Source organism: Bufo bufo, chromosome 5 (assembly GCF_905171765.1).
Source record: "Bufo bufo chromosome 5, aBufBuf1.1, whole genome shotgun sequence".
NCBI classification, from domain to species: Eukaryota; Metazoa; Chordata; class Amphibia; order Anura; family Bufonidae; genus Bufo; species Bufo bufo.
The window spans coordinates 52,924-171,624 of record NC_053393.1 but is presented as its reverse complement, the minus strand read 5'-3'; the positions used below and the strand labels follow the sequence as shown (position 1 = coordinate 171,624).

The window sequence follows — 118,701 nt, the reverse complement described above, 5'->3', positions numbered from 1 at the left end:
GCGGCGATGTCGGAACGTAGGGAAGGCCACCAGAACAGACGTGAAACAGCCCAGGACAGCTGATTCTTTCCAGGATGCCCCGCGGTCTTGGAGTTATGGTAGGTTCGCAACAACCGAGTGCGCAACTCCTCAGGCACAAAACATCTGCCGTTGGGTCTCCCAGAGGGAGCACCAGATTGAGCCGCCAAAATCTGCTCACCCAGGGGAGAGGTCAGGCTGGTGCGAATGGCGGCCAGGATCTGATTCGGAGGTATGACCGAAGTCGGAATCGACTCCTCCCTGGACAGCTCGGAGTACTGCCGTGATAAGGCATCCGCCCTGATGTTCTTGGAACCGGGTAGGTAGGAGACCACGTAATTAAAACGTGACAAGAACAGAGCCCATCTGGCCTGACGTGGTGTCAATCTCTTGGCCTCAGAAAGGTAGGTCAGATTCTTGTGGTCCGTCAGGATGAGAACCGGAACCACCGAACCCTCGAGCAAGTGCCTCCATTCTTTAAGGGCCTGCACGATGGCCAATAACTCCCTGTCACCAATCTGATAGTTGCACTCCGCGGAAGACAGTTTCCGGGAGTAAAACCCACAAGGAAGCAGAGGACCCTCTGGTGTTCTACGCTGAGACAGAAGGGCGCCTACTCCCGTCTCAGACGCGTCCACCTCGAGGACAAAGGGCAACCCAGGGTTGGGATGCGACAGAATCGGAGCCGACACAAAGGCGGACTTTAGGGCCTCAAAAGCTCGGATGGCCTCGAGCGGCCAGACCTGGGAATTACTGCCCTTCCTGGTCAGATCCGTGAGAGGCTTGGCCAGCATGGAAAAGTCCCTGATGAACTTCCGATAATAATTGGCGAAGCCCAAAAAGCGCTGCAGGGAACGAAGACCACTGGGCTGGGGCCACTGTAAGACAGCCGAAACCTTCTCAGGATCCATGGAGAACCCCTCAGCGGAAATGATGTAACCTAAGAAGGTTACCTGGGATCGGTGAAATTCGCATTTCTCAAGCTTACCGAACAGCTTGTTCTCTCGTAACCGTTGCAACACTCGTCTGACATCCAGAATGTGGGCCTCCATGGATTCAGAATATACCAAGATGTCATCCAAATAGACTACCACACACTGCTGCAACAGGTCACGGAAAACATCGTTGATGAATTCCTGAAAGACTGCGGGCGCATTGCACAACCCAAAGGGCATAACCAAGGATTCGTAATGACCGGTCCTGGTGTTAAACGCGGTCTTCCACTCATCGCCCGCCTTGATCCTTACCAGGTTATATGCCGCCCTCAGGTCGAGTTTGGTAAAGACCGTGGCCCCTTTAAGGCGATTGAACAGCTCGGAAATCAAGGGTATTGGGTAAGCGTTCTTGATCGTGATGCGATTGAGACCCCTGTAATCGATGCAAGGCCTCAACTCACCGCCCTTCTTTTTCACAAAGAAAAATCCAGCCCCTGCCGGGGACGAAGACTTGCGAATGTGTCCGCGTGAAAGCGCCTCCCTCACGTACTCCTCCATGGCCTCATTCTCCGCTACCGACAGTGGATAGACTTTGCCACGAGGAGGAACGGCACCAGATTGTAACTCTATGGCACAATCGTATGGGCGGTGCGGAGGTAGGGCAACCGCGCGCACCTTATCGAATACATCCCGGTACTCCTCGTATTCAGGAGGCAACAGAGAGTCCGAGGAAGTACACAGCAACTTGACAGACCCATGGATGCAACTAGCCCCACACTGCGGTGACCATGAGAGGATCTCGACCGATCTCCAATCGAAAGTCGGATTATGCTTCTGGAGCCAGGGGTACCCCAAGACCACCGAGTAGTGTGGAGACGAAATAACCTGGAGGCAGACCGACTCTCTGTGAACGGCACCAATGGCTATCCCCACTGGAAGGGTCTCATGAGTCACGTGTGGCGGCAGAAGGGGTCTGCCGTCTATCGCCTCAAGAGCCAGTGGGGAACCTCGAGCCTGCAGAGGAATGGAATTGGCGGCAGCGAACACACTATCAATGAACAAACCACCAGCACCAGAGTCCACCAACGCCTGGGTCGTCACCGAGCCCCCGACCCAGGAGAGGACAACAGTGATCAGTGGTTTGTCAACACGGGAAACCGGGGACGAGGAGACTCCACCCAAGATCTGCCCCCGACAGGATCTCAGGGTACGAGCGTTCCCCGGACGGTTCGGACATGCCAACCGAAAATGCCCACCGAGACCACAGTACATGCATCGGCCCTCGCGTCTCCGGAGTGCCCTCTCCCCCTCGGACAGGTGAGCAAACCCCAGCTGCATGGGTTCACCCCCAGACAAGTCATCCCCAGGAGGCGTGGGAGGAGAGGGAGGCACGGGTGGGACAGCAAACGTAGGCACCAATCTGTTAGAAGACCTCCGCAGGTTCTCCTTAAAGGAAGGTCTCTCCCTGAGTCTGGTGTCAAACAAAATCAGGAAAGAAATAAGAGACTCGAGCTCAACTGGTAGGTCCTTAGCTGCAACCTCATCCTTCAAGGCATCCGAGAGACCATGAGAGAAAGCAGCGACCAGAGCCTCATTATTCCAGCCCATCTCTGCTGCCAGGGTACGAAACTCAATGGCGTATTCAGCTACGGATCGTGAACCCTGTCTGATGGACATAAGGAGCTTCGCAGCAGAGGCAGCACGAGCCGGCACATCGAATACCTTCCGAAGAGAAGCAACAAAACCGGAAAACTCGGCAACCACCGGATTGTTGTTCTCCCATAAAGGGCTGGCCCAGGCCAAGGCCTTGTCCGAGAGCAGCGAGATCAAGAAGCCCACCTTTGATCTCTCAGTAGGAAAGGCATGTGGCAGCAACTCAAAATAAATGCCCACCTGGTTAAGGAAACCTCAGCACTGAGTTGGCTCTCCCCCAAAGCGCTGTGGAAGAGGGGCAGAACCGGTCATACCCCGAAACACCGCAGGCGCAACAACAGGTGTCGGGGTAGACTCTGGCGCAACAACCGGAGCGGCAGTAGGAGCGAGCCCAGGAGCGACAACCGACCCATCGGCAACGGGAGCGAAATGAGCCGTGCGTTCAAGCAGGGTTTGCAACGCCACAGCGAACCGACCCAACAGGTGATCCTGCTGATCAAGTCTGGCAACCAGCGTGGGTAGCGAGGATGGCCCTGTACCGTCAGAATTCATGGCTTGGTCCTAATGTCACGGAACCATGAACCAGACGTACAACAAGAGATAAGTGAAAATAAGAAGGCTTTATTGAAAATAAAGCTGTAAAGCAAAAGTCCAAACGGATGGTGAAACCGAGCAGAGTCTTTGCGAAGCCAGAGGTCAGGAACCAGAAGGGTAGTCAGACGAAGCCAGGATCAGGAACCAGCAGGGTAGTCAGACGAAGCCAGGATCAGGAACCAGCAGGGTAGTCAGACGAAGCCAGGATCAGGAACCAGCAGGGTAGTCAGACGAAGCCAGGATCAGGAACCAGAAGCAGCAGCAGTCTAGAAGCATGTGAACACAGGAGGACCAAGCAAGGAACTGAAGCCACAGACCTCCTATATATATGAGCTAGGCATCCAGCTCCTCCCAGGGGAAGGAGGAGCCGCAGGGTGGAAGGCTACAAGAAACCCAGAACCCAAGATGGCCGCCAGCACATGTCAAACGAAGGAGAGCAGCAAGCAGGTAAGACCATGACAGTGGTGCTGTCATTTGACAAACCCCGTGGCTACGGGTTTATTCAGGACTATCTGACTGGCAGAGACCTCTATGTTAACCGAAGGTCTGTCAAAAGAGACTACCTCCCTTCGTACCAGCACAGCCTCCGCGAGGGAGAGGAAGTGGAGTACACCCCTGCCGAGAGCCTACGAGGCCCTTATGCAACTGCCGTGACCCGTCCCAAGCGAGCTCCTGAGGACTGGGAGGCAGAAGAAGGAGAAGACTACTCTGGCTGCGAGCGGGAACCTGAACGCTCTCCAGAGCCGGCCCATCACGCCTTCCAGGAGCGGAGCTCCTTCATTGGGCCTAACGTCTTCTGGCAGCCAACCGTGTTGGAGAAATGGGTGAGTCCCTATCCTTCCCCCGAGCTGCCTCGTCGGGAGAAGACAATATCGGAGCTGGAGCAGTTAAAAGGACTTAGTGCTACCTTTAAGAACATCCGGATGGGTCGGAGACCAGACGCATCGCCTGAACCTGCAGAGGCCGAGTCCGCGTCATCGGTGACTGTACCTGCGCCGGCGGCTCCAGCAGAGGACCGCGACTCCGACACAGAGAGCATCGGTGAGCAGATCGTCCGGCTGGAGGAGAAGATGCGGGAGTTGCGCAAGACATACACCGCCAGGATCCAGACACCGCCGAGGAAGGATGAGGTAAGGGTGCCTGTCACCACCCGTAGACCACCTTCTGTTGCCACCGCTCCGTCAGTGCCCCAGACCGGACCCGCGATTGCCGTAAACTGCTGCACCCAGAGCACCGGACCGCTTGCTGCGGCGGTGCCAAGCACGTTACACCCTGCAGTGATCATGCCAGGACCGGCAAGGTCCACTAGAGGGTGCACCCCTAGGCCTATGGGGCCAATACCTATTAGGGGCCCCTTTACTCTACAGCTGCCCCCTGACACTGTTATGTGGGCCCATCCTCCTGTAGAGGACTACTACAGACGATACTTGCCAGCGGAGCCGGGTGGTTATGAGATGCCACTGTAATCAGCCTGCTAGGCCTTTGATTTATTTCACTGCAGAAGTTTGATGTTAACCCTTCCAGGACAGGAGTCCTACGTTTCTGGTCCTTTGTTGCGGCTGCCAGTTTGTCCACGGCTCAGTGGTAGGTGTTGACCACTGAAATCACAAAGTCAACAAGGCCACGTTTGTTTCCAGGATCTCCTGCCTGCTTTTGCTACCCACACCAAGTTGTGCCTGTTCCTTTAGTTGCACCTTTTACCCTTCACCCCCTTTTCAGGTTGATCAGGGGTATTACAGCACTTGTCTTTGCTGTCCTTTTATTGTGCAACTTCATACTAAGGAACCGTGCCCGGAGACAGACTCAAAAGTACCTGAGCCTCTGAGATTCTTATTCTTTTAAAAGTATTGTGCCCAGAGATGGACTCCACTGCATGAGAGCCTCTGTGATTTATAGGAAAATAACCTGGGTACGGACTCATGTTTGTTCTTTGAGCCTCCAAGAACTTTTATACTGTTTTATCCATTTTGCTGTTATATTATGGACTTATTCATTGTCATGGACTATCCTGGTTATAATGTTACGCTGTGCCAGGTCAGCGCCCCCGTTCCATTCATTATCCTGAGAGAAGAGAACGACGCCCCTTGTCACTACCCTTCACCTTTGCCAATTGGACCTGATGTAAATATAAATGCAGATGGATTACATGTATGTATGCCTGCATGTCTCTATTTTCTATTTCAGGTAGAGATTCCAGTTGGGCGACCCCTGATGGAGTACGAGGTCGTACTCAGCTTAAAGCAGTGGGGTATGTAGTGTACGGAGACTGTAATGCCCGTCACTACAGAAGGGTTACTTGGTGTGCTGTCGTCCCTCCTAATTATGGGGAAGTTGTTATATGTCAGTTTTATAAAATGTCATGTAATGTATGTATTTTTCTGTTACTGAAACTTGCATGTACAGGCCTGCTAGGGGTGTCATTCCAGCTTCTAGTCAATAGAGGGAGCTAGGGAGCCCTAGTTTATATAAGGCCCAGTCAGGGAAGTGCAGAGGAGACGGAGTCTAGTGTCTGTAATCTACAGTTGGAGATTAGACAATGTCTGAGACAAGTCCAGGCCTGAAGCCTGCTGTCCAGGAGAAGATTCCCTCCTGAATTCCCATATGCAGAAACAGGAATATGTTATCTCAAGAGCCTGAGGAAGTTTCCAGAAGCTGAGAGAGACCGAGGCAAAGATCAGGAAAGCCAGAGGTACTCAGAAAGACAGAGGAGGTACTTATAAAAGCCATAGCCAAGGATATAAAGCCAGAATTAGGTTAATGGGCCTTGGTGAAGAATTGCTGTATTCCAGGATGAGACAGAATTAGAGTGCAAGCTCCTGTGCTGCAAGTCTTGTGTTCAACACTCTGTAATTACCCTGCTATAACTGAATTGCCTGCATCGACCGAATTGCAAAATCGACTGTATGCTAAGGAACTGCATTTCCTATATTGTCTCTGCTTGAAAAATTACTAAAGTTGGAGTTCTGTTTTAAGACCACGTTTCCTCGATTTATTCCTGTATCCGCAAACGGCGTGCCACCGTTTACTTGGCACTGGCGTCACGAACTATCTTTACCTATACCTGCCCTTACAGAGAGTCAGCTGTACCAGGTTAGTGTCTATTGCACTACATCACTCAGAAACACCTACTACACACAACTTGAGTACGCTGCATGAGGAAGCAACAGGAGGCAAACTGAAGCGCCCTGCAATCCTCGGTGGTGGAAGGACATGCGCCAAACTGCTATCCGCCTCAGGCCCAGCCGCCACTGCATTTACCCAGTGTGCTGTTATGGAGATATAGCGGCCCTGACCGTGCTTACTGGTCCACGTATCCGTAGTCAGGTGCACCTTGCCACAGATGGCGTTGCGCAGTGCACACCTGATTTTGTCCCCCACTTGGTTGTGCAGGGAAGGGATGGCTCGTCTGGAAAAGTAGTGGCGGCTGGGCACGACGTACTGTGGGACAGCCACCGCCATAAGGCCTTTAAAACTATCCGTCTCCACCAGACGGAATGACAGCATTTCAAAGGCCAGTAATTTAGAAATGCTGGCATTCAGGGCCAGGGATGGCGGGTGGGTAGGGGGTACTTCCTCTTCCTCTCCAGCGTTTGGGATATGGAGAGCTGAACGCTTCCGTGGGACATTGTGGAGATGCTTGGTGACTCAGGTGGTGGTGGCAGATCCTCTGCGGGGTGGCAGGTGGCACTGTCACTCCAGAGGTGGATGAAGAGGCCACGACTGCAGCAGAAGAGGAAGCAGGAGGAGTCAGAGACCTTTCTTGGTTTTTGAGGTGTCTTCTCCACTGCAGCTCGTGCTTTGCACTTAGATGTCTGGTCATGCAGGTTGTGCTCAGGTTGAGAACGTTTCTGCCTCGCTTCAGGCTCTGATTGCACAGCGTGCAAACCACTCGTGTCTTCTCGTCAGCACATTGTCTGAAGAACTGCCACGTCAGGGAACTCCTTGGAGCTGGCTTTGGTGTGCTCGGTCCCTTGCTGCGGTGGGCAGTAGCAGGCGTACTGTCTAGAGGACGGCCGCTCCGCTTTTGCACCCTGCTCCCTCTTCTGCTGTGCTGGTGGCTCTGTGCGACCACCGCCTCTTCCTCCGAACTACACAGGTCACTCGCATGACCTTGATTCCATGTGGGGTCGAGGACCTCATCGTCCTCCACATCATCTTCCACCCAGTCTTCACTCCTGCCTTCCTTGTCGGTCTGCACACTTTCGAAAGCCCCAGCAGTTGGCACCTGTGTTTAGTCATCATCCGAGACGTGCTGCGATGGTCCTCCCATGTACTCATCTTGAAAGATAAGTGGTTGGCCATCGGTGCACTCAATCTCTTCCACTTCTGGGGCAGGGCTAGGTGGATGGCCCTGGGAAACCCTGCTAACAGAGTCATCAAAAAGCAGAAGAGACTGCTGCATGACTTGGGGCTCAGACTGCTTGGTTGATGTGCAAGGGGGTGAGGTGACAGACTGATGGACATCGGCTGCAGGTGCCAACTGTGGTCTTTCAGCAGGAGACTGGGTGGGAGACAATGTGAAGGAACTGGATCCACTGTCAGCCACCCAATCTACTATTTCCTGTACTTGTTCAGGCCTCACCATTCGTAGAGCAGCATTAGGCCCGACCAAATACCGCTGCAGGTTCTGTCACCTACTCGCACCTGAGGAAGGGGTTTTACTTGTGCGTGTAGCTGGTACAGATCGACCACGTCCTCTCCCTGCAACAGGAGCTCCACCAGCAGCACCACGACCGGGGCCACGTCCCTTATTTGACGCTCTCCTCATATTTTTCGAATTTAGGATCTTTCCCTAAATGGGTGTTTAATTAATAGTAGAATAAAACGACAGTATGTACAGGGTGTATCTCACACGGCCTGAACCAGACTAGGCCTCAATTAAAGATTTGTGCACAAAATGGCTGTATTTCAAGTAACTGAATATAACCCAAATATAGAAAGGGTGTATCTCACAATGACATCTGCAGCAAAGGCTGCCAAATGAACTTTTTTTGCCAAAACGGGTGTTTTTTTAATAACTGAATATGACAGCAGTATATAACCCTGGAATTTCAAACGTCTTGATGCTGCAAGGGCGGAAATATTGTGTATTTTGCCCAAAAAAGGGTGTAGCGGAGAGCTGATATTCCACAGCGAATCTCCACGTAAGATCCCAGTGAGGCTCAGGAACAAGTCTTATAAATCCATAGAGTAGTAATTCCAGCAGGTAAAGTAATCCAATAATATCCCACAGCAATCCCAATGACTGGACGACACACAGCATCAGGAGCAGAACTGACTTTATGTAGACACAGCACCTACTGTAAACCCCCCAACAGCCTCATTTACATACAATAGGGCACCTAGAGGATTATGGTACAAGGAACGGTAGGGCCAAACAATAGCAAGGGCTGATGGGAGATGGAGGAGGGACAGAAAAGCAATGCATTTAACATGGTAAACATTGCAGTTTACAATACATAGCAATACAATTAACCGAATGCCGTTTTACATTAAACAGGCCAGGCTAAATACAATCCGCGACACTGCTCCCCCTTGCCCACAAGCCGGCATACACAGTCTGATCCAGCACGGATCGGCTTGGGGATGTCCGGGGTGCTCACGGATCATTTCTCCAAATCAGTTTGTCTCGACAACCCGTCAGCGTTTCCTTTTTGTTTGCCCGGGCGGTACTGAATATTAAAGTCAAAAGGCTGCAGCGCCAAACTCCAGCGCAGCAGCCTGGCATTGTCCCCAGCCACCCGTTTCAGCCATACTAACGGAAAAAGCCTGTCCATATAAATATGGCTGTAACTTCTTTAGGGCCCACACCACAGCCAGGCATTCCTTCTCGATGGCGGCGTAGCTTACTTCTCTGGGTAATAGTTTGCGACTGATGTAAGCCACGGGATGTTCTCCGCCATCGGCCCCAACTTGGCTCAGCACTGCCCCCAATCCAAACATAGAAGCGTCTGTGTGAACAAGAGAACGTTTAGATGGATCGGGAGCTGCCAAGATTGGGAGCTGGGGCGTTAATAAGTGCATTTGTCAGATGTTGGAAGGCCTGCTCACACTCCGGGGTCCAGGTTACTTGGCGGGGAAGGTTCTTACGGGTCAGGTCAGTAAGGGGTTTGGCCAGGGCGCTATAATTGGGGACAAACTTTCTGTAATATCCTGCTGTCCCTAGAAATGCCAACACCTGAGTCTTAGTCCTAGGGGTAGGCCATTGGGCTACAGCCTCTACTTTGGCTGGTTCTGGCTTCTGTTTCCCACAACCCACTCGATGGCCCAGGTACTGTACCTCGGCCATTCCTATACTGCATTTGGCCGGTTTCAACGTCAAACCGGCCTCCCTAATCCTGTCTAGAACCCCTCCTATATGGGTCAAGTGCTCCTGCCAGGTATTGCTAAAAATTGCAATATCGTCGAGGTAGGCACAGGTGTAGTCCTGGAACCCATCTAGAAGTCGGTCCACCATCCGCTGGAACGTAGCCGGAGCGTTTTTCATCCCAAATGGCATAACCTTAAAGTGGTATAGGCCGAATGGGGTGACAAAGGCTGACTTAGGGATGGCGTCCGGAGCCAGGGGTATCTGCCAGTACCCCTTACACAGATCAATAGTAGTGAGGTATTGGCCTCTGGCCATCTGGTCTAGCAGTTCATCTATCCTGGGCATCGGATAAGCGTCTGATACAGTCTTTTCATTCTACCTCCGGTAGTCTACGCAGAAGCGGGTCGTACCGTCCCGCTTCAGTACGAGGACTACCGGAGATGCCCAGGGGCTGTCTGAGGGCTCAATCACCCCCAGCTGGAGCATCTCGTCGATCTCCTTACGCATGTTCTCTCGCACCGCTTCAGGGATGCGGTACGGGGTCTGGCGCATGGGTAGTTGCCCTGGGGTTTCTACTCTGTGAGTGGCCAGAGGAGTGTACCCAGGCACATTGGAGAAGGTCTCCTGCTTCTCTCTTAGCAGCTGTTGTACCTCGGTACGTTTCTGTGGGCTCAGCCGGTCCCCCAGTACAACTTCTCCTAAATCCCCAGACAGCTGAGCGTCCCCCAGTAGATCCGGCAGGGGAAGACTGTCAAACTCTTCAGAGCTGGGTGCACAAATAGCAGTCACCTCCTCTGAGCGTTCCTGGTAGGGCTTCATCATGTTCACATGGAGCATGCGTCGCCCTCCGGTCCCTGCGCAGGGGCCAATTATATAAATCAACAAAGAGAATCGGTACACATATTTACCTAATAAAGTTACATTTTATTATGACATAAAATAACATACAAACATAAATGTAGAGACCATACAGCGTGCTTCAAGAGACAGTCCACAGTACATCCACTGCTGGCAGATTACATGGTTTTAAATACTTCAATCACTTTCAGGGTGCTTTATATCTGGAATCTAGATCAGCGTGTATTATTTAAAGCTGTATCTAGCCATGATAATACAATAACTTCTGGTGTGAAGCAGATTAAACATGGGTATATAGCGAGCAAAAAATGACATTCATGTGTTAAATTGTATCTTATCCGAACAGATGAAGTTATTAAAACATATTAAAGGTATATGTATCGGATCGATCTAAGTTGCGCACCTACCCAATGTCCAGTGGTCTGCGCGTGGGCTCTCTGTCAAGCGTACTCCTCGACGTACGTTTCGCTAATGCTTCTTCAGGAGGATTCCTTTCTAATGGCTAGGGAGGTCTTTTTAAATGCCCAGTGGCCAATGGCGATTGACTCCCGCGTCATGTGATTGTATTACTGATGATTCCTATAGCGGCGCATCCCGTAATCGCCGGACATGGGTGTACGTGGGACTTCCGCCCTTCCATCAGCGCGACCGAAGTGAGGGCAGACGACGTCTGACGTCGTCCCGATCGCGCCAGTCGGAACGGCCGAAGTCCTCCCACTCCCGATCCGCGATGCGCACAGGAATCATCAGGCTAGGTTCTCTGGGGGGTATCTACATGCCTATTTCTGATGTTAGTTTTCCTTTTCCTCCTATATATCAATTTACATCTTCTCCAGCTATCCACCCGTCATATCACTGGACATGGTAGTATCACAACTCAGATCGCATCCCATTCAGTTCTTCCTCAATTTGCATATTTATCAAAGATTACATATGGAAATGAGTAATGATAATGCCAGTATATATAAAACAATTGGACATGGAGTAGAGGCATCAGTATATATCTTATTATGATAGCAGTTGTCATGACGTCTCCTATTGGAGTGGATATTTGCACAACACACGCATATAGACTGGCATCGGAGATGTTAAAATTGTCCCCCATTATATGCAGAGCATATATAAATGTGAGCATATATCCTGCAGACGCATGCCCTCCATGCGCAACCACATGTACATGTCCACATATAGTGCATACCCGCTCATACATATCAATATGGTATATCTATATTCCTCATTGGATTCATCCAATATCACTCTACATGCGTGCGTTGGCATGTTTATATATATCATAGTCATCACAATTATCCATGGGTGTGCGAGATACCCACCATAGATTCGATCAGTACCTTTATCCCACACACTCATGGGTATCACATCCATATACCAAAGTGCCGTGTGCATCAAGTGCATTTTATCTATCATTCATATACCTATACATAGATATAAAATTCATGTAGAATCATAAGTGATTTCATAACATACATATCTAAAGTGCCGTGCAGAAATTATGTTGCAATATCTAGTGTGAATATTATAACTTATATTCTATCATTTCTCTACCAGTCCTATATTAAAACTCATTCCCACTGAGGGGGGTAAATAAATGTGTCTTCCTTCAATGTAATATAGTGCCCATATCTAAAGGAATAGATTAGTAGATATCCATTGTTATCTATTAGACTGCACACCCATATGTGTGATATCTTTCCTCTCCAAACATTCGTACTATTCCTCTAATTCATACATGTGTCGGTGCATAGTTGGTAAAACTAACCTTAATCCCTCCATATCTCCCCCCATATCCAGCTTACTTCATTTAATACTGATTCCATATATTGGGTTCAGATCTTTTTTTACTGATGGGTGCGACCATAGACATTTATTGCTTTTTTTTCTCCTTTCTGTTTTTCTCCTAATAGGTTTTCCTCCTCCGGTCCCAATGAACCATCCCAGATGCAGGAATCCAGCCATCGATCACTCGACATTCTCACGTAAGTTTCTACAATGGTCAGACAAAACATCAATAAAATATTATATATCTATTTATTACATTCTAAAATTCTATCTAAAACCTCCTACAGTTTACAGGAAGGAACTAAAACCCATAGTTTCATTCAATCCTTTCAGTCTAAAAATCCATTTACTCTCAACTTGGGCTAGTCTTTTACGGAGGTCTCCCCCCCGTATCCCCATGTGGATCTGATCTATTCCCGTCCATTTCAGCAGTTTTTCATTACTTTGGTGAAATAATTTAAAATGCCTCAGTATAGTCTTGAGATTGTCTAAGTTTTCTTCCTCTTTACTTTTCTCAATATCTCGTATATGTTCCCTGATACCTGCCCTTAAGTCTCTGGTTGTTAGGCCTATGTAAATTTTATCACAAGGGCATCTGGCGTGATATATAACGCCCTTTGAGGAACAAGAGATGTATTCCTTGATTTTGTACCTTTTATCATGGTTTAGACCCACAAATTCTGTAGTTTTTATTACATTTTGCATGTCCCACAGGGGAAAGACCCTTTTCATTTCTCATTTCCAGTATTGGCTGGTCTGCTTCTGAAATGACTATGAACTAATGCATCTCTGACATTTTTTGCCCTTTTTGCTGTTATAAGGGGCTTATTTGGAATGCATTTATTTAAGATCACATCTGTTTGCAGTACGTTCCAGTGTCTATCCAAGATTTCCTTTATCTGCCACCATTGACTATTGTATTCTGTTAAGAATCTGATGTTGTGTACTGAATCTTCCATTTTGATCTTATTAGGACATAGCAGTTGTTCACGTTTCTTTCTCTTTATTTTCCCAGCTCCTCTTTTAATCTGTCTATTGCTGTATCTCCTGATTTTATATCTTTCTGTCATTTCTTTACTTCGCTCCTTGTACTTACTCTCATTGGAGCAGATCCTCTTTATCCGTGCGAATTGCCCAATTGGTATACCATCTATGGTGGATTTTAGATGGAGGATTCAGCATGCGGTAGTGCATTGACCGCAGTTTCTTTCCTATGGACATCAGTTTCTAATGTTCCATTTTCTTTTATTTGTATCTTTAGGTCCAAAAATGTGACTTCTTTCCCCATCTGAAAGGTAAGAAAAATGTTCTGATCATTGTTATTTAAAATATTGATGAATTTTTTGAGATCATCTTCCGAGCCTTCCCATAGGAAAAAGATGTCATCAATAAATCGCATCCAGTTATGCACTTTATTGATGTATGGTGTCATCTCATTCATGAATATTTCTCTTTCCCATGCTCCAAGAAACAAGTTTGCATAGGATGGGGCGCATGTAGCCCCCATCGCCACACCTTCTGTCTGTAGAAAAAAATCATCATTGAAAAGAAAAAAATTGTGCTCCAATATGAAATTTAGTAGGGTCAGGATTAATTCATTAAATCCCCCTTCCATATTGTTACCTTTCAGGTATTCAGCCATTGCTCTTAGCTAGGGATGAGCGAACCCGAACTGTATAGTTCGGGTTCGTACCGAATTTTGGGGTGTCCGTGACACAAACCCGAACATTTTCATAAAAGTCCGTGTTCGGGTTCGGTGTTCGGCGCTTTCTTGGCGCTTTTTGAAAGGCTGCAAAGCAGCCAATCAACAAGCGTCATACTACTTGCCCAAGAGGCCATTACAGCCTTGCCTACTATTGGCATGGCTGTGATTGGCCAGTGCAGCATGTGACCCAGCCTCTATATAAGCTTGGGTCACGTAGCGCCGCACGTCACTCTGCTGATTCAAGCATAGGGAGAGGTTGCAGCTGCGACGTTAGGGTGAGATTAGGCAGATTAACTCCTCCAAAAGACTTCATTCTGTGATCGATCTGCAGCTGTGGATCATTGAACTGCTGATATTGAATTGCTCACTTTTTTGAGGCTGCCCAGAGCGTTTTTAGATCACTTTTTTTCTGGGGTGATCGGCGGCCATTTTGTGACTTGTGGTGCGCCAGCACGAGCTATCACCAAGTGTATTTAACCATCGATAGTGTGGTTATTTTGTGCTATATCCTACATCAGCTGCAGGCTGAGCCTGTGTCACCGAAGTGCATTTAACCATAAACAGTCTGGTTATTTTTTGGCCATATCCTACATCAGCTGCAGGCTGAGCCTGTGTCACCCAAGTGCATTTAACCATCAACAGTCTGGTTATTTTTTGGCCATATATTACATCAGGTGCAAGTTGAGCCTGTCACCCAGCGCCTAAAAAATAGACCTGACATTTCTATTCAACCAAATCTGCACAGTTTTAGCTGGTCAAGTTATTTGTAGTGACCGTAAAAGCACACTTTTTTTTCTGGGTTGAAAAAGCATTCCCAAATTTGCCATTCTCAAAATACCTAGTTTGTGGTATTTGAGGCCTACTTGAAATCTATCCCAAAAAGAAAATCTTACATTGAAGGTATTGATAGTGTCATTCAGAAAAACCTAACACACACGCTAGCGTGCTGATAGAAGTGTCATTCTGTGATTAAACCTATACCTGTCACACAGCGCAAAAAAAAACAGGTCTCACATCTCTATTCAACCAAATCTGTACTGTTTTAGCTGGTCAAGTTATTTGTAGTGACCGTCAAAGCAGACTTTTTGTTCTGGGTTGAAAAACTATTCCCAAATTTGCCATTCTCAAAATTGTGGTGAACGGGAACAATGAGGAAAACATCTAGTAAGGGACGCGGACGTGGACATGGTCGTGGTGGTGTTAGTGGACCCTCTGGTGCTGGGAGAGGACGTGGCCGTTCTGCCACAGCCACACGTCCTAGTGAACCAACTACCTCAGGTCCCAGTAGCCGCCAGAATTTACAGCGATATTTGGTGGGGCCCAATGCCGTTCTAAGGATGGTAAGGCCTGAGCAGGTACAGGCATTAGTCAATTGGGTGGCCGACAGTGGATCCAGCACGTTCACATTATCTCCCACCCAGTCTTCTGCAGAAAGCGCACAGATGGCGCATGAAAACCAAGCCCATCAGTCTGTCACATCACCCCCATGCATATCAGGGAAACTGTCTGAGCCTCAAGTCATGCAGCAGTCTCTTATGCTGTTTGAAGACTCTGCTGGCAGGGTTTCCCAAGGGCATCCACCTAGCCCTTCCCCAGGGGTGGAAGAGATAGAATGCACTAACGCACAACCACTTATGTTTCCTGATGATGAGGACATGGGAATACCACCTCAGCACGTCTCTGATGATGACGAAACACAGGTGCCAACTGCTGCGTCTTTCTGCAGTGTGCAGACTGAACAGGAGGTCAGGGATCAAGACTGGGTGGAAGACGATGCAGGGGACGAGGAGGTCCTAGACCCCACATGGAATGAAGGTCGTGCCACTGACTTTCACAGTTCGGAGGAAGAGGCAGTGGTGAGACCGAGCCAACAGCGTAGCAAAAGAGGGAGCAGTGGGCAAAAGCAGAACACCTGCCGCCAAGAGACTCCGCCTGCTACTGACCGCCGCCATCTGGGACCGAGCACCCCAAAGGCAGCTTCAAGGAGTTCCCTGGCATGGCACTTCTTCAAACAATGTGCTGACGACAAGACCCGAGTGGTTTGCACGCTGTGCCATCAGAGCCTGAAGCGAGGCATTAACGTTCTGAACCTTAGCACAACCTGCATGACCAGGCACCTGCATGCAAAGCATGAACTGCAGTGGAGTAAACACCTTAAAAACAAGGAAGTCACTCAGGCTCCCCCTGCTACCTCTTCTGCTGCCGCCGCCTCGGCCTCTTCTGCTGCTGCCGCCTCGGCCTCTTCCTCCGCCTCTGGAGGAACGTTGGCACCTGCCGCCCAGCAAACATGGGATGTACCACCAACACCACCACCTGCGTCACCAAGCATCTCAACCATGTCACACGGCAGCGTTCAGCTCTCCATCTCACAAACATTTGAGAGAAAGCGTAAATTCCCACCTAGCCACCATCGATCCCTGGCCCTGAATGGCAGCATTTCTAAACTACTGGCCTATGAAATGCTGTCATTTAGGCTGGTGGACACAGACAGCTTCAAACAGCTCATGTCACTATATGATGCTGGTGATGCTTCTATCCCCCCCCCCATCCCCCACACACACAACAGCCCCCCCAGTAAGACCTTAATGAGGACCGCCTGGTAATATGGAGGCTGTACTATAGTGTGAAGGCTGAAATCTGTAGGCTGTAATATAATGTGGAGGCTGTAATATCATGTGGAGACTGGTAATATGGAGGCTGTAATATAATATGGAGGCTATAATGTAATGTGAAGGCTATAATATAATATGGAGGCTGTAATATAATGTGGAGGCTGTAATATAATATGGAGGCTGTAATATCATGTGGAGACTGGTAATATGGAGGCTGTAATTTAATGTGGAGGCTGTAATATGGAGGCTGTAATATAATGTGGAGCCTGGTAATATGAAGGCTGTGATATAATGTGAAGCCTAGTAATATGGAGGCTGTAATATAATGTGGAAGCTGTAATATAATGTGGAGCCTGGTAGTATGGAGGCTGTAATAAAATGTGGAGCCTGTTAATATGGAGGCTGTAATATAATGTGGAAGCTGTAATATAATATGGAGGCTATAATGTAAAGTGGAGGCTGTAATATAATGTGGAGGCTATAAAATATTATGAAGGCTATAATGTAATGTGGAGGCTGTAATATAATATGGAGGCTATAATGTAATGTGGAGACTGTAATATAATGTGGAGCCTGGTAATAAGGAGGCTGTAATATAATGTGGAGCCTGGTAATATGGAGGCTGTAATATAATGTGGAAGCTGTAATATAATATGGAGGCTATAATGTAAAGTGGAGGCTGAAATATAATGTGGAGGCTATAAAATAATATGAAGGCTATAATGTAATATGGAGGCTGTAATATAATATGGAGGCTATAATGTAATGTGGAGGCTGTAATATAATATGGAGGCTATAATGTAATGTGGAGGCTTTAATATAATATGGAGGCTGTAATGTAATGTGGAGGCTGTAATATAATGTGGAGCCTGGTAATATGGAGGCTGTAATATAATGTGGAAGCTGTAATATAATATGGAGGCCGTAATGTAATGTGGAGGCTGTAATATAACGTGTAGGCTGTAATATAATATGGAGGCTATAATGTAATGTGGAGGCTGTAATGTAATTTGGAGGCTGTAATATAACATGTAGGCTGTAATATAATATGGAGGCTATAATGTAATGTGGAGGCTGTAATGTAATGTGAAGGCTGTAATATAATATGGAGGCTATAATGTAATGTGGAGCCTGGTAATAGGGAGGCTGTAATATCTTTTGAAGCCTGGTAATATGGAGGCTGTAATATCATGTGGAGCCTGATAATATGGAGGCTGTAATATGTTGTGGAGGCTGTAATAATGTGGAGGCTGGTATTGTGGAGGCTTTAATATATTGTGGGGCCTGGTAATATGGAGTCTGTAATATTATGTGGAGGCTGTAATATAATATAGAGGCTGTAATGTAATATGAAGGCTGTAATATAATATTGAGGCTGTAATTATAATGTGGAGGCTGTAATGTAATGTGAAGGCTGTTATATAATGTGGACGCTTGTAATATAATGTGGAGGCCGGTAATATGGAGGCTGTTATATAATGTGGAGTGGAGTCTGTAAGATGAATGCTGTCATATCATGTGGAGGCTGGTAATATGGACGCTGTAATATTATGTGGAGGCTGTAAGATGAATGCTGTAATATTATGTGGAGGCTGTAATATAGTAGGAAGTCTGTAATATCATGTGGAGGCTATAATGTAATGTGGAGGCTGTAATATAATGTTGAGGTTAATAATATAATATAGAGGCGTTAATATAATGCAGAGGATATAATGTAATTTACAGGTTTGGTAATATGGAGGTTGTCAATTAATGTGGAGGCTGTGATGTAATGTGGAGGCTGAAAATATGGAGGCTGTAACATAATGTTTAAGCTGTGATGTGATGTAGATGTGATGTAGAGGCCGGTAATACAGAGGCTGTAATATAATGTGGAGGCCAGTAATGTAATATAATATGGAGACTGTAATGTAGAGGCCGGTAATATGGAAGCTGTAATATAATGTGTAGGCCAGTAATGAAATATAGAGGCTGTAATGTAATGTGGAAGCTGGTAGTATGGAGGCTGTAATGTACTGTAGAGGCTAGTTATATGGAGGCTGTGATATAATCTGGAGGCTGAATATATGGAGGCTGTAACATAATGTTTAGTCTGTGATGTAATGTAGAGGACGGTTATATGGAGTCTGCAATATAATGTGGAGGCTGTAATGTAATGTGGAGGCTGTAATGTAATGCAGAGGCTGGTAATATTAAGGCTGTGATGTAATGTGGAGGCTGGTAGTATGGAGGCTGTAATATAATGTAATGTGGAGGCTGGTAGTATGGAGGCTGTCATATAATGTGGAGGCTGTGATGTAATGTTTAGGCCGTGATGTAATGTAGAGGCCGGTAATATGGAGTCTGTTATATAATGTGGAGGCCGGTAATTTTACATGGAGACTGGTAATATTTAGGCTGTAAAATAATGTGGAGGCTGTAATATGTTGTTGAGGTTGATAATATAATATGGAGGCTGTAATATAATTTGAGGGCTGTAATGTAATGCAGAGGCTGGTAATATGAAGGCTGTAATATAATGTAGAGGCTGTGATGTAATGTGGAGGCTGTTAGTATGGAGGCTGTAATGTAATGTTTAGGATGTGATGTAATGTAGAGGACGGTAATATGGAGTCTGTAATATAATGTGGAGGCTGGTAATGTAACATGGAGACTGTAATGTAGAGGATGGTGATACGGAGGCTGTAATATAATGTGGAGGCTGGTAATGTAACATGGAGGCTGTAATGTAATGTAGAGGCTGGTAATTTTTAGGCTGTAATATAATGTGGAGGCTATAATGTAATGTAGAGGCTGTAATATGTTGTTGAGGTTGATAATATAATATGGAGGCTGTGATGTAATGTGGAGGCGATTAATATGGAGGCTGTAATATAATGTTGAGGATGATAATATAGAGGCTGTGATGTAATGTGGAGACTATAATGTAATGTGGAGGCTTTAAATATGGAGGCTGTAATATAATGTTGAGGTTGATAATATAATATTGAGGCTGTAATATATTGTGGAAGCTGTAATATAATATGTAGGCTGTAATGTAATGTGGAGGCTGTGATATTATGTGGAGCCTGGTAATGTAATGTGGAGGCTGTAATGTAATGTAGAGGCTGGTAGTATGGAGGCTGTAATGTAATGTAGAGGCTGGTAATATGGAGGCTGTAATATAATGTGGAGGAAGATAATGTAATATGGAGGCTGTAATAGAAACATAGATGTAATATGGAGGCTGTAATATAAGGTGGAGGTTGATAATATAATATAGAGACTTTATTTTAATGCGAAGGATATGATGTAATTTACAGGCTGGTAACATGGAGGCTGGAAAATGAAAACCACCAGCACTTCTGAGCTCAGCCAATCAGAGCTGGAGGGCGGGGCCTGGAGTTCAGGAACAGCCCCGCCCCCAGTTCTCTTTCAGGTCCGCCCATGCTCCATATAAAGGAGGGCTCTGGGCTGAGCAGTCACTGCTCTCTGCTCCTCACACCTAGAAGATGTCTGGTCGCGGTAAAGGAGGGAAAGGGCTCGGGAAAGGCGGCGCCAAGCGGCACAGGAAGGTGCTCCGTGATAACATCCAGGGCATCACCAAGCCTGCCATCCGCCGCCTAGCTCGCAGGGGAGGCGTCAAGCGCATCTCCGGCCTCATCTATGAGGAGACTCGCGGGGTGCTGAAGGTCTTCCTGGAGAACGTCATCCGGGACGCCGTCACCTACACCGAGCACGCCAAGAGGAAGACCGTCACCGCCATGGACGTGGTCTACGCGCTCAAGCGCCAGGGCCGCACTCTCTACGGCTTCGGGGGTTAATGCTGCCGCCTCCTCCGTCCTCACAGCACAAAGGCTCTTCTCAGAGCCGCCCACATCTTCCCGGGGAGGAGCTACGATTCCACTGAGGGGTTAACACCGCCCGCCCATCAGGAGATCAGCGGCGCCCTGTGCTCAGTACAGCCGGAGGTCTACATTACAGAAACACCCCAGTAATCTGTGTAAATCCCGAGCCCCGGGTGTTCTCCACCGCAGCTACGAGACGAGCTGTGCTCGGAGACTGAGGGGTTAATCCGTCCCGCCAATGAGCGGCGCTGGTACAGGTCACATGACCGGCTCCTCCTGTAAATCAGCAGCTCAACTATAGGCGGGAAATTCAAATAAGCAACGAGATCCTGAGCTCTCCCAGCCAATAGCAGAGCTCTGGACCCCGCAGCCGTTATGTGCCCGTGGGCCCCGCCCCTCCGGCTGTTCCGTCAACAGGCTCAGCTCAATGGATGATGTGAACCCCGCCCCTCCTGCTGCTCCGCCCCGCCCCCCGCTCTTCTCAGAGGCCCCACCTTCTCTAGGACGGAGCTGCCGCATTGTGTGAATACATGGAAGCTTCATGTCCGAGGCGGATTATTCCCTCATTATAGACCACTGATCGGGAGGATGAGGGGAGTAGTGATCAGACAGTGAGGATGGGGGGAGGAATGATCGGCCAGAGAGAAGTTGGGCAATGAGGAGAATGAGTGAAGTAGTTATATGGTACTGAGGATGATTAGGGGAGTAGTGGTCAGCCAGTGAGGAGGATGAGGGCAGTAGTGATCTGCTAATGGATGGATGTGAGCCCCGCCGTGCGCTCTATCCCCGGACACCAGCGCAGAGAGCAGGAGAAGGGGGCGGAGCTATAGAACAAGTGCTTTACAGTGATTGGCTGATCTCTGGCTTTTGAAATTCCCGCTCAATTACAGTCCGGTCAGAATTCAGCGGCCGTGGAGGAGCAGTCCATTACACACAGGGGCACTTGCCGCTCCTGACCTGCTGCGAGAACGGGCAGACATTGCTGCTGTAGAGGGTTCGTCCCCTGTGTGTAATGGACTGCTCCTCCACGGCCGCTGAGCGGGAATTTAAAAAGCCAGAGATCAGCCAATCACTGTAACGTACTTGTTCTGTAGCTCCGCCCCCATAGCCTGCTCAGTATTAACCCGTCAGTGGCCGCCTTCTCCCGCCCCCCACCCACCGGAGAAGGGGAGAACAGTCCCGTAGTCACTGTGCGGAGAAGAGCGGCTCCATCGTTGCGCTGGTGTCCAGGGATAGAGCGCACGACCCCCCTGCACGCACAGTACACTCAGCGGCGGCATCATCACTACCAGCAGAGGGCGGGGCGCAGTGAGGGGCGGTTATCAGCAGAGCAGCGAGGCCCTGATAGACGGAAGACAGCGGCGCTGATAGGGTTAACCCGCCCCCTATTCCTGCCCGCTGTGAGCGGAGAACGAGGGCAGAAGGGCGGAGTGGAGCTCGTCTGAGGAGGAGGCGGTGGGAAGAGACTGACCTCCCGCTTCATGTAGGAGGGGCTTATTACCTGGAGACACGCCCATCAGCTGGGACTGGCCGATAGGATGAGCTCCGCCTCTTCTGAACAATGATTGGTAACGGAAGTTTTGGCGGGCACATCATTGTACGAATAAACCAATAGTGATGTAGGGGTGTGGTTTACATGAGCCAATGAGGACGAGGCCGGGAGTATAAATGATCTGCACGGTCCGTTCCTCACCTCATTCTCTTGCTGTGTACAGATCTCTGCAGAGCCATGGCCAGAACCAAGCAGACAGCGCGTAAGTCCACCGGTGGGAAAGCTCCCCGCAAGCAGCTGGCCACTAAGGCCGCCAGGAAGAGCGCCCCCGCCACTGGCGGAGTCAAGAAGCCTCACCGCTACCGGCCCGGGACCGTCGCTCTCCGGGAGATCCGGCGCTACCAGAAGTCCACCGAGCTGCTCATCCGGAAGCTGCCCTTCCAGCGCCTGGTGAGAGAGATCGCCCAGGACTTCAAGACCGACCTTCGCTTCCAGAGCTCGGCCGTCATGGCCCTGCAGGAGGCCAGCGAGGCTTACCTGGTCGGGCTCTTCGAGGACACCAACCTCTGCGCCATCCACGCCAAGCGGGTCACCATCATGCCCAAGGATATCCAGCTGGCCCGCAGGATCCGAGGGGAGAGGGCTTAGATCTGCGCCCCGCACCCAACAAAGGCTCTTCTCAGAGCCACCACCTCCTCCAGAGACGAGCTCCACTCCGCCCTTCATCCTCCACCTCTGCTCACGGGAGGCGGGTTAACCCTTTCAGCGCTCTAATTAGTAAGAGCAGTTCCTTTATTCTAAAAGCGCTCTCTGTACCTCCCCCCGTCTATCAGGGACTCGCTGAATGTGACCGATAACCGCCTCCATCCTCCCTGCCCCCCGCCATCTCCACTCAGCGCTGCTGGGGGCGGAGCTATAGGACAAGTGCTTTACAGTGATTGGCTGATCTCTGGCTTTTGAAATTCCCGCTCAATTACAGTCCGGTTAGAATCCAGCGGACAAACCCTCTTCAGCAGCAATGTCTGCCCGTACTCGCAGCAGGTCAGGAGCGGTAAGTGCCCCTGTGTGACGCCCGGACCACCAGAGCCCCTGTGTGTAATGGACTGCTCCTCCACGGCCGCTGGATTCTGACCGCACTGTAATTGAGAGGCGCTGGTACAGGTCACATGACCGGCTCCACCTGAGAATCAGCAGCTCAACTATAGGCGGGAAATTCAAATGAGCGACGAGAGCCGGGGGGCGGAGCAGCAGGAGGGGCGGGACTCACATCCATCTATTCACCTGAGCCGGGGGCGGGTCTCACATCCATCCATTCAGATGAGCCGGGGGCGGAGCTTGTTCACGGCCGCTGAATTCTAACCGGACGGTAATTTCAAAAGCCAATGTACTAGTTCTATAGCCCCGCCCCCATAGCCTGCTCAGTATTAACCCGTCAGTGGCCGTCTTCTCCCGCCCCCCACCGGAGAAGGGGAGAACAGTCCCGTATTCACTGTGCGGAGAAGAGCGGCTCCATCGCTGCGCTGGTGTCCAGGGATAGAGCGCACGACCCCCCTGCACGCACAGTACACTCAGCGGCGGCATCACTACAGCAGAGGGCGGGGCGGTTATCAGCAGAGCAGCGAGACCCTGATAGACTGAAGAGAGCGGCGCTGACAGGGTTAACCCGCCCCCTATTCCTGCCCGCAGAGGAGCCGGAGCCCCCGCCCGCTGTGAGCGGAGAACGAGGGCAGAAGGGCGGAGTGGAGCTCGTCTGAGGAGGAGGTGGTGGCTCTGAGAAGAGCCTTTGGGGGAGAGGTGCGGGCGGCGCCGGTTACTTCTTGGCCGCGCTCTTCTTGGCTTTCGCCGCTTTCTTAGCCGGACTCTTGGCAGCCTTGGGTTTGGCCGCCTTCTTAGCCGGACTCTTGGCCAGCTGCTTGGGGGCAGCCTTCGGCTTCTTGGGGCTCTTGGCTGCTTTCTTGGCCGCGGCTGGTTTCTTAGCCTTTTTCGGGCTCTTGGCCGGAGCCTTCTTGGGCTTCTTCGGGGATTTAGCGGGTTTCTTGGCCGCAGTAGCTGCAGGCTTCTTGGCCGCCGGCTTCTTCTTCTTGGCCGCCGCCTTGTCCTTGGTCTCCTGCTGCTTCTTGTTGAGCTTGAAGGAGCCGGAGGCGCCGCTGCCCTTCACCTGGGTGAGGGTCCCCTTGGTGACCAGAGCCCTGATGGCCACCTTGATGCGGCTATTGTTCTTCTCTACATCGCATCCTCCGGCAGCCAGAGCCTTCTTCAGGGCGGCCAGAGACACCCCGCTGCGCTCCTTGGAGGCGGACACGGCTGTGACCAGGAGCTCGGACACGCTGGGACCGGACGGCTTCTTGCTTTTCTTGGCGCCCCCTGCTGCAGCGGCGGATTTCCTCGGCTGCTTCTTGGACTTGGCAGGCCGCTTCGGCGGGAGGAGGAGCGGCGGCTGCTGGCGCGGTCTCTGCCATCGTGTGAGACGTGGGGAGAAAACACAAAGACTTCTCCTGGAGAAAACACTGAGGCCGGAGCCGGGGCCGCCTCTTATATGTGGAGCGCTGCGCAGTGATTGGCTGCCGAGCTCCGCCCTCCTGCGCGTCTATTGGCTGACACTGGACACAGGCCCCGCCTTCACCCCTCTCAGCCCGGCTGCAGCTCCGCTCTCCCCTTGTGCTTCCCTGCCCGGGAGAAGAGCCCTTTAGCGGCTAGAACCGGACAGGAGAGGCCGCCTTCTCCGCGCCTTCCTCCTCCTGGACATCCCCCCTCACCGTGTGTCGCCGTCTGTGGCGGAGGAGGCCGGAGCAGGCCCCGGGATCTCCGCCACAGTCCTCCCGCTCTGCCTGACGTTCTGCACATCCGGCTGGATCCGGCCCGATGGCTCCGCTGCGGGGGCTCGTTCCCTCTCTTCCCGGCCCCCGTCCCCATCCCAGGGCTCTTTCCCACAAGGTGGGGCCGCAGGAAGCTGCTTGGACGCTGCGGGGAGGAGCTGGAGCCGCGGAGAGCCCGGGAGGGTAACACAGGCGGCGGCCTCCGCTCCCTGCCGGCTCCAGTGCTCCGTGTCCCCGCACATTCCCCGCCGCAGTGATGCCGCCTCATGTGTGTACAGGGCTCTCAGGGGGCAGAGATGCGTCTTGTGGTCAGGGCTCCGCAGGTGACAGAGGACTTCTCTATATATTATAGTATAGTACAGTATATTATAGTATAGCACAGGATATTATAGTATAGTGCAGTATATTATAGTATAGCACAGGATAGTATAGGACAGCACAGTATAGTATATAATAGTACAGTTTATTATAGTATAGTACAGTATACTATAGTATAGTACAGTATATTATAGTACAGCACAGTATAGTACAGTATAGTACAGGACTGTATAGTATAGTACAGCACAGTATATTATAGTATAGTACAGTAGTACAGTACGGTATAGTACAGGACAGTATTGTTTAGTACAGTATAGTATAGTACAGCACTGTATAGTATAGTACAGTATATTATACTACAGTATAGTACAGCATAGTATATTATCGTACAGTATATTATAGTACAGCACAGTATATTATAGTACAGTATATTATACTACAGTATAGTACAGCATAGTATATTATAGTACAGCATCGTACAGTATATTATAGTACAGTATATTACAGCACAAAATATTATAGTACAGCATAGTACAGTATATTATAGTACAGGACAGCACAGTATATTATAGTACAGCACAGTATATTATAGTACAGTATAGTATATTATAGTACAGTATAGTATAGCACAGTATACTATAGTATAGCACAGTGTAGTACAGCATAGTATATTATAGTACAGTATATTATAGTACAGTATAGTACAGCACAGTATATTATCGTACAGTATATTATAGTACTGCATAGTATAGTACAGTATTGTATAGTACATTATACTATAGTACAGTATTGTACAGCACAGTATATTATAGTACAGCACAGTATAGTATAGTACAGTATATTATAGTACAGTATATTATAGTACAGCACAGTATATTATAGTACAGTATATTATACTACAGTATAGTACAGTGTAGTACAGCATAGTATAGTACAGTATATTATAGTACAGTATATTACAGCACAGTATATTATAGTACAGCATAGTATAGTACAGGACAGTATATTATAGTACAGCACAGGATAGTATAGCACAGTATAGTATAGTACAGTATATTATAGTACAGTATAGTACAGTATATTATAGTACAGTATATTTAGTACAGCACAGTATATTATAGTTCAGTATAGTACAGTACAGTATATTATAGTACAGCACAGTATAGTACAGCACATTATTGTATATTATAGTACAGTATATTATAGTACTGCATAGTATAGTAGAGTACCGTATAGTAAATTATATTATAGTACAGTATTGTATAGCACAGTATAATATAGTACAGCATAGTATAGTACAGCATAGTATATTACAGTATTGCATAGTATAGCACAGTATATTATAGTACAGTATAGTACAGTATAGTATAGTACAGTATATTATAGTACAGTATATTTAGTACAGCACAGTATATTATAGTATAGTACAGTATATTATAGTTCAGTATAGTACAGCACAGTATATTATAGTACAGCACAGTATAGTACAGTATACTACAACACAGTACAGTATAGCACAGTATATTATGGTACAGCACAATAGAGTCCAGTATATTATAGTACAGTATTATATAGTATAGTACAGTATCAGTATACTACAACACAGTACAGTAAAGCAAAGTATATTATAGTACAGCACAGTTGAGTCCAGTATATTATAGTACAGTATAGTACAGTATATTATAGTACAGTACAATATATGATAGTACATTATTATATAGTATAGTACAGTATATTATAGTACAGTATAGTATATTATAGTACATTATAATACAGCACAGTATAGTACAGTATATTATAGTACAGCACAGTATAGTATATAATAGTACAGTATAGTATAGTACAGTATATTATATTATAGTACAGCACAGTATTGTATAGTACAGTACAGTATATTATAATACATCATAGCATAGTACAGTATATTATAATATAGTATAGTACAGTATATTATAGTACGGCACAGTATAGTACAGCACAGTAGCATACAGTATATTATAGTTTAGTACAGTATATTATAGTACAGTAGAATATAGTATAGTACAGTATATTATAGTACAGCATAGTATAGTACAGTATATTATAGTACAGCATAGTATAGTACAGTATATTACAGCACAGTATATTATAGTATAGTACAGCACAGTATAGTACAGCATAATATTGTACAGTATATTATAGTACAGCAAAGTATAGTACATTATATTATAGTACAGTATAGTACAGCACAGTATAGTACAGTATAGCACAGTATAGTACAGAGCATTATAGTATAGTATAGTATAGTATAGCACAGTATAGTACAGAGCATTATAGTATAGCATAGTATAGTACAGTATATTATAGTACAGTATAGTACAGCACAGTATAGTACAGCACAGCATAATATATTATAGTAAAGCATAGTACAGTATAGTATAGCACAGTATAGTACATTATAGTATGGTACAGTATAGTATAGCACAGTATAGTACAGCACAGTATAGTATAGCACAGTATAGTACAGCACAGTATAGTACAGCACAGTATAGTATAGCACAGTATAGTACAGTATAGTATGGTTCAGTATAGTACAGCACAGTATGGTACAGTATAGTACAGCACAGTATAGTACAGCACAGTATAGTATAGTACAGTATATTATAGTACAGTATAGTACAGCACAGTATAGTATAGTACAGTATAGCACAGCATAGTGCAGTATATTATAGTACCGTATAGTACAGTATATTATAGTACAGCACAGTATATTATAGTACAGTATATTATAGTACAGTATAGTACAGCACAGTATATTATAGCACAGTATAGTACAGTATAGTATGGTTCAGTATAGTACAGCACAGTATGGTACAGTATAGTACAGCACAGTATAGTATAGTACAGTATATTATAGTACAGTATAGTACAGCACAGTATAGTACAGCACAGCATAGTATAGTACAGTATAGCACAGCATAGTGCAGTATAGTACAGTATATTATCGTACCGTATAGTACAGTATATTATAGTACAGCACAGTATATTATAGTACAGTATATTATAGTACAGTATATTATAGTATAGTACAGTATAGTACAGCACAGTATAGTGCAGCATACAGGGAGTGCAATTTATTATTGAACAACAACCATGTTCTCAATGAACCCCAAAAACTCATTAATATCAAAGCTGAATATTTTTGGAAGTAGTTTTTAGTTTGTTTTTAGTTTTAGCTATTTTAGGGGGATATCTGTGTGTGCAGGTGACTATTACTGTGCATAATTATTAGGCAACTTAACAAAAAACAAATATATACCCTTTTCAATTATTTATTTTTACCAGTGAAACCAATATAACATCTCAACATTCACAAATATACATTTCTGACATTCAAAAACAAAACAAAAACAAATCAGTGACCAATATAGCCACCTTTCTTTGCAAGGACACTCAAAAGCCTGCCATCCATGGATTCTGTCAGTGTTTTGATCTGTTCACCATCAACATTGCGTGCAGCAGCAACCACAGCCTCCCAGACACTGTTCAGAGAGGTGTACTGTTTTCCCTCCTCATAAATCTCACATTTGATGATGGACCACAGGTTCTCAATGGGGTTCAGATCAGGTGAACATAGAGGCCATGTCATTAGATTTTCTTCTTTTATACCCTTTCTTGCCAGCCACGCTGTGGAGTACTTGGACGCGTGTGATGGAGCATTGTCCTGCATTAAAATCATGTTTTTCTTGAAGGATGCAGACTTCTTCCTGTACCACTGCTTGAAGAAGGTGTCTTCCAGAAACTGGCAGTAGGACTGGGAGTTGAGCTTGACTCCATCCTCAACCCGAAAAGGCCCCACAAGCTCATCTTTGATGATACCAGCCCAAACCAGTACTCCACCTCCACCTTGCTGGCGTCTGAGTCGGACTGGAGCTCTCTGCCCTTTACCAATCCAGCCACGGGCCCATCCATCTGGCCCATCAAGACTCACTCTCATTTCTTCAGTCCATAAAACCTTAGAAAAATCAGTCTTGAGATATTTCTTGGCCCAGTCTTGACGTTTCAGCTTGTGTGTCTTGTTCAGTGGTGGTCGTCTTTCAGCCTTTCTTACCTTGGCCATGTCTCTGAGTATTGCACACCTTGTGCTTTTGGGCACTCCAGTGATGTTGCAGCTCTGAAATATGGCCAAACTGGTGGCAAGTGGCATCTTGGCAGCTGCACGCTTGACTTTTCTCAGTTCATGGGCAGTTATTTTGCGCCTTGGTTTTTCCACACGCTTCTTGCGACCCTGTTGACTATTTTGAATGAAACGCTTGATTGTTCGATGATCACGCTTCAGAAGCTTTGCAATTTTAAGAGTGCTGCATCCCTCTGCAAGATATCTCACTATTTTTGACTTTTCTGAGCCTGTCAAGTCCTTCTTTTGACCCATTTTGCCAAAGGAAAGGAAGTTGCCTAATAATTATGCACACCTGATATAGGGTGTTGATGTCATTAGACCACACCCCTTCTCATTACAGAGATGCACATCACCTAATATGCTTAATTGGTAGTAGGCTTTCGAGCCTATACAGCTTGGTGTAAGACAACATGCATAAAGAGGATGATGTGGTCAAAATACTCATTTGCCTAATAATTCTGTACAGGGTGTAGTATAATACAGTATAGTGCAGCATAGTATAGTACAGTATAGTACAACACATTATAGTACATCACAGTATAGTACAGCACAGAATAGTGTAGTACAGTATATCATAGTACAGTATAGTACAGCACAGTATAGTACAGAAAAGCATAGCATAGTACAGCACAGCATAGCACAGTACAGTATAGCACAGTACAGTATAGTACAGCACAGTATAGTACAGCACAGCATAGTATAGTACAGCACAGTATAGTACAGCACAGCACAGTATAGTACAGCACAGCATAGTATAGTACAGCATAGTATAGTACAGTATAGCACAGTATAGTACAGCACAGCACAGTATAGTACAGTATAGTATAGTACAGTATAGTATAGTACAGTACAGTATAGTATAGTACAGCACAGTACAGCACAGTATAGTACAGTATAGTATAGTACAGCACAGTATAGTACAGCATAGTATAGTACAGCACAATATAGTACAGCACAGTATAGTACAGCACAGTATAGTACAGTACAGCACAGTATAGTACAGCACAGTATAGTACAGTATAGTACAGTACAGCATAGTATAGTACAGAATAGTATTGTAACGGGTCTCCTAGCACCCCGACTGGGTACCTCCGTTGATGGATGCTCCTAGTGCTTCCCGAGGGCTCCACATAATAAATGGAATAGTACAGCACCACTTCCTGGAACACATAGTCCGTGGTATGGCGGCGTTGCTCCCGGCGTCAGCTCCCGGCCTCAGGGGCCCCTCAAACGTAGAAAAAACTTCAGAAAAGTCGCGGCCCTCTTGTTCTTGAGTCAAAGCTTAGCGTTTAATCAGACTGAAAGGATACAGCAACGTCTCGACACCCAGGTCTTTCTCAGCTACATGTGGTTTACAAGTGAAGCTCAATACTTATATAGGTGTAACATTCAATCCGGATTGGTTGAGGGGTTGTCCCCCAGAAAGGTCACATCCCCCCCTTACATATTCACCCAATCGTGTTCTAAAGTGATAATAACATTCCGTAATAAAACAGCATAACAATCTCAGCTGTGTATATAAAATCGTTAATTTCTAACGATAATTTGTTTTCCCTTAGTCCTAACAGTGGCACAGATGGGGTATTCTGCCCCTGTGGACTGGTTAGGACAGGTGGAAGTTTTAATGAAATAATAAAAAACTGACATATACACGCCCTCCCTGCCCCCAATAAAGAGGGGAGTCACCCTCCGGACATCGTGTAATTACAAGTAGACAATAATAACCACAATTACTAAAAAAAAAGGGGGGGGAATTTGTGTGCCACTGTTAGGACTAAGGGAAAACAAATTATCGTTAGAAATTAATGATTCCCTGCAAAGCAGCCAATCAACAAGCGTCATACTACTTGCCCCAAGAGGCCATCACAGCCATGCCTACTATTGGCATGGCTGTGATTGGCCAGTGCACCATGTGACCCAGCCTCTATATAAGCTTGGGTCACGTAGCGCTGCACGTCACTCTGCTGATACAAGTGTAGGGAGAGGTTGCAGCTGCGACGTTAGGGTGAGATTAGGCAGATTAACTCCTCCAAAAGACTTCATTCTGTGATCGATCTACAGCTGTGGATCATTGAACTGCTGCTATTCAATTGCTCACTGTTTTTAGGCTGCCCAGAGTGTTTTTCAGTCACTTTTTTCTGGGGTGATCGGCGGCCATTTTGTGTCTTGTGGTGCGCCAGCACAAGCTGCCACCAAGTACATTTAACCATCAATAGTGTGGTTATTTTTTGCTATATCCTACATCAGGGGCAAGCTGCCACCAAGTACATTTAACCATCAATAGTGTGGTTATTTTTTGCTATATCCTACATCAGGGGCAAGCTGCCACCAAGTCCATTTAACCATCAATAGTGTGGTTATTTTTGGCTATATCCTACATCAGGGGCAAGCTGCCACCAAGTCCATTTAACCCTCAATACTGTGGTTATTTTTTGGCTATATCCTACATCAGGGGCAAGCTGCCACCAAGTCCATTTAACCATCAATAGTGTGGTTATTTTTTGGCTATATCCTACATCAGGGGCAAGCTGCCACAAAGTCCATTTAACCATCAATAGTGTGGTTATTTAAATCTATCCCTAAAAGGGTATATTAGATTCAAGGTGCTGATAGGGTCATTCTCAAGAACTTCACACACATGCTACTGTGCATATCCAAGTCTAATTCTGTCCGTAAACGTATACCTGTCACCCAGCGCCTAAATAATAGGCCTCAAATTTATATTCAGCTAAATCTGTGGCTATTGCTGTAGCTGGTCAAGTTATTTTGTGTCCGTCAAAGCACAGTTTTTGTTCTGGGTTGAAATACAATTGAAGATTATGCTAGCTTTAGTGTACTAATAATCTTAATTTTAATAAAGACAGGAGGCGAGTATTTCGCATTAACTCTCTTTACTAACTCCACAGCAGTAAAGAAAAAAAAAATGTAAAGAGTAACAAGTAGATCACTCCGCCGCATAGTATATAAGGGTCATGCTGCCTGTACACTTCCTCTTTCTAAAAGCGACATCAAAGTCCAGGTTGAGCTCGAACATCCAGAAATTCAACGAAAACTGTAACAGCGGTTTCTGGCGAGCAGAACTTGAGGAGACTTCTGGTAAACGAGGTTGGAGGTAAGACCGAACGAAGCTCTCATCTCATCCTATGGGGTCGTAAGATTAACAAACCAGCGACCAGTGGAGGACCTGAAGAGGGTTACGCTGAAAGGAGAGTATAAAATAGGTTAGGTATAGAATCGTAACTATTCACGCTTATGGGCTTTAACGGAATAGTGTAAAATTAAATCATTACAAATAGCGTGCAAATTATCTAGTGGCTAAATGTATGGTAGGTGTAAGTATGTAATACAACTAAGAACTGCCCGTCAGGGAGGCAATACTTAGGGTGAGAAATTCTGAATATGTCCCAAAACAGAGAGATTATTAAAATCGAGGCCCATATCCGACACCTTGAGATTCACTCCCCCAAAGAGTCAGGGTAGGGAATAGAAGGAAGGGAAAATACTCGCCTCCTGTCTTTATTAAAATTAAGATTATTAGTACACTAAAGCTAGCATAATCTTCAATTTTAAAACATGACAGGAGGCTTCCTATTTTGCAATTTTAACGCTGAAGAAGAGATGTCCCTGCAGAAGGGGGAGTGCGAAAATAAAAGGTACGGAAAGTAGATTCCCTAGACCAGTCCGCCGTTCGGAGAATATCCGAAAGGGACGCCCCTGCCATTAGGGCTGCTAAAGCCGCCGCTCTGCGAACGGAGTGGGCGCCGAAAGCGGGGTCTATACCTGTGAGGGAAAGGATCCAGCGGATCCAACAGGCCAGCGTGGTGACAGAGACTGGGGCGTAAGGGCGCACGTAGGAAACTAGGAGTTGACCCGACGTAGAGGAACGGAGTGAGGAGGTAATCGAAACATAACTGCGAAGAGTGGACACAACACAGAGCTGCGGGTCGTCTGGAAAAAAGGGATAAGAGACCGATGTCGAACCTGATTTAGTGCGACGAGAGATATGGAAAGTGACTCCTTCAGGGGTCACCTCAAAGGCATCGACATCGAAGGCCCGAATGTCCGACACCCGTCGGAAAGACACAAGACAGAGGAGAAAAGCGCACTTAGCGGATAGTTGGCGAAGGGAGAGGCGGTCATTCGGAGGCCAATCCCTGAAAAAACGGAGAACCAGTCCCACGTCCCATAGGTGATGGTATTTGGGGGCTGGGGGGCGGCGGAGCCGCATGCCGTGGAGTAGGCGACAGACCAGAGGATCTTTGCCGACCGGGAGGTCCCCGACGGGAGTAGGGGCTGCCGAAATCGCGGAGCGAACGACGTTGATAGAGCGATAAGAGCGGCCAGAAGAAAACAAGGAGGAAAGAAAATTGAGAATCATGGGAACAGGTGCCGTAAATGGATCGGAGTCCCGTTCCATGCACCAAGTAGACCAGGAGGCCCAAGCTGAAAGGTAGCAGCGTCTAGTTCCCGGGGCCCATGAATCCCATAAGAGGTCCCTAGCAGTCTGCGATAGTCCGCTGACTCGCCAGGAACCCCGGAAAGAGACCAAGCCACCAGGGGTAGTCGATCTTCCAGGATGAGCGGGTGGAAACATCCTTTGGGATCCGTGAGCAGGTCCTGGAAGGATGGAAGGAGGAGAGGATCAATGTAGGAGGAGGCCAGGAGGTCCGGGAACCATGGTTGACTCTGCCACAAGGGCGTTATGAGAACCAGTTTGATTTGCTGTGTCCGCATCTGGTGTAGTGTTCTCGCAATCATGGAGAATGGGGGAAAAGCGTAGGCTCCTGTCGCCGGCCATTGTTGGAGAAAAGCGTCTGTCGCCTTGCTCTCCGGGTCCGGAAGCCAGCTGAAGAACTCCGGGGTCTGGTGATTGTTGCGAGAGGCGAACAGATCCAGGTGAAAGGGACCCCTCCGGGCTGCCAGGGCCCTGAAGATTCTCGTGTTCAGCTTCCAGTCGCTGACGTCTCTCCAGTGGCGAGAGAACCAGTCGGCTGTGAGGTTGATTTCTCCTGGCAAGTATTCCGCTTGTAACGTGATGTTGCGAGGGAGGCAGTAGTCGAAGATGTTCCTCGTGATATCCGACAGTAGGCGTGAGCGAGCGCCTCCTAGGCGGTTGATGTACTGGACTGCGGAGATGTTGTCCATGCGAAGGAGGATGCAACAATTGGAGCTCTCTCTGAGCCAGGCTGCGAATCGCGAAGGATCCTGCTAGGAGTTCGAGGCAATTGATGTGCATGGAGAGCTCCTGCGTCGTCCATGCTCCTCCCGTGGAGATGGTTCCGTTGGTGGCACCCCATCCCCACAAGCTGGCATCTGATTCTAAAACGAAATCTGGAGTGTCTCCGAATATGGCCTTGCCGTTCCAGGCTTGCATGCTGTCCAGCCACCATGACAGCTCTTCGCGAACTTCTGTCGTCACCGGGACGGGTTGATCGTAGGTAGGTCTGTGGCGAAGGTATTTTGCCTTGAGTCGTTGCATGGCCCTGTAGTGGAGAGGACCCGGAAATATGGCTTGAATGGAAGCTGAGAGGAGTCCCACAATCCTGGCCAGGTTGCGTAGAGGGATGGAATCGAGTCGGAGAACTCTGCGAATCTCCTTGCGAATGGTTGCGATCTTTGAGGTTGGTAGCCTCAGAGTGCACGTCGTCGAGTCGATCTCGAAGCCGAGGAATTGTATCGTCTGGGTAGGGGTCAGCTCCGATTTCTGTAGGTTTACCACGAAGCCCAGAGATTCCAGTAGGGATACTGCCAGGTGAATGTGTTGGCGTAGTCTGCGTTCGTCGGAGCAGAACAGGAGGAGGTCGTCCAAGTAGATGATGCATCGAATGCCCCTGGACCTCAGGTGGGCCACCACCGGTTTTAGGAGTTTGGTGAAACACCATGGGGCTGAGCTGAGCCCGAAAGGGAGGCAAGTGAATTGCCAAGGGCGACCATGCCAGAGGAAACGTAGGAGTGCTCGACAGTCCGGGTGCACCGGGACTGACAGGTATGCATCTTTTAGATCGAGCCTGGCGAACCAGTCGTTGCTGCGAAGAAGGTCCCGCAGGAGGTGGATGCCCTCCATCTTGAAGTGGCGATAGACCACGTACGCGTTGAGGGCGCGAAGATTGATAACTGGGCGGTATTCTCCCGACTTCTTCCGCACGAGGAAGATGTTGCTGAAGTAACCTCCCTGTTCGTGGACTGGTTGAATAGCCCCTTTGTCCCTAAGCTCGCGTAGCTCCGCGTTGACGAGGTTGTGGTCGAAAGACGACATGTGGATGGGGTGAGGGGGCTGAACCTGAAAGGGGGTTCCCACTAGGTCTATGATATATCCCTGCACTGTTTGTAGAATCCAAGCGTCTGAGCAAAGGGCGGCCCAATTGTGGAAAGAAAGGGAAATACGGCCCGCAGTGCGGGTACATGGTAACAACGGAGGAATATGGGTCCTTACCTGCAGTAAAGCGGGAACGTCCGCGGATTCCACGGCCTCTATCCGAGCCTCTGGAAAAGGGTCGTTGCTGATAATCCCTTGTCGGATAAAATGGTGTTGGTTGAGTACGGGGGCCTGAAGGCCAAAATCGGCAGGCGGCACGGCCCCGTTGCCGGCCAGCCCTTCCAAAAACCCCTCTGGTAGGGTTGCTCCTGAAGACACTGCGCATTGAGGATTGCGCCTTATTAAGGGAGGTGAACACGTTGACATGTTTGTTTAATTCCTTGAGGAATGGTTCACCGAAAAGTTTCCCTTGTGCCTGGGGCCCAATCTCTTTTGTGCCAAGGTCTGCCAATTTACCGTTAATACGGAATAACGCTGCTTTTCGTCTCTCCGAAGAGAGCGTAACATTGTCGTTTCCGATGAAACAAAAACAACGTTGTGCCCACTCACGAATGTCATGTGCCCATTCCCTGAAGTCCTCGGTGGATAAGGAATCGGCTTTGGCGTAGGCATCATCCGCCAGATACATAATGCGAGCCAGGGGGCCTACGGAATCCAGTAGGTTATCTTGGGCGCCCCATAGGCCTTTCTCTACCCCCCGTCGAGGGTCTCTGCCACTGCGCATCATAAAGGTCGTCATAACTTTGTCAAATTCTGGGGTCTGAGCGACCTTATCCGGCAGGGAAGGGCGTGGGCATTCAGACCTGAGTCGGTTGCGGACCTCTTTCTCCAGAGGTTTGCGGAGCCACAGGTGCATGAACCTGGAAAGGTGTTCCGGAGGCGACCATTCACCCGATCTGGGGTGTCGTATGTTGCGAGGATCGAACATCGCCTGACCTGAGGGGTCCATAATGGTGTCTGAGTCAAGAGGAGGTTCTGCGTCAGCAGTGTCTTCGATACCTCTTGCCTGGGCCGCACCCAGGAGGGTCTCCTGCATGAAAGCGGTAACAGACTTCTCGTCCGAGCCCCATGCGTCGTAATCCGACTCTGAAGCGTCAGCTTGCCACTCATCTAGCACTGACATGGAGTGGGTAGGGTCCTGTTCTTCTTCTGAAGAGTACTCCTGACGCGGGGCCGTAGTGTGAAGTTTGGCAGTTTTACGTTTGGCAGGTGCCTTACCCTTGGGTGGTTTGGGTGTATAGTCCTCGCCTTTGTCATGGCGTTTCGTAGGGCGGGATTCATCCCCTGTCTGATAGTCGGACAGGTCGGAGTCCGACTCATGTCGTGGACGTCTGCGAGTTTTAGGTACGTCAGGAGCCGAAGCTCGGGCCTTGGAGAGTGCCTTCTCCACAGAGGCAGCGACAGCTGCGTTAATCATAGCCTGGAAGTCTACAGGGACATTCTGGGAATTCTCCATGATAAGGGTCGGCTGGTATGTCACTGAAAGGCACAGTAATAAACGGGCACCCAGGTCTTGAGAACAGGCGTATGGTCAGTTTTAATAGTATGGGAACAAAGCCCAGTATAAACCCCAGCAGGGTAAAGTAGTGACCTTATAAACTGGGGCTCACCCAGTTAGAGAGAACTGCAACAGCTAGTCTCCCAATAAGCAGCGTATTAATAGTGGGGGCTCACCCCGGTCGCACAGGGTTGAAACCCTTAAGTGCAGGTCACAATAATAAACAGGCAGCAGCACTGACCTGACGGACCCAGCCACATGAGGCACAGAGAGAACTGAATAGTAGTCTGAGATAGGCACAGGAGTGAAAACCAGTAATGAGGGAGTAACAGCTAATTAGTACAGTCACACTGAATCCCCAATGAGATGTTATGAGGTAAAATTAAGATGGCTGCGAAATCCCGCGATGTCCGCAATCCAAAATTGCGGCCACGAATGTAGGCCGTAAGCCGGGGACTACATTTTTTGGGGCCAGCCGTGATTTGGAAGCGGGCCGGCACGAAAACGGCGGGAAAACGGCCGCGAAAATGGCGGGAAAACGGCTGCGAAAATAACGGGAAAACGGCCGCGAAAATGAGGGAGCCAGGAGGCACTCCAGGCTAGAGGGGGACCTGAGGAACCCGAGGTAAATGATAATAATACGATATAGTAAGAAATAAATGCACAAGAAGTAATATAGCTCCAGGGGAGCAAAAAGTCTGACCTGTCTGCTGATGGAGCAGTAAAGAAAGAGGAAGTGTACAGGCAGCATGACCCTTATATACTATGCGGCGCAGTGATCTACTTGTTACTCTTTACATTTTTTTTTTCTTTACTGCTGTGGAGTTAGTAAAGAGAGTTAATGCAAAATAGGAAGCCTCCTGTCATGTTTTAAAATTCCCAACCTAGCAATTTCCTAAATTAGCGGTTTCTGCTGTATCAGGCCTACTTTAAATCTATCCCTAAAAGGGTATATTAGATTCAAGGTGCTGATAGGGTCATTCTCAATAACTTCACACACATGCTACTGTGCAGATCCAAGTCTAATTCTGTGATTAAACGTATACCTGTCACCCAGCGCCTAAATAATAGACCTCAAATTTATATTCAGCTAAATCTGTCGTTACTGCTGTGCCTGTATAAGTGTAATACGGTACCTAAATAGATAGCCAGATAGTGTTAGGTGTCTGTAAAAAAAGGCCGGAATTTTAATTCAATACATTGGGCCAAATAATATTTTTCTTATTTTGGTGAACGGTAACAATGAGGAAAACATCTAGTAAGGGACGCGGACGCGGACATGGTCGTGGTGGTGTTAGTGGACCCTCTGGTGCTGGGAGAGGACGTGGCCGTTCTGCCACAGCCACACGTCCTAGTGAACCAACTACCTCAGGTCCCAGTAGCCGCCAGAATTTACAGGGATATTTGGTGGGGCCCAATGCCGTTCTAAGGATGGTAAGGCCTGAGCAGGTACAGGCATTAGTCAATTGGGTGGCCAACAGTGGATCCAGCACGTTCACATTATCTCCCACCCAGTCTTCTGCAGAAAGCGCACAGGTGGCGCATGAAAACCAAGCCCATCAGTCTGTCACATTACCCCCATGCATATCAGGGAAACTGTCTGAGCCTCAAGTTATGCTGCAGTCTCTTATGCTGTTTGAAGACTCTGCTGGCAGGGTTTCCCAAGGGCATCCACCTAGCCCTTCCCCAGCGGTGGAAGACATAGAATGCACTAACGCACAACCACTTATGTTTCCTGATGATGAGGACATGGGAATACCACCTCAGCACGTCTCTGATGATGACGAAACACAGGTGCCAACCGCTGCGTCTTTCTGCAGTGTGCAGACTGAACAGGAGGTCAGGGAGGAAGACTGGGTGGAAGACGATGCAGGGGACGATGAGGTCCTAGACCCCACATGGAATGAAGGTCGTGCCACTGACTTTCACAGTTCGGAGGAAGAGGCAGTGGTGAGACCGAGCCAACAGCGTAGCAAAAGAGGGAGCAGGGGGCAAAAACAGAACACCCGCCGCCAAGAGAGTTCGCTGCTACTGACCGCCGCCATCTAGGACCGAGCACCCCAAAGGCAGCTTCAAGGAGTTCCCTGGCATGGCACTTCTTCAAACAATGTGCTGACGACAAGACCCGAGTGGTTTGCACGCTGTGCCATCAGAGCCTGAAGCGAGGCATTAACGTTCTGAACCTTAGCACAACCTGCATGACAAGGCACCTGCATGCAAAGCATGAACTGCAGTGGAGTAAACACCTTAAAAACAAGGAAGTCACTCAGGCTCCCCCTGCTACCTCTTCTGCTGCTGCCGCCTCGGCCTCTTCTGCTGCTGCTGCCTCGGCCTCTTCCTCCGCCTCTGGAGGAACGTTGGCACCTGCCGCCCAACAAACATGGGATGTACCATCAACACCACCACCTGCGTCACCAAGCATCTCAACCATGTCACACGGCAGCGTTCAGCTCTCCATCTCACAAACATTTGAGAGAAAGCGTAAATTCCCACCTAGCCACCCTCGATCCCTGGCCCTGAATGCCAGCATTTCTAAACTACTGGCCTATGAAATGCTGTCATTTAGGCTGGTGGACACACACAGCTTCAAACAGCTCATGTCGCTTGCTGTCCCACAGTATGTTGTTCCCAGCCGCCACTACTTCTCCAAGAGAGCCGTGCCTTCCCTGCACAACCAAGTGTCCGATAAAATCAATGCACTGCGCAACGCCATCTGTGGCAAGGTCCACCTAACCACAGATACGTGGACCAGTAAGCACGGCCAGGGACGCTATATCTCCCTAACTGCACACTGGGTAAATGTAGTGGCGGCTGGGCCCCAGGCGGAGAGCTGTTTGGCGCACGTCCTTCCGCCGCCAAGGATCGCAGGGCAACATTCTTTGCCTCCTGTCTCCTCCTCCTCCTACTCAGCTTCCTCCTCCTCTTCTTCCACCTGCTCATCCAGTCAGCCACACACCTTCACCACCAACTTCAGCACAGCCCGGGGTAAACGTCAGCAGGCCATTCTGAAACTCATATGTTTGGGGGACAGGCCCCACACCGCACAGGAGTTGTGGGGGGGTATAGAACAACAGACCGACGAGTGGTTGCTGCCGGTGAGCCTCAAGCCCGGCCTGGAGGTGTGCGATAATGGGCGAAATCTCGTTGCAGCTCTGGGACTAGCCGGTTTGACGCACATCCCTTGCCTGGCGCATGTGCTGAATTTGGTGGTGCAGAAGTTCATTCACAACTACCCCGACATGTCAGAGCTGCTGCATAAAGTGCGGGCCGTCTGTTCGCGCTTCCGGCGTTCACACCCTGCTGCTGCATGCCTGTCTGCGCTACAGCGTAACTTCGGCCTTCCCGCTCACCGCCTTAAATGCGACGTGCCCACCAGGTGGAACTCCACCTTGCACATGCTGGACAGACTGTGCGAGCAGCAGCAGGCCATAGTGGAGTTTCAGCTGCAGCACGCACGGGTGAGTCGCTCTGCGGAACAGCACCACTTCACCACCAATGACTGGGCCTCCATGCGAGACCTGTGTGCCCTGTTGCGCTGTTTCGAGTACTCCACCAACATGGCCAGTGGCGATGACGCCGTTATCAGCGTTACAATACCACTTCTATGTCTCCTTGAGAAAACACTTAGGGCGATGATGGAAGAGGAGGTGGCCCAGGAGGAGGAGGAGGAAGAGGGGTCATTTTTAGCACTTTCAGGCCAGTCTCTTCGAAGTGACTCAGAGGGAGGTTTTTTGCAACAGCAGAGGCCAGGTACAAATGTGGCCAGACAGGGCCCACTACTGGAGGACGAGGAGGACGAGGATGAGGAGGAGGTGGAGGAGGATGAGGATGAAGCATGTTCACAGCGGGGTGGCACCCAAAGCAGCTCGGGCCCATCACTGGTGCGTGGCTGGGGGGAAACACAGGACGATGACGATACGCCTCCCACAGAGGACAGCTTGTCCTTACCTCTGGGCAGCCTGGCACACATGAGCGACTACATGCTGCAGTGCCTGCGCAACGACAGCAGAGTTGCCCACATTTTAACGCGTGCGGACTACTGGGTTGCCACCCTGCTGGATCCCCGGTACAAAGACAATGTGCCCACCTTACTTCCTACACTGGAGCGTGATAGGAAGATGCGCGAGTACAAGCGCACGTTGGTAGACGCGCTACTGAGAGCATTCCCAAATGTCACAGGGGAACCAGTGGAAGCCCAAGGCGAAGGCAGAGGAGGAGCAAGAGGTCGCCAACGCAGCTGTGTCACGGCCAGCTCCTCTGAGGGCAGGGTTAGCATGGCAGAGATGTGGAAAAGTTTTATCACCACGCCACAGCTAACTGCACCACCACCTGATACGGAACGTGTTAGCAGGAGGCAACATTTCACTAACATGGTGGAACAGTACCTGTGCACACCCCTCCACGTACTGACTGATGGTTCTGCCCCATTCAACTTCTGGGTCTCCAAATTGTCCACGTGGCCAGAGCTAGCCTTTTATGCCTTGGAGGTGCTGGCCTGCCCGGCGGCCAGCGTTTTGTCTGAACGTGTATTCAGCACGGCAGGGGGCGTCATTACAGACAAACGCAGCCGCCTGTCTACAGCCAATGTGGACAAGCTGACGTTCATAAAAATGTACCAGGCATGGATCCCACAGGACCTGTCCATCCCTTGTGCAGATTAGATATTAACTACCTCCCCTTAACCATATATTATTCTACTCCAGGGCACTTCCTCATTCAATCCTATTTTTTTTTTTCATTTTACCATTATATTGCGGGGCAACCCAAAGTTGAATGAACCTCTCCTCTGTCTGGGTGCCGGGGCCTAAAAATATGTGACAGTGGCCTGTTCCAGTGGTGGGTGACATGAAGCCTGATTCTCTGCTATGACATGAAGCCTGATTCTCTGCTATGGGACCTCTCTCCTCTGCCTGGGTGCCTGGGCCTAAATATGTGACAGTGGCCTGTTCCAGTGGTGGGTGACGTGAAGCCTGATTCTCTGCTATGACATGAAGCCTGATTCTCTGCTATGACATGAAGCCTGATTCTCTGCCATGAGACCTCTCTCCTCTGCCTGGGTGCCGGGACCTAAATATCTGACAGTGGCCTGTTCCAGTGGTGGGTGACGTGAAGCATGATTCTCTGCTATGACATGAAGACTGATTCTCTGCTGACATGAAGCCAGATTCTCAGCTATGGGACCTCTCTCCTCTGCCTGGGTGCCTGGGCCTAAATATCTGACAATGGACTGTTCCAATGTTGGGTGACGTGAAGCCTGATTCTCTGCTGACATGAAGCCAGATTCTATGTTATGGGACCTCTCTCCTCTGTCTGGGTGCCTGGGACTAAATATATGACAATGGACTGTTACAGTGGTGGGTGACGTGAAGCCTGATTCTCTGTTATGACATGAAGACTGATTCTCTGCTATGACATGAAGCCTGATTCTCCGCTATGACATGAAGCCTGATTCTCTGCTATGGGACCTCTCTCCAATTGATATTGGTTAATTTTTATTTATTTTATTTTAATTTTAATTCATTTCCCTATCCACATTTGTTTGCAGGGGATTTAACTACATTTTGCTGCCTTTTGTAGCCCTCTAGCCCTTTCCTGGGCTGTTTTACAGCCTTTTTAGTGCCGAAAAGTTTGGGTCCCCATTGACTTCAATTGGGTTCGGGTTCGGGACGAAGTTCGGGTCGGGTTCGGATCCCGAACCCGAACATTTCCGGGAAGTTCGGCCGAACTTCTCGAACCCGAACATCCAGGTGTTCGCTCAACTCTAGTCCTAACCAGTGGCACAGATGGGGATTTAGCAAGTAGAAAACCCCCATGGGAGGGTCCTCATGCCTGGCGGAAGATAACACTGTCCGGCCAAATGAGGAATAACTATGTATTCTAGTATCCACTCTATAGTGTGAGATAAAAGTGGAGTGAGAACTCCAAGAAGCTGACTTACAGATCACGTCCAATGGGATCGAGCTTCTCTCTGCAAAAGAAGTGGCCACTGCTCGAGTAGAGTGGGCCCTTACAAATTCCGGGGGCTCCGAGCCCTGAGACATATAAGACTCCCGAATTGCCTCTTTAATCCAGCGACTGATGGAGGGCTTAGAGGCTTTCCTCCCCTTATGGGTACCGGAAAAAAGGATAAGGTGGTTTTCATTCTTCCTAAATACCTTGGAGCGTTCCAGGTAAATCTGAAGACATCTCGAAATGTCGAGGGTATGGAGCCCTCTTTCCTCAGAGGAGGGGGTGGAGCCAACATTGGCAGGGAGATCACCTGGTTAATATTGTCAAAGGAAGGAACCTTTGGGATGAAAGTAGGCAAAAATTTGAGAAGTACCCGATCCTGCAGGAACTTTGTATAAGGCTCAAAGGCAGAAAAAGCCTGGAGTTCCCCAACTCGCTTTGCAGAGGTAACAGCCAACAAGAAGGTGATCTTCCAGGTCAGGAACTTGAATCCCGCCTCCTCTAGGGGCTCAAAGGGGGGAGATAATAACCCCCTGAGCACGACCGATAAATCCCAAACAGGGATAGGTCTGATTACTGTAGACTTTAATCTTGAGGCTCCCTTCAGGAATCTCTTGATAAGGAGGTCTTGTGAAATAGCTCTGTTGAGACAAGCAGAGATTGCTGAAATCTGCACTTTAAGGGTAGCTGGTGATAGCCCCCTGTCCAGACCGTCTTGAAGAAATTGGAGAATTATCGGGATGGAAGCTTCAGCGGATGTTTGCTGATGCATTGTACACCAGGATGAAAAGATCTTCCAGATTCTGGAGTAGGCCTTATTTGTAGCTTCTGATCTGGAGTGCTCTAAGGTTCTCAAGACAGACCCTGATAGCCCTTCTATCCTTGGAAGGGACTGGTCAACCTCCAGGCCGTCAGGTTGAACATTTGAAGATTTGAGGAGATCTGGGTGTCCTCCGACACCAGTACTCTCTCTGGGGGAAGCCTCAGAAATTGACCCCGACTCATCTGTAAGAGTTGGGTAAACCAAGCTCTTTTCGGCTAGTATGGGATAATGGCGATAACTGACGCTTGGTCCTGCCTGATTTTCATCAAGACCCTTGGTATCAAGGAAATTGGAGGGAAGATGTAGGCCAGCCTGAACCTCCATGGGATTGACAGAGCATCTATAGCCACCGGGTTGTCCTCCCTGTAAAGGGAGCAATACCTCTCCACCTTGGTGTTGAACCTCGTTGTCATGAGATCGATCTCTGGCATGCCCCACCTGAGCGTTATCTCCTTGAAGACCTCTGTATGAAGTGACCATTCTCCGGTTGGAAGACCTCGGCTCAGGCGATCCGCAATCACATTGAGAACTCCGCGAATGTGAACGGCTGATAAGTGGGTGAGGTTCAGTTCTGCCCAATCCAATATCACCCCTATCTCTCTCAGGAGACTTTGTGACCTTGTGCCTCCCTGCTTGTTGATATACAGCACAGCGGTCATGCTGTCTGATTGTACCTTCACTGCCTTCCCTCGAATGAAGGGAGCAAAATGAAAAAGAGCTAGTCTGATTGCTCTGATCTCCAGGAGATTTGATGACAATAACCTCTCCTGAGGTGTCCAAGTTCCCTGGACTGTCATGTCCTGAAGATGCGCACCCCAGCCTACTAGGGATGCGTCTGAAGTAAGTATGATCCAAGAGGGCTTGATCAGGAACTTGCCGTCCTTGAGGTGGGACCACCACCTTAGAGAGGATCGGACTTTGTAAGGCAGGGAGAGCACGGAATTGAGTCCCACTGGACTGTGATTCCACTTGGCTAGTACTTCCGACTGGAGCGGACGTAGATGCCATAATGCCCAAGGTACCGCCTGAGCAGTTGAAGACATTAGTCCCAACATTTTCATCCATGTTCGAATCGTTACCTGTTTTGGTACAGAAAGAGAACGGGCTGTCTGTTGCACGGATTGCCTTCTTTCGGGAGTGAGATGAATCGTCACCCTGACTGAATCCACCATAAACCCCAGGAACCTTACCGAGGTGGCTGGTTGAAGTTGGGATTTGTCCTAATTGATTATCCATCCCAACAGATGCAGGAATGTGACAGCCTGTTGGATGTGTTGGGACAGGATCGCTTGGGAAGGAGCTCTGAGGAGCCAGTCGTCCAGGTATGGAACTATACTCAGGCCCTGAAGCCTTAGCGTGGCCACCACAGAGACCACCACTTTGGTGAAAGTGTGTGGGGCTGAAGAAATCCCAAACGGGAGGGCCAGAAACTGAAAATGTTTTAGGACCCCCCCCTGATGTTTACCGCGATCCTTAAGAATCTTCTGAACCCAGGATGGATGGGAATATGGAGATAAGCATCCGTGAGGTCTAAGGTTGCCAAGAAATCTCCCGACATAAGAAGATTGATCACTGTGGCGGAACCCACCTCACCACTGGGCATTGGAGAGGCCTGGCTACCCGCCTCCTACCTACTGACTATGGCCCCTGGTGAATTTGTACGTGGAATGCAATTTGGGCATGTGGTATTTTGTATTGCTGTGTGTTGTGGACTGTATATATCTTGCCCTGGCTGTAAAGTTTGCTATGTTACAGGCATTGTTGTTCTGTGCCTCTTCTCCTCCCCCTTTTTCCTGTCCCATTGTTTCCCCAGCAAGGTGTTGTCGCAGGGACACCAGTTTAAACCAGCTGCTCTGTCCCTCCTCAATCTCTTATCAGCCCTTGCTATTGTCTGGCCCCACCCTTCCTTGTACCATAGTCCTAGGTACCCTATTGTATGTAAATGAGGCTGTTGGGGGGTTGAAAGTAGGTGTGCTGTGTCTAAATAAAGTCAGTTCCTGTTTTAACCCTCAAGGTGAAGTGTCGTCTCATTCTTGGGGGAGGATTTATTGTATGCTGTCCCAGTTTGACTGCTAGGAGTGTAAACCTATTTCGTATGGTTTCCTATTCAACTGCCTACAGCATTCATATGCTTGAAGAGGATTTATAGGCTTCTTCGGTTCGGTGATTGTGGTGTCTGCCAGAGTGCTTGGAAACCTCAGGAAAACGCTAGGAGCATCCATCAACGGAGGTACTCAGTCGGGGTGCCAGGTGATCCGTTACATTGGTGGCAAGCAGTGGGATGGCGTCCTGGTGTGAGAGGAAAAACACCCTGGAGACACAGGAATTATTATGGAGCGGCATAGAACCAGCGAGTCCCTGGCCAACGCTCGAGGTAGAAAATGAATGTAATCGGAGGTTACAGAACCACTTGGCACCACTGGTCAAGCCAATAGGAGAGGCAACCAGGTTGGACTGCAGAGAGAGCGCCCGACAAGAGATGTCGGAAGAAACCCTAGAAGGTGTCCAGCGTTGGCGAGGTGAGCGTCTTCCCAGCAAGGAGCAGCGGTTACAAGCCAGAGTGGCCCTACGGATACCTATGCTGGGAGAACAGGCCCAGGAGGAATTGGTGATGCAACTTAATTCACTGGCATGGAGGGAAAAGGGTCTCGATGATGCATACAAAGCGCTACGTTCGTAAGCGGTTCAGCGGGTTCCCGGAATGGCCAAATTTGACAAACCCGAGGGCAAGGATTATAATGGCCCTGGCTTATTATGGGGGGCCTTTGCAAAACTGGAATTTGGGAGTGCGGCAGAGTCACGGCTTTGGGACATATTTGACTACAGAGAGGCCGTGCTGGATCTCCCTATGGCCGAAGACCTAAGGCCAGACCTGATTGAACTGGCTGTCCAGGAATGGGAACTGGAGCCGGATTACCAGCACCTGGTCAGCTCCAGTCAGTCACCCTATACCCTGCAAGTACCACCAGAGCAGTGGGAGATCGAACAGAATTATGCAGACTTATATGATCAAGTGACACCGCCTGTCTCTAACCTGATGGGGCTTATGGACTGTACACCATTGGGAGCGTTGAGTTTCATTCCCCCTCCCCAAAAACTAAGCCCGTCATCAGGAGACCTGCATTCGGTAACTCCTACTCCCCAACCAGACCCAGAAATGAGGGACCTCACAGACTGGTCCTGGGAAGACCCACAGATGGCAGGTGGAGATGGGACCGAGATCTCTCTACTGGCCCTACAGAGATACTGGGCAGCAGGCCCAGATCTCCAACTCCAGATGGGGGTAATACAGGAAGAGAAGTGTGTCGTCCTTCCTTCCCAGCAGCAGAGTGCTTTACAGGGAGGGGAGACAGCCATTTTCACTCCCCAGCGGCAGTGTGAACTACAGGGAGGGGAGACAGCCGGTCTTACTCCGCAGCGGCAGTGTGCTTTACAGGGAGTGTAGACAGCCGGTCTCACTCCACAGCGGCAGTGTGCTTTACAGGGAGGGGAGACAGTCGGTCTCTCTCCAAAACAGCAGCCGTACCAGGAGGAGGAGGTAAGCAACCCCTCCCCTCCACAGCCAACTCCAAACCAGGTACTGGGGTCAGTAGAGGAGTCGTTAGCCCCCTCTGGCCCCCTCCCAGCAGAAGTGCTGGCATCGGTGCAGAACACTGCTGACCGCTGTTCCCCAAGTAGCCCCAGCGGTTTGCCTAGCACACCAAGGGGAGACAGTAAGCTCCACAACAGTGCAGATGGGACCGCAGTCTCTGTACCTGCACCACTGGAGATATGGACAGTCTGTCCTGGTCCACAACAACAGGACCATGTATTGGAAGGAGAGGCAGTCTGTTTTCCCCTACAACAAGGGAGGGTGTCGCAGAGAGAGGAGCCTGTTACCCCTTCCCCCCAGCAACAGCTTTGTTCAACCAGGGGAGAGGGCACCCTGGTTACCTTCCCCCCATGCCATGGATCTACAACTGGGCACAAGCAGCAGGGGGCCATAGGGGCAACTACACCCTTTGACAAAAGCTGGCTGACTATCAGAGCCCCAGACCGCCTGGAGGTCTGGAGTCTGGATAGTCTCAATGGGAAAGGGGAGAAATGTGGCGGAACCCGCCTCGCCACTGGGCATTGGAGAGGCCTGGCTACCCGCCTCCTACCTACTGACTATGGCCCCTGGTGAATTTGTACGTGGAATGCAATTTGGGCATGTGGTATTTTGTATTGCTGTGTGTTGTGGACTGTATATATCTTGCCCTGGCTGTAAAGTTTGCTATGTTACAGGCATTGTTGTTCTGTGCCTCTTCTCCTTCCCCTTTTTCCTGTCCCATGGTTTCCCCAGCAAGGTATTGTCGCAGGGACACCAGTTTAAACCAGCTGCTCTGTCCCTCCTCAATCTCCCATCAGCCCTTGCTATTGTCTGGCCCCACCCTTCCTTGTACCATAGTCCTAGGTACCCTATTGTATGTAAATGAGGCTGTTGGGGGGTTCAAAGTAGGTATGCTGTGTCTAAATAAAGTCAGTTCCTGTTTTAACCCTCAAGGTGAAGTGTCGTCTCATTCTTGGGGGAGGATTTATTGCATGCTGTCCCAGTTTGACTGCTAGGAGTGTAAACCTATTTCGTATGGTTTCCTATTCAACTGCCTACAGCATTTATATGCTTGAAGAGGATTTATAGGCTTCTTCGGTTCGGTGATTGTGGTGTCTGCCAGAGTGCTTGGAAACCTCAGGAAAACGCTAGGAGAATCCATCAGCGGAGGTACTCAGTCTAGGGGTGCCAGGTGATCCGTTACAGTCACCGACTGGATAGTTTCCATACGGAACTTCTTTTGTTTTATGAAACGGTTGAAGAACCTCAAATCTATAATCATCCTCCAACCTCCGGTATTATTGGGTACCAGGAAAACTGGGGAGTAGATACCTGTTCCCCTCTCTTGGAGAGGAACCTCTTCTAAGGCCCCCTTCTGGAAGTATTCTAGCACGTAATTTTCTAGATCTTTTGCTCGTTGCTGGAAAGAAGCCTTGTTTGGACGAACTTGTCCGGAGGCGGACTGCTCAAGTCCACAAGGTAGCCCTGAGAAATTACACGCAGGACCCAACTGTCCTGGATATGATCCTGCCAACAAGGTAGAAAGTGCTGTAGGCGACCGCCTACTGGAATGTGGGGAGAAGGGAGCCTGGGATTTCCAGTCAGACCGGCTAAATACCAAGAGCCTCGAGGAGGCCGGCAATCAGAGCGCCGAGGACTTCTTGGGGGGTCTAGAACCCCGAGAGGATTTTCCTCCTCTACGGGAGCCCCAATTCCTCTGGGCTCTGGGTTGAGGTTCCGCTCTGGAACCAAACCCCTTGCCCCGACCACGAAAGGACTGCTGGGGAAGGGACTTTCCCTTCTTGTCTGACAGCCCTTCCATTATTTGGTCAAGCTCTGCACCAAAGAGTTTGCCGGGTTCATATGCCATGGCACAAAGATTGTGCTTTGAGGTCGTATCGGCCTTCCAAGGTTTCAACCAAAGCAGACGCCTGCCCGCGGTTGAGAGAGCAATGGACTTAGATGCCAGCTTCAACTGTTGTGGAGCTGCGTCACACAGGAAGTCTATGGCAAGGCTGGCCGTCTTACATGAGGCCAGAATGTCGTCCCTAGAGACCCCCTGGTCTAGGTCAGACTGAATCTGGGTGAATCTTGTTTTCAGAAAATTCGCCACTTCAGACGAAGAAATCGCAACCGAGGCGGAGGCCGAGGCTGAGGAATAAGCGCGCCTAAGGGCGCAATCCGCCTTCCGATCCATTGGGTCTTGCAAACTTGACCCGTCGTCTGATGGGATCAGGGTCCTACTCGATAGTTTTGCAATCGCCATGTCCACCTTGGGGACAGGCCCCCAGGAAGATACTTGATCTTCTTTGACCGGAAACACTGCCTTTAATCTTTTGGTCAACACTGGACCCTTCTCCGGCTTTCTCCATTCCGTCTTCATCAGAGACAGGAGAGAACCATCTGCTTTAAAGGCCTAGGCCCCCTAGAGGCAGAGGATGAGGCTTCCCCCGGATCAACGTCCTGGTCCCCCGATCAGACGGATTTTAGTAGCCGCTGGGCTTTCTCCAGCGGAAAAAAATATGAAAACCCGTCCTCCTCATCCGAGGAGGAAGAGGCTGAACTGTCTCTCGCCTCCTGACACCCCGATACCTCCATCGCCCGATGGGGGGAGGAGGGACGATGGCGTTTAGAAACCAGGGTATTCTTCAGCTCTTGTATGGAGGCGTTCACCTGGTTCATATTGGTCTCCATATAGCCCTTTACCCAATCGACAACGTCGTGGACCGATGGCTCCAGCTGGGGGAGTGTCTTGGCCCTACAGGGTGGGCACCGGGAAAAATCGTAGGAGTCCTCCAGCACGATCTGGCAGTCATGGCACTGCAGGTGACGTCTCTTGCCAGCGGACTTCCTGCTGGGCTCTCTCTCACCGTCCCCGGTAGAAGACATGACTGAAAAACAGAAGAGATATGAATTTAAGCATAATTCAAGAAAAAAAGACCTTTAACCGCAAGCTTCAGGATCTTTACCCAGAAGATCCTAGCAAGCTCTATTATAAAGGAAAAGGTTTTTCAGCAATACAGAGGTTTGCACGCAAACAACTCGAGCACCAACCACACGACTCAAGGTTAACAGAAAACTGCGCTCCAGGAGACTGAACCTGGAGCCTGACCATGTTTAAATAGGGTGTTTGGGCGCCAAACGGAAGCCCCGCCCAAAAAGGGGCGGGGTAAACCTCTAAAGCCTAATCCTTAGATCTGAGTAAAAAAAAAAAAAAAAATCTTCTGTGTGACGGTAGTAGAAATTATCCCCGTCAAGCATTCCCTTCTTCCCATAAAAGAAAATCACCCAATATTCCACTAGTAGGAATATCCCTGGAATCGCCGAATAATCCACACATGAGTCAAAACTTAATGCTGGAACAAGACTGATTTACTGGTACACAGAACTTACAATTTATGCAGCATAAAACTCCTCCTCTGGGCCAGGCTAGATAATTGAGTTTTAACAATACACACAGCTCAATTATCCTAAAACTCCTCTGTAACGGTCCTGTTTTAGCAGACAAGGGGTTAAAATCCGTTTAGGCGATAAGCCCCTTTCTGAGAGACAGGCACAGCTACTGCAGAACACCAACTCCAGAACTGGATACAAAATAGCACTCCAAACTGGAACCTCACGAATAGCTGCTAGCAGACGAACAGGGATCAGCTTACACTTCTGGCAATCGGTCCTCTAACAGCATACAGTGAATCCCCCCAATAACGAGACAAGGCTCCGTGTTGAGGGTCAAACAGTGGTCTGACTGTACTTCACGTACAGCCTCTTTTATTCATAAACCACAAACATAGTACTGCCCACAGGGGTTTGAAATACAACCAATCAGTAATTTACAACACATACAATGTAACTACAGCAACCAATCGTTCACGCCCCCAGAGGACCAGAATGAAGACTGTGACATAGGACAACATATCCCCACAATGCATCATGGTCTCCTCCTCTCTGTCCCGGAGCTAACCTGAGGAGCAATCCAATTATCTCTGAGGACAAAGGGAGATCGCCAATACACATGTGAGAACAACAGAACAGACATCACCATTTAAACACACAATGGGACAATGGCACAATAGAAACACACCCAGTATTTTCCTCCCAAGCTGACAAGTTACACTTTTTATAAATTGTTACAACTTTGTGAGTTTACATTGGCCATACATATAACTTACATAAATTTAAACAGTATAACTTGGGGACAAACCTATCTAAAATTCACTTGAATAGGTTCAGGGGTTTAAAAGTTAGTATATGGCCCATAATCCAGGGGCAAGAGGCCAGCAGCCAGTCCTCTCCAAAACCCAGTGGCGAGGTTGGTTTCGCCACACATCTTTCCCCCCCCCAGGGAAGACTAACCAGATACCTGACCTCACGCCGGTCGGTACCTGAGTTAGTCTGGCAGCCCACCCACAACCCAATACTGGACCTGTTGAATTTAGTAGCCTGTCTCTGTCCAGTGAGTCCACCAAGGTTATGTTGGAAGCTGGTACTCCCGGTCTCTGTGTTGCTCCCTGGCTTGGAGTGGAAGTTGCTTTGTGGGCAGGGATCAGCGGTACTCTGCCCTGGTGCCAGCGCTACCACGGAAGAAGCCTGGTTTGAGCCTGGTTGTTGGAGGGGGAGACCGACTGTCTCTACCCCCTGTGCTGTAAGTGCAGAGACCACGGTCCCATCTGCACTGTTGTGGGGCTTACTGTCTCCCTCTGGTGCGTTAAGCTGCCGCTGGGGAGAGGGGGTAACGAGCTCCTCTCCCATACATACTTCCAGCCGCTGGGGAGGGCGACCGACCGTCTCCGCTCCCAATACAGTGTCCTGCTGCTGGGGAAAGGAGACTAGGCTCTCTATTCCCTGCTGGACACTCTGCCGCTGGGGGACAGGACCGACTGTCTCTGCCCCCTGTAACTCCGCCTGCCGCTGGGGAATGGAGACTGGGCTCCCAATTCCCCAAAAATCATGCTGCTGCTGGGGGGCAGGAACAACTACCTCTGCCCCCTGTAACTCAGCCTGCCGCTGAGGAGGGAGGACGCTGCTCTCCTCTCCCTGCATTTCACACTGCCTTCCCGGCATATCACTCTGCTGCTGGGGGGCAGGAACAACTAACTCTGCCCCCTGTAACTCAGCCTGCCGCTGGGGAGGGAGGACGCTGCTCTCCTCTCCCTGCACTTCACACTGCCGCTGGGGAATGGAGACTGGGTTTGTCACCTTACTGTCCTGCTGAGCCTTCTCACTGGCGTGGAACAGCTGCTGGTAGCCCTGTTCCAGCTCCATCTCCCGGGTCACCAGGTGGACCAGGTCCTGCTCAATCTCATGAGTGTCGTCCCAGTCATACCTGCTCTCCCTCCATTCCAAGAGATCATGGAACCGGGCTTGTGTAGGGCTCCCAAACTCCAGCTCTGAAAAAGTCTCCCATAACAAGCCAGGACCATCAAACTCCTCTCCCTCCGGCTTGTCATGCTCAGCTGTCCTGGGTAGGTACTGTGCCCCATACCACCAGAGCGCCTGGTAGGCATCTTCCAGCCACAGCTCCCGCCATGCTAGGAGTTCCAATTCCTTTACCCATTCCTCCCGGGGCTGCTCTCCCAGAAAGGGCATCCGCAGGGCTACTCGCTTCTGCAACCGCTGGTCTTCCGTGGGGAGTCTCTCGTCCTGCATATACTCCACAATACCCAGTACCTGGTACCAGATGCCTTTGTGGACTGCATCTCGGTCATCCATGACACCCTCATCGTACTCCACTGCTGTTTCCATTCTGGTGCTGTCAGGGTCGCTGTACTGGGACATGCGTTGCCCTCAAATTGTAATTCCAGGGAATGATGTTTCTTTGTAGCTGTCCTTCTGGCTGTAGGAACGATCCCGCTGCTTGCCACCAATGTAACGGTCCTGTTTTAGCAGACAAGGGGTTAAAATCCGTTTAGGCGATAAGCCCCTTTCTGAAAGACAGGCACAGCTACTGCAGAACACCAACTCCCGAACTGGATACAAAATAGCACTCCAAACTGGAACCTCACGAATAGCTGCTAGCAGACGAACAGGGATCAGCTTACACTTCTGGCAATCGGTCCTCTAACAGCATACAGTAAATCCCCCCAATAACGAGACAAGGCTCCGTGTTGAGGATCAAGCAGTGGTCTGACTGTACTTCACGTACAGCCTCTTTTATTCATAAACCACAAACATAGTACTGCCCACAGGGGTTTGAAATACAACCAATCAGTAATTTACAACACATACAATGTAACTACAGCAACCAATCGTTCACGCCCCCAGAGGACCAGAATGAAGACTGTGACATAGGACAACATATCCCCACAATGCATCATGGTCTCCTCCTCTCTGTCCCGGAGACAACCTGAGGAGCAATCCAATTATCTCTGAGGACAAAGGGAGATCGCCAATACACATGTGAGGACAACAGAACAGACATCACCATTTAAACACACAATGGGACAATGGCACAATAGAAACACACCCAGTATTTTCCTCCCAAGCTGACAAGTTACACTTATTATAAATTGTTACAACTTTGTGAGTTTACATTGGCCATACATATAACTTACATCAATTTAAACAGTATAACTTGGGGACAAACCTATCCAAAATTCACTTAAATAGGTTCAGGCGTTTAAAAGTTAGTATATGGCCCATAATCCAGGGGCAAGAGGCCAGCAGCCAGTCCTCTCCAAAACCCAGTGGCGAGGTTAGTTTCGCCACATCCTCCTCTGGGCCAGGCAAGATAATTGAGTTTTAACAATGCACACAGCTCAATTATCTGCTGGCCAGAACATTTACAATTTTTAACAATTTCAGAAAAGTACTTTCTATCCCACATACAAACATAATCTCAACATCCCTGCTCGGTACACGAATACATTCATTCTTGACATTTGGAACCGAACAATATAGACCTTAAAATAGCAGGGAGAGAATTAAACTGAAGCATATAGGCAATTGCATAAAAGTCCTTCACAATGGCCCCCCTTTTTCTCCCTGCTCCGGCAACTCGGTTGGACCTTTCCTGGTCCAGTAGGGTTGACGGGTTCAGAGCTTTTAGTCCGAGGTTAAATCCGTTTGGCGTGACTGACAATCCATCGGCATTCCCGTTTTGCTTGCCTGGGCGATAATGAATCGTAAAGTCATAGGGCTGTAAGAACAAGCTCCAGCGTAGCAAACGGGCGTTGTCCCCTGAAACCCGGTTAAGCTACACCAAGGGGTTGTGATCGGTGATGAGAGTGAACGCCCGGCCATAAATGTAAGGTGTGAGCTTTTTGAGTGCCCATACCAAGGCCAAACACTCTTTTTCAATGGTGGCATAACTGACCTCCCTTGGCAACAGCTTCCGACTCAGGTATGCCACCGGGTGCTCTCCTCCATCCTCCCCGATCTGGCTTAGTACTGCCCCCAGTCCAAACATTGAAGCATCTGTGTGGACAATAAATCTTTTGTTAGGATCTGGGGTAACCAACACCGGAGCATTAACCAGAGCAGTCTTTAGTACTTGGAAAGCCACCTCGCATTCCGGGGACCACAGGACTTGTCGGGGTAGCTTCTTTTTGGTCAAGTCGGTCAGGGGTTTGGCCAGGGCGCTATAGTCGGGTACAAAGTGTCTGTAATAGCCGGCTGTGCCTAAGAAAGCCATGACTTGTGTCTTGGTGGGGGGAGTGGGCCAATTGACAACGGCCTCGATCTTAGCCGGCTCCGGCCGTTGCTTACCACATCCTACTCGGTGGCCCAAATATTGTACCTCCGCCATACCCAAGTGACATTTGTCGGGTTTCAGGGTCAGCCCGGCCCCCCTGATCCTATCTAATACTACCCCTATGTGCTCTAGGTGTGCTTCCCAGGTATCGCTGTGGATGGCGATGTCATCCAGGTAAGCGCATGCAAAGCTCTGGAGACCCCTAAGTAACTGATCCACCATCCGTTGGAAGGTGGCCGGGGCGTTCTTCATCCCGAACGGCATAACCCGGAATTGGTATAGGCCGAACGGGGTGATGAAGGCCGACTTGGGTATGGCATCTTCTGCTAGGGGAATCTGCCAATATCCCTTGCATAGGTCTATTGTGGTCCGATACTTCCCTGCAGAGATACGGTCAAGCAGCTCGTCCATCCGTGGCATCGGATAGGCGTCCGTAACTGTCTTGTCGTTGAGGCGCCGGTAATCTACACAGAAGCGGGTTGTCCCATCCTTCTTTGGCACTAAGACTACCGGCAAGGCCCAAGGACTTTCTGAGGGTTCGATTACGCCTAGCCGAAGCATCTAATCTATTTCCTTCCGCATCCCTTCCCGGACTGCTTCGGGTATACGGTAGGGAGGCTGTCTCAGGGGTGCCTGTCCTGGAGTCTCTACCTTGTGTATGGCTAGGAGTGTGTATCCAGGCTCCTGAGAGAATGTGGCCTGTTTTGTTTCTAGTAAGCGGACAGCTTGAGCCCGCTCTTGCGGCTCCAACTGTTCACCTAGCTGGACTTTCTTTATCTGGGTCATCCCCTCGCTACTGCCCAATAGGTCGGGAAGGGGTAGGGTCTCTGTGTCTTCTCCTGCTGGTGCACAGATAGCGGCTACCTCCTCTGCCCGTTCCTGATAGGCCTTGAGCATGTTGATGTGAAAGGTTTGTTTCACATCTTCATCCTCGCAGCTGGCTATCGTGTAGGTAGTGTCGCATATCTGTCCTATAACTTTACAGGGGCCCTGCCAGGCGGCCTGGAGCTTGTCTGTTCGGACCGGCCTTAATACCATGACCTTTTGGCCTATCTGAAAGCTCCGGTGCCTAGCCCGTCGGTCATACCATACCCTCTGGCATGTTGGGCCGCCTGGAGGTTCTCTCGCACTGTCTGGGCTAATTCCTCCATGCGGTCCCTCAGCTCCAGGACATAAGGTACAACCGGGGTCCCCTCAATCTCTGTCTGCCCCTCCCAGTGATCCTTGATGAGATCTAAGGGCCCCATCACCCGCCTCCCATAGAGAAGTTCGAAGGGTGAGAATCTGGTCGATTCCTGCGGCACCTCTCGGTAGGCAAAGAGAAGGTGTGGCAGGAATCGCTCCCAATCCTTGTATGCCCCCGTGAACGACTTCAACATTTGCTTTAGCGTTCCGTTGAAGCGCTCGCACAGGCCGTTAGTCTGGGGATGGTATGGGGAGCTAGTCAGGGATTTAACTCCACAGGTTTTCCATATCTGCTGGGTTACCTCGGCCGTGAATTGGGTACCTTGGTCGGACAGAACCTCCTTGGGAAAGCCTACTCGGGAAAATACTTTAACTAGGGCCTCTGCTACGGTCTCAGCCTGTATGTTAGAGAGAGCTACCGCTTCGGGGTAACGGGTGGCGTAGTCTACTATAGTGAGTATATACCGCTTGCCGGAACGGCTAGGTTGGGCCAGGGGCCCTATAATGTCCACGGCTACCCTTGTGAACGGTTCTTCAATAATGGGCATGGAGACTAGTTTAGCCTTTGGGTGGTCTCCCTTTTTACTTATACGTTGGCATACCTCGCACGTTTGACAATACGCCCTGACGTCGTCAGATACCCCAGGCCAGAAGGAGTTCTGGGTTATCCGATACCCTGTCTTGCGTATTCCCAAATGGCCTGCCAAGGGTACGTCGTGCCCAATCCTCAATAACTCCTGCCGGTATTTCGGGGGAACTACCAGCTGGCGTTTTTGCTTAGGCCCTGGTGTATTACCCCGGGTCTCGGTGAGCCTGTACAAGTGGCCTTTCTCCCAAATAAATTGCTCCTTCTCTAACCCCCCTTGGCCCCTCCTGGCTTTCTCTCGATACTTTCTGAGGGAAGGGTCTCCGGTCACCTCCCGCCCAAAGTCCTCTGGGGTGTCCCAGGGTAGGGGTTCTACAGTCAAGGGTAGGTTGGGTTGGCTTACCTGGGTCTCAGTAGGAAGCGGATGGCTCTCGGCAGCGCGACTTTGTGCTCTGGTGATTACTGCGTGGGCCTCCTGAGCGGGGGTAGAGGCGAACGCCGAAGTCAGGGGGCCAATGTCGTTGCCCAAGATGACTTCAGAAGGTAAGTCTTTCATGACGCCCACATGAACATTGCCAGCTCCCGCACCCCAGTCTAGGTGTACCTGTGCAGTAGGAATACAGTATACTGCCCCCCCTGCCACTCTCACAGCAATTGATTTCCCCGGTTTCTCTGATGCCTTAATAAGGTGTCTTTGTACCAACGTGATGGTTGCCCCACTGTCTCTAACGTTGGTCCGTTAACCATGACCAGCTGACAATGGTGTTTCCTGTTGTCCGTAATAACAGATTGTACCATGAGGGCTTTGTAAAGGGTGCCCAATGGTTCTTCCTGACCCAGTTCCTGGGGATCCCAAGCCGAGTCTACACAATGGGCTGCTGCTGGTGGGCGGTACCCAGGTCGAGACCAATTTGACCTGGTGTTGTTGTCCATGGGGCAATTCTGCTTGTAGTGACCCAGCTGTTTGCACCGGAAGCAGCGTTGTTCATTGTCCTCCTGGCGTGGATAGCGAGGGCTAGATGTCACCGGTCTGTTAGGAGGTTGGTATCTAGCGGCTGGTGGGTGTGAGGGCACCGTTGGTCGTGGAGGTTGTACCCGTGGTGTGACCGGGTTCGTCTTGCGAGTATCCGCATATTCATCCGCCAACTTAGCGGCCTCTGGTAGAGTCATGGGCCTGCGATCTCTCACCCAGTCTTTGACATCCGTCTGGATGTGATCGTAAAATTGTTCCAGGAGCATTAGTTGCAAAATGTCCTCTGCGGTGGTGGCCTGGCTGCTGTTGACCCAGTTAGAGGCCGACAGGGATAACTGGCATGCCCATTCCACGTAAGAGTCTTTCGTGGTTTTGCATGAGTCCCTGAACTTTTGTCGGTAGGACTCTGGGGTTACTGCATAACGAGCCAGGAGCACTTCTTTAACCCTGGCGTAGCTCTGGATCTCCTGCTCTGGCACGGTCCGGAAAGCATCAGAAGCTTTGCCTGACAGTTTGCCTGACAATATTGAGACCCACTCTCCTCTATCTATTCGGTGCAGGTTACATTGTCGCTCAAAATCTGCCAGGTAATTATCAATGTCACAGTCTTTTTTATCAAAAGCTTTAAAAGCACTAAACGGAATCTTCCTTGTGTCTGCTGTACTGTACTCACTGTTTGGAGAATGTGCGGCTGCTCGTTGGACTGCTGCCAGTTTTAACTGTAGCTCTGCGTCTCTTATTTGTTTAGCCTCCTCCGCTAACAGGTTCATCACTTTCAGCACCACATCCGCCGTTGGGTTCGGACCGAACCATGCTAGCTTCTCTCTCATTGCCTTGTTGACTGGTGATTCCTCCTCCTGAATCACTGGTGTCCCCATCTCTTGTACTGCTGGCGTTGCTGCAACCAAGTTCTCCTGGTCTAGCTCCATTAATTCTGCTATAATGACCCGCTTGGTTTTGTTGCTAGCAATCCTTCCACGGACTTCCAGTAGTTCTTTCAGTGTATTTCTTTTAAGCAGGGTGTACCAGCCTTCCATTCACTGTTCCCAGTGTCTGCTTGGAATCCTGGTGTAAAGGAAAGTAGAAGGGAAAATCCCGCTGCTGCCAACCAGTTGTGACGGTAGTAGAAAATATCCTCGTCAAGCATTCCCTTCTTCTCATAAAAGAAAATCACCCAATATTCCACGAGTAGGAATATCCCTGGAATCGCCGAATAATCCACACATGAGTCAAAACTTAATGCTGGAACAAGACTGATTTACTGGTACACAGAACTCACAATTTATGCAGCATAAAACTCCTCCTCTGGGCCAGACTAGATAATGGAGGCTTAACAATACACACAGCTCAATTATCCTAAAACTCCTCCTCTGGGCCAGGCTAGACAATTGAGTTTTAACAATACACACAGCTCAATTATCTGCTGGCCAGAACATTTACAATGTTTAACAATTTCAGAAAAGTACTTTCTATTCCACATACAAACATAATCTCAACATCCCTGTTCGGTACACGAATACATTCATTCTTGACATTTGGGACCGAACAATATAGACCTTAAAATAGCAGGGAGAGAATTAAACTGAAGCATATAGGCAATTGCATAAAAGTCCTTCACACTCTGGAACCCAGAGAGGGACCCCTGAATCATATAAAGGCACCCAACAGCCCTAAACAGAGAAATACTCCCCGGCCGACGCTACTGCGATCGGCCGGAGAAAAAAACGGAAGTGACGTCACCTGACGTCACTTCCGCAAGATGGCGGCGCCCAGCAGAACATGCGGGACGCCGCTACCGCCGCTTCAGGCCCCGAATGAGGTAAGACTGAACTCCAGCTAAGGAATCCTATATCTCAGGCGGCGTAGGAGGAGCGGAACCCGCTCCCAGAGGGGAAAAAGTAAAAAACACTCTCTCCACCGAAGGGATGGAGGAGTGAACCACCCGTCCTGTCTTGTCCGCAGGACAGAAAAAAACACGATGTCCGGAGGGTCACTCCCCTCTTTATTGGGGGCAGGGAGGGCGTGTATATGTCAGTTTTCTATTATTTCATGAAAACTTCCACCTGTCCTAACCAGTCCACAGGGGCAGAATACCCCATCTGTGCCACTGGTTAGGACGTAAGGGAACCTACCCTGCACCTGAGCCGAGTATCCATCCGGCAGTATGCGTGTGGTGAGTGGCGTCTCCCGGCTGTCTCTGCGCATGTGCGAGTAATAGAACGAGATTCGCGGAAATCACGTATTCGACATAGCGGTCACATGATCGGGAGTCCCGAAACCGCGCAAGCGCCCTCAATCACATGACGAGTCATGTGATAGAGCGTCCCAACCGTATCCCGGCAACCCAAGGTCCTAAACCAAAGCTAATGTGTTGTAAAGGATACTATAGGGCTGAGGATAGGATCCATTATGGGAGCGAAATACGGTAAATATCAGTCGTGCCACTCATCTCACGCATCATGAAATCCAGAATATGAACTTAGACTGAATGCCAATAATCGCCCATGTGCCAGCAACACTGGAAGCAGCCAATAGTGGATGCCCCATAGACAGTGTAGCGCTGCAATGGCAATAGTTGTAACCTAGCAGGACTGTGTTCTGGGCGAAGTGTGGAATGGACCACAGTTAGTTACAGACCCCCTTCCATGCTGACAGAGCACCACTAAAGCCCTGGAAGGAGGTCTAGCGAGTGCATCCCAGAGGAAAAGGGGCAATATTAGGCTAAATAAAATCGCAAGGTTCAAACAATGCAGCTCCGCTCGACACCGTAACCACCACAGGAACAAGGACCAGGAACAGCTCTTACAAGAGCTAGGGGTTATAGCCCGGGGAGTATACAGCGTATAGCAATCCCCCACACATAAGACGAGGCTCTATGGGGAATGTAAAACAGGAACTCTTTAATGGGTTATTTTTCAGCCTTTTATGCAGGTCTTCCAGCAAGGGACACTCCCCCTGGGGACCTTGTAGAAGACTGTGACAGTTTATAGATTAGCCAATCACATGCATTTACAGTATTGAAACCTTCCCAGCAATTGTACACAAAAGCCCCTTCCCTCTGTCTGTAACACAATCAACAAAATACAATTACCAAACATAATGGGCTAACCCTAACTCACAGGCAGAAAACACACATTTTTCCCAAAACACAGAAAACACCTCAAAACCCCACATATCCCCATAATTTATACATCTATGGATATCTCTGATCTGGGCGAACAACATAACCAAAAATCACCCAGTTCCGAGCAGGGGTTCCCGAATTCCATGGAAGTCACATTTGGCCGAACGCAAGCATGGCTTTCCTGCCCACAACAGTTCCATAGATTTAGGGTGTGCGGCCGGTCTGTCTTCTCTTTTAAAGTTAGTATATGGGCCATAATCCTGAGGCAAGAGGCCCCTCCAAAACCCAGTGGCGAGGTTATTTTTGCCACACATCTCCCCCTCCCAGGGAAGACTAACCAGACACCTGACCTCACGCCGGTCGGTACCTGAGTTAGTCTGGCAGCCCACCCACAACCAAATACTGGACCAGTTAAATTCGGTAGACTGTCTCTGTCCAGTGAGTCCACCAAGGTTGTGTTAGTAACTGGTACTCCCGGTCTCTGTGTTTCTCCCTGGCTTGGAGTGGAGGTTGCTTTGTGGGCAGGGATCAGCGGTACTCTGCCCTGGTGCCAGCGCATCAGCTAGGCTAGCCTGTGGGGAGTCAGCCTCTAAACAAGAGGATAGGGGAGGGCAGAGGCAGACTGCGCTCTGCCCAGATGCCAGCTCTTCCGCTGGGGTAGTCTGTGGAAAGTCAGCCTCTGGACAAGAAGATAGGGGAGGGCAGAGGCAGACTGCGCTCTGCCCAGATGCCAGCTCTTCCGCTGGGGTAGTCTGTGGGGAGTCTGGCTCTGGACAAGAGGATAGGGGAGGGCAGAGGCAGACTGCGCTCTGCCCAGGTGCCAGCTCTTCCGCTGGGGTAGTCTGTGGGGAGTCAGGATCGGACAAGAGGGTAGGGGAGGGCAGAGGCAGACTGTGCTCTGCCCAGATGCCAGCTCTTCCGCTGGGGTAGCCTGTGGGGAGTCAGCCTCTGAACAAGACGATAAGGGAGGGCAGAGGCCGACTGCGCTCTGCCCAGGTGCCAGCTCTTTCACTGGGGTAGCCTGTGGGGAGTCTGGCTCTGGACAAGAGGATAGGGGAGGGCAGAGGCAGACTGCGCTCTGCCCAGGTGCCAGCTCTTTCACTGGGGTAGCCTGTGGGGAGTCAGGCTCTGGACAAGAGGGTAGGGGAGGGCAGAGGCAGACTGCGCTCTGCCCAGATGCCAGCTCTTCCACTGGGATGTGGTCAGGGAATCCTACCCCCAGGACCTTGTTGCAGATGGGCTGTGGAGAGGAGGAATCGCTTACCTCCTCCTCCTGGCATTCCTGCGGGGTTGGTGGGGGATCTGTACCGGCCGTCCAGCATCTCGGTAGGTCTGGTGCAGAGACCGTGGTCCCATCTGCACCATTGGAGTTAGGGGTGCTGTCCCCCTGTGGTTGGGGAGAGAGACCGGTTGTCTCGTCTCCCTTTACAACCCACTGCTACTGGGGAGTCAGACCGACTGTCTCGACTCTCGGTAATGCTGCCTGGTGCTGGGTAGTGGGTGCGACCATCTCCACTCCTAGTAATGCTGGTTGCTGCAGGGACGGGGGACCGACAATCTCCTCTCCCTGTGATCCTGTCTGCCGCTGGGGAGAGAGACCGGCTGTCATCTCTCCCTGTAAGGTAAGTGTCACGGCCAATTTATGTTGACCGTGACGCTGTTGCGTGCAGACTGGTTGCCGGGGGCAACGTGTAGTTTTCTGTTTGCACGTACACTTTCCTTTATTTGGTGCATTCCCCATTTTGGTGGTCACGGGGTTAATTTAGGTGTGTCTGCTAGGTGTGGTGGGTGTGACCTCAGGCCTCTTTATATGATGGTGTGTTGGAGCCTGTGGTCAGTCTTATTTAGTTGTCTGCCTGAGTAGGAGCTCTGCTCCCTGGCGGTATGTCTTTGTGTCTGTGTGAGTCAACCTTATTTATTATATTGATTCCTTGCCATGGCTGTGTGTCCCCTCCGGTGTGTCTCTGTTTTCCTCCCCCACCTGGTGTATGTTGCATTGGTGTGGTTGGTGTATGGAGGTTTTCTGGGCTCCGCAAGGGGCGTGCTTTCCCGGAGGGGTTTAAACGAAGACAAGACTGTGGGTTTCCCAGCCTGGAGCCTGTAGTTGGGGATCTGGGCCGGCTGCCCAGCATCCCTGTAGGTCCGGTGGAGAGACTTCAGTCCCATCTCTACCTGCCGTCGGGAGGTCTTCCCAGAACCAGTCGATGAAGTTCCCTACTTTGGGAGTTGATAGGAAAGCAGGGGGTATCGCCGTCAAGTCTTTCCAGTTGTAGGGGGGCAGATCTGGCTCTGCTTGTCGGGTAGGTTGGGGATGAACGGAGCTGAGCAGGTGTTGGTAGGTCTGCTCCAGCTCCCACTCCCTTGTTACCAGGTGGGTCATGTCTTTGCTCACCTCCCATCCGCCAGCATAAACATGCATGCCCATCCGGTAGTCGTAGATGTCCCAAAACCTAGACTCCTCCATGCTGCCGAGATCAATGTCCTCCTCCAAGGCCTCTCATAGTAACCCAGGTCCATCATAATCCTTCCCTTCATGAAAGTCGTGCTCGGCCGTCCAGAGGGGATGTTGAATGACATGCCACCTTAGGGCCCGGTAAGCGTCCTCTAGCCAAAGCTCCTTACATACCAGGCTCTGGAGTTCTGTTACCCACTCATCCAGGGGGTGCTCTCCCAAGAGACCCATCCGCATCGCCACATGCTTCTGTAGCCGCTGATCATAACTGAGGAGACTCTCACCTCGCCGCCACTGGGCATTTTTCAGGACATCATTGTGGCGAAACCAACCTCGCCACTGGGTTTTGGAGGGGCCTGGCTACTAGCCTCTTGCCCCAGGATTATGGGCCCTCTCATCAGCCAGGCCTCATTTGTTCACAAAGGACTTGGACTAACTTAAACTCTCACCCCCACGAATTAGACCAGGGTTCAAGTTAGTCTATTACGTTTGGTAATTGTATTTTGTGGATTGCATCTCAGACAATACTCATTGTGTTAGTTAATTGCGTCTCAGACAATGCTCATTGTGTTAGTTAATTGCGTCTCAGACAATGCTCATTGTATTTTGTTTATTGCGTTACAGACAGAGGGAAGGGGATTTTGTGTACAATTGCTGGGAAGGTTGAATACTGTAAATACATGTGATTGGCTGTTTTTACAAAACCCTGTGGGTGGTAACATTGTTGGAGGATGTGTATAAATCAATGCTTGTGTTAAAATAAAGGGAGTTTCTGTTTTAACCCTCAAGGTGAAGTGTCGTCTCATTCTTGGGGAGGATTTATTGCATGCTGTCCCAGTTTGACTGCTAGGAGTGTAAACCTATTCGCATGGTTTCCTATTCAACTGTCTACAGCATTTATATGCTTAAGAGGATTTATATGCTTCTTCGGTTCAGTGATTGTGGTGTCTGCCAGAGTGCTTGGAAACCTCAGGAAAATGCTAGGAGCTTTCGTCAACGGAGGTACTCAGTCGGGGTGTCAGGTGATCCGCTACATTGGTGGCAAGCAGTGGGATGGCGTCCTAGTGCGAGGAGAAGCAGCTCAGAGACACCGGTAACGTGTGGAGTTACAAATTGAGGGCAAACTCTAGCACTCGTGCAGCGCCCCTGGGAGCAGAGGTATTCAGCGACTTGGAGCAGACAAGTATGGAAGGCTCTGAAGATGACTGGCTGGCCGAGGTGAGGCAGCGAGTGGCCCAGTATGGAGATAATGTGTCCATGGATATATGCCAGGCCATCTGGAACCAGGTCACAGCCAAGCGACACTCAAGGATGGAACGAGAATTCCGACTGGCGAAAGAGAGAGAAATTGCCCAGCGGAAGGAGTGTTACAGCAGCTGAGCAGAGGCTGCATCCGAGGAGCTAAGCAGTCTCCCCTTGAGGTGGCCAGAGGAACCCGAAGTAGGGGTCCTCATAGACTGTTCCTGTGAGGAACCACAACAGGCAGGTGGAGACGGGACCGAGGTCTCTCCACCGGGATGCTGGGCAGCTGGCCCAGACCCTCAGCAGCAGCCGGAGTTGCCAGGTGTGGACGCAGGTGGTCCATACTCGCCAATGTTGAGGGACCTCACAGACTGGTCCTGGGAAGACCCACAGATGGCAGGTGGAGATGGGACCGAGATCTCTCTACCGGCCCTTCAGGGATACTGGGCAGCCGGCCCAGATCTCTAACTCCAGATGGGGGTAATACAGGGAGAGAAGTGTGTCGTCCTTCCTTCCCAGCGGCAGAGTGCTTTACAGGGAGGGGAGACAGCCGGTTTCACTCCCCAGCGGCAGTGTGAACTACAGGGAGTGGAGACAGCCGGTCTCACTCCACAGCGGCAGTGTGCTTTACAGGGAGGGGAGACAGTCGGTCTCACTCCCCAGCTGCAATGTGTATCCATTGTTCGGTGATTGTGGTGTCTGCCAGAGTGCTTGGAAACCTCAGGAAAATGCTAGGGGCATTCGTCAACTGAGGTACTCAGTCGGGGTGCCAGGTGATCTGTTACAATCATACCAGACTTCCTTTCTGTCTGCATCCCTGTAGTCCGCGGCCGCCTCCTCGCCATGGAACACTGTCCGAAGACTAGCTGATTCCATCCTGCTGTATCCAGGGGCGCTGTACGGATACTAGCGTTGCCCTCCATATACTCCACGAACTGTGTCTGTGTCTAAGTTACTGGACTTTGAAATGCTGTCATTCCGTCTGGTGGAGACGGATAGTTTTAAAGGCTTTATGGTGGTGGCTGTCCCACAGTACATCGTGCCCAGCCGCCACTACTTTTCCAGGAGAGCCATCCCTTCCCTGCACAACCAAGTGGGGGACAAAATCAGGTGTGCACTGCGCAACGCCATCTGTGGCAAGGTGCACCTGATTACGGATACGTGGACCAGTAAGCACGGTCAGGGCCGTTATATCTCCATAACAGCACACTGGGTAAATGCAGTGGCGGCTGGGCCTGAGGCGGATAGCAGTTTGGCGCATGTCCTTGCACCACCAAGGATTGCAGGGTGCTTCAGTTTGCCTCCTGTTGCTTCCTCCTCCTACTCCGCTTCCTCATCCTCTACCGCCTCCTCATCCGGTCAGCGTAACCCCTTCACCACCAACTTCAGCACAGCCAGGGGGAAACGACAGCAGGCAGTTTTATAACGTATCTGTTTGGGGGACAAACCCCACACCGCGCAGGAGCTGTGGACGGGCTTTGAACAACAGACCGATGAGTGGTTGGTGCCAGTCAGCCTCAAGCCCAGCCTGGTAGTGTGCGATAATGGGCGAAATCTCGTAGCAGCTCTGGGACTAGCCGGTTTGACGCACATCCCTTGCCTGGCGCATGTGCTGATTTTTGTGGTGCAGAGATTCCTTAAACATTGCCCTGTTATGTCAGAGCTGCTGCATAAAGTGCGGGCCGTCTGTGCGCGCTTTCGGCGTTCTCACCCTGCTGCTGCTCGCCTGTCTGCACTGCAGCGCAACTTCGGCCTTCCCGCTCACCGCCTCATATGCGACGTGCCCACCAGGTGGAACTCCACCTTGCGCATGCTGGACAGACTGTGCGAGCAGCAGCAGGCCATAGTGGAGTTTCAGCTGCAGCACGCACGGGTGAGTCGCTCTGCGGAACAGACACACTTCACCACCAATGACTGGGCCTCCCTGCGAGACCTGCGTTCCTCGTTGCACTGTTTCGAGTACTCCACCAACATGGCCAGTGCCGATAACGCCGTTCTCAGCGTTACTATACCACTTCTATGCCTCCTTGAAAAAACGCTGCAGGCGATGATGGAAGAGGATGTGGTACAGGAGGAGGAGGAGGAGGAGGAAGAGGGATCATTTCATAGGGCTTCCAGCTAGTCATTCCCAAGTGCCTCCGAGGGTGGGTTCCTGCACCCACAAACCCAAGGTACACAATTGTCTAGCCAGGGCACAGTTCTGGAGGATGAGGAAGTGGAGGATGAGGAGATGGAGGAGGAGGAACCATGTTCACAGCAGGGTGGCACCCAGACCAGCTCATGGCCATCACTGGTGCGTGGCTGGGGGGATACAGAGGACACAGACGATACACCTCCCACAGAGGACAGCTTTTCGTTGCCTCTGGGCAGCCTGGCACACATGAGCGATTACATGCTGCAGTGTCTCAGCAACGACCGCCGAGGTGCCCACATTCTAACTTGTGCTGATTCCTGGGTGGCCACGCTGCTGGATCCCCGTTACAAGGACAACGTACCGTCCTTAATTCCCTCACTGGAGCGTGATCGTAAGATGCGCGAGTACAAGCGCACGCTGGTAGACGCGCTGCTGGTGGCATTCATTGTCCCCATTGACTTCATCGGGGTTTGGGTTCGAGGTCAAGTTCGGGTCCCGAACACGAACTTTTTTGTGAAGTTCGGCCGAACTCGAACATCCAGGTGTCCACTCAACTCTATTTGTGGTCCTGGCTACGGTGGGAGCAGAGTGGACGAACTGAGTTGGGGAGGGGTGACTGATTGTCAACTATCAATGGCTGAGGTGTGCCGGAAGCCATGGCCGTGTGCGAGCTAAATGAGGGGCAAGCCTGATGGTGAGAGAGGTGAAGAAAGGGGAAGGGTGGGAGGGGTAGAGCGCGGCGTCCATGATGGGAGAGCGAGGCGGCGCTATATAGGTCTCCTTCGCCCCTCCCACAAACACAGGCTGATCTTCAGCCTTGCTACTTGTGGTCCTGGCTACGGTGGGAGCAGAGTGGACGAACTGAGTTGGGGAGGGGTGACTGATTGTCAACTATCAATGGCTGAGGTGTGCCGGAAGCCATGGCCGTGTGCGAGCTAAATGAGGGGCAAAAATCAATCGGGTAGGAAAGATTAATGCGGAACTCATAAAGCTAAGCTGGTGAAGGCTCCGGCAACCTCAACCTGCGGGTTCGGAACGTAGTGCGTGGAACGGGAAGATTGCCATCTGCCCATTTTCTGGATGACGTGCGCTGGGACCCCATGACTTGACGCTGCGGATGCCGCCCCTATGCGGAATGAATGTCCCGAAATGGCCTTGGCATCGAACCCTAGTCCGAAGCTAAGATTCTGATGTGGTGAACGAACTGTGACGCCGTGAGATGTTTGGAGTTGAAAGGGAAAAGAGGGCTGCCCGGCGCGGGATCTTTTGCAGTGGCGAATAGCTTTTTGAACACGGCAACCGGGCACCAGTCATTGAAGGTCTGGTAGTAGCGAATTTTGACTGGCGGTCCCACTTGAGAAGTTTTGGTGAAGTGGAGTGATAGGGTGCAATGCGTCTGCTGCCAGGCTAATTGATCTAAAGTGGGGCCTGCGTGTCCTGGAGAGCTGGTGAATTCCCCGGGCCGTAAGAACCCGTAAAGACAGAGGTACATAGCTGCTTTGATCACTATGCTTTTATATGGCCCGAAAGGATCATTGTCTAGGGAGGTGGAAAAGGCCCTGAACATTGCCCCGGTGACTGGTTTCCTGCGGGACTATGGCTTGCTGCTGTTCTTTTGAATCTGGCATTACCTGATGAGCTGACCTAGATTACCTGGACTTGGCGTACGAAACCGTGGAACAGGAACGACCTGGATGGAAAGGGCCCTGAGACTGGTACCTGGATGAAATCACCTAAGCGAAATTTGAACAAAATAGACCTCTGGGGTGACCCTGGAAAAACATGGGATGAGGCTTGAGAGATGCTGGAGATAAAGTAGAACCTGACGTGGATCAGGGAGCGGGAGCGCGCGTTGTCAATTAACTTAACCGTGCCTGATACATGTGAGGCCAGAGAGCGAAACGAAAGACCTGATGCGTGTCAGGTGGTCGAGCTCGTGAACTAGCTGCGTGGCTAGTGGCAAGTGCCCCTGAGGCGCACCAGGGTCCAACCTGGCTGAAACGGCCTGATGCGTGTCAGACGACTGACGTACCTGCTGCGTGGCAGGACCGTGGAGAAGCACATGATGCGTGTCAGGAATATGAAATATGACATGAAAGAAAACCCTGTCCCTGATGCGTGTCAGGGCGGTAAATGAACCTGATGCGTGTCAGGAAAATAAAACATGAACTGCTGCGTGGCAGACAAGTGAATGACCCTGATGCGTGTCAGGAAAATAGAACATGAACTGCTGCGTGGCAGATATAAAGCGAATGAACCTGATGCGTGTCAGGAAAATAAAACACGAACTGCTGCGTGGCAGACCAAATATCGAATGAACCTGATGCGTGTCAGGAAAATAGAACATGAACTACTGCGTGGCAGATACAAAGCGAATGAACCTGATGCGTGTCAGGAAAATAAAACACGAACTGCTGCGTGGCAGACAAAAGATCGAATGAACCTGATGCGTGTCAGGAAAAATAAAATGACATGAATCTGCTGCGTGGCAGACAAATGACCGGATAAGATCGATGCGTCTCTGGAAAATAAAATCACATGAATCCGCCGCGCGGCAGACAAACGACAGAACAAACCCAAGCGTCTCAGTAAATTAATGACGTGAATCTGCCGAGCGGCGGACAGACGAACGGACCCATCTTTTTTTTTTTTTTTTGAACGGAAGTGACCTGGATGAAAAAGGGGGCCTAGGATTGGTACCTTGAGGACTTCGCCTAGCGAATTTTTGAACCTAGACGGACCTCCGGGGTGACCCTAAAAAACATGGGGTGAGGTTTGAGAGATGCAGAAGAAAGGTAGAACCTGACATGAATCAAGGAGCGGAAGCTGAGGGTCAAGCTTGACCGTGCCCGATACATGTGAGGCGCCCTTGAATGACCTGATGCCTTGCGGGCGGCCGGAACCCGTGAACTAGCTGCGTGGCTAGAGGCGAAGCCCCTGAGGCGCATCAGGGTCCAACCAGGTTAGAACGGGCCGAGTAGGGCGACCGATGCACCTGCTGCGTGGCAGGACCACGACAGCACCTGATGCGTGTCAGGAAGTGCAAACGAGACGTGAGAACCAGTCCCTGATGCGTGACAGGGCGGTGGATGAACCTGATGCGTGTCAGGAAACTAACATGGACTGCTGCGTGGCAGACCAAAACTGAAAACCGGATGCGTGTCAGGGAAAGAAACGAGACCGGAAAGGGCATCTGCTGCGTGGCAGACGATTACGTGGATGAAACATTAAATGAGATAGAAAATTGACATGAATCTGCTGCGTGGCAGACAATTGCGTGAATGAACCTAAAGCAAGAAATTAAATTGACATGAATCTGCTGCGTGGCAGACAATAGCGTGAATGAACCTAAAGCAAGACAGAAAATTGACATGAATCTGCTGCGTGGCAGACAATAGCGTGCATGAACCTAAAGCAAGACAGAAAATTGACATGAATCTGCTGCGTGGCAGACAATAGCGTGCATGAACCTAAAGCAAGACAGAAAATTGACATGAATCTGCTGCGTGGCAGACAATAGCGTGAATGAACCTAAAGCAAGACAGAAAATTGACATGAATCTGCTGCGTGGCAGACAATAGCGTGAACCTAAAGCAAGACAGAAAATTGACATGAATCTGCTGCGTGGCAGACAATAGCGTGAACCTGAAGCAAGACAGAAAATTGACATGAATCTGCTGCGTGGCAGACAATAGCGTGAACCTAAAGCAAGACATTAAATTGACATGAATCTGCTGCGTGGCGGATGATTGTGTGAAACCTGAAAGAGCCAAGCTGGATGAGACCTGATGCGTGTCAGGAAAGGACGTGACTCTGCTGGGCGGCAGATGGAAGGATAGAATGGACTGAGGATTCCAGGAGTGAACGATGTGATGGCCTCTTGGGGCAAGTAGTATGACGCCTTTCAAAAAGCGCCAAGAAAGCGCCGAACCTGAACCCGAACTTTTACGAAAATGTTCGGGTTCGGGTCCGTGTCACGGACACCCCAAAATTCGATACGAACCCGAACTATACAGTTCGGTTTCGCTCATCCCTAGTTAGGACGTAAGGGAATCGTTAATTTCTAACGATAATTTGTTTTCCCTTAGTCCTAACAGTGGCACACAAATCCCCCCCCCCTTTTTAGTAATTGTGGTTATTTTTGTCTACTTGTAATTACACGATGTCCTGAGGGTCACTCCCCTCTTTATTGGGGGCAGGGAGGGCGTGTATATGTCAGTTTTTTATTATTTCATTAAAACTTCCACCTGTCCTAACCAGTCCACAGGGGCAGAATACCCCATCTGTGCCACTGTTAGGACTAAGGGAAAACAAATTATCGTTAGAAATTAGCGATTTTATATACACAGCTGAGATTGTTATGCTGTTTTATTACGGAATGTTATTATCACTTTAGAACACGATTGGGTGAATATTTAAGGGGGGGATTTGACCTTTCTGGGGGACAACCCCTCAACCAATCCGGATTGAATGTTACACCTATATAAGTATTGAGCTTCACTTGTAAACCACATGTAGCTGAGAAAGACCTGGGTGTCCAGACGTTGCTGTATCCTTTCAGTGTGATTAAACGCTAAGCTTCAAGATTCAAGAACAAGAGGGCCGCGACTTTTCTGAAGTTTTTTCTACGTTTGAGGGGTCCCTGAGGCCGGGAGCTGACGCCACGAGCAACGCCGCCATACCACGGACTATGTGTTCCAGGAAGTGGTGCTGTCCTATTCCATTTATTATGTGGAGCCCTCGGGAAGCACTAGGAGCATCCATCAACGGAGGTACCCAGTCGGGGTGCTAGGAGATCCGCTACAATACTATTCTGTACTATACTATGCTGCACAATACTATACTATGCTGTACTGTACTATACTATGCTGCACAATACTTTACTGTACTATACTGTGCTGTACTATACTGCACTATACTATGCTGTGCTGTACTATACTATACTGTACTATACTGTGCTGTCCTATTCCATTTTATATGTGGAGCCCCCAGGAAGCATTAGGAGCATCCATCAACGGAGGTACCCAGTCAGGGTGCTAGGAGATCCGTATACTGTACTATACTATGCTGTGCTGTACTATACTGTGCTGTACTATACTGTGCTGTACTATACTGTGCTGTACTATACTATACTATGCTGTACTATACTGTGCTATAATATACTGTACTATACTGTGCTGTACTATACTGTGCTGTACTATACTATACTGTACTATACTGTGCTGTCCTATTCCATTTTATATGTGGAGCCCCCAGGAAGCACTAGGAGCATCCATCAACGGAGGTACCCAGTCAGGGTGCTAGGAGATCCGTATACTGTACTATACTATGCTGTGCTGTACTATACTGTGCTGTACTATACTATACTATGCTGTACTATACTGTGCTATAATATACTGTACTATACTGTGCTGTACTATACTGTACTGTACTATACTGTGCTGTACTATAATATACTATACTGTGATGTACTATACTGTACTGTACTGTGCTGTACTATACCGTGCTGCACTATACTGTGTTGTACTATACTATACTGTGCTGTACTATACTGTACTATAATATACTGTACTATACTGTACTATAATATACTGTACTATACTATGCTGTGCTGTACTATACTGTGCTGAACTGTACTATGCTGTGTTGTACTATACTATGCTGTACTATACTATGCTGTACTATACTGTACTATATTATACTGTGCTGTACTATAATATACTGTACTATACTGTACTATACTGTGCTGTACTATACTGTACTATACTATAATATACTGTACTATACTATACAGTGCTATACTATACCGTGCTGTACTATACTGTACTATAATATACTGTACTATACTGTGCTGTACTATAATATACTGTGCTATACTATACTGTACTATACTGTGTTATACTATACTGTACTATGCTGTACTATAATATACTGTACTATAATGTGCTGTACTATACTATACTATATTACGCTGTACTATAATATACTGTACTATACTATACAGTTCTATACTATACCGTGCTGTACTATACTGTACTATACTATAATGTGCTGTACTATACTGTGCTGTAATATACTGTACTGTACTATGCTGTACTATAAAATACTGTACTCTACAATAATGTGCTGTATTATACTGTACTATAATATACTGTACTAAACTATAATATACTGTACTATACTGTACTATGCTATACTATAATATACTGTACTGTACTATGCTATACTATAATATACTGTACTATACTATACTGTGCTGTACTATACTGTACTATTATATACTGTACTATACTGTGCTGTACTATAATATACTGTACTATAATATACTGTACTGTACTATGCTATGCTGTACTATAATATACTGTACTATACTGTGCTGTACTATAATATACTGTACTATACTATATAATACTGTACTATAATATATTGTACTGTACTATATTGTACTATAATATACTGTACTATACTGGACTCTAATGTGCTGTACTATAATACACTGTGCTGTAGTATACTGTACAATACTGTGCTGTACTATACTGTACAGTACTATAATATACTGTGCTGTACTATAATATACGGGACTATAATATACTGTTCTATACTATAATATACTGTACTATACCGTACTGCACTATACTATACAGTGCTGTACTATACTATGCTGTACTATACTGTACTATATTATACTGTGCTGTACTATAATATACTGTACTATACTATGCTGTGCTGTACTATACTGTGCTGTACTATACTATAATATACTGTACTATACTGTACTATGCTGTGCTGTACTATACTGTGCTGTACTATACTATACCGTGCTGTACTATACTGTACTATAATATACTGTACTATACTGTGCTGTACTATAATATACTGTGCTATACTATACTATACTGTGTTATACTATACTGTACTATGCTGTACTATAATATACTGTACTATAATGTGCTGTACTATACTGTGCTATACTATACTATATTACGCTGTACTATAATATACTGTACTATACTATACAGTTCTATACTATACCGTGCTGTACTATACTGTACTATAATATACTGTACTATACTATAATGTGCTGTACTATACTGTGCTGTAATATACTGTACTATACTATGCTGTACTATAATATACTGTACTCTACTGTACTTTACTATAATGTGCTGTATTATACTGTACTATAATATACTGTACTAAACTATAATATACTGTACTATACTATACTGTACTATGCTATACTATAATATACTGTACTGTACTATGCTATACTATAATATACTGTACTATACTATACTGTACTATTATATACTGTACTATACTATACTGTGCTGTACTATAATATACTGTACTGTACTATGCTATGCTGTACTATACTGTGTGTACTATAATATACTGTACTATACTATATAATACTGTACTATAATATATTGTACTGTACTATATTGTACTATAATATACTGTACTATACTGGACTCTAATGTGCTGTACTATAATACACTGTGCTGTAGTATACTGTACAATACTGTGCTGTACTATACTGTACAGTACTATAATATACGGAACTATAATATACTGTTCTATACTATAATATACTGTACTATACTATACTATACCGTGCTGCACTATACTATACAGTGCTGTACTATACTATGCTGTACTATACTATACAATACTGTCCTGTACTATACTGTGCTGTACTATACTATAATGTACTATGCTGTACTATACTATAATATACTGTGCTGTACTATAATATACTGTACTGTACTATACTATACTATAATATACTGTACTATAATATACTGTACTATACTATACCGTGCTGCACTATACTATACAGTGCTGTACTATACTATACTATAATATACTGTACTATACTGTACTATACTGTGTTATACTATACTGTACTATGCTGTACTATAATATACTGTACTATAATGTGCTGTACTATACTATACTATATTACGCTGTACTATAATATACTGTACTATACTATACAGTTCTATACTATACCGTGCTGTACTATACTGTACTATAATATACTGTACTATACTATGCTATACTATAATGTGCTGTACTATACTGTGCTGTAATATACTGTACTGTACTATGCTGTACTATAATATACTGTACTCTACTATTATGTGCTGTATTATACTGTACTATAATATACTGTACTAAACTATAATATACTGTACTATACTATACTGTACTATACTATACTATAATATACTGTACTGTACTATGCTATACTATAATATACTGTACTATACTATACTGTGCTGTACTATACTGTACTATTATATACTGTACTATACTGTGCTGTACTATAATATACTGTACTATAATATACTGTACTGTACTATGCTATGCTGTACTATAATATACTGTACTATACTGTGCTGTACTATAATATACTGTACTATACTATATAATACTGTACTATAATATATTGTACTGTACTATATTGTACTATAATATACTGTACTATACTGGACTCTAATGTGCTGTACTATAATACACTGTGCTGTAGTATACTGTACAATACTGTGCTGTACTATACTGTACAGTACTATAATATACTGTGCTGTACTATAATATACTGTACTAAACTATAATATACTGTACTATACTATACTGTACTATCCTATACTATAATATACTGTACTATGCTATACTATAATATACTGTACTATACTATACTGTACTATACTGTACTATTATATACTGTACTATACTGTGCTGTACTATAATATACTGTACTATAATATACTGTACTGTACTATGCTGTACTATAATATAACTGGTAAAATGGAGGCTGTAATATAATGTGGAAGCTGTAATATAATATGGAGGCTATAATGTAAAGTGGAGGATGTAATATAATGTGGAGGCTATAAAATATTATGAAGGCTATAATGTAATATGGAGGCTGTAATATAATATGGAGGCTGTAATATAATATGGAGGCAGTAATGTAATGTGGAGGCTGTAATATAATGTGGAGGCTATAAAATATTATGAAGGCTATAATGTAATATGGAGGCTGTAATATAATATGGAGGCTGTAATGTAATGTGGAGGCTGTAATATAATGTGGAGCCTGGTAATATGGAGGCTGTAATATAATGTGGAAGCTGTAATATAATATGGATGCCGTAATGTAATGTGGAGGCTGTAATATAACGTGTAGGCTGTAATATAATATGGAGGCTATAATGTAATGTGGAGGCTGTAATGTAATTTGGAGGCTGTAATATAATATGGAGGCTGTAATGTGGAGGCTGTAATATAACATGTAGGCTGTAATATAATATGGAGGCTATAATGTAATGTGGAGACTATGATATAACATGGAGGCTATAATGTAATGTGGAGGCTGTAATGTAATGTGAAGGCTGTAATATAATATGGAGGCTATAATGTAATGTGGAGCCTGGTAATAGGGAGGCTGTAATATCTTGTGAAGCCTGGTAATATGGAGGCAGTAATATCTTGTGGAGGCTGTAATATCATGTGGAGCCTGATAATATGGAGGCTGTAATAATGTGGAGGCTGGTAATGTCATGGCTTTAATATATTGTAAGGCCTGGTAATATGGAGTCTGTAATATTATGTGGAGGCTGTAATATAATATAGAGGCTGTAATGTAATATGAAGGCTGTAATATAATATTGAGGCTGTAATTATAATGTGGAGGCTGTAATGTAATGTGAAGGCTGTTATATAATGTGGACGCTTGTAATGTAATGGGGAGGTTGTAATATAATGTGGAGGTTGTAATATAATGTGGAGGCCGGTAATATGGAGGCTGCTATATAATGTGGAGTCTGTAAGATTAATGCTGTAATATCATGTGGAGGCTGGTTATATGGACGCTGTAATATTATGTGGAGGCTGTAATATAGTATGAAGTCTGTAATATCATGTGGAGGCTATAATGTAATGTGGAGGCTGTAAATAAGGAGGCTGTAATATAATGTTGAGGTTAATAATATAATATAGAGGCGTTAATATAATGCAGAGGATATAATGTAATTTACAGGCTGGTAATATGGAGGTTGTCAATTAATGTGGAGGCTGTGATGTAATGTGGAGGCTGAAAATATGGAGGCTGTAACATAATGTTTAAGCTGTCATGTGATGTAGATGTGATGTGGAGGCCGGTAATACAGAGGCTGTAATATAATGTGGAGGCCAGTAATGTAATATAATATGAAGACTGCAGTGTAGAGGCCGGTAATATGGAAGCTGTAATATAATGTGTAGGCCAGTAATGAAATATAGAGGCTGTAATGTAATGTAGAAGCTGGTAGTATGGAGGCTGTAATGTACTGTAGAGGCTAGTTATAAGGAGGCTGTGATATAATCTGGAGGCTGAATATATGGAGGCTGTAACATAATTTTTAGTCTGTAATGAAATGTAGAGGACGGTTATATGGAGTCTGCAATTTAATGTGGAGGCTGTAATGTAATGTGGAGGCTGTATTATAATTTGGAGTCTGTAATGTAATGCAGAGGCTAGTAATATTAAGGCTGTGATGTAATGTGGAGGCTGGTAGTATGGAGGCTGTAATATAATGTAATGTGGAGGCTGGTAGTATGGAGGCTGTCATATAATGTGGAGGCTGTGATGTAATGTTTAGGCCGTGATGTAATGTAGAGGTCGGTAATATGGAGTCTGTAATATAATGTGGAGGCCGGTAATTTACATGGAGACTGTAATGTAGAGGCCGTTAATACGGAGGCTGTAATATAACATGGAGGCTGGTAATATTTAGGCTGTAAAATAATGTGGAGGCTATAATCTAATGTAGAGGCTGTAATATGTTGTTGAGGTTGATAATATAATATGGAGGCTGGTAATATGGAGGCTGTAATATAATATGGAGGCTATAATGTAATGTGGAGGCTATAATGTAATGTGGAGGCTTTAATATAATATGGAGGCTGTAATGTAATGTGGAGGCTGTAATATAATGTGGAGCCTGGTAATATGGAGGCTGTAATATAATATGGAGGCTGGTAATGTGGAGGCTGTAATATAACGTGTAGGCTGTAATATAATATGGAGGCTATAATGTAATGTGGAGGCTGTAATGTAATTTGGAGGCTGTAATATAATGTGGAAGCAGTAATATAATATGGAGGCTGTAATATAACATGTAGGCTGTAATATAATATGGAGGCTATAATGTAATGTGGAGACTATGATATAACATGGAGGCTATAATGTAATGTGAAGGCTGCAATATAATATGGAGGCTATAATGTAATGTGGAGCCTGGTAATAGGGAGGCTGTAATATCTTGTTAAGCCTGGTAATATGGAGGTTGTAATATCTTGTGGAGGCTGTAATATCATGTGGAGCCTGATAATATGGAGGCTGTAATATGTTGTGGAGGCTGTAATAATGTGGAGGCTGGTAATGTCATGGCTTTAATATATTGTGAGGCCTGGTAATATGGAGTCTGTAATATTATGTGGATGCTGTAATATAATGTAATGTGGAGGCTGGTAGTATGGAGGCTGTCATATAATGTGGAGGCTGTGATGTAATGTTTAGGCCGTGATGTAATGTAGAGGCCGGTAATATGGAGTCTGTAATATAATGTGGAGGCCGGTAATTTACCATGGAGACTGTAATGTAGAGGCCGTTAATACGGAGGCTGTAATATAACATGGAGGCTGGTAATATTTAGGCTGTAAAATAATGTGGAGGCTATGATCTAATGTAGAGGCTGTAATAGGTTGTTGAGGTTGATAATATAATATGGAGGCTGGTAATATAGAGGCTGTAATATAATTTGAGGGCTGTAATGTAATGCAGAGGCTGGTAATATGAAGGCTGTAATATAATGTAGAGGCTGTGATGTAATGTGGAGGCTGTTAGTATGGAGGCTGTAATGTAATGTTTAGGATGTGATGTAATGTAGAGAACGGCAATATGGAGGCTGTAATATAATTTGGAGGCTGGTAATGTAACATGGAGACTGTAATGTAGAGGATGGTGATACGGAGGCTGTAATATAACATGGAGGCTGTAATGTAATGTGGAGGCTGGTAATTTTTAGGCTGTAATATAATGTGGAGGCTGATAATATAATATGGAGGCTGTGATGTAATGTGAAGGCTGTAATATAATGTAGATGCTGTAAATATGGAGGCTGTAATATAATGTTGAGGATGATAATATAGAGGCTGTGATGTAATGTGAAGACTATAATGTAATGTGGAGGCTTTAAATATGGAGGCTGTAATATAATGTTGAGGTTGATAATATAATATGGAGGCTGTAATATAATGTTGAGGTTGATAATATAATATGGAGGCTGTAATATATTGTGGAAGCTGTAATATAATATGGAGGCTGGAATATAATGTGGAAGCTGTAATATTATATGGAGGCTGTGATATTATGTGGAGCCTGGTAATGTAATGTGGAGGCTGTAATGTAATGTAGAGGCTGGTAGTATGGAGGCTGTAATGTAATGTAGAGGCTGGTAATATGGAGGCTGTAATATAATGTGGAGGAAGATAATGTAATATGGAGGCTGTAATAGAAACATAGATGTAATATGGAGGCTGTAATATAAGGTGGACGCTATAATGTAATGCAGAGGCTGTAATAGAATGTGGAGGCTGGTAGTATGGAGGCTGTAATATAATGTGGAGGTTGATAATATAATATAGAGACTTTATTTGAATGCGAAGGATATGATGTAATTTACAGGCTGGTAACATGGAGGCTGGAAAATGAAAACCACCAGCACTTCTGAGCTCAGCCAATCAGAGCTGGAGGGCGGGGCCTGGAGTTCAGGAACAGCCCCGCCCCCAGTTCTCTTTCAGGTCCGCCCATGCTCCATATAAAGGAGGGCTCTGGGCTGAGCAGTCACTGCTCTCTGCTCCTCACACCTAGAAGATGTCTGGTCGCGGTAAAGGAGGGAAAGGGCTCGGGAAAGGCGGCGCCAAGCGGCACAGGAAGGTGCTCCGTGATAACATCCAGGGCATCACCAAGCCTGCCATCCGCCGCCTAGCTCGCAGGGGAGGCGTCAAGCGCATCTCCGGCCTCATCTATGAGGAGACTCGCGGGGTGCTGAAAGTCTTCCTGGAGAACGTCATCCGGGACGCCGTCACCTACACCGAGCACGCCAAGAGGAAGACCGTCACCGCCATGGACGTGGTCTACGCGCTCAAGCGCCAGGGCCGCACTCTCTACGGCTTCGGGGGTTAATGCTGCCGCCTGCTCCTCCGTCCTCACAGCACAAAGGCTCTTCTCAGAGCCGCCCACATCTTCCCGGGGAGGAGCTACAATTCCACTGAGGGGTTAACACCGCCCGCACATCAGGAGATCAGCGGCGCCCTGTGCTCAGTACAGCCGGAGGTCTACATTACAGAAACCCCCCAATAATCTGTAAATCCCGAGCCCCGGGTGTTCTCCACCGCAGCTACGAGACGAGCTGTGCTCGGAGACTGAGGGGTTAATCCGTCCCGCCATCTATTTAGCTGAGCCGGGGGGCGGGGCTAGCAGCTCTTCAGTCTATCAGGGCCTCGCTGCTCGGCTGATAACCGCCCCGCACTGCGCCCCGCCCCCTGCTGTAGTGATGCCGCCGCTGAGTGTACTGTGCGTGCAGGGGGGTCGTGCGCTCTATCCCTGGACACCAGCGGAGTGATGGAGCCGCTCTTCTCCGCACAGCGAATACGGGACTGTTCTCCCCTCCTCCGGTGGGGAGCGGGAGAAGGCGGCCACTGACGGGTTAATACTGAGCAGGCTATGGGGCGTGGCTATAGAACTAGTACCATGGCTTTTGAAATTCCCGCTCAATTCCAGTCCGGTCAGAATCCAGCGGCCGTGGAGGAGCAGTCCATTACACACAGGGGACGAACCCTGTACAGCAGCAATGTCTGCCCGTACTCGCAGCATGTCAGGAGCGGTAAGTGCCCCTGTGTGACTCCCGTACTCGCAGCATGTCAGGAGCGGTAAGTGCCCCTGTGTGACGCCTCCTCCACAGCGGAGATCAGCGGCATCGCCAGCTCAGTCGTACAGAGCATGTGGGGGGCTCTTAGAAGAGCCTTTGGTTCCGGGGGCACAGCAGCAGCAGAGCCGGCTCACTTGCTCTTGGCCGACTTGGTGCTCTCGGTCTTCTTGGGCAGCAGCACGGCCTGGATGTTGGGCAGGACGCCTCCCTGGGCGATGGTGACGCCGCCCAGCAGCTTGTTGAGCTCCTCGTCGTTGCGCACGGCCAGCTGCAGGTGGCGGGGGATGATGCGGGTCTTCTTGTTGTCGCGGGCGGCATTGCCGGCCAGCTCCAGGATCTCGGCGGTGAGATACTCGAGCACAGCGGCCAAGTAGACGGGAGCGCCGGCGCCCACCCTCTGGGCGTAGTTGCCCTTGCGGAGGAGCCTGTGCACTCGGCCGACCGGGAACTGGAGCCCTGCCCGGGAGGAGCGGGTCTTGGCCTTAGCCCGGACTTTGCCTCCTTGTTTGCCGCGTCCAGACATCGTTCTCTACAGCAGAGCACAGAACAGTGAGGAAGACTCTGATGTGTGTGATCCGGAGGAGCCGCCTCCTGCCGCCTTTATAGGCTGCTGCTCCGCCCCCAGCGCCGCTCATTGGGTGGATTAGAAGCCTCCAACGGAGACAAGACTCTGGAGAAGCCAATGAGCGGCGCTGGGCGTGGCTTATGACGCGGGTACAGGTCACATGACCGGCTCCTCCTGTAGATCAGCAGCTCATTTGCAGTTGGGGACTATAGGCGGGAAATTCAAATGAGCGACGAGATCCTGAGCTCTCCCAGCCAATAGGAGCAGAGCTCTGGACCCCCTCAGCCGTTATGTGCCCGTAGGAGCGGAGCCTCGTCCTCCCGCCCTGCACTGAGCAGCCGCACAGCTCGCTGATCCGCAGCCATTCATAGCGGGAGCAGAGCTCAGCTGAAGTGTATAAGGGGAGCAGTGATCTGCCAGAGAGGAGGATGAGGGGAGTAGTGATCGGGCACTAAGGATGAGGGAAGTAGTTATATGGTATTGAGGATGATGAGGGGAGTAGTGATTGGGCAATAAGGAGAATGAGGGAAGTAGTTATATGGTATTGAGGATGATTAGGGGAGTAGTGGTCAGCCAGTGAGGAGGATGAGGGCAGTAGTGATCTGCTAATGGATGGATGTGAGCCCCGCCGTGCGCTCTATCCCCGGACACCAGCGCAGAGAGCAGGAGAAGGGGGCGGAGCTATAGAACAAGTGCTTTACAGTGATTGGCTGATCTCTGGCTTTAGAAATTCCCTCAATTACAGTGCGGTCAGAATCCAGCGGCCGTGGAGGAGCAGTCCATTACACACACACAGGGGCTCTGGTGGTCCGGGCGTCACACAGGGGCACTTACCGCTCCTGACCTGCTGCGAGTACGGGCAGACATTGCTGCTGTAGAGGGTTTGGCCGCTGAATTCTAACCGGACTGTAATTGAGCGGGAATTTCAAAAGCCAGAGATCAGCCAATCACTGTAAAGCACTTGTCCTATGGCTCCGCCCCCAGCAGCGCTGAGTGGAGATGGCGGGGGGCAGGGAGGATGGAGGCGGTTATCAGTCACGTTCAGCGAGTCCCTGATAGACGGGGGGAGATACAGGGAGCGCTTTTAGAATAAAGGAACTGCTCTTACTGATCAGAGCGCTGAAAGGGTTAACCCGCCTCCCGTGAGCAGAGGTGGAGGATGAAGGGCGGAGTGGAGCTCGTCTCTGGAGGAGGTGGTGGCTCTGAGAAGAGCCTTTGTTGGGTGCGGGGCGCAGATCTAAGCCCTCTCCCCTCGGATCCTGCGGGCCAGCTGGATATCCTTGGGCATGATGGTGACCCGCTTGGCGTGGATGGCGCAGAGGTTGGTGTCCTCGAAGAGCCCGACCAGGTAAGCCTCGCTGGCCTCCTGCAGGGCCATGACGGCCGAGCTCTGGAAGCGAAGGTCGGTCTTGAAGTCCTGGGCGATCTCTCTCACCAGGCGCTGGAAGGGCAGCTTCCGGATGAGCAGCTCGGTGGACTTCTGGTAGCGCCGGATTTCCCGGAGAGCGACGGTCCCGGGCCGGTAGCGGTGAGGCTTCTTGTAGTGATGTCCGGTTCATGAACGAATCGTTCATTTGAATCGATTCAGTTCAGTGAACCGGAGGAGTCGATTCATTTGAATGATCCGATCCGTTTGAAACGGCTCTTCTCAGTCACAGCAGACAGACAATGAATGCAGACGCTCAGCTCACCACCTCACGCTGGCAGCAGGAGCCTGAGGGAGGGACTCGGGAGGAGTCAGTAATATGATCTTAGAGTGGAAGAGCTGCTTCTGCCCGCCCCTCCCCGCCCACCAACCAATCACCGACCAGAGCTGAGGGGGCGGGGCAAGCTCAGCACACTGCAGCTCTGACTCGAGTCCTCTGAGCCGTCTGTACAGGGAGTCTAAAGGAATCGAATGAGTCACAAGAATCTAAAGATCCGACTCAGTCAGTGACTCATTCCATTCATTGAGTCATTCGATTCAAGAGCCGAGAGTCACTAGAACAGGTTACATTACACTGAGGCTGTCGGCTCTCAGCAGCAGTGATAAGGTTAAGGGACAGGAGCAGAGAGAGAAGGGACAGATGACACAGAGTTTAGATTACAGGTTGAATTAAATTAACCCTTTAGAATCAAATTGGCTTCTCAGGAGATATATATGTTAAAGGCATCTCATTCAGTAGCTATATAACTAAGGGTGGGTTCACATGAGATGCCTTTAACATATATATCTCCTGAGAAGCCAATTTGATTCTAAAGGGTTAATGTAATTCATCCTGTAGTCTAAACTCTGTGTCATCTGTCCCTTCTCTTATCTCTGCTCCTTATCACTGCTGCAACAACAGCCGACAGCCTTAGTGTAATGTAACCTGTTCTAGTGACTCTCGGCTCTTGAATCGAATGAGTCACTGACTGAGTCGGATCTTTAGATTCTTGTGACTCATTCGATTCCTTTAGACTCCCTGTACAGACGGCTCAGAGGACTCGAGTCAGAGCTGCAGTGTGCTGTGCTTGCCCCGCCCCCTCAGCTCTGGTCGGTGATTGGTTGGTGGGTGGGGAGGGGCGGGGCTAGCACTTGAGAGTCAGCTCAGCAGTCTGACTCACCAAGTGAACCGAAGATCCGATTCATGAATCGGTTCATTTGAATGAGCTGATCCAAATGAACCGATTCACCTAAAAGAGCCGAACTTCCCATCACTAGCTTCTTGACTCCGCCAGTGGCGGGGGCGCTCTTCCTGGCGGCCTTGGTGGCCAGCTGCTTGCGGGGAGCTTTCCCGCCGGTGGACTTACGGGCTGTCTGCTTGGTTCTGGCCATGGCTCTGCAGAGATCTGTACACAGCAACAGAGTGAGGTGAGGAACGGACCGTGCAGATCATTTATACTCCCGGCCTCGTCCTCATTGGCTCATGTAAACCACACCCCTACATCACTATTGGTTTATTCGTACAATTATGTGCCCGCCAAAACTTCCGTTACCAATCATCGTTCACAAGAGGTGGAGCTACAGAATAAGTATGTTATAGTGATTGGCTGATCTCTGGCTTTTGAAATTTCCCTCCTTTACCGCGACCAGACATCTTCTAGGTGTGAGGAGCAGAGAGCAGTGACTGCTCAGCCCAGAGCCCTCCTTTATATGGAGCATGGGCGGACCTGAAAGAGAACTGCACGGAGAGGCGGCCTTTCTGGGGGCGGGGCGGGGCTGTTCCTGAACTCCAGGCCCCGCCCTCCAGCTCTGATTGGCTGAGCTCAGAAGTGCTGGTGGTTTTCATTTTCCAGCCTCCATGTTACCAGCCTGTAAATTACATCATATCCTTCGCATTAAAATAAAGTCTCTATATTATATTATCAACCTCCACATTATATTACAGCCTCCATACTACCAGCCTCCACATTCTATTACAGCCTCTGCATTATAGCCTCCACCTTACATTACAGCCTCCATATTACATTATCTTCCTCCACATTACATTACAGCCTCCACATTATATTGCAGACTCCATATTACCGGCCTCTACATTACAGTCTCCATATTATATTACATAACTGGCCTCCACATTATATTACAGCCTCTGTATTACCGGCCTCTACATCACATCTACATCACAGCTTAAACATTATGTTACAGCCTCCATATTTTCAGCCTCCACATTACATCACAGCCTCCACATTAATTGACAACCTCCATATTACCAGCCTGTAAATTGCATTATATCCTCTGCATTATATTAACGCCTCTATATTATATTATTAACCTCAACATTATATTACAGCCTCCTTATTTACAGCCTCCACATTACATTATAGCCTCCACATGATATTACAGACTTCATACTATATTACAGCCTCCACATAATATTACAGCGTCCATATTACCAGCCTCCACATGATATTACAGCATTCATCTTACAGACTCCACATTATATAACAGCCTCCATATTACCGGCCTCCACATTATATTACAACCTCCACATTACATTACAAGCGTCCACATTATATAACAGCCTTCACATTACATTACAGACTTTACATTATAATTACAGCCTCAATATTATATCACAGCCTTCATATTACATTACAGCCTCTATATTATATTACAGCATCCACATAATATTACAGACTCCATATTACCAGGCCCCACAATATATTAAAGCCTTCACATTACCAGCCTCCACATTATTACAGCCTCCACAACATATTACAGCCTCCATATTATTAGGCTCCACATGATATTACAGCCTCCATATTACCAGGCTTCACAAGATATTACAGCCTCCCTATTACCAGGCTCCACATTACATGATAGCCTCCATATTATATTACAGCCTTCACATTACATTACAGCCTCCACATTACATTATAGCCTCCATGTTATATTATAGTCTCCACATTACATTATAGCCTCCATATTATATTACAGCCGCCACATTACATTATAGCCTCCATGTTATATTATAGTCTCCACATTACATTATAGCCTCCATATTATATTACAGCCTACACGTTATATTACAGCCTCCATATTATATTACTGCTTCCACATTATATAACAGCCTCCAAATTACATTACAGCCTCCACATTACATGATAGCCTCCATATTATATTACAGCCTCCACAATAAATGACAGCCTCCATATTACCAGTCTCCACATGATATTACAGCCTCCACATTATATTACAGCCTTCACATTAGATTACAGCCTCCACATTATATTATAGCCTTCACATTACATTATAGCCTCCACATGATATTACAGCCTCCATATTATATTACAGCCTACAGATTTCAGCCTTCACACTATAGTACAGCCTCCATATTACCAGGCGGTCCTCATTATGGTCTTACTTGGGGGGCTGTTGTGTGTGTGGGGGGGGGGGGGGGTATAGAAGCATCACCAGCATCATATGCATCAACTTCCATCTATAATGAGCAGCTTTCTTCAGCCACCCTCTGAAGAAGCGTCAATTTTGACGTAAATTTGTTTTCCCTTAGTCCTAACAGCAGCACAAGTGGGGTATTTGCCCCTGTGAAGCTGGTCAGGACAGGCGGAATTTTTAATGAACACAAAAAATTTCTGCCTAAGTATCCTAATTAACTAATTAAGCCCCTACCCCATATAACCCGGCCCCTAACTGGACGGGGTTGCTTTATAACAAGTAAATGATAATAATCACACAAGGGGAGGGAAATTTGTGTGCTGCTGTTAGGACTAAGGGAAAACAAATTTACGTCAAAATTGAGGCTTCCCTTTCGTCCTAACCAGCAGCACAAGTGAGGAAGTAGCAAGAAACCTCACCCAAATTGGGGGGGCTCCCTACTCCCCTCTCAGGAGAGGGCGGCACTTAAAACGGATTGTCCAAAGGCCATTCCCTCCGCCTGTCTAGCCTCTAGACGATAATGCGAGATGAAGGTGTTCAGAGAACTCCAAGAAGCGGCTGCACAAATCTGATCCAGGGGGATCAGTTTCTTCTCTGCATAAGAGGTGGATACAGCCCTGGTAGAATGGGCGGAGACAAAAGAAGGAGGTGTCAAATCTTGGGACAGAAAGGCCAGATGGGTTACTTCTTTAATCCACCTGCTCAGAGTGGGTTTGGAGGCCTTCAGATCCCTGTTCTTCCCTGAATAGGTCAGAAGGAGGTTTTCCGACCTTCTGAATTCACTTGTTCTGTCCAAATATATCCTAAGACCTCTTGAGATGTCCAATGTACGGAGCTTTTCCTCCTCAGGAGAAGTCGCAGCCGGTGAAAAAGTGGGCAGACATATTGTCTGATTGATATTAGAAAAAGTAGGAACCTTTGGTAAAAAGGTTGGCAAAAACCTTAACAGGACCTTGTCCTGAAGGAATTTTAAATAGGGCTCAGAAGCCCCCAGAGCCTGAAGTTCCCCAACTCTCTTAGCTGATGTGATAGCTAGTAAGAATGTGATCTTTAGGGATAGGAACCTCAAGTCCACCTCATTCAAAGGCTCAAAGAGGGAAACACATAACCCTTTTAGAACCACTGTTAAGTCCCACTGTGGGACTGGTCTCAGGATTCTGGGTTTAAGCCTCTCGGCTCCCTTCAGGAACCTTTTGATTAGGGGGTCCTGAGAAATCGGTCTGCTAAGGCATGCCGATAAGGCAGAGACATGAGCTCTGAGTGTAGATGGGCTTAGACCCTTGTCTAGACCATCCTGGAGGAATTGTAGAATAGCGGAGAGAGGAGGGTCTGAGGCAACTACCTCTCTGTCATTACACCATTGCAGGAATATTCTGTAGATTCTAGAATACTTCTTGCTTGTAGATTCCGCTCTGGAGTGAGAAATTGTTCTCAGGACCTCCACAGATAACCCTCTAGCTTCTAGAATGGACCTGTCAATCTCCAGGCTGTCAGATTGAGCCTCCTCAGATCTAGACAGGGACCTGTGTCCTGATACACAAGGTCCTGTATTAGGGGAAGTCTCCAATAATTGCCCTGACTCATCTGCATGAGCTGGGTGAACCAAGACCTCTTTGGCCAGAATGGCATGATGGCGATCAACGAGGTCTGGTCTTGCTTGATCTTCATCAATACCCTCGGTATCATGGAAATTGGAGGGAAGATGTATGCCAGCCTGAAGCTCCAAGTTATGGACAGAGCGTCTATTGCTACCGGGTTGTCCTCCCTGTAACGGGAACAGAACTTGCTCACCTTGGCGTTCAATCGGGTAGCCATCAAGTCGATTTCCGGGGTGCCCCACCGCTGGACAATCGTGGAGAAGATACTCTTGTTCAGGGACCACTCCCCTGGAACTGGTAGACCCCGACTCAGGCGATCTGCGACCACATTGAGATCCCCTTTGATATGGACTGCCATTAGGTGGGGCAGGTTGACCTCTGCCCAAGAGAGAATAGAACCCATCTCCCTCAGGAGGGTCTGGGATTTCATCCCTCCCTGTCTGTTCAGGTAAGCGACCACAGTTGTGTTGTCTGTCCGGACTCTCACCGCCTGACTGCGAATGAGAGGAGCAAAATGAAGGAGGGCTAGTTTGACCGCTCTCCGCTCTCTCCAATTGGATGAGAGGATTTTCTCCTGGGGATTCCAAGTACCTCGTACTGGGTTGTCCTCCAGATGGGGCCCCCAGCCCAGCAGTGAAGCGTCCGTGGTCAACGTGACCGAACGAGGTTGGATCAGAGACCTCCCATCTTTTAGGTTCTTCCACCACTTGAGCGAAGAACGGACTTCTGGGTCTCCAAATTGGGCACATGGCCTGAGCTTGCCCTTTACCCCTTGGAGGTGCTGGCCTGCCCTGCAGCCGGTGTATTGTCTGAACGCGTGTTTAGCACGGCTGGAAAGGGTTATCACCGGTTATATTTCCCAATGTTTTGGTACCCTAATTAAAAAAATATATAAATAAATTTAAAACTAAAAAGCAGTGTAGGCTACCTCCTCCTCCTCCTCCACCGCCGCTTCCACCTACACCGCCACATCCACCGCCTCCTCAACCTCCTACTCCATATGGACCTCGTCCTCCTAGATCAAGATTATTAGTTTTAATTTTTACGTATTTTATGTTATTTAAAGTCATTTCCCTATCCACATTTGTTTGCAGCGCACTTGCCATGCTCTTAACCACATTTTGAGGCCATTTTCAGCCCTCTAGCCCTTTCCATAACATTTTTACAGCCATCCTGTTCCTTGTTCCTGTGATGGTTACGGTGTCGAGCGGAGTGCTTGGAGCCCTCGGGAAGCACTAGGAGCACCCATCAACGGAGGTACCCAGTCGGGGTGCCAGGAGATCCGTTACAGTGGTGGCAGCAGTGGGATGGTGTCCTAGTGCGAGGAGGAGCAGCTTGGAGACACAGTTCGTGGAGTATATGGAGGGCAACGCTAGTATCCGTACAGCGCCCCTGGATACAGCAGGATGGAATCAGCTAGTCTTCGGACAGTGTTCCATGGCGAGGAGGAGGGGGCCGCGGACTACAGGGATGCAGACAGAAAGGAAGTCTGGTATGATGTCCTGGAAAATGCCCAGTGGCGGCGAGGTGAGAGTCTCCCCAGTTATGATCAGCGGCTACAGAAGCGTGTGGCGATGCGGATGGGTCTCTTGGGAGAGCAGCCCCTGGATGAGTGGGTAACAGAGCTCCAGAGCCTGGTATGTAAGGAGCTTTGGCTAGAGGACGCTTACAGGGCCCTAAGGTGGCATGTCATTCAACATCCCCCCTGGACGGCCGAGCACGACTTACCTGAAGGAAAGGATTATGATGGACCTGGGTTACTATGAGAGGCCTTGGAGGAGGACATTGATCTCGCAGCATGGAGGAGTCTAGGTTTTGGGACATCTACGGCTACCGGATGGGCATGCATGTTTATGCTGGCGGATGGGATGTGAGCAAAGACATGACCCACCTGGTAACAAGGGAGTGGGAGCTGGAGCAGACCTACCAACACCTGCTCAGCTCCGTTCATCCCCAACCTACCCAACAAGCCGAGCCAGATCTGCCCCACTACAACTGGAAAGACTTGACGGCGATACCCCCTGCTTTCCTACCAACTCCCAAAGTAGGGAACTTCATCGACTGGTTCTGGGAAGACCTCCCGACGGCAGGTAGAGATGGGACCGAAGTCTCTCCACCGGCCCTACAGGGATGCTGGGCAGCCGGCCCAGATCCCCAACTACAGCCAGCGTTACCCGGAGTCCAGACAGTCGGTCTGATTCCCCATCGGCAGCTTACCTTACAGGGAAAGATGACAACCGGTCTCTCACCCCAGAGGCAAACAGGATTACAGGGAGAAGAGATTGTCGGTCCCCCGTCCCTGCAGCAACCAGCATTACTAGGAGTGGAGATGGTCGCACCCACTACCCAGCACCAGGCAGCGTTACCGAGAGTCGAGACAGTCGGTCTGACTCCCCAGTAGCAGTGGGTTGTAAAGGGAGAAGAGACAACCGGTCTCTCTCCCCAACCCCAGGGGGACAGCACCCCTAACTCCGATGGTGGAGATGGGACCACGGTCTCTGCACCAGACCTACCGAGATGCTGGACGGCCGGTACAGATCCCCCACCAACCCTGCAGGAATGCCAGGAGGAGGAGGTAAGCGATTCCTCCTCTCCACAGCCGATCTGCAACAAGGTCCTGGGGGTAGAGATGTCCCGAACTATTCGCCGGCGAATAGTTCCCAGCGAACATCGCTTGTTCGCGTTCGCCGCGGCGGGCGACCATATGCGATGTTTGGTCCGCCCCCTATTCGTCATCATTGTGTTATGTTATTCCTAATATATGGCCTGAAGCGCTCAGACGGGGCAGAGATGCAATGCGCGGCCAGTAACGGTTTCTGGCGCAGACAAGAAAACTGGGTGCAGATTCAGTGGAATTTGTGTCTATACTGATTCTCACTTTCTCCCAATATATGGCCTGAAGCGCTCAGACGGTATTTTAATGCAGAGCACTGAGATGAATGGGTTAAACAGCTGACAGCAACAATGTGGTCAGATTCTGGGACAAAACCGGCTGTTTTCACGGCTCTTCTTCCGCTCTCTGCCCGGATACACAGAAGGTGCTGCACAGACGGCAGAAGTCAGACGCCTTCTAGTAGGAGAGACAATGAAGAGGGGTTTGTGTAAATTCAAAAATATATAAAAAGTGCAAATCTGCCCTTGAAATTGCTGCCAATTAAAAGGACTTTTGGGTCTTTGAAAGGTCTTGAGAAAGAGTAATGTGCGACCCCGATCTCCCTGCACGGCCTGTCCCTTCCCGACCGGCAATGAGCCGACCCCCCCCGCGTGACCGGGGGCCATATAGCAGGACGCGCTCCGGCCAGCCAATCACTGTGATGCCAGGAGAGAACATGGCTGATGGCGATACTTACCTGCATGGTTATTGGCTGCTAAGAAGGCGCCAAACGTGCGGGGAGGAGACTGGAGCATGGCGCTACTCGGCCGAGCGCTCGCTCATCACTAGTCTGCACGGCTCGCGGCTTTTGATGCTTTGTCTCCATGAGCAGAGAAGGAAGGCTTCACAGACGTAGAGATTGCAGCAGAATGGCAGCGGGGCAGCTGTGAGCGGTGGAGGCTGCCGCCAGGGATGGTGGGTCTCCTGCTGGACTGCTGGGATCTGACAGTCTCTCTGCCTATGGAGATCAGCTATCCTCTGGCCGCGGCTTTGTCTGCTTCCCATACTACTGGTGCGGGGATATCAGGGGTACCGTTCTGTTGGAGGAGGACTTCTAGAGGTCAGCGCTCTGGGCTAGCCTTACAGACTGCAGCCTCTACAGACACAGAAGGCAGAGACATCGTCCTCCAATAATGCCGTAAAGAGACATCTCAGCCTCCTCCTCAATAGGCAGCACGGGGTCCTCCACCGGCGGCGCACGCGCTAATCCACATCTGTCCACCACTGGTATGAATGTGCGCCATGGAACGTCGCCCTGGCAGCCATCCTCCAGTAGATGAAGGCCACAAACGGTGACCCCCCATCTCAATGGGCAGGGGATTGGCAAAATATGCATTACATGGAGACTGTAATGTAGAGGCCGGTAATACGGAGGCTGTAATATAATGTGGAGGCCGGTGATGTAACATGGAGGCTGGTAATATAGAGGCTGTAATATAATGTGGAGGCCGGTAATGTAACATGGAGGCTGGTAATATAGAGGCTGTGATATAATGTGGAGGCTATAATGTAATGTAGAGGCTGTAATATGTTGTTGAGATTGATAATATACTATGGAGGCTGTGATGTAATGTGGAGGCTGGTAATATGGAGGCTGTAATATAATGCATAGGCTGGAAAAATGAAGGCTGTAATATGATGTAGAGGCTGTGATGTAATGTGGAGGCTGGTAGTATGGAGGCTGTAATGTAATGTTTATGCTGTGATGTAATGTAGAGGCTGGTAATATGGAGTCTGTAATATAATGTGGAGGCCGGTAATGTAACATGGAGACTGTAATGTAGAGGCCGGTAATACGGAGGCTGTAATATAATATGGAGGCCGGTAATGTAACATGGAGACTATAATGTAATGTGGAGGCTGGTAATATTTAGGCTGTAATATAATGTGGAGGCTATAATGTAATGTAGAGGCTGTAATATGTTGTTGAGGTTGATAATATAATATGGAGGCTGTGATGTAATGTAGAGGCCGTTAATATGGAGGCTGTAATATAATATAGATGCTGTAAATATGGAGGCTGTAATATAATGTTGAGGTTAATAATATAAAGGCTGTGATGTAATGTGAAGGCTCTAATGTAATGTTGAGGCTTTAAATATGGAGGCTGTAATATAATGTTTAGGTTGATAATATAATGTGGAAGCTGTAATATAATATGGAGGCTGTAATGTAATATAGAGGCTGTAATATCATGTGAAGGCTGGAAAATAATGTGGAAGCTGTAATATAATGTGGAGGCTGAAATATAATTTGGAGCCTGATAATGTAATGTGGAGGCTGGTAGTATGGAGGCTGTAATGAAATGTAGAGGCTGGTAATATTGAGGCTGAATTACAATGTGGAGGAAGGTAATGTAATATGGAGGCTGTAATGTAATTCAGAGGCTGGTAATATAGAGGCTGTAATATAATGTAGAGGCTGTGATGCAATGTGGAGGCTGGTAGTATGGAGGCTGTAATGTAATGTTTAGGATGTGATGTAATTTAGAGGACGATAATATGGAGTCTGTAATATAATGTGGAGGCCGGTAATACAGAGGCTGTAATATAATGTGGAGGCCGGTAATGTAACATGGAGGCTGGCAATATTTAGGCTGTAATATAATGTGGAGGCTATAATGTAATGTAGAGGCTGTAATATGTTGTTGAGGTTGACAATATACTATGGAGGCTGTGATGTAATGTGGAGGCTGGTAAAATGGAGGCTGTAATATAATTTGGAGGCTATAATGTAATACATAGGCGGTAATATAATGTGATGTAATGTGGAGGCTGGTAGTATGGAGGCTGTAATGTAATTTTTAGGATGTGATGTAATGTAGAGGAAGGTAATATGGAGTCTGTAATATAATGTGGAGGCCGGTAATGTAACATGGAGACTGTTATGTAGAGGCCGGAATATAATGTGGAGGCTGGTAATATTTAGGCTGTAATATAATGTGGAGGCTATAATGTAATGTAGAGGCTGTAATATGTTGCTGAGGTTGATAATATAATATGGAGGCTGTAATGTAATGTGGAGGCTGTAATATAATGAAGATGCTGTAAATATGGAGGCTGTAATATAATGTTGAAGTTGATAATATAGAGGCTGTGATGTAATGTGGAGGCTATAATGTAATATGGAGGCTTTAAATATGGAGGCTGTAATATAATGTTGAGGTTGATAATATAATGTGGAAGCTGTAATATAATATGGAGGCTGTAATATCATGTGAAGGCTGGAATATAATGTGTAGGCTGTAATGTAATGTGGAGGCTGTGATATTATGTGGAGCCTGATAATGTAATGTGGAGGCTGGTAGTATGGAAGCTGTAATGTAATGTAGAGGCTGGTAATATGGAGGCTGTAATATAATGTGGAGGTAGATAATCTAATATAGAGGCTGTAATAGAAACATAGATGTTATGTGGAGGCTGTAATGTAAGGTGGAGGCTATAATGTAATGCAGAGGCTGTAATAGAATGTGGAGGCTGGTAGTATGGAGGCTGTAATATAATGTAATATGGAGGCTGTACTAGAAACATAGATGTAATGTGGAGGCTGTAATATAAGGTGGAGGCTATAATGCAGAGGCTGTAATAGAATGTGGAGGCTGGTAGTATGGAGGCTGTAATATTATATGTAGGCTGTAATGTAATGTGGAGGCTGTAATAGAAACATAGATGTAATATGGAGGCTGTAATATAAGGTGGAGGCTATAATGTAATGCAGAGGCTGTAATAGAATGTGGAGGCTGGTAGTATGGAGGCTGTAATATAATGTGGAGGTTGATAATATAATATAGAGACTTTATTTGAATGCAAAGGATATGATGTAATTTACAGGCTGGTAACATGGAGGCTGGAAAATGAAAACCACCAGCACTTCTGAGTTCAGCCAATCAGAGCTGGAGGGCGGGGCCTGGAGTTCAGGAACAGCCCCGCCCCCAGTTCTTTTTCAGGTCCGCCCATGCTCCATATAAAGGAGGGCTCTGGGCTGAGCAGTCACTGCTCTCTGCTCCTCACACCTAGAAGATGTCTGGTCGCGGTAAAGGAGGGAAAGGGCTCGGGAAAGGCGGCGCCAAGCGGCACAGGAAGGTGCTCCGTGATAACATCCAGGGCATCACCAAGCCTGCCATCCGCCGCCTAGCTCGCAGGGGAGGCGTCAAGCGCATCTCCGGCCTCATCTATGAGGAGACTCGCGGGGTGCTGAAAGTCTTCCTGGAGAACGTCATCCGGGACGCCGTCACCTACACCGAGCACGCCAAGAGGAAGACCGTCACCGCCATGGACGTGGTCTACGCGCTCAAGCGCCAGGGCCGCACTCTCTACGGCTTCGGGGGTTAATGCTGCCGCCGCCTCCTCCGTCCTCACAGCACAAAGGCTCTTCTCAGAGCCGCCCACATCTTCCCGGGGAGGAGCTACAATTCCTTCTGCGCTCCGCCACTGAGGGGTTAAGCCCGCCCATCAGGGTGACGGAGATCAGCGGCGCCCTGTGCTCAGTACAGCCGGAGGTCTACATTACAGAAACCCCCCAATAATCTGTAAATCCCGAGCCCCGGGTGTTCTCCACCGCAGCTACGAGACGAGCTGTGCTCGGAGACTGAGGGGTTAATCCGTCCCGCCAATGAGCGGCGCTGGTACAGGTCACATGACCGGCTCCACCTGAAAATCAGCAGCTCAACTATAGGCGGGAAATTCAAATGAGCGACGAGATCCTGAGCTCTCCCAGCCAATAGCAGAGCTCTGGACCCCGCAGCCGTTATGTGCCCGTAGGAGCCTCATCCTCCTGTCCTGCACTGAGCGGCCGCACAGCCTCTCTCCAGGGAGCGCCACACTGAGAAGGATGATGGGAGTAGTGATCGGGCATGGAGGAGGAGGATGAGGGGAGCTTGTACTGTAACTTCCGATAGCGTTACCGCATCTCATCTAGCTGACAGGGAGGAAAACCGCAGCCACTGTGAGAACAACGGGGAGACACGGGAGCAGCTCCGCTGGAGACAGGGTGGGGGCTCTGAGAAGAGCCTTTGGGTCCGGAGAGCGGGGGCGGCGCTCACTTGGCGCTGGTGTACTTGGTGACGGCCTTGGTGCCCTCGGAGACGGCGTGCTTGGCCAGCTCTCCGGGCAGCAGCAGGCGCACGGCGGTCTGGATCTCCCGGGAGGTGATGGTGGAGCGCTTGTTGTAGTGAGCCAGGCGGGAGGCTTCCCCTGCGATGCGCTCGAAGATGTCGTTGACAAAGGAGTTCATGATGCCCATGGCCTTGGAGGAGATGCCGGTGTCGGGGTGGACCTGCTTCAGCACCTTGTAGACGTAGATGGCATAGCTCTCCTTCCTGCTCTTCCTCCGCTTCTTGCCGTCCTTCTTCTGAACCTTGGTGACGGCTTTCTTGGAGCCCTTCTTGGGCGCTGGGGCGGACTTGGCTGGCTCGGGCATTCTGACTGAAGACAAAATCTCGTCTGTTCTCCTCCTGCCACCGCGGCGGTATTTATACACGGGCCATGCAAATGAGCTGCTGCTGACTGCGCGCCGATCTACTGGAGGAGAGGGTCACGTGGTGTCTCCACTGCTCCCAATTGGCAGCCTCACATCCATTCAGCTGAGCCGGGGGCGGGGCTCACAAACATCCATTCAGCAGAGCCGGGGGACGGAGCAACAGGAGAGGCGTGGCTCACATACATCCATTCAGCGGCCGTGGACAAGCTCCGCCCCCGGCTCATCTGAATGGATGGATGTGAGACCCGCCCATCCTGCTGCTCCGCCCCCCGCTCCTGCTCTTCTCAGAGCCCCCACTTTCTCTAGGACGGAGCTGCCGCATTGTGTGAACACATGGAAGCCTCATGTCCGAGGCGGATTATTCCCTCATTATAGACCACTGATCGGGAGGATGAGGGGAGTAGTGATCAGACAGTGAGGAGGATGGAGGGGAGGAGGAGTAGTGATCAGACACTGAGGATGGGGGAGGAATGATCGGCCAGAGAGCAGTTGGGCAATGAGAAGAATGAGTGAAGTAGTTATATGGTACTGAGGATGATTAGGGGAGTAGTGGTCAGCCAGTGAGGAGAATGAGGGAAGTAGTGATCTGCTAATGGATGGATGTGAGCCCCGCCGTGCGCTCTATCCCCGGACACCAGCGCAGAGAGCAGGAGAAGGGGGCGGAGCTATAGGAGAAGTGCTTTACAGTGATTGGCTGATCTCCTGGCTTTTGAAATTCCCGCTCAATTACAGTCCGGTCAGAATCCAGCGGCCGTGGAGGAGCAGTCCATTCCACACAGGGGACGAACCCTCTACAGCAGCAATGTCTGCCCGTACTCGCAGCAGGTCAGGAGCGGTAAGTGCCCCTGTGTGACTCCCGTACTCGCAGCATGTCAGGAGCGGTAAGTGCCCCTGTGTGACGCCTCCTCCACAGCGGAGATCAGCGGCATCGCCAGCTCAGTCGTACAGAGCATGTGGGCGGCTCTTAGAAGAGCCTTTGGTTCTGGGGGGCACAGCAGCAGCAGAGCCGGGCTCACTTGCTCTTGGCCGACTTGGTGCTCTCGGTCTTCTTGGGCAGCAGCACAGCCTGGATGTTGGGCAGGACGCCTCCCTGGGCGATGGTGACGCCGCCCAGCAGCTTGTTGAGCTCCTCGTCGTTGCGCACGGCCAGCTGCAGGTGGCGGGGGATGATGCGGGTCTTCTTGTTGTCGCGGGCGGCATTGCCGGCCAGCTCCAGGATCTCGGCGGTGAGATACTCGAGCACAGCGGCCAAGTAGACGGGAGCGCCGGCGCCCACCCTCTGGGCGTAGTTGCCCTTGCGGAGGAGCCTGTGCACTCGGCCGACCGGGAACTGGAGCCCTGCCCGGGAGGAGCGGGTCTTGGCCTTAGCCCGGACTTTGCCTCCTTGTTTGCCGCGTCCAGACATCGTTCTCTACAGCAGAGCAAAAGAACAGCAATGAAGACTCTGATGTGTGTGATCCGGAGGAGCCGCCTTTATAGGCTGCTGCTCCGCCCCCAGCGCCGCTCATTGGGTGGATTAGAAGCCGCCAATGGAGACAAGACTCGTGGAGAAGCCAATGAGCGGCGCTGGGCGTGGCTTATGAGGCGGGTACAGGTCACATGACCGGCTCCTCCTGTAGATCAGCAGCTCATTTGCAGTTGGGGACTATAGGCGGGAAATTCAAATGAGCGACGAGATCCTGAGCTTTCCCAGCCAATAGGAGCAGAGCTCTGGACCCCCTCAGCCGTTATGTGCCCGTAGGAGCGGAGCCTCGTCCTCCCGCCTGCACTGAGCAGCCGCACAGCTCGCTGATCCGCAGCCATTCATAGCGGGAGCAGAGCTCAGCTGAAGTGTATAAGGGGAGCAGTGATCTGCCAGAGAGGAGGATGAGGGGAGTAGTGATCGGGCACTAAGTATGAGGGGAGTAGTCATATGCTACTGAGGATGATGAGGGGAGTAGTGATCGGGCACTAAGGAGAATGAGGGAAGTAGTTATATGGTATTGAGGATGATGAGGGGAGTAGTGATTGGGCAATAAGGAGAATGTGTGAAGTAGTTATATGGTATTGAGGATGATTAGGGGAGTAGTGATCAGCCAATGAGGAGAATGAGGGAAGTAGTGATCTGCTATTAATGAGGGGAGTGGTGATTGGGCACTGGGGAGGATAAGGGGAGTAGTGGTAATATAATGTGTAGGCTGTAATATAATATGGAGGCTATAATATAATGTGCAAGCTGTAAATATGAAGGCTGTGATATAATGTTGAGGGTGATAATATAATATAGAGGCTTTAATATAATGCGGAGGATATAATGTAATTTACAGGCTGGTAATATGGAGGCTGTGATGTAATGTGGAGGCTGAAAATATGGAGGCTGCAACATAATGTTTAAGCTGTGATGTAATGTAGAGGCTGGTAATACGGAGGTTGTAATATAATGTGCAGGCCGGTAATGTAATATAGAGGCTGTAATGTAATATGAAGGCTGTAATATAATGTGGAAGCTGGTAGTATGGAGACTGTCATATAATGTGGAGGCTGTGATGTAATCTTGATGCTGAAAATATGGAGGCTGTAACATAATGTTTAGGCTGTGATGTAATGTAGAGGACGGTAATATGGAGTCTGTAATATAATGTGGAGGCTGTAATATAATTTGGAGGCTGTAATGTAATGCAGAGGCTGGTAATATGAAGGCTGCAATATAATGTAGAGGCTGTAATGTAGAGTCTGTAATATAATGTAAAGGCTGTGATGTAATGTATAGGCCGCTAATAAGGAGGCTGTAAATGTAATATGGAGACTGTAATGTAGAGGCCGGTACTACGGAGGCTGTAATATAATGTGGAGGCCGTAAATATAATATGGAGACTAATGTAGAGGCCGGCACTACGGAGGCTGTAATATAATGTGGAGGCTGTAATGTAGAGGCCGGTACTACGGAGGCTGTAATATAATGTGGAGGCCGGAAATGTAATATGGAGACTGTAATGTAGAGGCCGGTAATACGGAGGCTGTAATATAATGTCCAGGCCAATAATGTAATATAGAGGCTGTAATATAATTTTGAGCCTGTATATGTAATATAATTTTGAGGCTGGTAATATTAAGGCTGTTATATAATGTGGAGGCTTGAAGTATGGAGGCTGTAATGTAGAGGTTAGTAATATGGAGGCTGTAATATTATATGTAGGCTGTAATGTAGAGGCTGGTAGAATGGAGGCTGTAATGTAGAGGCTGGTAATATGGAGGCTGTAATATAATGTGGAGGCTGGTAGTATGGAGGCTGTAATATAATGTGGAGGTTGATAATATAATATAGAGACTTTTTTTTAATGCGAAGGATATGATGTAAATTACAGGCTGGTAAATGAAAACCACCAGCACTTCTGAGCTCAGCCAATCAGAGCTGGAGGGCGGGGCCTGGAGTTCAGGAACAGCCCCGCCCCCAGAAAGGCAGCCTCTCCGTGCAGTTCTCTTTCAGGTCCGCCCATGCTCCATATAAAGGAGGGCTCTGGGCTGAGCAGTCACTGCTCTCTGCTCCTCACACCTAGAAGATGTCTGGTCGCGGTAAAGGAGGGAAAGGGCTCGGGAAAGGCGGCGCCAAGCGGCACAGGAAGGTGCTCCGTGATAACATCCAGGGCATCACCAAGCCTGCCATCCGCCGCCTAGCTCGCAGGGGAGGCGTCAAGCGCATCTCCGGCCTCATCTATGAGGAGACTCGCGGGGTGCTGAAAGTCTTCCTGGAGAACGTCATCCGGGACGCCGTCACCTACACCGAGCACGCCAAGAGGAAGACCGTCACCGCCATGGACGTGGTCTACGCGCTCAAGCGCCAGGGCCGCACTCTCTACGGCTTCGGGGGTTAATGCTGCCGCCGCCTCCGTCCTCACAGCACAAAGGCTCTTCTCAGAGCCGCCCACATCTTCCCGGGGAGGAGCTACGATTCCTTCTGCGCTCCGCCACTGAGGGGTTAACACCGCCCGCACATCACGGGACGGAGATCAGCGGCGCCCTGTGCTCAGTACAGCCGGAGGTCTACATTACAGAAACCCCCCAATAATCTGTAAATCCTGAGCCCCGGGTGTCCTTCACCGCAGCTACGAGACGAGCTGTGCTCGGAGACTGAGGGGTTAATCCGTCCCGCCAATGAGCGGCGCTTGTACAGGTCACATGACCGGCTCCACCTGAAAATCAGCAGCTCAACTATAGGCGGGAAATTCAAATGAGCGACGAGATCCTGAGCTCTCCCAGCCAATAGCAGAGCTCTGGACCCCGCAGCCGTTATGTGCCCCGTAGGAGCCTCGTCCTCCTGTCCTGCACTGAGCGGCCGCACAGCCTCTCTCCAGGGAGCGCCACACTGAGAAGGATGATGGGAGTAGTGATCGGGCATGGAGGAGGAGGATGAGGGGAGCTTGTACTGTAACTTCCGATAGCGTTACCGCATCTCATCTAGCTGACAGGGAGGAAAACCGCAGCCACTGTGAGAACAACGGGGAGACCCGGGAGCAGCTCCGCTGGAGACAGGGTGGGGGCTCTGAGAAGAGCCTTTGGGTCCGGAGAGCGGGGGCGGCGCTCACTTGGCGCTGGTGTACTTGGTGACGGCCTTGGTGCCCTCGGAGACGGCGTGCTTGGCCAGCTCTCCGGGCAGCAGCAGGCGCACGGCGGTCTGGATCTCCCGGGAGGTGATGGTGGAGCGCTTGTTGTAGTGAGCCAGGCGGGAGGCTTCCCCTGCGATGCGCTCGAAGATGTCGTTGACGAAGGAGTTCATGATGCCCATGGCCTTGGAGGAGATGCCGGTGTCGGGGTGGACCTGCTTCAGCACCTTGTAGACGTAGATGGCATAGCTCTCCTTCCTGCTCTTCCTCCGCTTCTTGCCGTCCTTCTTCTGAACCTTGGTGACGGCTTTCTTGGAGCCCTTCTTGGGCGCTGGGGCGGACTTGGCTGGCTCGGGCATTCTGACTGAGGACAAAATCTCTTCTGTTCTCCTCCTGCCACCGCGGCGGTATTTATACACGGGCCATGCAAATGAGCTGCTGCTGACTGCGCGCCGATCTACTGGAGGAGAGGGTCACGTGGTGTCTCCACTGCTCCTAATTGGCAGCCTCACATCCATCCAGCTGAGCCGGGGGCGGAGCAAATAGAGAGGCGTGGCTCACATCCATCCATTCAGCAGAGCCAGGGCGGAGCAAATAGAGGGGCGGGGCTCACATCCATCCATTCAGCAGAGCCGGGGGCGGAGCAACAAGAGAGGCGTGGCTCACATACATCCATTCAGCAGAGCCGGGGGACGGAGCAGCAAGAAGGGAGGGGCTCACATCCATTCATAGAGCTGAGTCGGAGGGCGGAGCAGCAGGAGGGGCTGGGCTCATAGCCATCCATTTTGCTAAACCGGGGGCGGAGCAGAACTCACATCCATTCATTCAGATGAGCCGGGGGGAGGAGCAGCAGGAGGGGCAGGGCTCGCATCCATCCATTCAGCTGAGCAGGGGGGCGGGGCTAACAGCTCTCTTCGGTCTATCAGGGCCTCGCTGCTCGGCTGATAACCGCCCCCTGCTGGTAGTGATGCCGCCGCTGAGTGTACTGTGCGTGCAGGGGGGTCGTGCGCTCTATCCCTGGACACCAGCGCAGCGATGGAGCCGCTCTTCTCCGCACAGTGAATACGGGACTGTTCTCCCCTTCTCCAGTAGGGCGGTCGTGGGGAGCGGGAGAAGGCGGCTACTGACGGGTTAATACTGAGCAGGCTATGGGGGCGGGGCTATAGAACTAGTACCATGGCTTTTGAAATTCCCGCTCAATTACTGTCCGGTTAGAATTCAGCGGCCGTGGACAAGCTCCGCCCTCGGCTCAGGTGAATAGGGTTCTCCGGGAGGACGGTCGTGGGGAGCGGGAGAAGGCGGCCACTGACGGGTTAATACTGAGCAGGCTATGGGGGCGGAGCTACAGAACAAGTACGTTACAGTGATTGGCTGATCTCTGGCTTTTGAAATTCCCGTTCAGCGGCTGTGGAGAAGCAGTCCATTACACACAGGGGACGAACCCTCTACAGCAGCAATGTCTGCCCGTTCTCGCAGCAGGTCAGGAGCGGTAAGTGCCCCTGTGTGACGCCCGGACCACCAGAGCCCCTGTGTGTGTGTAATGGACTGCTCCTCCACGGCCGCTGGATTCTGACCGGACTGTAATTGAGCGGGAATTTCAAAAGCCAGAGATCAGCCAATCACTGTAAAGCGCTTGTTCTATAGCTCCGCCCCCTTCTCCAGCTCTCTGCGCTGGTGTCCGGGGATAGAGCGCACGGCGGGGCTCACATCATCCATTAGCAGATCACTACTGCCCTCATCCTCCTCACTGGCTGACCACTACTCCCCTAATCATCCTCAATACCATATAACTACTTCACTCATTCTCCACATTGCCCAACTGCTCTCTGGCCGATCATTCCTCCCCCCATCCTCCGTGTTTGATCACTACTCCCCTCATCCTCCTCACTGTCTGATCACTACTCCCCTCATCCTCCCGATCAGTGGTCTATAATGAGGGAATAATCCGCCTCGGACAGGAGGCTTCCATGTATTCACACAATGCGGCAGCTCCGTCCTAGAGAAGGTGGGGGCTCTGAGAAGAACAGTAGATGGGGGGAGGAGGGGCGGGGCTCACGGACACATAACGGCTGCGGTACCAGAGCTCTGCTATTGGCTGGGAGAGCTCAGGATCTCGTCGCTCATTTGAATTTCCCGCCTATAGTTGAGCTGCTGATTTTCAGGTGGAGCCGGTCATGTGACCTGTACCAGCGCCGCTCATTGGCGGGACGGATTAACCCCTCAGTCTCCGAGCACAGCTCGTCTCGTAGCTGCGGTGGAGAACACCCGGGGCTCGGGATTTACAGATCATTGGGGGATTTTCTGTAATGTAGACCTCCGGCTGTACCGAGCACAGGGCGCCGCTGATCTCCTGATGGGCGGGCGGTGTTAACCCCTCAGTGGAATCGTAGCTCCTCCCCGGGAAGATGTGGGCGGCTCTGAGAAGAGCCTTTGTGCTGTGAGGACGGAGGAGGCGGCGGCAGCATTAACCCCCGAAGCCGTAGAGAGTGCGGCCCTGGCGCTTGAGCGCGTAGACCACGTCCATGGCGGTGACGGTCTTCCTCTTGGCGTGCTCGGTGTAGGTGACGGCGTCCCGGATGACGTTCTCCAGGAAGACTTTCAGCACCCCGCGAGTCTCCTCATAGATGAGGCCGGAGATGCGCTTGACGCCTCCCCTGCGAGCTAGGCGGCGGATGGCAGGCTTGGTGATGCCCTGGATGTTATCACGGAGCACCTTCCTGTGCCGCTTGGCGCCGCCTTTCCCGAGCCCTTTCCCTCCTTTACCGCGACCAGACATCTTCTAGGTGTGAGGAGCAGAGAGCAGTGACTGCTCAGCCCAGAGCCCTCCTTTATATGGAGCATGGGCGGACCTGAAAGAGAACTGCACGGAGAGGAGGCGGCCTTTCTGGGGGCGGGGCTGTTCCTGAACTCCAGGCCCCGCCCTCCAGCTCTGATTGGCTGAGCTCAGAAGTGCTGGTGGTTTTCATTTTCCAGCCCCCATGTTACCAGCCTGTATATTACATCATATCCTTTGCATTAAAATAAAGTCTCTATATTATATTATCAACCTCAACATTATATTACAGCCTTCATACTACCAGCCTCCACATTCTATTACAGCCTCTGCATTACATTATAGCCTCCACCTTACATTACAGCCTCCACATTACATCTATGTTTCTATTACAGCCTCCATATTACATTATCTTCCTCCACATTATATTACAGCCTCCATACTACCAGCCTCCACATTCTATTACAGCCTCCGCATTACATCACAGTCTCCACATTACATCTATGTTTCTATTACAGCCTCCATATTACATTATCTTCCTCCACATTATATTACAGCCTCCATATTACCAGCCTCTACAATACATTACAGCCTCCATACTACCAGCCTCCAAATTACATTACAGCCTCCACATTACATTACCAGCCTGCAAATTACATTACAGCCTCCACATTACATTACCAGCCTCCACATAATATCACAGCCTCCACATAATATCACAGCCTCCACATTACATTACAGCCTCCATATAATATTACAGCTTCCACATTATATTCCAGCCTCCACATTACATTACAGCCTCCATATTATATTACAGCTTCCACAATATATTACAGCCTCCATATTATATTATCAACCTCAACATTATATTACAGCCTCCATATTTAAAGCCTCCACATTACATTATAGTCTCCACATTACATCACAGCCTCTATATTATCATCCTTAACATTATATTACAGCCTCCATATTTACAGCATCTACATTATATTACAGCCTCCATAATAATGGCCTCCACATTACATCACAGCCTCCATATTATATTACCTCTACATTACAGCCTCTACATTACATTATAGCCTCCACATTATATTACAGCCTAAACATTACCAGCCTCCACATTACATTACAGCCTCCATGTTATATTACCGGCCTCCACATTATATTACAGCCTCCGTGTTACCATCCTCTACATTACAATCTCCATGTTACATTACCAGCCTCCACATTATATTACAGACTCCATATTACCGTCCTCTACATTACATCACATCCTAAACATTACATTACAGCCTCCATACTAACAGCCTCCACATTACATCACAGCCTCTGCATTATATTACAGCCTTCATATTACCAGCCTCTGCATTACATTACAGCCCTCAAATTATATTACAGCCTCCATATTTACAGCCTCCATATTATATTATCAACCTCAACAACATATTACAGCCTCTACATTAGATTATAGCCTCCACATTATTTTACAGCCTAAATATTACCAGCCTCCATGTTAACGGCCTCTACATTACAGTCTCTATGTTAAATTACCGGCCTCCACATTATATTACAGACTCCATATTACCGGCCTCTACATTACATCACGGCCTAAACATTACATCACAGCCTCCACATTATATGACAGACTCCATACTACCAACCTCCACATTACATTATATTACAGCTTCCATACTACCAGCCTTTACATTACATCACAGCCTTAATATTACCAGCCTCTGCATTACATTACAGACTTCAAATTATATTACAGCCTCCACATTACATTACAGCCTCCACATTATATTGCAGACTCCAAATTACCGTCCTCTACATTACATCACAGTCTAAACATTATGTTACAGCCACCATATATTCAGCCTCCCGATTACATCAAAGCCTCCATATAACTAGCCTCTACATTACATTACAGCCTCCATACTACCAGCTTCCACATTACATTACAGCCTCTATATTTCATTACTGGCCTACACATTATATTACAGCTTCCATATTACCAGCCTCTACATTACAGTCTCCATATTATATTACATTACTGGCCTCCACATTATATTACAGCCTCTGTATTACCGGCCTCTACATCACATCCACATCACATCACAGCTTAAACATTATGTTACAGCCTCCATATTTTCAGCCTCCACATTACATCACAGCCTCCACATTAATTGACAACCTCCATATTACCAGCCTGTAAATTACATTATATCCTCTGCATTATATTAACGCCTCTATATTATATTATTAACCTCAACATTATTTTACAGCCTCCTTATTTACAGCCTCCACATTACATTATAGCCTCCACATGATATTACAGACTTCATACTATATTACAGCCTCCACATAATATTACAGCGTCCATATTACCAGCCTCCACATGATATTACAGCATTCATCTTACAGACTCCACATTCTATAACAGCCTCCATATTACCGGCCTCCACATTATATTACAACCTCCACATTATATTACAACCTCCACATTACATTACAAGCGTCCACATTATATAACAGCCTTCACATTACATTACAGCCTCCACATTATAATTACAGCCTCAATATTATATTACAGCCTTCATATTACATTACAGCCTCTATATTATATTACAGCCTCCACATAATATTACAGACTCCATATTACCAGGCCCCACAATATATTAAAGCCTTCACATTACCAGCCTCCACATTATTACAGCTTCCACAACATATTACAGCCTCCATATTATCAGGATCTACATGATATTACAGCCTCCACAAGATATTACAGCCTCCATATTACCAGGCTTCACAAGATATTACAGCCTCCCTATTACCAGGCTCCACATTACATTATAGCCTCCATATTAAATTACAGCCTGCACATTACATTACAGCCTCCAAATTATATTACAGCCTCCACATTACGTTATAGCCTCCATGTTATATTACAGCCTACACGTTATATTACAGCCTCTATATTATATTACTGCTTCCACATTATATTACAGCCTCCAAATTACATTACAGCCTCCACATTACATTATAGCCTCCATATTATATTACAGCCTACACGTTATATTACGGCCTCCATATTATATTACAGCTTCCACATTATATTACAGCCTCCATATTACCAGGCTCCACATTATATTACAGCCTCCACATTACATTAAAGCCTCCACATTACATTATAGCCTCCATATTATATTACAGCCTCCACATTACATTATAGCCTCCATATTATTTTACAGCCTCCATATTACCAGGCTCCGCATTATATTACAGCCTCCACAATAAATTAAAGCCTCCATATTACCAGTCTCCACATGATATTACAGTCTCCACATGATATTACAGCCTCCATATTATATTACAGCCTCCACATTATATTACAGCCTTCACATTATATTACAGCCTCCATATTATATTATAGCCTTCACATTACATTATAGCCTCCATATTATATTACAGCCTCCACATTACATTACAGCCTCCATATTACCAGTCTCCACATGATATTACAGCCTATAGATTTCAGCCTTCACACTATAGTACAGCCTCCATATTACCAGGCGGTCCTCATTAAGGTCTTACTGGGGGGGCTTTTGTGTGTGTGGAGGGGGATAGAAGCATCACCAGCATCATATGCATCAACTTCCGTCTATAATGAGCAGCTTTCTTCAGCCGCCCTCTGAAGAAACCGCCCAGCTCCAGCAGCAGGACATCCAGCAGAACCTGAACCAGCAGGCGGTGACATACTTGGACTGCACCCTGTAACCCATGATCCAAGATCTTCTGGGCATGCAAACTTCATGTGTGGCCCCAACTGGGCGAGTTTTCCAGAGCGGGTGCTCGGTGCGGCGGGGGGCACAGATACCCCTGAGAGAACTCGCCTTTCCTTCCAAAATGTTTAGTGACAAATAGAGTTGAGCGGACACCTGGATGTTCGATTTCGGCCGAACTTCACAAAAAAGTTCGAGTTCGGGACCCGAACTTGACCCCGAACCCAAACCCCATTGAAGTCAATGGGGACAATAAATGCCACCAGCAGCGCGTCTACCAGGGTGCGCTTGTACTCGCGCATCTTACGATCACGCTCCAGTGAGGGAATTAAGGACGGTACGTTGTCCGTGTAACGGGGATCCAGCAGCGCGGCCACCCAGGAATCAGCACAAGTTAGAATGTGGGCAACTCGGCGGTCGTTGCGGAGACACTGCAGCATGTAGTCGCTCATGTGTGCCAGGCTGCCCAGAGACAACGACAAGCTGTCCTCTGTGGGAGGTCTATCGTCTATGTCCTCTGTATCCCCCCAGCCACGCACCAGTGATGGCCATGAGCTGGTCTGGGTGCCACCCTGCTGTGAACACTGTTCCTCCTCCTCCATCTTCTCCTCCTCATCCTCCACCTCCTCATCCTCCAGAACTGTGCCCTGGCTGGACAATTGTGTACCTTGGGGTTGTGGGTGCAGGAACCCACCCTCGGAGGCACTTGGGAATGACTAGCTGGAAACCCTACGAAATGATCCCTCTTCCTCCTCCTCCTCCTGTACCACATCCTCTTCCATCATCGCCTGCAGCATTTTTTCAAGGAGGCATAGAAGTGGGATAGTAACGCTGAGAACGGCGTTATCGGCACCGGCCATGTTGGTGGAGTACTCGAAACTGTGCAACAGGGCACACAGGTCTCGCATGGAGGCCCAGTCATTGGTGGTGAAGTGTTGCTGTTCCGCAGAGCGACTCACCCGTGCGTGCTGCAGCTGAAACTCCACTATGGCCTGCTGCTGCTCGCACAGTCTGTCCAGCATGTGCAAGGTGGAGTTCCACCTGGTGGGCACCTCGCACATGAGGCGGTGAGCGGGAAGGCCGAAGTTACGCTGCAGCGCTGACAGGCGAGCAGCAGAAGGGTGAGAACGCCGAAAGCGCGCACAGACGGCCCTCACTTTATGCAGCAGCTCTGACATGTCGGGGTAATGTTTAAGGAATCTCTGCACCACTAAATTCAGCGCATGCGCCAGGCAAGGGGTGTGCGTCAAACCGGCTTGTCCCAAAGCTGCTACGAGATTTCGCCCATTATCGCACACCACCAGGCCGGGCTTGAGGCTGACTGGCACCAACCACTCATCAGTCTGTTGTTCAAGGCCCGTCCACAGCTCCTGCGCGGTGTGGGGTTTGTCCCCCAAACAGATACGTTATAAAACTGCCTGCTGTCGTTTCCCCCTGGCTGTGCTGAAGTTGGTGGTGAAGGGGTTACGCTGACCGGATGAGGAGCCGGTAGAGGATGAGGAAGCGGAGTAGGAGGAGGAAGCAACAGGAGGCAAACTGAAGCGCCCTGCAATCCTCGGTGGTGGAAGGACATGCGCCAAACTGCTATCCGCCTCAGGCCCAGCCGCCACTACATTTACCCAGTGTGCTGTTATGGAGATATAGCGGCCCTGACCGTGCTTACTGGTCCACGGATCCGTAGTCAGGTGCACCTTGCCACAGATGGCGTTGCGCAGTGCACACCTGATTTTGTCCCCCACTTGGTTGTGCAGGGAAGGGATGGCTCTCCTGGAGAAGTAGTGGCGGCTGGGCACGACGTACTGTGGGACAGCCACCGCCATAAGGCCTTTATAACTCTCCGTCTCCACAAGACGGAATGACAGCATTTTAAAGGCCAGTAATTTAGAAATGCTGGCATTCAGGGCCAGGGATGGCGGGTGGGTAGGGGGGTACTTCCTCTTCCTCTCCAGCGTTTGGGATATGGAGAGCTGAACGCTTCCGTGGGACATTGTGGAGATGCTTGGTGACCCAGGTGGTGGTGTTGCCTGCAGATCCTCTGCGGGGTGGCAGGTGGCACTGTCACTCCAGAGGTGGATGAAGAGGCCACGACTGCAGCAGAAGAGGAAGCAGGAGTGCAAACCACTTGTGTCTTTTCGTCAGCACATTGTCTGAAGAACTGCCACGTCAGGGAACTCCTTGGAGCTGGCTTTGGTGTGCTCGGTCCCTTGCTGCGGTGGGCAGTAGCAGGCGTACTGTCTAGGTCTGGAGGATGAGGAGAAGGATCCCCGTTCACAGCAGGGTGGCACCCAAATCAGATCACGGGCATCACTGGAGTGTTCTGCAGTGAACATTTTAAAATTTTTGACATGAATAAACCCCTGCTCTGCATAGGTGACAGGGACTTAAATTTCTAAAATTCGTCTTTAATTGGCCCTTTCATTCGATCCTTCTGCTTTAATAGCTTCTCCCACATTTACTCTTCATCCCATTGCAGCCATTGACCTCCCTTGGATGTGGTCTCTCTTTCTCACGCTCCCTCTCTGGCGTGGAACCCTGATTTGCGGCTAACCGCGATCACCATGGTAGGCACAGAAAAGAACATGGAAACTTGATAGAGCAGATATCCAAATGGATGGTGGACATCACGGTGACGTGCAACTTGGTGGAGCAGTAAGTGTGCACACGCCTACATGAACTGACTGACAGGGGTCAGCCCCTGCAACTTCTTGGTCTCCAAATTGGGCACATGGCCTGAGCGTGCCCTTTACCCCTTGGAGGTGCTGGCCTGCCCTGCAGCCGGTGTATTGTCTGAACGTGTGTTTAGCACGGCTGGAGGGCGTTATCACAGGTCATATTTCCCAATGTTTTGGGGTGTACCCTAATTAAAAAAATATATAAATAAATTTAAAACCAAAAAGCAGTGTAGGCTACCTCCTCCTCCTCCACCGCCGCTTCCACCTACACCGCCACATCCACCGCCTCCTCAACCTCCTACTCCATATGGACCTCGTCCTCCTAGATCAAGATTATTAGTTTTATTTTTTACGTATTTTATGTTATTTAAAGTCATTTCCCGATCCACATTTGTTTGCAGCGCACTTGCCATGCTCTTAACCACATTTTGAGGCCATTTTCAGCCCTCTAGCCCTTTCCATAACATTTTTACAGCCATCCTGTTCCTTGTTCCTGTGGTGGTTACGGTGTCGAGCGGAGTGCTTGGAGCCCTCGGGAAGCACTAGGAGCACCCATCAATGGAGGTACCCAGTCGGGGTGCCAGGAGATCTGTTACAGTGGTGGCAGCAGTGGGATGGTGTCCTAGTGCGAGGAGGAGCAGCTCGGAGACACAGTTCGTGGAGTATATGGAGGGCAACGCTAGTATCCGTACAGCGCCTCTGGATACAGCAGGATGGAATCAGCTAGTCTTCGGACAGTGTTCCATGGCGAGGAGGCGGCCGCGGACTACAGGGATGCAGACAGAAAGGAAGTATGGTATAATGTCCTGGAAAATGCCCAGTGGCGGCGAGGTGAGAGTCTCCCCAGTTATGAGCAGCGGCTACAAAAGCGTGTGGCGATGCGGATGGGTCTCTTGGGAGAGCAGCCCCTGGATAAGTGGGTAACAGAACTCCAGAGCCTGGTATGTAAGGAGCTTTGGCTAGAGGACGCTTACCGGGCCCTAAGGTGGCATGTCATTCAACATCCCCCCTGGACGGCCGAGCACGACTTACCTGAAGGGAAGGATTATGATGGACCTGGGTTACTATGAGAGGCCTTGGAGGAGGACATTGATCTCGGCAGCATGGAGGAGTCTAGGTTTTGGGACATCTACGACTACCAAATGGGCATGCATGTTTATGCTGGCAGATGGGAGGTGAGCAAAGACATGACCCACCTGGTAACAAGGGAGTGGGAGCTGGAGCAGACCTACTAACACCTGCTCAGCTCCGTTCATCCCCAATCTTCCCGACAAGCAGATCCAGATCTGGCCCCCTACAACTGGAAAGACTTGACGGCGAAATCCCCTGCTTTCCTACTAACTCCCAAAGTAGGGAACTTCATCGACTGGTTCTGGGAAGACCTCCCGACGGCAGGTAGAGATGGGACCTAAGTCTCTTCACCGGCCCTACAGGGATGCTGGGCAGCCGGCCCAGATCCCCAACTACAGCCAGCGTTACCCGGAGTCCAGACAGTCAGTCTGACTCCCCATCGGCAGCTTACTATCACGGCGGGGAGCGGGGAAAACCCCCAACCGTGCAATGGAAGTGGCTGCAAAGCAAGATAGCAGGGAACAAGGAGCTGGTCACCACCTAAAGTAACCCTAAGCTCTCCCTGGACTCCTAGCGCATGAGCCGCCTCAGATGGTAAGGGGGCTCATGCTCACGAACCTAGGACCCTACTATCCCTGTAATGCCCTAGGCCAAACGACAGGGCAGAGACAACCCATTCATCCTACACCATGGATGAAAAGGTATCTCCAGAGACCCAGTGGCAGACAGGAAGCAAGACCATGGGATAAACAGTACGGCAGGTAAGTTACACAGCAACATAACTATGCAATCCACACTTACCTGCCATAGCCAAGATGGAATGAGTCTGCAGGCTGGGAATCCCACAGTCTTGTCTTCGCTTAAACCCCTCCGGGAAAGCACGCCCCTTGCGGAGCCCAGACACCACCAGAAAACCTCCATACACCAACCACACCAATACAACATACACCAGGTGGGGGAGGAAAACAGAGACACACCGGAGGGGACACACAGCCATGGCAAGGAATCAATATAATAAATAAGGGTGACTCACACAGACACAAAGACATACCGCCAGGGAGCAGAGCTCCTACTCAGGCAGACAACTAAATAAGACTGACCACAGGCTCCAACACACCAACATATAAAGAGGCCTGAGGTCACACCCACCACACCTAGCAGACACACCTAAATTAACCCTGTGACCACCAAAACGGGGAATGCACCAAATAAAGGAAAGTGTACGGCAACCAGTCTGCAGGCAACAGCTTCACGGTCAACATAAATTGGCCAAGAAATATTTGAGATCTGCACACCCTAGATGGTGGGTGCTTGTAGAGGACAGACGTCAGTAGATTCACTTGAAAAATCCACGGCACACCAAATACGTTTCATCAGTTAATCATTTTTATTCATAGTAGTTTTTACATCAATTCAATGTTCCATCCAGAGCAATTATATAAGCACTATTTTTTAGTTAAGCAGTACAACCCCAGTACTTAGTACTGCTTAACTATAAAATAGTGTTTATATAATTGCTCTGGATGGAACATTGAATTGATGTAAAAACTACTATGAATTAAAAATGATTAACTGATGAAACGTATTTGGTGTGCCATGGATTGTTCAAGTGAACATAAATTGGCCGTGACACTTACCTTACAGGGAGAGATGACAGCCGGTCTCTCTCCCCAGCGGCAGACAGGATCACAGGGAGAGGAGATTGTCGGTCCCCCGTCCCTGCAGCAACCAGCATTACTAGGAGTGGAGATGGTCGCACCCACTACCCAGCACCAGGCAGCGTTACCGAGAGTCGAGACAGTCGGTCTGACTCCCCAGTAGCAGTGGGTTGTAAAGGGAGAAGAGACAACCGGTCTCTCTCCCCAACCACAGGGGGACAGCACCCCTAACTCCGATGGTGCAGATGGGACCACGGTCTCTGCACCAGACCTACCGAGATGCTGGACGGCCGGTACAGATCCCCCACCAACCCCGCAGGAATGCCAGGAGGAGGAGGTAAGCGATTCCTCCTCTCCACAGCCGATCTTCAACAAGGTCCTGGGGGTAGGATTCCCTGACCACATCCCAGTGGAAGAGCTGGCATCTGGGCAGAGCGCAGTCTGCCTCTGTCCTCCCCTATCCTCTTGTCCAGAGCCTGACTCCCCACAGGCTACCCCAGCGAAAGAGCTGGCACCTGGGCAGAGCGCAGTCTGCCTCTGCCCTCCCCTATCCTCTTGTCCAGAGGCTGACTTCCCACAGGCTACCCCAGCGAAAGAGCTGGCATCTGGGCAGAGCGCAGTCTGCCTCTGCCCTCCCCTATCCTTTTGTCCAGAGCCAGACTCCCCACAGGCTACCCCAGCGGAAGAGCTGGCATCTGGGCAGAGCGCAGTCTGCCTCTGCCCTTCCCTATCCTCTTGTCCAGAGCCAGACTCCCCACAGGCTACCCCAGCGGAAGAGCTGGCATCTGGGCAGAGCGCAGTCTGCCTCTGTCCTCCCCTATCCTCTTTAGAGATGGCCCGAACTATCCGACGGCGAACAGTTCCCGGCGAACATAGCTTGTTCGCGTTCGCCTCTGCCGGGCGAACACATGCGATGTTCGGTCCGCCCCCTATACATCATCATTGAGCAAACTTTGACCCTGTACCTCACAGTCAGCAGACACATTCCAGCCAATCAGCAGCAGACCCTCCCTCCCAGACCCTCCCACCTCCTGCACAGCATCCATTTTAGATTCATTCTGAAGCTGCAGTCTTAGTGAGAGGAGGGAGACTGTAACTGCTGCTGATTTAATTGGGAAATCGATAGCTAGGCTAGTGAATTCAGTGTCCACTCCAGTCCTGAAAGACTCATCTGATCTCTGCTGTAAGGACAGCGTCCTGACAGCACCCCAAAAAGCCCTTTTTAGGGCTGCAACATTAGTCTGCTTTTTTTTTTTCCTTTATATACATATTGCAGTTGCCTGGCCTGCCTGTGTGTGAGGAGCTGCAGGCCCACAGACTGTAGTGTGCCCACTGCCAGTGCTCACCCCTGTCATTCCGTGTGGCACAGGACTTTGCTTAAAAAAAGGCACTTAATTTTTACACTTTAATCTAAGGTTAGTTGCCTGCCAGTGTGTGTCAGGCTGACTTCCACTGACTGTAGTGTGCCCACTGCCAGTGCCCACCACTCATACCGGCTGGCACAGGACTTTGCATAAAAAAGGCATTTAATTTTTACACTTTAGTGTAATTTCAGCTGCTTGCCTGCTGCTAGTGTGTGTCAGGCCGACTTCAACTGACTGTAGTGTGCCCACTGCCAGTGCCAACCACTGATACCGGGTGGCACAGTAGCTTGCCGATAAATAAGGCATTTAATTTTTAGACAGTAGTCTAAATTCAGTTGCTTGCCTGCTGCCAGTGTGTGTCAGGCCCGCTTCCACTGACTGTAGTGTGCCCACTGCCAGTGCCAACCACTGATACCGGGTGGCACAGTAGCTTGCCGATAAATAAGGCATTTAATTTTTAGACAGTAGTCTAAATTCAGTTGCTTGCCTGCTGCCAGTGTGTGTCAGGCCCTCTTCCACTGACTGTAGTGTGCCCACTGCCAGTGCCAACCACTCATACCGGGTGGCACAGTAGCTTGCCGATAAATAAGGCATTTAATTTTTACACTTTAGTGTAATTTCAGTTGCTTGCCTGCTGCCAGTGTGTGTCAGGCCCGCTTCCACTGACTGTAGTGTGCCCACTGCCAGTGCCAACCACTGATACCGGGTGGCACAGTAGCTTGCCGATAAATAAGGCATTTAATTTTTAGACAGTAGTCTAAATTCAGTTGCTTGCCTGCTGCCAGTCAGTGTGTCAGGCCCTCTTCCACTGACTGTAGTGTGCCCACTGCCAGTGCCAACCACTCATACCGGGTGGCACAGTAGCTTGCCGATAAATAAGGCATTTAATTTTTACACTTTAGTGTAATTTCAGTTGCTTGCCTGCTGCCAGTGTGTGTCAGGCCCGCTTCTACTGACTGTAGTGTGCCCACTGCCAGTGCCAACCACTGATACCGGGTGGCACAGTAGCTTGCCGATAAATAAGGCATTTAATTTTTACACTTTAGTGTAATTTCAGTTGCTTGCCTGCTGCCAGTGTGTGTCAGGCCCGCTTCCACTGACTGTAGTGTGCCCACTGCCAGTGCCAACCACTGATACCGGGTGGCACAGTAGCTTGCCGATAAATAAGGCATTTAATTTTTAGACAGTAGTCTAAATTCAGTTGCTTGCCTGCTGCCAGTGTGTGTCAGGCCCTCTTCCACTGACTGTAGTGTGCCCACTGCCAGTGCCAACCACTCATACCGGGTGGCACAGTAGCTTGCCGATAAATAAGGCATTTAATTTTTACACTTTAGTGTAATTTCAGTTGCTTGCCTGCTGCCAGTGTGTGTCAGGCCCGCTTCCACTGACTGTAGTGTGCCCACTGCCAGTGCCAACCACTGATACCGGGTGGCACAGTAGCTTGCCGATAAATAAGGCATTTAATTTTTACACTTTAGTGTAATTTCAGTTGCTTGCCTGCTGCCAGTGTGTGTCAGGCCCGCTTCCACTGACTGTAGTGTGCCCACTGCCAGTGCCAACCACTGATACCGGGTGGCACAGTAGCTTGCCGATAAATAAGGCATTTAATTTTTAGACAGTAGTCTAAATTCAGTTGCTTGCCTGCTGCCAGTCAGTGTGTCAGGCCCTCTTCCACTGACTGTAGTGTGCCCACTGCCAGTGCCAACCACTCATACCGGGTGGCACAGTAGCTTGCCGATAAATAAGGCATTTAATTTTTACACTTTAGTGTAATTTCAGTTGCTTGCCTGCTGCCAGTGTGTGTCAGGCCCGCTTCTACTGACTGTAGTGTGCCCACTGCCAGTGCCAACCACTGATACCGGGTGGCACAGTAGCTTGCCGATAAATAAGGCATTTAATTTTTAGACAGTAGTCTAAATTCAGTTGCTTGCCTGCTGCCAGTGTGTGTCAGGCCCGCTTCCACTGACTGTAGTGTGCCCACTGCCAGTGCCAACCACTGATACCGGGTGGCACAGTAGCTTGTCGATAAATAAGGCATTTAATTTTTACACTTTAGTGTAATTTCAGTTGCTTGCCTGCTGCCAGTGTGTGTCAGGCCCGCTTCCACTGACTGTAGTGTGCCCACTGCCAGTGCCAACCACTGATACCGGGTGGCACAGTAGCTTGCCGATAAATAAGGCATTTAATTTTTAGACAGTAGTCTAAATTCAGTTGCTTGCCTGCTGCCAGTGTGTGTCAGGCCCTCTTCCACTGACTGTAGTGTGCCCACTGCCAGTGCCAACCATTCATACCGGGTGGCACAGTAGCTTGCCGATAAATAAGGCATTTAATTTTTACACTTTAGTGTAATTTCAGTTGCTTGCCTGCTGCCAGTGTGTGTCAGGCCCTCTTCCACTGACTGTAGTGTGCCCACTGCCAGTGCCAACCACTGATACCGGGTGGCACAGTAGCTTGCCGATAAATAAGGCATTTAATTTTTAGACAGTAGTCTAAATTCAGTTGCTTGCCTGCTGCCAGTGTGTGTCAGGCCCACTTCCACAGACTGTAGTGTGCCCACTGCCAGTGCCAACCACTCATACCGGGTGGCACAGTACCTAGCACGCGTAGTACCACTTATCTAAAAAAAAAATGACAGGCAGAGGCAGGCCACCCCGCAGGGGCCGTCGTGGTCGTGGTGCTGTGATTTCCACTGTCCCTGGAATAATGCCCAGTTTTCAGAGGCCACGTACCCTGAACCCGAAAAATTCAGAGGACGTAGTTGACTGGCTTAGACAGGACACCCAATCTTCAACAGCTTCCGCTAAGAACCTTGACGCACCATCCTCCTCCAACTCAGCTTCGGGCACCTGCTCTCAAGTTACCACGCACCCGCCCGTCGCCACTACCACCACAGCCACCACAGCCGCTTCACTTGATCCGTCAGAGGAGTTATTTACACATCAGTTGGATGCAATTAGTGATGCGCAACCATTATTGCCAGATGATGTAGATTACGGGGATATGTCTCAGTCAGGCAGGATTACACACATGGACGTACAGTGTGATGATGATGATGTTGTACCCGCTGCTGCTTCCTTTGCTGAGGTGTCAGATACAAGTGAAGCGGTTGATGATGACGATGTGTCCACGGATGCCACGTGGGTGCCTGCTCGAAGAGAAGAAGAGGGGGAAAGTTCTGAAGGGGAGACAGAGAGAATGAGGAGACGAGTTGGAAGCAGGGGGAGGTCGTCGCAAGGAGTTAGTGGCACAGTCAGACAGCATGTATCGGCACCTGGGGTCAGCCAGACAGCACGCCAGTCAACGCATGCTGTTGCCACCACTAGAATGCCGTCATTGCAAAGCTCAGCAGTGTGGCATTTTTTTTGTGTGTCTGCCTCTGATAAAAGCAATGCCATTTGCAACCTGTGCCAAAAGAAACTGAGTCGTGGGAAGTCCAACACCCACCTTGGTACAACTGCTTTGCGAAGGCACATGATCTCACATCACAAACGCCTATGGGATCAACACATGAGTACAAGCAGCACACAAACTCAAAGCCACCATGCTCCTCCTGGTCCTGCATCTTCAGCCACGTCAACCACTGCTGTCCTCCCTGCCCCCTCTCAACCACCCGCCACTCCATCTCTCACCTTCAGCAGTTCCTGCTCATCTGCCCACAGTCAGGTGTCTGTCAAGGACATGTTTGAGCATAAGAAGCCAATGTCACAAAGTCACCCCCTTGCCCGGCGACTGACAGCTGGCTTGACGGAACTCTTAGCCCGCCAGCTTTTACCATACCAGCTGGTAGAGTCTGAGGCCTTCAAAAAATTTGTCGCTATTGGGACACCACAGTGGAAGGTACCCGAACTTAAAAGGCAATCCCAAACCTCTACCATGTCATTGAAAAGGAAGTCATGGCATCTCTGGCATACAGTGTTGGGGCAAGGGTCCATCTGACCACTGATACCTGGTCTGCAAAGCACGGTCAGGGCAGGTATATCACGTATACTGCGCATTGGGTAAACCTGCTGACGGCTGACAAGCATGGAATGCGTGGCTCTGCAGCGGAGTTGGTGACACCACCACGACTTGCAGGCAGACCTACTGCCACCTCCTCTACTCCTACTCCATCCTCTTTAATTTCCTCCTCGGCTGAGTCCTCTTCTGCTGCGGCGTCTGGCTGCACATCAACTGATTCCCCCCAGCTCCCCAGGGGCTATTCCACATCCCGGATACGACAGTGTAACGCTATCTTGGGGTTGACTTGCCTGAAAGCAGAGAGCCACACAGGACCAGCACTCCTGTCCGCCCTGAACGCACAGGTGGATCAGTGGCTGACCCCGCACCAACTGGAGATCGGCAAAGTGGTGTGTGACAATGGAAGCAATCTGTTGGCGGCATTAAATTTGGGCAAGTTGTCACATGTGCCGTGCATGGCACATGTGTTGAATCTCATCGTACAACGTTTTGTGTCTAAGTACCCAGGCTTACAGGACGTCCTCAAGCAGGCCAGGAAGGTGTGTGGCCATTTCAGGCGTTCCTACACGGCCATGGCGCACTTTTCCGATATTCAGCGGCGAAACAACATGCCAGTGAGGCGCTTGATATGCGACAGCCCGACACGTTGGAATTCAACACTCCTAATGTTCGACCGCCTGCTCCAACAAGAAAAAGCCGTCAACGAGTATTTGTATGACCGGGGTGCTAGGACAGCCTCTGCGGAGCTGGGAATCTTTTTGCCACGTTACTGGACACTCATGCGCAATGCCTGTAGGCTTATGCGTCCTTTTGAGGAGGTGACAAACCTAGTCAGTCGCACCGAAGCCACCATCAGCGACCTCATCCCATTTGTTTTCTTCCTGGAGCGTGCCCTGCGAAGAGTTCTGGATCAGGCTGTAGATGAGCGTGAAGAGGAAGAGGAAGAGTTGTGGTCACCATCACCACCAGAAACAGCCTTGTCATCATCGCTTGCCGGACCTGCAGCAACGCTGGAAGAGGAGTATGAGGAAGAGGAGTCAGAGGAGGAATGTGGCGGCTTTGAGGAGGAGGAA

The 118,701-nt window shown here is 49.1% G+C and overlaps 6 protein-coding genes across 6 annotated transcripts; 2 read left to right on the top strand and 4 right to left on the bottom strand.

Moving 5' to 3' along the window:
* Positions 1 to 19,973: 19,973 nt before the first annotated feature.
* LOC121000984 lies at positions 19,974 to 79,875 on the top strand. Its single transcript, XM_040431839.1, has 5 exons — positions 19,974 to 20,260; positions 20,472 to 20,497; positions 21,959 to 21,971; positions 22,035 to 22,380; positions 79,560 to 79,875. Exons 1-5 carry the CDS (start codon positions 19,974 to 19,976, stop codon positions 79,872 to 79,874), a joined length of 987 nt encoding a protein of 328 aa, XP_040287773.1. The 3' UTR covers position 79,875.
* An 874-nt stretch (positions 79,876 to 80,749) lies between these two features.
* Positions 80,750 to 81,142, bottom strand: LOC121000987 (histone H2A type 1-like). Its single transcript, XM_040431843.1, has one exon. It carries the CDS (start codon positions 81,140 to 81,142, stop codon positions 80,750 to 80,752), a length of 393 nt encoding a protein of 130 aa, XP_040287777.1.
* Positions 81,143 to 94,312: 13,170 nt separating this feature from the next.
* On the top strand, positions 94,313 to 94,624 carry LOC121000994 (histone H4). The gene has a single exon (XM_040431850.1). It carries the CDS (start codon positions 94,313 to 94,315, stop codon positions 94,622 to 94,624), a length of 312 nt encoding a protein of 103 aa, XP_040287784.1.
* Positions 94,625 to 95,253: 629 nt separating this feature from the next.
* LOC121000993 (histone H2B 1.1) lies at positions 95,254 to 95,833 on the bottom strand. Its single transcript, XM_040431849.1, has one exon. The coding sequence runs from the start codon at positions 95,709 to 95,711 to the stop codon at positions 95,331 to 95,333; it is 381 nt and encodes a 126-aa protein (XP_040287783.1). The 5' UTR covers positions 95,712 to 95,833; the 3' UTR covers positions 95,254 to 95,330.
* A 950-nt stretch (positions 95,834 to 96,783) lies between these two features.
* LOC121000986 (histone H2A type 1-like) lies at positions 96,784 to 97,176 on the bottom strand. The gene has a single exon (XM_040431842.1). The coding sequence runs from the start codon at positions 97,174 to 97,176 to the stop codon at positions 96,784 to 96,786; it is 393 nt and encodes a 130-aa protein (XP_040287776.1).
* A 3,074-nt stretch (positions 97,177 to 100,250) lies between these two features.
* LOC121000990 (histone H2B 1.1) lies at positions 100,251 to 100,710 on the bottom strand. The gene has a single exon (XM_040431845.1). It carries the CDS (start codon positions 100,708 to 100,710, stop codon positions 100,330 to 100,332), a length of 381 nt encoding a protein of 126 aa, XP_040287779.1. The 3' UTR covers positions 100,251 to 100,329.
* Positions 100,711 to 118,701: the final 17,991 nt, after the last annotated feature.

What these genes read in the sequence shown, in the direction of transcription:
- LOC121000984 (XM_040431839.1), top strand. Translation starts at nt 19,974, where the DNA reads ATGTCTGGTCGCGGTAAAGGAGGGAAAGGGCTCGGGAAAGGCGGCGCC. An exon ending in GCGCTCAAGCGCCAGGGCCG is followed by an intron (nt 20,261 to 20,471) that starts CACTCTCTACGG and finishes TCTGTGTAAATC; the next exon opens with CCGAGCCCCGGGTGTTCTCC. An exon ending in CCAACCTCTGCGCCATCCAC is followed by an intron (nt 22,381 to 79,559) that starts GCCAAGCGGGTC and finishes CCTCACACCTAG; the next exon opens with AAGATGTCTGGTCGCGGTAA.
- LOC121000987 (XM_040431843.1), bottom strand. Translation starts at nt 81,142, where the DNA reads ATGTCTGGACGCGGCAAACAAGGAGGCAAAGTCCGGGCTAAGGCCAAG.
- LOC121000994 (XM_040431850.1), top strand. Translation starts at nt 94,313, where the DNA reads ATGTCTGGTCGCGGTAAAGGAGGGAAAGGGCTCGGGAAAGGCGGCGCC.
- LOC121000993 (XM_040431849.1), bottom strand. Translation starts at nt 95,711, where the DNA reads ATGCCCGAGCCAGCCAAGTCCGCCCCAGCGCCCAAGAAGGGCTCCAAG.
- LOC121000986 (XM_040431842.1), bottom strand. Translation starts at nt 97,176, where the DNA reads ATGTCTGGACGCGGCAAACAAGGAGGCAAAGTCCGGGCTAAGGCCAAG.
- LOC121000990 (XM_040431845.1), bottom strand. Translation starts at nt 100,710, where the DNA reads ATGCCCGAGCCAGCCAAGTCCGCCCCAGCGCCCAAGAAGGGCTCCAAG.